The sequence below is a fragment of the Sturnira hondurensis genome, unplaced genomic scaffold, assembly GCF_014824575.4.
Source record: "Sturnira hondurensis isolate 20B ecotype Veracruz unplaced genomic scaffold, ASM1482457v3 Scaffold0007222, whole genome shotgun sequence".
NCBI lineage: Eukaryota > Metazoa > Chordata > Mammalia > Chiroptera > Phyllostomidae > Sturnira > Sturnira hondurensis.
Genome location: NW_028079853.1, coordinates 1,626,620 through 1,770,798, shown reverse-complemented (window position 1 = coordinate 1,770,798; position 144,179 = coordinate 1,626,620). Strand labels below are relative to the sequence as shown.

The 144,179-nt window shown below is 41.1% G+C and overlaps 1 protein-coding gene across 1 annotated transcript; it reads left to right on the top strand.

Annotated features, from left to right (window-relative positions):
- Positions 1–25,186: 25,186 nt before the first annotated feature.
- CASR (calcium sensing receptor) lies at positions 25,187–143,381 on the top strand. Its single transcript, XM_037051497.1, has 7 exons — positions 25,187–25,463; positions 91,328–91,752; positions 93,416–93,722; positions 99,675–100,553; positions 111,668–111,898; positions 140,285–140,408; positions 141,679–143,381. The coding sequence occupies exons 2-7, from the start codon at positions 91,568–91,570 to the stop codon at positions 143,193–143,195; spliced, it is 3,243 nt and encodes a 1,080-aa protein (XP_036907392.1). The 5' UTR covers positions 25,187–25,463; positions 91,328–91,567; the 3' UTR covers positions 143,196–143,381.
- The last annotated feature ends 798 nt before the right edge of the window (positions 143,382–144,179 follow it).

The following is a 144,179-nucleotide window of genomic DNA, read 5'->3' as shown; positions in this document are numbered from 1 at the left end:
GAAAAAATGCTTTAATTTTATTTTATTGATTATGCTATTACAGTTGTCCAGATATTTTCCTCCTTACCTTCTCCACCTAGCACTCCCACATTCCCTCAGGAAATCCCCACACTACTGTTCATGTCCATGGGTCACACATGCAAGTTCTTTGGCTATTCCATCTCCTATATTGTATCCATCCCCATGGATATTCTGTAACTATTTGTACTTCTTAATCCCCTCACCTCTTCACCCATTTCTTGACACAGGCCTCCCATTTGGCAACCATCAAGATGATCTCCATATCCATGATTCTCTTTCTGTTCTTCTTGTTTGCTTAGTTCAATTTTTAAATTCAACTATTGATAGATATGGGTTTTTTTGCCATTTTGTTGTTCATAGTTTTGATCTTTCCCTTTTTCTTAAACAAGTCCCTTTAACATTTTATGTAATAATAGTTTGGAAATGATGAACTCCTTTAATTTTTTCTTGTCTGGGAAGATCTTTGTTTGCCCTTTGATTCTAAATGATAGCTTTGCTTCTTGAAAAAGAACAAAGTAGGAGGAATCACAATACTTTATTTCAAACCATATTACAGGGTCACTCTAATGGAAACAGTCTGGTACAAGCATAAGAACACACACATAGATCAATGGAAGAGAATAGAGAACTCAGTAATAAATCCATGTCTCTATGGTCAATTAATATTTGACAAAGGGAGCAGAAGCATAATATGGAGTAAAAATAGCTTCTCCAACAAATGGTGTTGGGAGAACTAGACTGTTACATGCAAAAAAGTGTGACTAGACCACCAACTTACACCATACACCAGAATAAATTCAAAATGGATAAAAGACTTAAATGTAAGCCATGAAACCATAAAAGTCCTAGAGGAGAACATAGGCAGTCGAATTTCAGATATCCCACACAGCAATATTTTTGCCAATATATCCTCTAAGGCTGGGGTGTCAAACTCATTATCACTGAAGGCCACTTCAACCTCTTGGTTGCCTTCAAAGGGCTGAATGTAATTTTTAGACTGTATAAATGTCACTACTCCTTAACAGTTAAGTGAGAGCTCAGTGGTGCTGCTGGGTGGAAACAAGGTGCAAGGCCAGATAAAACAAGGTGGAGGGCTGGATTCAGCCTGTGGGCCTTAGGGTGTTTGCCACCTGTGCTCTAGGGCAAGGGAGAAAAATAAACAAATGGGACTACATCAAATTAAAAAGCCTTTGCATGGCTAAAGAAAACATCATCAAATAAAGAGGGAACCAACCCTATGGGAAAACATATCTGCCAATGATACCTTGGACAAGGATTTAATCTCCAAAATATGTAAAGAACTCATATGACTCAACACTAGGAAGAAAAACAATCCAATTTAAAAATGGGCAAAAAAACCTGGTTGGTGTGGCTCAGTGGATTGAGCACTGGCTGTCGAACCAAAAGCTTGCTGGTTCAATTCCTGGTCAGGGTACATGACTGGGTTGAGGACCAGGTCCCCGGATGGGATTGTGCAAGAGGCAACCAATTGATGTTTCTCTTGCACATTGATGTTGATGTTTCTCACCTCTTCACCCATTTGAAAGGAGGGAAGAAAGTTGTCATTATTCTTTGATATAGTCAGTTTATCTGTATACTTATTACTTTAACTATTCTTTATGTCTTCTTAAATTGTACACCTTACCTGTAGGATCATTTTCTGTCTATCTGAAGTACATGCACTAGAATTTCTTTTAGTGAGGGCCTGCTCTTGGAACATTCCCTCAGTTTTGGTTTATTTACCCTTTTCTTGACAGATACAAATTCTATGTTGACAATGACTTTCTCAGTGCATCAAAGATATTATTCCACTGTCCAACAGCTTTCCTTGCTAGGCTGAGAAGTCAAACAAGCTGTTACTCCTTTGAATGCAATTGGTCGGTTTTTACTCTGGCTTCTTTTAAAATCTTCCTTTTGTCTTTTGTGTTATGAAGTTTTATTAGAACATATCTACTTCTAGATTTCTTTTTATTTATGTTGCTTGGGTTTTGTTAAGCTTCTGAAGTTGGTATATGGATGTTTCTTTTTCATGTCCAGTAAATTATCTGCTATTATCTCTTCATATGTTGTTTCTGCAAATTTTCCTTTCCTCTCTTACTGCAACTCTAATTAATTGATTAGGTATTCCCATGCTATCCTTCTTGTCTTTTAATTTTTCATCTGCATCTGTTAGCTTGTTTTTCTCTAGAATTTTTTCTGTCCTCTTTTGTAATTCAGTAACTTATAGCTTTACCTATGTTTAATCTGATGTTAATATTTTACTGAGTTTTCAATCTCAGCTATTAATTTTTATTTATTCTATTGGTTCTCTTCAAATATCTTTAACTTTATGTTTTTGTAGTTTTGAAGCATGTGTTTTATTTTTTAAAACATAGTGAGCATATTTGTTTTATAGATAGATAATGCCAATATCCAAATTTTGTGTATTTGTTTCTGTATACATTGTTTCCTTTTGTGCATAATTATCTATGACTTTGTGGTCCTCATTGACCTTGAATTTATAGAAATACTACAGCCAAAATGAAAACAAATAAAGAGAAATTTTACTGAGAAAAGTTTAAATCAAGTTCATGACAAGAGGTTCTCTAAATGATCCAAGGGGCATAAATTCAAGCTGCAAATCTACTTTAGATAAAGTATTTATGCTTCATCATAACCCTGAAGGTATAGCTCTTTAGAAGCTAGCTTAATTTGTGAATAATTCCAATTACAGTCTCCCATAGGGTAGGTCTGAGAGTCCATTAAAAATGAAGTTCAAGTTTGCCAGAAGTGGAAGTGCCTTCGAAATCATCTTACATGCCTTCCTTTCTCCTTTTAGCTGTTAATTCTTTACTATTTTGTTATCTCTGTATTGATTTTTGGAAATTATTTTTCACCAATTATTTTTAGTCAATTTTTAGAGGGAAAAATGATACAAATAATCTAGGCCACCATATTTCCCTCAAATAAAGCACATAGCATTAGCTTCTTAATTACCAGAAGTGTTTTCTCATACACAAATACAGAACAAAACATTTTAAAAAGAATATCAGTCAACCACAATAAAGTTTCTTTAAAAAAATAAAGTTCACATGTTTTAAGATTTTTAACTAAACAACTTACTAGCTGTGAAACCTTGTCAGGTTGTTTAACTTACATTAGTTTTCTCATCTATAAAAAGGGATAAATAATATTAATAATTGCCAAGACCAGTGTGACTCTGTTGGTTGGGCATCATCCCATTAAGTGAAAATTTGTCAGTTTGACTGCCAATCAGGGCATGTGCCTGGGGTGCAGGTTTGGCCCCTCATCAGGGCATGTTCAAGAGGCAACCAAGCAATGTTTCTCACACATCAATGTTTCTCTCTCTCTCTTCCTCCTTCTCTTCCTCTCTCTCTCTAAAAATAAATTTAAAAAATCTTTTTTAAATGTTAATAATCTACAAATTTCTTGTGCAGAACACCAAGTGAAATAATTAATATGTTAGAATGTTGCAAGTTGTGAAGTGCTATTAAAATATTAGTTATATCAAAATCATCATCTATGTACTTTGATGGTGTTATTTTTGACCTGTCTTTATGAGGGTGTAAGTAACTCAAACAAGCCATGTGTTGTTATCCATCACCCTATTTATCTCTCAAGAGCAAGGTTTCAGTGACAATTTTTGATAGGGTATATAACATCTAAGGAATAAAACCCAATATTGGCTTTTAGGGGGACTCCCTAAAAGTCTTAACTCACTTCTTCATTCATATGAGGAAAAATCTATAGGGCTCTTAAGGAAAAGAGAAATTAGCCCCTGTTAGGATAATGTCTTTGTTTAAATCTGAAAAATTAGTTTATTCCTGTAGGATATAGAAATGGCATGTGCCAGATTACTCACTGTGTTAATTTCCTAGAGTTGCTCTAACAAAGTTTCACAAACTCTGTGGTATACAGGGTCTGACAGAAGTTAACACCTGTGTGAGTATGGTTGGCAGGTGGGTGAGTGTGGTGGGTGTAATCATTCATAGTTTTAATTTGAACATTTCACCTAAAACCTCATATGGTGTGCTTCAGTGTGATATTGTAATGTTACAGAATGACATGCTTATGCTTGTGTAATAAAAGATTTTGTAGTTAAAAAAGGGTGTTATTTGTGCTGGACCCTGTATTGTAGTAACTACGAAGAAAAAGAACAGGTGTTGTGAGAGAGAATGGTGTTGTGTGCAGTGCCTGGTAACCCCATGACAGCTTTCATCATGACTTGTTCTGATTGTCCAACCTCTGAGGCTGTTATTCCTTGGCCACAAATACATCTTTTGCCTGACAGCATTTCTCTCTGAACCTGCCCCCCCACCCCCCACGGGGATAAACTCCAGGTTTGACTTCACTTCTCTCTCTCTCTCCTGGGCTGCTGACTTAGCATGGCATGAGTCATTCTTGCTCTGAGAAACAAAGTTCTGAAGAAAAATGAGCCAACAAACAGGTGACAGAAAATAAAACTCCTAACGTAAGGGATTTGGAGCATGTAGGGGTGGAAAAATCACTCTGGAGTTATCAGATGAACCGGATCCAGATGAAATACTCCGTCCTCAGACGAACGAACAGAGAGTGAAGTAAATAAAAGTACAGTTTGAGGACTGTTTGAAACAGTGGCATGTAAATGTGTCCTACACATGAGAAAGGCCCTCACAGTTTTAATAGAAACCTTGTCACAAAACCAAACCTAAGCGTATGGATTGTGACAAAAGTAAAAGACAGATATGCTGCTAATTGATCCACATTTTCTCTATCACCATAGTCTGAAATCAAACCATTTTTTCTCATGGCTTCAGGATCACTGACATCCTAAAATGACAGGAAAGAACATCCTAGTGTCTTCCTCAAGCTCAGGCCCTGGTATTTACAATCAAACCTGTCTGCTCTACCAGCTGCATGATCTTAGGTAGGTTGTTTAACTTTACTCTGTCTCAGTTTCCTTGTGTATAAAATGTGTAATAATAATGGGCCTCCCATAGCTTTTTAAATGCTTAATATAGGAAAAGCATTATAATTTTATAATATATAATTTTTCCAGCACCCAGTCTAGTGCTGAGAACATATTAGCTGTCCAATAAATAAATATTTTATTGTTTGATTAGCTGTGCTTTCACCATTGGGGCCTCTCTCAAATAGAGAGGATGGACATCTGCGATAAATGGGTAGGTGGTCTCTGCAGCTCCATGGAGGCACTCACAGGTCTGGTGATCAGGTCTGCAAGGAATGACCAGAGGCATCCCAAGACAGCTGAGCCCAGCCAACCCCCAAGCATGGAAAAGACCTCCTCCATTTACTTGGTCCAGGTACCTTGCTGGACCTATTTATCTCCCACCTTCCTAGGCAGACACAGTCACAGAAGCAAAGAGCAATTTGAATACTCTTTTGTTAAAAAAATAAATATATAAAAAAACTGGGTAATGTTTATTAACATACATAGTCAAGCTTAGCTAAAAGGAAAACTCACGCTGGCCTGAGAGCCTTTGCCAACCACCTCAATGCATAAAACTGCATAGCATTAGCTTTCCCCAGCAGCCCACTGACCCAGTCCCAGGCCCCACACCAGAATTCAGAGTTCTCTTTCCTGACCAGAGCTCTGTCCCATGCCCTAGTGGTCTTCAGTCAGCTCACATGTTATAAATTCCCCAGTGGAGCAGCAGAAACTTCCTTCTCTATTTTGTCATCTGCTTCACCAACCCCAGGAGCAAAATGCCAATTTGTGAACTGTGAGAGGATGAGGTGGAGACCTGCCTGCAAGTCCACCTCCTCTGGCTGCTTCCCCAGTGTTTAATGGAAGTTTCAGCTCTGCAGGGACTCTGATCATGGGGGCCTGACACCTGGGTAAAAGGGGGATTCCTCTGAGCTGCACTGTGTCCCAAACCAGCCTATCACACTGAATAAGAAGGGATTCTCAGGGAAGAAGAGAGCCATTCTGTATATCTCTCTATCTGAGAGGATAGGGTTCATTCTGGAAATTCTGATGAAAAAAATTTATGGATCCAATCAATTAAAACATTGGAAATTCAAGGAGATATGCCTCTATCACAAAGAAAAATAAGGCCAGAATTTTTCTTCTCAAAGGAGATTGAGCCACTCTTTGGAAAGGATATCTGATGTTTGCAATTATGGTTTTCTTATTAATCACCTGGCAACAATTTTAAAAATCAAGATTTGGACACAATTAAACACTCAGATATGAACTTGGTACATCACAGTTAAGGTCAGTACTGTGACAGTAAAATGGTTACTCCTGAGTTGACAGCTGTGGGGTAAAATCGAAAAAAATATTGTTTCCTGAAAGCTACAGACTAGACTCTCTCTCTGTCTAATCCCAGACCGCATTATCCTAATAAATAAGGAAGCTGCGCTTATTAACAGGAGCTTAATAAGATTGCAGCCCCCATTAAATATCCTGAAGACACTGGTCGCTTTCCTCCCCAGCAATAACTGCTGTGAGTATCTCAGGGTCATTTCCTGCCCTTCCTTGACTACTTGCTGCAGCCTGTGGACATGGCTGACCAGGCCACTGAGTCACCAGCCATCTTTCTTCCAGCACACAGATATGACAGCAGCACCATTTGCAAGAAAAACAATTTTGTTTTATTCTGTCTAATGTGGTTCTGAACAGCACAAGTTGTCTCTATTCTGAGGCTAAAGGATTTACTTTCCTCTCTTCCCTGTGGAAATGGGCTCAGTGTATAAACCTATTTAATCACAGAACATCACATTCATTTGACAAAGGTGGCTGACCAGCAGCGCTCCCTGGGCCGCATCAGACAGCAGCACTATTGCTTCTCCCTGGGCCCAGGCCCAGCCTCAGCACACAGAGCTCTTGGCGGCCCCACCAAGATGCATGTTATTTTTTCAGAAGGAGAGGAAAATATATTATTATTTTGATAGTTGTCACCAGAATACCACAGAAGGAAGAGAATTTGTTTCAGCAACAGTAATGTACATTCATTTTGATGCTCTTTAGTACTATGTTCAAATTCCCCTCCGCTTGTTTCTACTCCTTCAGTATCTAGTCTAGACAACCATCTTGTATTCATTAAGCCTTTGGGAATGAAGGAAGAAAGGTGGTGACTGGGATAGAGAGGATCAGAGCCGCAGATGCTGAAGGACAGGGTAGAAACCAGGAAACAATGAAGAGGCAAGTACAGTGTAGATAAACTCAGTGAGAGATGGACACAAGAGTAACCCTGCAGAGGAGGGGGCAGGGAATGGGGAAATAGGCAGATGGAGATAGAAACCTTGGAGCTGTTATACAGAAAGGGGCTTTCCAAGAGGTACATACAGGCTGGGAGATATTGTTTGATAACAATCTTACTGTGCATCAACACTGTGACATAGCAAATAAAAATGAGCAAGCTCAGGCAAGTAATAGTCTAAATTTACCATATGCATTGGTCAAATCAGTTCTGGGAGCCCTATTGAAAGGGAAGGCTGGCAAACCAGAGCACATGTGAAGGGAAGCAGACAATTTGATGAGAATCTAAAACTTGCCTGTGAGGAACTACTGAAGAACTGAATGCTTGGCTTTAGGAAGGGGATGCTGCTGGGGGATAGCTGAAAAGCCATCATAAAAAAGAATAAGGAGACTTATTCTGTATTGTCCTAGAGGAAGGAAGTATGAGTTGCAAGATTTCAGCTCAATTTATCAAACAATATATATCACTCAATTGAATTCAGCAATATATATGGTGCCCTTTGTGGGCTAGGAACAGTTGTTTGGCCGTAGGGATTAAACACTAGTGAAAATGACAAAATTTCTATTTTCACAAATTTTGCATTTTGTAAGGGTAGATAATAACACATAAATACATATGTCAGGTGTTTGTCCTAAGGAAAAAAATACAGCAAGGTATCAACAACAAATTATTAAGAATGAAATTTTAGAACTTCAGGCAAGATGGCAACATAGGTAAAAGGTAAATACAATACTCAAATCCTCCCACAACCACAAAAATTACAACAAAACTACAGAAAAACCATCATTCAGGACCACCTGAAATCTAGCTGAATGGAAGTTCTACAACTAGGGATTTAAAGAAGCCTTGTTGAGACTGGTAAGAGGGGTGGAGACTATGAAGGGCCAGGTCCCGCACCCGCGTATGGTAGTTTAAATCAGGAGGGATGTCTCCACTGTGTAGGACCCCCATGAGCAGCAAGGCATCCCAGACCCAAACCAGGCCTCCCAGTCCAGGGTTCCAGAGCCAGGAAGCAAAGTCCCCATAACTCCTGGCTGTAAAACCAGTGGAGATTGGTAGCTGAGTAAGATAGAGTGCCCATAGATTCCTAGGCAGTTCCTCTTAAAAGGCCTGCACATGGACTTACTCAGACTCACTCCCTCTGAGCTCCAGTGCTGGGGCAGCAGCTTAAAAAGAAGCAGGGAGATATGGGGAGGAACTGAATTCTGGCATCAGGGAGAGAGCTGAGGGGGCAGCTTTTTGCCAAACAAAGTGATAGCAGAGGCCACTCTTTCTTTTCTGAGACTAGCCCACCCCAACCATACTCTCCCACCCCTTATAACACACACACACACACACACACACACAGATCCAAGAGGCAGGTGCCATATCTGAGTCTCTATCAACCTGGCTTACACTGTTCACCTTGTCCTGGTGATTCCCTGAGACCCAGCCTCACCCAACTTGCAGACCCACTCAAGCTATCCAGTAGCTTTTCCATATAAATGGCCTCTCTTGCCTCATGTTTCAGACTTTCAAAAATCTTTTAAACAAGTAGTATCTGGCCTCTGCTATGCCATGCCTCTTGTTAACTAGCCTTAGGCCTGGCACTAGTGGCAGCTAGCCTTGGTCCTCAGCTTAGCCTTGGTTCTCAGCTTAGCCTCACCTGGGCACCTCCAAGCCCAGCACAAGTAGCAGCCATCTGCAGATGGCTCTGTAGTTTATGCCAGGTGGTCCCAAGCAGGGCACTGGCAGTGGCTGACCTTGCACCTCCTGGGAGAATCAGAACCAGTACACCCAGTACACTCACTTCAGACCATACCAAAGTACAACTCTACCACCTCCATGAGTGACATACTCTAGGGGCACACTCGATGAACACCAAAGCCCCACTGAAGCAAATCTTGCTCCATAAGGTCTACACCTGCACAGACAGCAGCTCTTCCGCTGTAATTGCAGACAGTCCTTGCACCAAATGGGCCGGGGGGGGTCAATCCCTCCCCATGCTACCAACAGCAGTCAAGGCTTAACTGCAACAGGACAGTGTACACAGCATGCACAAGGGCACACCTGGGATGCCTAGCTCCAGAGACTTGGAAAACTGTTCCACTGGGCCCTACAGGACACATATTACACAAGGCCACTCTACCAGGTCTAGGAGATATAGTAGCTTGACCTAGTACATAGAAACAAACATATGGAAGCAACCAAAATGCAGAAACACAGAAACAGTTCCCAAGAAAAAGAATAGGAGAAACTCCAGAAAAAGAATGAAATGAAATGGAGGCAAGAAAACTACTAGATACAGGGTTTAAAACAACAGTCATAAGGACATTCAAAGAATTTAGTGAGAACTTCAACAGCAAGAAAAAGGACATAGAAACCATAAAAAAAGAGCCAGTCAGAAATGAAGGATACACTAACTAAAATAAGGATAATTTACAGGGAATCAACAATACAGTAGATGACACCAAGAAGCATATCAACTATTTGAAATATAAAAAAGCAAAAAATATCCAATCAGAACACTAAAAAGAAAAAAGAATCCATAAAAATTAAGGATACTGTAAGAAACCTCTGGGATGACTTCAAGCATGCCATCATTTACATCATGTGGGTGCTGAAGTGAGAAGAGAGAGAGCAAGAAATTGAAAACCTATTTTAAAAAATGACAGAAAGCTTCCCTAATTTGGTGAAGGAAATAGACATACAAGACCAGGAAGCGCAGAGAGGCCCAAACAGATGAACACAAAGGATATCACACCAAGACACATTGTGATTAAAATGCAAAAGATTAAAAACAAAGAGACAATCTTAAAAGCAGCAAGAGAAAAGCAGTTAGTGGCATGCAACGGAGCTCACATAAAAATGTTGGCTGTTTTCTGAACAGAAACTTTGCAGGTCAGAAGGAATTGGCAAGAAATATTCAAAGTGATGAAAATCAAGGACCTGCAATTAAGATTACCCTACCCAGAAAAGCTGTCATTTAGAATTGAAAAACAGATAAAGAGCTTCTCAGACAAGAAAAAGTGTAAAGGAGTTCATCACTACCAGAACATATTATATGAAATATTAAAAGGAGGAGGAGAAGAAGGAGGAGGAGGAAAAGAAGAGGAAGAAGAGGAAGAAAGAAGAAGGAGAAGAGATAAAAACACAAATGGCAATAAATACATATCTATCAACAACTGAATCTGAAAAACAAAATAAACTAACAAGCAGGACAGAAACAGATGTAGATTCAGAGAACATTTTTACCATTGTCAGATGGGAGGGGAATTGGGAGGATGGGTGGAAAAGGTGAAGCAATTAAGAAGTACAAATTGGTTGTTACAGAATAGTCATGGGGATGTAAAGTACACCATGGAGAATATACTCAATAATATTCTAATAACTATGTATGATGTCAGATGGGCATGAGATTTATTGGAATAATCACTTTATAAGTTATATAATGTCTAATCACTGAGATCTACACTAAAACTAGTTTATGTCAACTGTAATAGAAAAATAAAATAATTTTTAAAAAGAATAAAATTTAAAAGGATGAAAATATAATAACATCAAAAAACATAAAAACCTATGAGTAAATCTAGTAAAATATGTGAAAAGATGATAAGCAGATAACTATAAATTATTAGTGAGAGAAATTAAAGTTGATTCAACTAAGTAGAAGGATATGCCGTGTTTATGGACTGGAATTCTAGATACTATAGGATGCCGATTTCTCCCCAAATTGATCTAGAGCAGCAATTTTCTATCTCATGGCATTTTTCTATCTCAACATTTTTTATCTCATGGCACACAAACTAATTACTAAAATTTTTCAGTACACCAAAAAAATATGTTTTTTGCTGATCTGACAAAAATAGGTATAATTTTAATTCTTCACACTGGATGGCTACTGTTGTGTTGGCTGTTGTCATTTTACAATCTAAGGGAAAAGCAGTCAGTGCCCCAGACTAACTAGTCAGGCACAGTATGTTTTAAAATTCTTGTGTCACACCAGTGTGCCACAGCACACCCGCTGAAAGTCCCTGATTGAAAAATTCGGTGTAATCCCAATAAAAACTGTACAGGTTTGTGTGTGTTGACAAGCTGATTTTAAAACACATAAGGAAATGCAAAGGTCCAAGAAGAGCCAAGATGACCTTAAAGAAGAATAAATTTAGAGACCCACTGTACCAGTTTTCAAACCTTATTATAAAGCCACAATAAATAAGACAGTGTGGTACCTTGGCCAAAGAAATGACAAAATAGACAAGTGACATACAATAGAGTTCAAAAACAGACCCACACATAGATGGTAACATTATGACAAAAGTGAAACACCAAACACTAGAGAAAAGTTGAGTTTTCAATAAGTCGTGCCAAGTCAACTGAATATTCATTGGAAAAAAAAGAAAGAAAGAAAGTTGACCCAGGAGGATTGTATATCTTAATATAAAAGGCAACCTAAAGCTTCTAAAAGATAAGATTGGAGAATATATTGATGACTTAGTGTAGGCAAACATTTTTAAGCATGACAAAAACAAACTAATCATAAATGAAAAATAGATAAACTGAACTACATTAAAAATAAAAACCTTTGTTGTGAAAAAGCAGTCTTAAGATAGTGAAAAAATCAGACCGAACCACAAAATTGTAAAAGATTATTTTCAGTATCAATAACTGACAAAGAACCTAAAATATAAGACTAGAATTTTTTAAACTATTTTACTTATTTATTTTTATAGAGAGGGGAAGGGAAGGAGAAAGAGTGGGAGAGAAACATCAATGTGTGGTTGCCTCTCATGTGTCCCCTACTAGGGACCTGGCCTGCAACCCAGGCATGTGCCCTGACTGGGAATCGAACCAGTGACCTTTTGTTTCACAGGCCCCTGCTCAATCCACTGAGCTACACCAGCCAGGGCTAAGACCAGATTTTTTTACAAAACAAACATAGAGAGGAAGAGAGGTAACCCAATATTTTTGAAGGGATGGAGCAGGGAGACATGAAGAGACACTCCATTAAAGACACTCCACATCAAGGATGTGGTGGGATCCAGCTAAGAAGGAGGCATAGGTAGAAATACTTTGTTTCCTGCACAACCAAAAAAAGAATAACAATCCATTGAAAAACAATAAACAACCAGAACTGCCAGAAAATCAAACTGCATGGAACTCCAGCAACCAAGGAGTTAAAGAAACATTCATCCACACTGGTAGGAGGGATGCAGACAGGCAGATGGGCAGAGAGGACTCACAGCAAGGAGGCAGGCTGACTGACCTGAAACTAAAGACCCAAAACCTCTAGTTGTAAAATTCTGTGGGGATTGAGAAGGCAAGAGAAACTCCTAATCTCACAAGAGAGTTCCCACAAACTCACCCACCTGGGAATCAGCACCCAAAAGGGCACAAACCACTTATGGGAAGCATGGGAAGTGAGGGAAAGTGGGGCTAGAGCAGAGCAAATGAAAGGAATTATTCCTTCTCTGACCCCTCCCCCACAGACAGCACCACAATATAGCAAAGAAGGTTGCCTTGCCCTGGCAAATACCTAAGACTCCACCCCCTTACAACATAACAGGTGTGCTGAGACAAAGAAGTATAGCCCAAATAAAAGAATAGATCAAAACTCAGAAAAAAGACCTAAGCAACAGGGGGATAGCCAACCTATCAGATGCATAGTTCAAAACACTGGTAATCAGGGTGCTCAGATAATTGATTGAGCTTGGTCACAAAACAAAGGAAGAAATAAAGGCTACACAAAATGAAGAAAAGCAAAATATATAGAGTACCAACGTGAAGGGAAGGAAACCAGGACTCAAATCAACAAATTGGAACAAAAAGAAGAAATAAACATTCAACTGGAACAGAATGAAGAAACAAGCCTTCAAAAAAATGAGGAGAGGTTTTGGACCTATGGGACAACTGTAAACATAGGAGTCATAGGAGTGCCAGAAGGAGAAGAGATAGAGCAAGAAATTGAAGACTTATTTGAAAACATAATGAAGGAGAACTTCCCCAATCTGGCAAGGGAAATAAACTTCCAGGAAGTCCAGGAAGCTCAGAGAGTTCCAAAGAAGTTGGACCCGAGGAAGCACACACCAAGGCACATCATAATTAAGTTACCCAAGATTAAAAATAATGAGAGAAGCTTAAAAGCAGCAAGAGAAAAAGAAACAGTTACCTACAAAGGAGTTCTCATTAGACTATCAGCTGATTTCTCAAAAGAAAACTTGTAGGCAAGAAGGGGCTGGAAAGAAATATTCCAAGTCATGAAAGGCAAGGACCTACACCCAACATTACTCTCTCCAGCAAAGCTATCATTTAGGATGAAAGAGCAGATAAAGAGCTTCCCAGATAAGGTCAAGTTAAAGGAGGGTTACTAAGCTCTTATTATATGAAATGTTAAAAGGACTTATCTAAAAAATAGAAGCTGATCAAAACTATGAACAGTAAAGTGATAACAAACTCACAACCACCAACAACTGAACCTAAGGAACAAAAACTAAGCAAACCACTAGAACAGGAACAGAATCCCACAAATAGAGATCACCTGGAGGGTTATCAGTGGGAAGGGGGAGAGAGAGAATGTGGGGGGTTGGGGGGGAGGTACAGAGAATAAGAAGCATACATGGCAGGTACAAAATAGACAAGGGGAGGTTAAGAATAGTATAGGAAATGTAGACACCGAAGAACTTATATGTACAATCCATGGATGTGAACGAAGGGGTTGGGGAATGCCGGAGGGCAGGAGAGTGCAGGGATGAGAGGGTATAAAGGGGAGAAAAATATTGGAAAACTGTAATAGCATAATTAATAAAGTGTACTTAAAAAGAGAATATCCAAATAATAATTACATTAAAGGGACTCAATTTTATTGGTCATAAGAGAAATGCAAATTAAAACTGTAATGAGATACTACTTTTACCCTTAAGAGTAATAATTTTTTAAAGATAATAACATGGGTTGGTAAGTAGATGAACAAATAAAAACTCTCATTGACTACTGGTAGAAATATAAATTGGTATGACAACTTTGGAAAATTCATGACACTTCCAGTCAAGATGATGGTGTAGGCAGGCATGGCTCATTTCTTCACACAACCACAACAAAATTACAACTAAAACATAGAACAATCATCACTCAGAACCATCAGAAATTTAGTCGATTGGGAGTCCGACAATTACGGAATTAAAGAAACCACATCCTTCCAGACAGATAGGAGGGGAGCACACGTGGATCAGGTTGGTCTCTCACCCTCATACAGTGGATAAAAATTTGGGAGGGATATCTTAGGATCAAGGAGTCCCAGTCCCACAGGGGTCCCAGCCCCACAGCCTCTCCATCCCAGGGTTCCAGTGCCAGGAAGATGAATCCCAGAATTTTTGGCTGCAAAAACCAGTGGGGATTGAGTTAGTGGAAGAAATTGCTGGAGCCCCAAACAGTTTCTCTTAAAGAAGCCACATATGGACTCACCTCCCCAGACTCGCTCCCTCTGAGCTCCAACACCAGGGTAGCACCTTGACAGGCACCAGTGGCACAGAGGGAGAAACCGAAGTGTCTGACACTGAGGCAAGCAGAAGACATTATCCCTTTTCTAAACCCTCCTGAGAGTCAGCAAGCTAGTGCCGTATCTGAGACTCCATCAACCTGACTAACACTGTTTGACCCACTTTGGAGATCCCCAAAGACTCTGCCCCACCCAAATTAAGGGCCCACCCAGGCTGCTTTTCCATATAAGTGTCTGGTCTTGGCTCACACTGCATAACTTCTTAAATTCTCTCAAACGAGCAACAGCTGACTTCAGGGCAGGGCAGCAGCAGCAGCCAGCCTAGACTCACAGCTTGACTTTGCCTGGGAATCTCCAAGCCCATCACAAATAGCTGCTATATCAGATTGGTTTATAGCTCAAGCAGGGTGGTCCTAGGCAAAACATAGATGCAGGCTGACTACATCTATGCACCAAAACATAGATGCACCACTCTTGAAACCCCAGAGCCAGTGTACCTGGTGGACAGCTACAGGCCACAGCAGAGCACCACCACCCTGCCCCTGCACAGTTCATCCTCCATGGAGGGTGGAAGTTGGTAGTAAGTGGTCACAACCAATCCTTGCAGCTGACTGACCTGGGTAAATGCCTCCCATTGATCTGCCCACAGCAACCAAGGCACAAGTGAAAGAGAAAAGTGTACTCAGCTCACACAAAGGGCACACCAGGAGTACCCAGCTTGGGTGAAAGAGGAGGCTAAGTCACTGGACCCTTCAGGACCCCTACTACTTTAGGCTACTCTACCAAGACAGGGAGTCATAGAAATTCTACCTAATACATAGGAACAAACACAGGCAGGCTTCAAAAATGAGGAGACAAAGAAATATGGCCCAAATGAAAAAATAGACTGAAACTCCAGTAAAAGAACCAAATGAAATGGAGATAAGCAATCTATCAGATACAGAGTTGAAAACATTGTTTATAAGAATGCTCAAGGAATTTAATGAGGACCTCAACAGCATAAACAAAATTCAATCAGAAATGAAGGATATACTAAGTGAAATAAAGAACAATTTACAGAGAAACAACAGTAGAGTGGATGTAGCCAACAATAAAATCAATGATTTGAAACATAAGGAAGCAAAAAACAACCAAACAGAATACCAAGAAGAAAAAAGAAGACCTCCCCCCCCCGTAAAAGGAAAGTATTAGCAACCTTTGGGACAACTTCAAGGGGTTCAACATTCACATTGTAGGAGTACCGGAAGGAGAAGAGAAAGAACAAAAAATTGGAAATCTATTTGGAAAAATTATGAAAGAAAACTTTGCTAATTTGGCAAAGAAAATAGACATGCAAGTCTAGGAAGCACAGAGAGTCCTAAACATAATAAATGCAAAGAGGTCCATTCCAAGACACATAATAATTAAAATGCCAGAGATTAAAGATAAAGAGAGATCTTTTTAAAAAGCAAGAGTAAAGAAGTTAGTTAGAAGGGGAGTTCCCATAAGACTGCCAGCTGATTTCTCAAAAGAAACTTTGCAGGCTAGAAAGGATTGTCAAGAAACATTCAAAATCATGAAAAGCAGGGACCTACAACCAAGATTGCTCTACCAAGCAACATTGTCATTTAGAATTGAAGGGAAGATAAAGAGCTTCCCAGACAAGAAAAAACTAAGAGTTCATCATCACCAAATCATTATTAGGTGAAATATTAAAGGGACTTCTTTAAGAAAAAGAAGACCAAAAGTATGAACAATAAAATGGCAATAAATACATATCTATCAACAATTGAATCTAAAAAAAAACTAAGTAAACAAGAAGAACAGAGACATGGATACAGAGAGTGTTCTGATTGTTGCCAGATGGGAGGGGGGTGTGGGGGAATGGGTGAAGAGGTGAGGAGATTAAGAAGTACAAATAGGTAGTCACAGAGTAGCCATGGGGATGTAAAGTACAGTATATGAAATGGAGAAGCCAAAGAACCTATACACATGACCCATGGACATGAAAAATGGTAGGGTATTGCCTGAGGGAGTGGATGGTGTTGGGTGGAGCTGGGAAAAGGATTAGCATTAGGAAAACTGTAATATGGCATAATCAATAAAATTAAATTAAAACAAAAATTCCTTGACAGTATCTTCTACTGCTAATCATATGCATACCTTTTAACCTAGTAATTCTACTCTCTATATTGCCTAACAGAAATGCAAGCACATGAACACCAAGAAATGCAAGAATATGTACATAAAGAAACATTCATGGCTCTTCTGGTCTAGATGGAGGCGTAGGTGGAAATAGTGTACCTCTTCACACAACCAAATTTAAGGACAACAAAGATTTAGAAACAAAAACACAACCAGAACAGACAGAAAATTGAACTGTACTGGAGTCCGACAACAATGGACCATTCATCCAGACAGCTAAGAGGGTTGGAGTCAGCGGCCAGCAAAGAAGGGTCCCAGCAGGAAAAGGCGGTGAATGGCAGACCCCGGGGAGGAAACAAGCAAACCCAGTGAAGTGCGGAAGGCAGCTAGCTGACCATGGACACACGTTCGTGCGCAGATATACCAGGCAAAAAAATGGTCAGTGAAACAGACAATGCAACCCAGAGCCCCAGCAACAGGAAATAAAGCCTAAAAGCTCCAATTGAAAAAACTTGTCGGGGTTGAGGTGCCAGAGGAGGCTCCCAGGCTCACATAGAGTTCGTTGGAGAGACGCACAGGGTTCTAGAATGTACACAAGCCCACCCACCCGGGAACCAGCATCAGAGGGCCCAATTTGCCTGTGGAAAGTGGCAGAGGGGACCAAAATCCAAGAGAGTGGAGCAAGCGCCATTATTCCTTCTTTGACCCTGCCCTCACATAAGCGTCACGACCCAGCTGCCCTGGTGAACACCTAATGCTCCACCCCTCATACATAACAGGTGCAACCTGACCAAAAATGGAGAAGAACAAATCAAAGCCCCAGAGCCAATACTTTTAAGCAACCAAGAGATAGCCAACCTACTAGATGCACAGTACAAAGCACCAGTGATCAGGATGCTCACAGAAGTGGTTGATTTTGGTCACAAAGTAGAGGGGAAAAATGAAGGCTATGCTAAGTCAAATGAAGGAAAATGCACAGGGAACCAATAGTGATGAGAAGGAAACTGGGACTCAAATCAATGGAATGGACCAGAAGGAAGGAAGAAATGACCAAACAGAAAAGAATGAAGAAGCAAGAATTCAAAAAAATGAGGAGAAGCTTAAGAACCTCCAGGACGTCTTTAAACATTCCAACATCTGAATTATAGGGGTACCAGAAGGGAAAGAGGAACATCCATGAGTGAAAAACTTATTTGAACAAATAATAAAGGAGAACTTCCCCAATCTGGCAAAGGTAATAGACTTTCAGGAAGTCCAGGAATCTCAGAGAGTCCCAAAGAAGTTGGACCCAAGGAGGAACACACCAAGGCACATCATAATTACATTAGCCAAGATTAACATGAAGGAGAGAATCCTGGAAGCAGCAAGGGAAAAGGAGGCAATTACCTAGAAAGGAGTTCCCATCAGACTGTCAGCTAATTTCTCAAAAGAGACCTTGCAGGCAAGAAGGGGCTGGAAAGAAGTATTCCAAGTCATGAAATCCAAAGACCTACAACCAAGATTGCTCTACCCAGCAAAGCTTTCATTTAGAATGGAAGGGCAGATAAAGTGCTTCTTAGATAAGATCAAGTTCAAGGAATTCATCATCACCAAACCCTTATTATATGAAATGTTAAAGGGACTTATCTAAGAAAAAGAAGATTAAAAATATGAACAGTGAAAGGACAGCAAACTCACAGTTATTAACAACCACATCTAAAACAAAAGCAAACTAAGCAGACAGCTAGATCAGGAGTGGAGCCACAGAAATGGAGATCACATGGAGGATTAGCAACAGGGGAGTGGGAGGAGGAGAAGAGGGGAGAAGGTACAGAGAATAAGTAGCATAGACAGTGGGGAGAAAATAGACAGGGGGAGGGAAAGAGTAGTGTGGGAAATGTAGAAGCTAAAGAACTTATGACACATGGACATGAACTAAAGGGGGGAATGTGGGAGGAAGGGGGTGTGCAGGGCGGAGATGAATGAAGGGGGAAAATGGGACAGCTGTAACGGCATAATCAATAAAATATATTTACAAAAAGAAACATTCATGGCCACATTATTCATAATAGCTCATAGCTCAAGACTCGAGGCAATGTGAATGCCAAACAACAGTAAAGTGGGTAAATAAACTGATTATTGTTACAAAATGGAATGCTATATAGCAGTGAAAAGAAATGAGCTATTGCACAATAGGGTTGAACCTCACAAATTATTGAATGAAAGAAGTTAGAAATAAAAGTATTTACTGAGTGATTCCACTGATGTAAACATAAGTAATCTATGGTGTTTAAGTCCAGATAGTGGTAACTCTGTGGGGTTGTTACAGAATGGAAATAGTATGAGTAGTGGTCAAACTGTAAATATTTCTAAGCATATGTTATACTTTAATAAAAGTAGTTAAACAAAAACATCCAAAAGTGATAGGCCCTATTTGAGTTTTTAGAGTATCCTGAGAGGAGTTAGAATAAAAAAGATGACATGGACCCCGGGTCAGAGTGTGAGAAATCCCTACAGTAATAAAAAAGGAGATGGGGGACCCAGGAGGAAAGACAGCCAAGAAGAAACTCACAGTTGCCGAATTCCCTAAGTGTTTTAAAGAATGTAGCATTTAATATTCATTTTATGTTGTTTTCTGTGCTGTGATTTGCTCTAAACTCTCTCTCATTAGCAACCCCCCAAATTATTACTCCCAAACCATTAGTAAAATTTACAGCACCCTAAAATATGGTAAATCAAACTAAAGAAATAGTGATGTAGTGGGTTGGAAAGGGGAATATGCTACTGGGGACTAGATATCCCAAAGGAATGCCTCAAGTGAAGGTAACACTTGAATAGAGAGCAAAAAAAGTAAGGGAGAAGAGTGTTCCACACGGAAGAAAGTAAATGCAAAGACTCCTAGGCAGGATATGCTGGGCACATTTAAAGACCAGCAAGGAAACCAGTGCATGTGGAACCAAGAAAGCTGGTGGGAGATGGCACCAGACAAATAGCCAGACACCCTAGCCGGGCAGCTCAGTTGGTTAGAGTGTCTTCCTGACATGCCGAGTTTGCAGGTTTGATCTCTGGTCAGGGCACATGCAAGAATCAGCCAATGAATGCATGCATAAGTGGAACAACACATCTCTCTCTCTCCCTCTCTCTCTTTGCCACACACACACACACACACACACACACACACTAGAAGGTTTTTTTTTTAAGTAATCAGCAGGAGCCAGATAATGCAGGCCATTAGGGCTAATGGATTTTACTCTAAGTGAGATAGAAAGTCATTACAGTCAGGGGTTTGAGGAGAGAAATGACACAATTCAAGTTGTTTGGAATGTATTGCTCCAGTTGCTGTGAAAAGAATATACTGTAGAAGGGCAGAAATAGGAGGTTTTCTAACAAAAAGATGGTGCTGGCCTAGATGAGGATGCTGGTAATAGTAGGGATGGGGAAGAGAGGTTAATTCTGCATGTGTGTAGAAATTAGAGCCAGCAAGACTTGCAGGTGGACTGGACATGGAGTGCGAGAGGAAGACTAGCATCAAAGATGCCTCAGGAAAGGGCTTCCTAACCCAAGACCTGTCTTACAATTAAATAAGCTTAAACACAGTTATTCTAGTGGAGGCAGTTATCCTTCAGGAGGGTCTTCTCTTTCTAGCTTGCCTGCCAAATAAGCTCTGAAGAACACTTCTACCCTAAGGGTGGAAATGGGCCCAGGTGAACTCTAAGATATCTCATGTGCCAGAACAAGGCATGGTTCTATACTTCATACATTTTTAGGCTAAACGGTTGCAGAGTAAATTTCTTCCACCAAAGTAACTTTTTAATGGCTGTGTAGCTTTTCCACCACACACCCATTTTTATACTGGTCAGAATGAGTCAAAATGAACAGCACGGGCAGCCAGCTGCTGTGGGGTAAGCAATAAGAAACGTGGGAGTGGGAAATGCTGACGTATGCAAAGAAAGGGAGGGGGGCAGACTTATCCTCTTGGCCCTTGGGAATGGTTATGAATAGAAGCTACACTGGAAGGAGATGTAATTATAAAGTAAGTGACTAAATTGTAAGCAAACACCCTAACATTTGCAGATCCTCCCAAACGTTGTCTCTTTCAAAGCAATTACCTTGGGGATAATCTGCTAGTGCTCCATACACTACACAGTTGTCAGAGTGGAGCTGCCATTGCTCAAAGCTCACTTGGAACTCTTCTTTGGGTTTTTTTCCTTGAAAGAAGTTAATGTAACTTACTCCAAAGCCCAGTCTCTCCAGTGGACAGGTACTTGGGAAGCTCAGCTGTCAAGAACCTCAAATTCTCCTGCTGGCAAGCACTGTAAAGCTTCTAGCCTATCTGGTGTATGAACTCCCATGGCATCATTAGTGACAAGTTGGCACTGAACCTTTGAGTCAAACCCTGGAGTGAAGGGAATGTAGTTAACACCCTCAAGGCAGCCTTTAAACATCTCCCTAGACAGCTCCGATTGTCAGAAAGTTCTCATTCATTTAGAACTGAAACCCACCTACCTCACTGTACCAACCCTTCAATGGACATAATGGAGTGTGGGGCAAATGTCTGGCATCTGTGTGCCACCTCCACCATTTAGCGATTAAAAAAAGTTTCATTTATTTTTTTTAGAAAGAGGGGAAGAGAGGGAGATAGAGAGCGAGAGAAACATCGATGTGAGAGAGAAACATTGATAAGTTGCCACTTGTAGCCAGCCACCTAGACAAGGACTGAATCTGCAAACTAGGCGTGTACCCTGACCAGGAATTGAACCAGCCACATTTCACTGTGTGAAACAATGCCCAACCGAGCCACATGATTCAGGGCACCATTTTATCATATCCAAATATCACTGGTGTTATTAGTTTCTAATATCATTTTTTCAAATTACCCAATTTTCATAGATAAGTCATTTTACCTTAAATGGAATCTACATCACCTTGTAAGTAGAAAACCTGTATCAGTTGGAACCTACCAGCATAAGGAATAATATCAAAAGGAAGAGAAAATGATGCTATTAAATTCTACTTAGGAAATGTTGCCTAGCAAAGGGCTGCGCCTGAAGCAGCCTCTCTTTGTTCTTTTTTTAAATATATTTTATTGATTATGCTATTACAGTTGTCTAATTTTTTCTCCCCTTTACTCCACTCAGACGTGTACCCGCCTCCCACCATCATTCACCCTCCTTAGTTCATGTCCATGGGTCATACATATAAGTTCTTTGGCTTCTACATTTCCTATACTACTCTTAACCTTCCCCTGTCTATTTTGTAACTACTATTTTGCTTCTTATTCCCTGTACCCCATTCTCCCCACTTCCCAACCCCTCCCCCACTGATAACCCTCCATGTAATCTCTATTTCTGTGAATCTATTCCTGTTCTAGTTGTTTCCTTAGTTTGTTTTTATTTTAGGTGTGGTTGTTAGTAATTGTGAGTTTGCTGTCATTTTAGTATACATGTTTTTTATCTTCTTCTTCTTAGATAAGTCCCTTTAACATTTCATAAAATAAGGGCTTGGTGATGATAAACTCCTTTAACTTGACCTTATCTGGGAAGCTCTTTATCTTCCCTTCCATTCTAAATGATAGCCTTGCTGGATAGAGTAATATTAGATGTAGGTCCTTGCCTTTCATGACTTGGAATACTTCTTTCCAGCCCCTTCTTGCCTACAAGTTTTCTTTTGAGAAATCAACTGATAGCCTTATGGGAACTCCTTTGTAGGTAATTGTCTCCTTTTCTCTTGCTGCTTTTAAGATTCTCTCTTTATCTTTAATCTTGGCTAATGTAATTATGATGTGCCTTGGTGTGTGCCTCCTTGGGTCCAACTTCTTTGGGACTCTGAGCTTCCTGGATTTCCTGGAAGTCTATTTCCCTTGCTAGATTGGAGAAGTTCTCCTTCATTATGTCTTCAAATTCTTGCTCTATCTCTTCTCCTTCTGGTACCCCTATGATTCAAATATTGGAACATTTAAAGTTGTCCCAGAGGTTCTAAACCTTTCCTCCCTTTTTTGAATTCTTATTTCTTTATTCTGTTCTGTTTGAATGTTTATTTCTTTTTTCCACTCCAAACCTTTGATTTGAGTCCTGATTTCCTTCCCTTCACTGTTGGTTCCCTGTACATTTTCCTTTATTTCATTTTTAGTAGCCATTACTTTTTCGTCTATTTTACAATCATACTCAACCACTTCTGTGATCATCCTGATTATCAGTGTTTTGAATTTTGTATCTGATAGATTGGCTATCTCTTCATCACTTAGTTGTATTTTTTCTGGAGCTTTGATCTGTTCTTTCATCTGGGCCATTTTTTGTTCATTTGTTTTGTTTTTGTTTTTGTTTTGTTTTGTTTTGTTTTTCACCTTGGCGCACATGTTACTAGTAAGGGGAAGAGCCTTAGGTATTCACCAGGGTAGGGCAACCCACATCACTACAGTTGTGGTGCTGTGTGTCGGGTAGGGGTCTGAGGGAACAATATGCTTGCTCAGCCCTCCGTGGGCTTTCAGTCACTTCCTCCACTATCACAAGCAAATTGGGCCATTCTGGCACAGATTCCCGGGTGGTTTGTGTACATTCCAGGACCCTGTGTGTCTCTCTGAGGAATTCTCCTGTGAGGCTGGGCGTTTCTCCTGTCACCTCATCTTTCACAAGTATTTTTAGTCAGAGGTTTTGAGGCTTTATTTCCCCACACTGGAACCCTGGGTTGCATGGTCCGTCTCACTCCTCAATTGTTCCTCCTGGTTTATTCACACGCAAATGTGCCACCTCCTGGTCCACCAGCTGCCACCTTCCTGCCAGTCCTCTCAGCCCTGGCTGCCCACCTCTGCCCCTCCTATCATTAAAGAAGAATGTTTCTTATTTAACTCCTTGGTTGTCAGATGTTCGTACAGTTCAATTTTCTGCCAATTCTGGTAATTTATTTTTATTTTTAAATTTGTTGTTGTCCTTCTTTTGGTTGTGCAAAGAGGCAAAGTGCCTCTACCTATGCCTCCATCTTGGCCAGAAGTTCAGCCTCTCTTTGTTAAAAAAGATTTAACAGATGTTGAGAGGTGTAGAGAAAAAGTCCCGCAAAACGATACTTCTTTCTTGACATAATCATAGGCTCAGGAGAACTGAGCATACCTTTCTCACCATGCGATGTTGTTTAACCTCACAGCCTGTGTACCACTCTAAATTAAAGCATCTCCTCTTCCTCCAGTGGAAGGTGTGAACATTGAGAGCCACTCATGAAGCAGTCAAGCACCTTGGCTGTGGTCAAACTGATCAGATTGAGGTCATGGTCGTTCTGCCTCCTAGCTGCCCCATCCTATACACCTTACCCACTGTAAACTTCAGTTTCTTTACCTTTAAGATGGAAGTAATATTACTCATCAATGTCATGCTTTCTTAAAGATATTTGGATGTTATGCCCAGATTGTAAACTGAATATTGAAGAGTATGAATACAATCTAACACTCCAGTATCATTCAGCTTAGGGGCCAAATTAATTCAGCCTTCAGGCACTGACCATGCTGTGCTCGTAGCCAACTAAAATCTCTAAGCTTTTTTACGTGCACAACTACTGAACCAAGTCCCTCCCTGTGAATTTCTGTTGCCGGGCATTTGGGCCTGAGGAAGGACTTGGCATTTATTCTTATTAACTAGATCCTCTCTTTCATTTTAATGTGGTGCTTGAATGTTTGTTCAACTCCTCCTCCCACCCTGCATTTGAGCAGAAGGAAGTCGATGGGCAGAGCTGGGCTATGATGAGGATGTATTTGAGACCCTGTCTATGAGTCTGCATTCCTTTGAAATAAGAAAATGAAAATTTTTGCTGAGTATCCAGTATGTTTCAGGGACGTTCCTTTAACATCTCATTTAATAATCCAAGAACACCATAATATAGGTGTAATCCCCATTTTACAGAGAAGAAATCTGCATTTTTTTATTTGAAGTTAAGCATGGTAACTATGTAATTTTTTACTTTTTTGGTTTAATGTTATTTTGTAAGTACCTTATTCACTTTGTCATGTTGCTTCATGTTTTCTCTTTTTTCCTTTATAAATAAATGCTCTCTCCTTATTCTAAAAACATTTTGAGACATCTTACCCTGATGTTTATCATTTTAATGGTTGTATAATAACCCTAAGTTACCCTACCTTAATTTATTTAACCAGTTACCTATTGTTGAGAGTTTGGTATTGTTTGCTTTTGTTTGTTTGTTTTTTTAATTATTATTTTCTGTAATAAATGTTCCTGTTATGAACATCTGCACAAGAATTATTTGTTATGGAAATTTCCCCAAGAATGGAATTACTCCATTAAAGGGGAGAGACTTGGCTTTTTACAGAGACTAGCAGATTGTTTACCCAAAGGAGTGTGTAGTATTCGAGGGTAAAAAGAAAAATCTGGTTTCGTACAAAAGAAACTAATTTTCCACTCATTCATAAAATATTTAAGCGCCAGATAGGCGACGGGCGCCATGCCAGGCTGGGGACTGAGATGAGCAAGTCGGGCGCCCACCTTCAGGCAGAGCAAGGTCGAGTTTGGTAAAGGCAACCAGGCGCTCCAGGAGCCTGCCTGCCTCGGGCCAGTGAGGAGAGCGCACTCCTCCACGCAGAAGAGAGGAGACAGGGAGCTGTTCGCGGACACAGAGGTCTCCCAGCATAGACAGCTTTCGACCTGAGTCTTGCGGAATGAGTAAGAGTCTTGGCACGGGATTTAGATCTATTTTACAGTGACTCTCTGGCCTTCTATCATAAAAAAAATTTTTTTTTTCCCACTCTTGGCATAGAGAACGTTGGCGGAGTCTTAAGTCCCCAACGTCGTAAGCCTCTTTCCATCTCCCAGGAGGAAGGGGTGTCTTCGACTGCCCGTGCGGGGTCCGGGGTTCGGGGTCCTGGGTCCGGGAACCCCTGGCGCCGCACCGCAGAGGACAGGGGAGGACCCACGCGCGGGGCCCGCAGTCCCCACGGGCCTGCCCCGACGCGTGGCCCTCGGGAGAGGGAAGTCGTGCTGTCGGCGCCCGCAGGAGCCAGCTCAGCTCGGTCAGGACTGGGAAGACGGCGAGGGAAGCGGAGCTGCCCAGGGTGCGGGGCTAGAGAGCCTCCCGCGAGCGGGCTCCGAGGGGAGCTGGGCTCAGCAGCGCGGACCCCGAGGGGGCAGGCGGGCGGGGAGCGGGGCGGGGGCGGAGCTCCGAGGCCGGGGCCGCTGCAGCCGCCCAGAGGGTTGCGGGGGCTGTTTTGGCCAGACCCGAGGGCGTGGGCCTCCGCGGGACCCTGTCCTTGGAACCCCGAGGGAGGCCCGCGCGCTGTCCTAGCTCAGCTGGGGGCCCATCCTCGTGGAGACCCCCGGCAGACCGGCCGGCGCTGCCCTTGGCGAGGGAGCTGGGGCCCGGGCGCCAGGTAGGACCGAGGGCGGCGGGGAGGGCGGGCAGAAGCGTCCCTGTGCGGGAGGGGCAGTGTCGGGTCTGGGGGCTGCGGGCTCGGGGCCGAACGGAAGGGGCTCGGGCCGGAGCAGCTCAGCCCTGGGAACGCGGGGTGCCGGCCACGGGGCAGGTCGAGTTGCAAGACCCAACGCTGCTCGGGCTCGGGATCGGACGGCTCCGCTCCGTTACCCCGGGAAGGGGCTGCGGGCGCTCTCGCGGACGGACGCGAGTGCGCGCCCGGACTCGGGCTGTGGGTAGTGTCTTGGGTCTGTGCCTCGTTTCTTCGGCCTGTGGGTAGCACTGTCACAAAGAACACCCTCTCCGTGTGTGTTAACGAGGGAACAGGAGGTTTCTAGTGTATACGGACGGAGGGACACGGCGTCCTTGCCCAAGCCTCCAGCTGGCTACCTTAGGGACCTAGTCTGGTGGCACCATATTCCTCGGGGATTTAAAAAAGAAAAAGAAAAAGTACCAGATTGATGGAGTATTTTATTATTTTCTACATTATTTTTAAATTATAGTTTCAATAAGTAACACAGGCAACATAGTGTTAAACGGTCAAGCAATACAAAAGTTTATCTTCTAGAGTAATGCCTATACTAGCATTTATTTATTTATACCGTCCTCGTTTTTTCACCGTATTCTTTCCTACTCTTCTTGTTCTGTCCCCTCCTTTGAATTCTGTATCCCACCTCCTGCCCAGTGAAAGCACCAGGAGAAAATGACGTCACCCCCACCACCTAGGGCATCCCCTCACCCCCGGTGCTCCCAGCTGGCACCACCCCTGCCGTCTTCAGAGTCTTTCACTGCGGGGGCCCTTTGGGTAGGGAGCCCACTACGGAGAGGGCATTTCATTTGTTTGCCTTTACTCCCCTGGCGATTCAAGGAAAGCGGCCCTGGAGAAGAGTCCGTCCTGCCCGTGCAGGTCTGCCCTACCTGTTCTTTCCCTTAAACTGGACTCCGCAGGTGCAATTTAAGTAGAGGCTGGTAGTGAGGGGAATCAATAAAGGATATTTTCTAAAATGCTCTAAATTTCCAGAAATTAACACTTACCTAGTTCCAATCCTGAAAGCAGAACTCCCCCAGTTACTCCTTTCCCCCATGGTCTCCCCCTTCCCCCAGGACGAAGCGGAGTTACATGGTTCTTTTCCTTTGTAAGAACTCAGAGGCTGGAGGTTTTATATTCGTGAGGGGGTGGGGAGGAGCTGTGGAGGAAGTAGGAGCAGGCCGAGACCCCCGAGTGGAGAAGAATCCTGAATCCCGTCATTCAGAAACAACCTTGAAGGTAAGAGACCACATATGTGGCTTATTGCTTGCAAACAGTGCAATCAACTGTTTTCCAACGCAACACCAAAACATATTAAAAGTAGAAAAAATCAGCAAATAAATCCATGTTATCTACATGATAAAATAGAAATTGTTTAAATGATTTTTACTGAATTACAAGTTTTTTAGGAGTTGTGTAAAGTGTCTAAAATAACCTAATGGTTACTCCAGTCACTACATTTTCCTTTTTTTAATTTTTTCATGTTGCATAACCTTGACCTGGATCCAAAACATGTCAAGTATGCAAGTTGGCTAGAAGTTGCCACTTCTAAGAAGCCTTTGAATTGGGGGGTTGAAAAGGGAGAAGATTAGAAAATAAGGACTGATCCTTGTGATAGGGTAGAGAAATAACAAAAAGGAATGGATTGAGTATCAGCTTGAGTCTGGTAAGAAATCAGGTATAATTAGGAGAATGGGGAAATGAGTAAGAGACAGAGTCACTCACCATTCATTCATTCAAAATGTTCACAGAGTGTCTGGCTGTGTGCCAGCTGCTGGGCGGGAAATGGTGCATGGGACCAGGCAATTTCCCTAATCTCCTGAAGCTTACAGATGTTTGGGGAGGCAACCCTTAGTACAATAACTATTGAAAATGCATCATCCCATGCATCAAAAGGTTGCAGGCTTGTTCCCCAGTTGGAGAGCAAAGAGGAGGCACCAATGGATGTTTCTTTCTCTCTCCCCCTTTGTCTCTCTCTAAAATTAATAAACATATCCCCAGGTAAGGATTAAAAAGAAAATGTAATTGCAAACTAAAATAATCTTTCTAAAGGAAAGAAATAAAATTCTTTGAGGGTGTACACAGACTGCACTACAAGGAAGGCTTTCTCAAAGAGGATTCCCTTGAGCTGATATTCAAGGGTAGGTGGGAATGTTGAGGATGTATATGGTTTTCAGGCAGGATCAGAATGTATCACTTAGGAACTGCATTTGGCTGCGCAGAGTCAAGAAGTCTGTCTTCCGTGTGGCATTTGCCATACAGCATGGGTCACACGTAGAGCTGGCATTTCTGGAATTTGGGAAAAGGATGCTTTGGTATCACAGCATCATTTGTCCCGTCTTGAGTTGGTCATGGCTTTCCATTACTGTTATTCTTGCTTTCAAATTAAATGTTTAAATTAATTTCGTTCTTTTAGTTTATTATTGTGCACAAAAATATGTACATTGCAGTTCAAATGTGAATCATTCGCATTCTCATTGCTAAGGAAGATACATGTGTAATTGCCATACCCAATTCAATTTGTACGACCGTTTATTGTTGTCACTGAGTACTTTCCCAGGTGAAAACAGGTGTGGTGGGTAGACTACAGTACCTTTTCTCCACCTCTAAAGCTTTACATACCTCTTCAGTGTTTCATATACAGTCCTTAAGTAAAGAAGAAAGAAAAGCTAATTGCATTGATGCTGTAAGTAAAAGTAACCTAAAGCTCACAATGGGGTACTCTGGCAAGCAACATATTCTATGTGCAAATAAATATTTTCACTTATTCAATACTATTTACAATAAATCTTCTAATGCCCAGCACTGTGTTAGATGTTGTGGATAAAATAGGTTAGTAAGACACCATCCCAACATTTAAGGAATTCGCAGAAGTCTAAGAGAGGGCAGTCATACTTATCCATGCAAGGTAGGAAAGTGTTGTGGTTGCTAGGATTAGGGTACAGTGATGCACAGGTCAGGGAGTGGTCAATTCTACCAAGGACAGGAGGGGTTGAGGAAAGTTTCCTGAAGAGTTAATGTTCAAGTTGAATCTTGAAAGACAAGACATTCCACAAGATAAGTAAAGTGGAGAGGGCATTATAGAAGAAAGATTGGTGTGGAAAACAAAACAAACAAAAAAGCAGAAGCAGAACATCCAGGACCTTCAAGTGGCTCAAAGAGCTCAAGTATAAGGAACAAAGAGGAACTCATTGAGAGATAAGGCTGGAATGGTGGGCAGGCCAGGTCTCGGAACCTGCTTGATGTCATATCGATAGCCTGGTGGTTAAACTGTGGACTCAGAGGTGTGATGGACCCAGGTTTGAGTCATGGCTTGGCCATTTTCTAGCCGTGGAAACTTGGTCGAGTAACTCGGCCTCAACATGTAATGGTGATGAAGGTGGTACCTCCCTCATTGGGTTGCTGCAAGAATTGAGATAAGCCATGTAGTACCTGACACAGATTATGCACCCAGTTATTGTTGGCTGTTAAATCCATTATTCATCCTAGGACAAAGGAAGCCACTGGAAGGTTTTAAGTGAGGGACTGACTTAGTGAGTGTTTTGTTTAGAGCACAGTCATTCCGGCTGCATGGGAATTCCTGGTTAAAGTGGAGTAAGTTTGCAGCAGAGAAACCACTTAGAGAGAACATAACCATTCAAATGGCAGTGAAGATGGTATGAATGATGGTGGCCATGGAGAAAAGGAGACAAATGTTCAAGATGTTTGTGAGGTAGACTCCACAGAACTCAGTTACTCATTCGATGTGGGGAGTGGGATTCTGCCCTGTCATCCTTTGGTCTGTCATCCAAGTGATCTCCAGGGACACAAAAGGAAGCTGTGCACCACACAGGACTAGGGATCAGGTATCTAGGAAGTGCTTGTCTCTCTCATCTCTTGGAGGCCTTTCGTTCAAGGTGAATGAACGTGAAACTTCATCCATTTGCCATTGTCATAAAGCAGCACATATAACCCTCACTCGTGCCTAGGAGTTTTGGTTCAACTTTGCCGTCAGTCAGACTGAAGTTTTTTTTCTCGGCGTCCTCTCACAATTCAATAACCACTGCTGAGGGGCCTTTTTAAAAGTCAGTGATGATTAGTGAATTTAGGTGGGCCCTATTTTATAATGCAGTGTAATCTTGGTAACCACATCATCCATTCATAAAACAGAAAATAACCCACACCTGTGTGATAATGTTTGCTGAAAGGTTGCCAGTAGCTTTATGCCTATTTCCCTCAATTGTGGATCCTGGGAAATACTGACTGATTGTAGTACAGCTTGAACAGCTGTATTATTACTGAAAGTCACAGAAAGGAAAAGACATTATAATAAGGTAGGGCCAAGAAGTGAAGTGGCAAAATGTGAAGTGGGGAAAATAAGGCCCAGAGTTTGTATAAAAGTACACTTTCCATGTCTGTGGCCTTGGGCAACGTGTCTAACCTCTCTGAGCCTCATTTTTTACTGGTGGATGTTCTTCTGACATCTGTGAAACCAAGGTAATATCTCCTTCAAGGGGTGGTTGTCAGGGTTAAGAGAGCTGTATATGGAAAGTGGTTAACACAATGCCTGGCATAGGGTGGGTGCCTAACTGGCCCATATCCTTTGGCTCAGTCTCTGAGGTCTTCCCTTATTTTGAAAAAGCAGGAAGAAGAAAGATTTCTTAGGGCGTGTAACCAGAATTAATGGGCTTTTAGGTGTTTCTCATCTGTAATTGTCTTTCCCCCTCTAAACCAGGACAAAAACCTGTTTACCTCCACTCTCAGCGAGTGCTGCCCAGTGATGACGGGGCAAAGGTAATATGATGCCTGCAGGCAGGAAGCTGATTTTAGCCATTCTTCTTTCAACAAGCCTTTCACATACACACAAGCAAAATTACTAACGAAGAGAAAAATGGAGCAATTTGACTGCTTTATCCTGTGTTTTTTGTTGGTGGAGTTTCTAACAAGCATTTTTCTTGTTTATTTGGGATGTTTCATGTAGAAAGAAAGAACCAGGCTCAAAGAGATTGTAACGGCTCCACCAATCATTGTGAGCTGTTTGTCCTTAGGAAAAAAACGTGTTTTTTTCCTTCTCTTAATAGAAGTTGATGATTGAAAGAATTATCATATGCTCCACATAGTTTTTTCTAAATATTCTAAATTTGACAAAAGCCTTCCAGTGAGTTCAGCAAGCATCAGTTGAGGTTGCATGCTGGGGGGGTGAGCTGGCACTGTGAACTCAGAGACACCCCTGCGGAAAAAGGTGGGTAAGAAGAGGGGCTGAGTGCCAGCTGATTTCAGAGAGCCAGTGAGAAGGGACCCATCAGGCCAAGGCTCTCCACTAGTTTCAAAACCCCAGTCCCTCAGATCATGAACTCCTTCCAGCTGGGATCCAGGTCTGCCCATCTCTATGACTCCGTCCTTGCCCATGGGAACCCTTTTGTGCTGTTTGTCGGTTGGAATATCAGGAGAAAAAGGTAGTGAGGAGGCCAAGTGGCCTGTTTCCTTCACTCTTAAAAATAAAAATATTCCAAATAAAGGTTTGCTAATTGTTAATTTGCAATTAGCCGATTTTCACCCATATCTTTTGAGAGATGGCGAAGTTAAAAGTCTAGGCTCTGGAATTAGAGTGCATGGCCCTGTATACGAGCTCTACACCTTACTAGTCTATGGCCTTGGGCAAGTTGTTTAACCGCTCTGTGCCCCAAGTCTCCCTTTCGATAAACTGAGGTTACTAATATTACCTACTGCATTGGTTGTTAACTGATTTAAATGAGTTACTAATATGCATTGTTTAAGCTCATCAAGCCCAGATGCTGTGTCTTACTCAACACTGAAACCTCAGAATCCAGCGTGGTGCCTGGTGCAATGAAAAAGCTGAGTGAATGAACAAATCTCCATACGTAGGCTGATATAGCACTGGATTGACAAAGCACTTTTTATCATTATTTCACATGATCCTTGGAACATCTCAGGAGATACATAGGGAGATGGACACGATAGGTACGCTCATCTCCATTTTACAAATGAGGAACAAGGGTACTGGAAGGCTGCATGACCTGACAAAGGCAGCACGACGGTAAATGCCAGACCAGATTCATGCTCTGAACTGCATTTATTCCTAGCCCTGTGCGCTTCCCACTGACTGGCTGCCTCTCAATCCTACGCAGGTTTCATGGAACTCAAGTTTACCCACTACCAAAAATGAACACACATAGCTTACTTAGTTTTCTGAAAAAATTAACTTACTGTGAATATACTCGGTCAAATCAAATCGTAGAGGGGAGAGGGGAGGGAATTTCAGGGGGAAAGGGGAAGGGTTTACAGGAACAAGTATAAAGGACACGTGGACAAAAACTAGGGGCCATGGAAATGGGAGGGAGGTGGGGAGGGCTGGTGGGTGGGCTGGGATGGGAGTAAAAGGCAGAAAACTGTACTTGAATGACAAATAATTAAATTAATTAATTTAATCTAATTAATTTTTAAAATTAAATTAAAAATTTGTAACTTCAAGTTAAAAGTTGAAGTTTGGGAAGTTTCTACTTTGGGGGGTGGGGGAAAAAGAGGGTATTTTATGGGAATGAAGAAGTTCTTTCTATGTGTGAGAGTAGCAGAGAATCACGAAGGAAAATATTAACTGACTTTGTTACATAAATATTTAAACTATTGTGTATAAAAAGCTATGATTAACTTAAAAGGAAACTAAATTTTAAAAAATTGTAGCAAATATGCCAAAGAGTTAAAAGTTTTAATATCTAATGAGCTCATAAAATTTAATAGGGAAAATGATGAGACCTTAGTTTCAAAAGGTTGGCAAAGGACTAACAGTTTTCAAATAAGGAAAAGCACATGGTTGGTGCACATATACAATATTTTAACTTTAATAAAAGAAATAAGGATTTTTAAAATGATATATCAGTTTGCTTATCAAGAGCAGTAAGATTTTCAAAATAATGCTGGTGGAGTGAGATAAAATGGTTACGCCAGATATACAAATTATCTGGAAAACAATCCTCTTGAAATTGCTTATTGTCTTTGACCAAGGAGTTCAGTTTCTGGGATGTATCCTAAAAAAAGCGTAAGAGAGATCCAAGATGGTGGAGGAGTGAGTGGTGGCTACACTAACCTCCTCCCAGGACCTGTCTGGAATTACAACTAAATCGTAGAGAAATCATTACTAACTAAAGAAATCGTTAGAAACATGGGTTAAGACATATGCCTCCTCCCCCCAAAAGAAAGAAGTTATCTAAAAAGCTATAAAGAGAAAAATGCTCAGTGCTATTACATGGCTACAATAAGTAAAGTGAAGAAGTGTAACACAAACCTAAAAAAATAAACACTTAAGCATGAAGATGTTCTTCACAGTGTTTATTTAGAGGAGTGAAACACTAGAAACAACCTGTGTCCAATAATAAGGAAGTGCTTAAATAAATTGGCGGGGGGGGAAGTAGCTTAGACTAGCAGCTGAAAGCATGGAGTCTCACCACCCGAGTTCGAATCTTGACTTTGCCACATATTAGCCCTACAACCTTGCAAACCTCTCCATGCCTCGTTTTCTGCATCTATATTGACCTAATGAAACATCATAGGTCAATAATTCCAAACTCCTAGAAGCTCTATAAATGTAAAGATTTTTGTGATTTTGTTAGTAGCAAAACATGATTAAACTGACGTAACTTTATCCTGCTTTCTGTTGACTATATTCTGGGGCTATAGTCAATCTTAATCCTTTTCCATAGTAGTTTTACTTTCCCTGCAGAATCTCAAAGGATCTCGTTAAGAATTAATAACCCTCATGGGCAGGTGAAAAGATTAATTGAAGTCAGTGTTAATTGGAGTCAGGTGTATCTACTGTAAGCTAATCTCTTGTTCAAGAAATGTTCCAAATCCTTCCACCCAGGTGAGAATATTAACTGTAGATTGCTGAGCTCTATCTCCAGAGATTCTCATTAAATAGGTCTTGGGCAGGACACATGTCTTTAGTTCTCACAAATTCCCAAGTGATGCTGATCATGGACCACACATTAGGCTCCCTCCTCTGACAACCCCCTCTTTAATTTTTCATCACCCCTTATATTGTACTTTTATTATGTGAACATTTTTTTCTGAAATCTTTGGCTCGTTTTTATAGTATTCTCTTATCTTCTCATTTCTCTGCTTTGCTTTTATTTCTAGAAGCAGTCATCTAAAAAAATTATCACTTTCTAGGCACTTATATGCCAGTAACTATGTTACCGCTTTATTCTTTTTTTTTCATTTTTTAACAACGCTGAAAGAGCATATTGTTATCCTCATTTTAGAAGTGAGAAAACAGAGGTCCTAAGACTCCCAGTAAGTGGGGAAAAAACCTTTCTGGCCCCCAAGTCCAAGCTCATTCCATTTTACTGCCCACCCCTTCCCCCTGGCGGTACATGTCACCACGTCTCCAGGCTACATGCTTTCTCAATGCTGCCTCAGCTGTGTGAGTCCTGCCAAGTCCCCAGTCTGGAACCCCTGTCTCTACTCATCACCTATGTGGATCCCATTTGGAACTTCTAACCAGTAGGCTCACCCAGCTACGCCTGCCTACAACCCACACTTTTGGTTTTACCTGGCCGTTCATCATATTGGGCACAGCACAAGTCGGTTTACCGTGGCAAGTGCACTAACACAGAGTTTACTATTGTATTATTACTTACTCATTATTGTATTGTTTTTCCATACTGTAAATTTACTTGTGCCCCACCCTGTTTGTATTTGCTTTTTCGTACCAAGAGATTTGTCCTCCTAACTGGACTTGGAATTCCTTGAAGGCAGGACCCATCTCTGGCGTCTCTGTGTCCCCTTTGGAACTGCCATGGGGGGAGTCGATTGCCCCCATTACCCCCCTTCCTACTTTTCTCCCTTCCTGGACTGCTATCCCCACCACTTGTCCTGCCTTATTTTGGTGAAGTCGAGCCATATCAACAAGAAGGGGAAGAAAGAAAGAAAGCCATATTTGACCCCTCTTCACCCTTTTCCCCACAGTGCAGCTGCGGGCGGTTTGCTGGTGTTTGGTTGTTCCTCTGTATCATGAGAAGGCACTCCCCGCGAGGATCTGCACTGAGCACTTGGCTGTTGTTGAGGGTTTCCAGACACCCCTCTCCTCCTTACATATTTCCTCAAATTCCATTTCCATCATTTTACTTCCCAGTTTCACTCTGCATCCTTGTCTCCATTCCAGTATATGCCAAGAGTTCTCCCCTGCCTGTTCCCAGCTTGCACATTTGTGGAGTCACTTCCCCTGGATAAGATCTACTGGGACCAATATGGTGGAAACCATTCATTTGGTCTATACACTGGCCATTTTCTCCCCTCCCCCTCCCTCCATTTCTCCCTTCCTCCTCCGTGAGGTCATTATTTCTGTTGTTGCTTGGATGGTGTTATCAACCTACTATGACAGCTTTTACACAACTCAGGGCTTGTGATCTTCCTTTTGTAATTTTCTCAAAACTTGCTATTATCACCCAGTGAGCCGTCTGCAGAGCAGCTGGGCCTCATAGCCGGAGGGTGAGATTTCCCCACCGTGCTTCCATTTCCTCCCAGTCCCTTAGTGCAGAAGGGCCCGTGGTGTTTGGGTCACAGCCTCACCTAGCTGCCCTGCTAAACCGACACCGCCGCCAGTACGTAATTCTGGATTCAGTTAGTCTTCCGGTTCAGAAGGCTTTTTTCTGACCCACATTTATAAACCAGCTTTATGACAGTTCTGAGGCTTTCCCTCAGTGTCTCCTGTGATTAGAATTCCTTCTCTGGTGCCTCATTCCAGGTGCTATTCTTGGAAACCTTCACAGTGAAACTCTAGGGGGAAGAAACATTCTGAGAATACCGTTTACTCTTTCTTTAGTGCTCACAATGTATCTATCAGTCATTGTGCTCAATATTTTTATGCTTTATTGTTTAATCCTATCCACACTTTAGTTAGGTACATCCCAGTGCAATGGAGAAACTGAGTTTCAGTGAGGTCAAGTGACTTGCCTGAAGTTCCATGGTCAGTAAGGGGAACAGCCTACATTCAAACTGAGGCCACACAATTCCAAAGCTCATAGTCAGATTTTAGTGTCTGGGAGCTTTCTTCTCTCCTCCAAACAATATGATAATTTAGTCCAAAGATCTTTCAGAAACCACTATGACAGTGCAAATGGATACACCCTTTCTGGAGGGCAGGTTGGCAATTCATATTAAAAGCTTTCTTATCCTTTAATTTAACAATTCCTGTGCCTGAATTTATGCTAAGGAAATATTAACATGTGCAAAGGCTTAGTAACTCTAAGGAACCGCAGGCTAGCAATATTCATAATACAAAAAATTTGTAACAGGTCAAATGCCCAACAAAAGGGAATTGGCTAAAGTGTGATACAAGGAGACAATGAAATACTGAGTCGTCATAAATTCTGTGGAAAAAGAACATTTGGTGGCATAGAAATGTGCTCTTGATGGACTAAATAATACTATAGAATTTCAGATTAAATCCATTTGTGTAAAAACAGATACTACAAAACAGAGTCAAAGAGAAATGACATAGAGCCAGAGACATAGATAAGCATATATGTAAAAAACAAAAAAGTGAAGAGTTATGATACTGAGGTAGAATTAAAACTAATTTTTATTCTTTTAACTCTTACTGTGTTGTAATTACATTTTAAATTGACATAGAGGTTATTTTAAGTTTTTGTTTTGTTTTGTTTTGTTTTCATTGAAGAGTGTTCACATGTTGTTTGAAGATGTAGTCTTTGGAACTCCACCCTGGTCCTTCCCTCTGTTGGTGTTTTATGCTATCAACTTTTGGGTTTGTTCTTTTTCTAGAGCTGAGCTGGGGAGCTGATCGTTTGTGCTGAAAATATTTGCATGAAACTGAGCTCTTCTCTGGCATTGTGTACCCTTGTGTGTTTCAGGTGGGCAATTCCAACCTCGTTTCATCCAAATCTAAACTACACTAAAGGTCCTCATCTAAACTAATTAAACATCCTCTCCATCTTCCTCTGCTCTGGCAACTCTTATTTTTCCCTCTAGAGTAACAGCTGTCCTTCCTCACCCTCACTGACCCTGTGAAGGAAATTTCAAACATTTTTTTTTCAAGTTACAAGATCTTTGGCCAGTGCTCCCACTTTATAATTTGTCCCACAAACAAGCATTTCTACAGACACTGAGTTCCGTGTTCTCAGTTTCTTTAATTACTTTTTTCTTAATTTTTTTCTCTTTGACTCAGGGTGTTTTGCTTTCCTGACCGGGTCACCTCCCAACTGCCGTCGGCTGTTGAATCATACTGGTTATACTGACTCATGGCATAGCCTCCCCTTATTCCGGCCTCCAGGTGCCTTTGAAATGTGCTTTCCTGCTTGCTTCAGCTTTCTTTCTACGCTGGTCCCTTTGATCATCTCTCTGGCAGCTTCCTTCATCTGTCCCTTTGGAGTCCTCATTTCTGTTTCTAGAAAGTCGAAGTACCTGTCTCTCATCTCTTTATATTCTCCATTCAGCTGATAATCCTTAATGTAATCATTTTAGTCTTTAACCAGGCCTTCCCTGAAGCTTTTTAAAATTTGATTGATGATTGATTAAATTATTTTTATATTTTTCCATTACCATATATCCCCCCTGTGTCCTCTTGCACCTCCACCCAGCCCCGCCCGACGACAATCGCCACCACACTGTTGTCCGTGTCCTCGAGTGCTTTTTCCCTTTTGCTCCACCCCTCCACCCTTAACCCACCCCTAGAGCTGTCAGTGTGCTCTCTATTAGTCTGTCTCTATTTTGCTTATTAGTTTGGTTTGTTCATTAGATTCCACATATGAGTGAAATCATATCTTTGTTTCTCTCTGATTGCCTTATTTCACTTAGAATAATGTTCTCCAGGTCTATTCATGCTGTCAAAAATGGTAACATTTTCTCCCTTTTCAGGACTGAGTAGTATTCCATTGTAAATGTCCCATAGTTGTTTTATCCACTTGTCTACACTAATGGACACTTGGGCTGCTTCCAAATCTTGGCAATTGTAAATAATGCTGCAATGAACATAGGGGTGCTTATATTCTTTCAGATTAGTGTTTTGGATTTCTTTGGATAAATTCTCAAAAGTGGAATTACTGGGTGATAAGGCAGTTCCATTTTTAATTTTTGAGAGAACTCCATACTGCTTTCCACAGTGGTTGCACCAATCTGCATTCCCATCAACAGTGTAAAAGGGACCCCTTTTCTCCACATCCTGGCCAGCACTTGTTTGTTGATTTATTGATGATAGCCATTCTGACAGGTGTGAGGCGATATCTCATTATGGCTTAATTTGCATTTCTCTAAGGATTAGTAACATTGAGCATCTTTTTTTCAAAACATTTTATTTATTTATTTATTTTTAGAGAGAGGGGAAGGGAAGGAGAAAGAGTGGGAGAGAAACATCAATGTGTGGTTGCCTCTCGTGTGTCTCCTACTTGGGACCTGGCCTGCAGCCCAGGCATGTGCCCTGACTGGGAATCGAACCAGTGACCCTTTACTTCACAGGCCCGTGCTCAATCCACTGAGCTATGCCAGCCAGGGCTGAGCATCCTTTTATATGTCTGTTGGCTAGCTATATGTCCTCTTTGGAGAAGTGTCTATTGAGGATCTTTGCCTTTCTCTTAATTGGATTTTGGTTTTTCTTAATTTGATTTGTGGTTTTTTGTTTGTTTGTTTTTGCTGTTGAGTTTTACAAGTTCTTTATAAGTTTGGAAATTAACTCCTTATCAGATATATTGGTGAATATGTTCTCCCCACTCTCAGTAACTTGTCTTTTTATTTTGTTAATGATTCCCTTTGTTGTGCAAAAGCCTTCTAGTTTGATATAGACCCATTTGTTTATTTTATCTTTTGTTTCCTTTGCCTGAGGAGATATATCAGAAAAACTATTGCTACAGTCAGTGTCTAAGATTTTACTGCCTATGTTTTCTTCTAAGATTTTTATGGTTTTGGGTCTAACATTTAAGTCTTTAACCCATTTTGAATTTATTCTTGTGTGTGGTATAAGAAGGTGATCTAGTTTCATTTTCCTGCTTGTATCTGTCCAGTTGTCCCAACGCCACTGATTGAATAAACTGTCTTTAGTCAGTTGTATGTGCTTGCTTCTTCTGTCAAATATTAATTGACTGTAAAGGTGTGGGTTTATTTCTGGGTTTTCTGTTCTGTTCCATCAATCTATGTGTCCTGTTTTTGGTTGCCTTTTTTTTGCCATTATCATGCTGTTTTGATTACTGTGGGCTTATAGTATAATTTTCTATTAAGTAATGTGATTCCTCCAATTTTGTTCTTTCTCAAGATCACTGTTGCTATTTTGTGGTTGCAAATACATTTTTGAAATATTCTAGTTTTGTAAAATACACCATTGGTATTTCAATAGGAATTGCTTTGAATCTATACATTGCTTTGAATAGTATGGACATTTTATGATGTTAATTCTTCCTATCCATGAACATGGTATGTACCTCCACTTATCTGTGTCTTCTTCAGTTTCTTTCTTTAGTGTCTTATAATTTTCCTAGTACAGGTCTTTCACATTCTAGGTTAGGTTTATTCTTAGGTATTTTATTCTTTTTGAAGCAATTGTGAATGGGATTTTCTTAACTTCCCTTTCTGATAGTTCATTATTAATGTATAAAAATGCGACTGATTTCCAGAAATTAATTTTGTATTCTGCTACATTTTTAATTCCTTTACAAGCTGTAGTGATTTCTTGGTGGAATCTTTAGGGTTCTCTATATACAGCATCATGTCATCTGCAAATAAAGACAGTTTTACTTCTTCCTTTCCAATGTGGATGGCTTTTATTTCTCCTTCATGTCTGATTGCTATGGATAGGACTCCCAAACAATGTTGAATTAGAGAGGAGAAAGCAGACATCCCTGTCTTGTTCCCAATCGTAAAGGGAGTGCTTGTAGGTTTTGCCTGTTGAGTATGATGCAGGCAGTAGTTTTGTCACGTATGGTCTTTATTATGTATGTCCCCTCTGTTCCTACTTTGCTGAGAGATTTTATCATAAATGGGTGCTGGATTTTATCAAATGCTTTTTCTATGTCTATACATATGACCATGTGATTTTTATCCTTCATTTTTTTAATGTGGTGAATCACATTTCTTGATTTGCGAATGTTGTACTAACCTTGCAACTCTGTAATAAATCCCACTGACCACGGTGTATGATACTTCTGATGTATTCCTGTGTTCGATTTGCTGATATTTTCTTGAGGACATTAGCATCTATGTTCATTGAGGATGTTGGCCTTAATTTTCTTTTTTTTGGTAGGGTCTTTATCTGGATTTAGAATTAGAATAATTCTGGCCTCATAAAATAAGCTTGGGAGTCTTCTGTCCTTTGAATTTTTTTGGAATGGTGTGAGGAGAAGTGTTAGTTCTTCCCAGAATGTTTGGTACAATTCATCTGTGAAGCCATCTGGCCAGGGCTTTTGTTTGTTGGGAGTTTTTTGATTACTGCTTCAATTTCACTAGGGGTAATATCTGTCTATTTAGATTCTCTGATTCTTCCTGATTTAGTTTTTGAAGATTGTATGTTTCTAAGAATTTATCCATTTCATCCAGGTTGTCCAGTTTGTTGGCATATATTTGTTTATAATATCTTCTCATAATCCTTTGATTTCTTTGGTGTCAGTTATTACTTCTTTTTCACTTTTAATTTTATTATTTGGGTCTTCTCTCTCTCTCTCTTTCTTTCTTTTTTTTTTATGAGTCTGGTTAAAGGTTTGTCAATCTTGTTTATCTTTTCAAAGAACCAGCTCTTGGTTTCATTGATATTTTGCATCATTTTAAAAGACTATTTTTGGCTGGTCCGATGGTAGTGGGTTATCAGAACACATCTAAAGTTAATGTCATTAAAAGACTATTTTGTTTATTTCTTTCTGATCTTTATGATTTCCTTCTTTCTAATCACTTTGGCCTTTTTTCTTTTTTCTAGTTCTCTTAAGTATAAAGTTAGATTGTTTTTTAAAAATATATTTTATTGATTATGTTATTACAGTTGTGCCATTTCCCCCCTTCATTCCCCTCCACCATGCACACCCCCTCCCGCCACATTCCCCCCCTTTACTTCATGTCCATGTGTCACAAGTTCTTTAGTTTCTGTATTTCCCATAGTATTCTTGCCCTCCCCCTGTCTATTTTCTACCTACCATCTATGCTACTTATTCTCTGTACCTTCTTCCCCCTTCTCCTCCTCTCACTCCCCTGTTGCTAACCCTCCATGTGATCTCCATTTCTGTGGCTCTGATCCTAATCCAGCTGCCTGCTTAGTTTGCTTTTGTTTTAGGTGTGATTGTTAATAACTGTGAGTTTGCTGTCCTTTCACTGTTCATATTTTTATCTTCTTTTTCTTAGATAAGTCCCTTTAACATTTCATGTAATAAGGGCTTGATGATGATGAACTCTTTGAACTTGACCTTATCTGAGAAGCACTTTATCTGCCCTTCCATTCTAAATGAAAGCTTTGCTGGATACACCAGTCTTGGGTGTAGGTCTTTAGATTTCATGACTTGGAATACTTCTTTCCAGCCCCTTCTTGCCTGTAAGGTCTCTTTTGAGATATCCACTGACAGTCTGATGGGCACTCCTTTGTATGTGACTGTCCCCTTATCTCTTGCTGCTTCTAGAATTCCTTCCTTCATTTTAATCTTGGCTAATGTAATTACGATGTGCCTTGGTGTGTTCCTCCTTGGGTTCAGCTTCTTTGGGACTCTCAGAGCTTCCTAGACTTCCTAGAAGTCTATTTCCTTTCCCAGATTGGGAAATTTCTTCTTTATTATCTGTTCAAATAAATTTTTCACTTGTTACTATTCCTCTTCCCCTTCTGGTACCCCTATAATTCAGATGTTGGAATGTTTAAAGGTGTCTTGGAGGTTCCTAAGCCTCTCCTCATTTTTTTGAATTCTTGCTTCTTCATTCTTTTCTGTTTGGTTGTTTCTTTCTTCCTTCTGGTGCACTCCATTGATTTGAGTCCCAGTTTCCTTCCCATCACTATGAGTTTCCTTCCCATCACTATGAGTTTCCTGTGCCATTTGCTTCATTTCACTTAGCGTAGCCTTCATTTTTTCATCTAATTTGTGACTAAAACTAACCAGTTCTGTGAGCATCCTGATCACCAGTATTTTGAACTATACATCTGATAGGTTTGCTATCTCTTTGTTGCTTAAAAGTGTTGGCTCTGCACTTTGAGCTGTTCTTCTGATTGAGCCATAATGTTTTAGTCTGGTTGAACCTGTTCCATATGAGGGGCGGAGCCTTAGGTGTTCACCAGGGTGGGTCTACCCAGTCGCTGGGTTGTGACTGGGGGTGGGGTCAGAGAGGGAGCAATGGCACTTGTTGGGCTCTCTCTCAGATTTTGGTCCCCTCTGCCACTTCCCACAAGCAAATTGGGCCCTTCTGGTGCTTGTTCCTGGGTGTGTGGGCTTGTGTGTATTCTAGGACTCTGGGTCTCCCCAGTGAACTCTTCTGTGAGGCTGGGCGCCTCTTCCAGCACCTCAACCTCTGAAAGTTTTTCCAATTGGTGCTTTTAGGCTTTAATTGCTGTCGCTGGGGCACTGAGTTGTGCAGTATGTCTCACTAACCATTTTTATACCTGCCTGGTTTATCCGCACATGAATGTGTGTCCTCGGTCAGCCAGCCACCTTGCGTGGCTCACTGGATTTTCTCATTTCTTCTCTGGGGTCTGCCAACCACCGCCTCTTCCTACTGGGACCCCTCTCTGCCGGCTGCTGACTTTGCCCCTCTTACTGGTCTGGATGGATAGTTCGTTGTTATTGGACTTCAATACAGTTCAATTTTCCATCTGTTTTGATTGTGTTTTTGTTTCTAAATCTTTGTTGTCTTTAAATTCGGTTGTTTGAGGAGATACAGTATTTCTACTTACACCTCCATCTTGGCTGGAAGTCCCCTAGATTGTTTATTTGATCTTTTTCTTGTTCCTTTTTTTAAAGATTTTATTTATTTATTTTTAGAGAGGGGATGAGAGGGAGAAAGAGAGAGAGAGAAATATCAATGTGTGGTTGCCTCTTGAGCACCCCAAACTAGGGGCCTGGCCCATAACCCAAGCATGTGCCCTGACTGGGAATTGAACCAGCAAACATTTGGTTCACAGGCTGCTGCTCAATCCACTAAGCCACACCAGCCAGAGTGTGGCTGGTTTCTTGAATGCTATGAATGTCCCTCTTAGGATTGCTTTCCCTGTGTCCTAATGATTTTGGGTTGTTGCATTCTAATTTTGATTTGTTTCAAGGTATTTTTACTTTCTTCCTTGGTCTCATTGTCGATTCACTCATTTTTAAAAACATGTTATTTAGCTTCCATGTTTTGTGTATTTTTTAGTTTTCTTCTTGTAATTGATTTCTACTTGCATATCATTATAGTCAGTGTTATGCTTGCTATGATTTCAATCTTCTTAAATTTATTGAGACTTGTTTTGTATCTTAATGTGGTCTATCTTAGAAAATGTGCACTTGAGAAATTTATATAATCTGCTTGTTTGGGCAAAAGGCTCTGAAGATAACAATTAAATCCATCTGATCTAGTGTGTCATTGAAAGCTGCTGTCTACTTGTTGATTTTCTGTCCAAAAGATCTACCTATTGCAGTCAATGGGGTGTTGAAAATCCCTTACTATGACTATTTCTGTTGATCTCTCCCTTTATGTCCATCAAGTTTTGCTTTCTATATTTAGGTGGTCCTATATTGGGTGCATAAATGAATACTACAGTTACATCTTCTTGTTGGATTGTTCTCTTTATCATTATGTAGTGTCCTTCTTTGTCATACTATAGCCTTGGTTTTGAAGTCTATTTTGTCAGATATAAGTATTGCTACCCCAGCTTTTATTTTTCCATTTGTATGTAGTGTCTTTTTCCATCCCTTTACTATTAGTCTATGTGTAACTTTTGTTCTGAGGTTAGTCTCTCATAGACAGCATATATATGGATCTTGTTTTCTTATGCATCAGCTACCCTAGATCTTTTGATTAGAGCATTTAAGTCATTTACGTTTAAAGTGGTTATTGCTAGCTACAAATTTATTGCCAATTTTCTCTTTATAACTATGTTCCCCTGTTTTATTTCACTTTCTTCTTAAAGAAGACCCTTTAACATTTATTTTTAACACTGTCTGATGGTAATAAACTAGCTTTTTCTTGTCTTGGAAGATCTTTATTTCATCTTCAATTTTAAGTGATAGCATTGGTGGTTAAAGTAATCTTTGTTGTAGATCCTTTCTTTTCATCACTTTAAATACTTTATGCCTATCCTTTCTGGTCTGAAATGTTTCTTTGAGAAATCAAGAGAGTCTTATGGGAATTCCCTTATAGGTAACTATTTTTTTTTCTGGGTGCTTTTAAGATTCTCTCTGTCTTTAACCTATGCCATTGTAATTATGATGCATCTTGCTGTGAGATTATTTGGGTTTTTCTTGTTTGGCACTCTATACACTTTCTGGACTTGTGTGTCTTTTGCCTTCCCCAGGTTGTGGAATTTTTTAGCCAATATTTCTTCAAGTAGGTTCTCAATCCCTTGCTCTTTCTCTCTTCTCTTCCTGTTACTGCTATGGTGCAGATGTTATTACACATCACATTGTCCTAAAAGTTCCCTAAATTACTCTCATTTTGTAAAATTCTTCATTATTTTTGCTGCTTTGATTTGGTGTTTTTTCTACCTTGTCTTCCAAATCACTGATTTGCTCCTCTCTTCAATTCAACCTACTGCGTATTTCTTCTATTATATTTCAGATACTGTATTCATCCTTTCTGACTTTTTTTCATAGTTTCTATGTTCTTTTTCAGGATGTTATAGTTCTCACAAAGCTTCCTGAGCACCCACCAATCATTTTTTAACTCTATAGCTGGTGAATTGCTTATCTCCATTTCATTTAGCTGCTATTCTTTCATTTGGGTATGTTTGATTGTCTCCCCATTTTGGCTGTCTCTTTGTATTTGTTTCTATATCTTTGGTAGATCCTCAATGACTCTCAGTCATGGTAGGGTGGCTTTATGTAGTAGGGACCTGTGGGACTCATTGGTGCAGTCTCCTTGATCACCTGATCTGGGTGCTCCAGCCGTATCCCTAGTATGGGTTTATGTGGACGCTCCCACATATGTGAGTCTTGATTGCTACTGGCCATTGGTGGCTGGTTTTGACCCTCAGGGCAGCTGATTGTGAGGTTTGAGCTCAACCACAGTGTACAGGCTGCTGTGTAGGTGCTGACCACATTAATCAGAATTTGCCTCAGCAGGGTCTAGGGCCTGCTGAGGTCTCCCTTTGGATATGCCATCTGTGAAGCTAATTGGCTCCTTCTCTAATGCTCTCTGAAGCTGGCCACTGGTTTTGTTGGTTCTGAGGGATTCTGGCACAGGTCATTTCAGACAGTACCTGTGAATGGCCCTGAGAAACTTTTTTGGAGCTACAAAACAATCCACAGTTAGTGGCTGCCTGGGTATGCATGGAAAGGACCAAGCTGTGCACCAAGGCCAGCTTCCACCAGCACTGAGTTTAGGGGCAAGTCAATGAAAGGCCCAAGGCACCCTGAAATCCACCTCCATTTGCCCCTGCCTGCCTCCACCTGCTGACTGCCTGTTAGACTCAGTCACTGAAATGGCCTCTGGCAGTACTCAACTTGCAAGAGGAAGGTTCTCAGTGAGTTACCAGGTAGGGGCTAGTGGTGTTCACCAGAATGATACAGGTTCAATTTCTGTTAGTGTTGGGTCTAAGGCCACTTGGCAAAAGTCCCAGCATATACTAAGTGTAGATGTCACCTGCTGGGTGCTTACAGATCTTTGTGGTGGGGCCGGTCTCAGCAAGTCCTCAGGGTGAAACGAGCAGGGTTTTTGAGACCCAGACAGACCAATATTTGACCATGTGAAGGGAGGGCTCTGCCCTGGTCTGTCACATGAGTGGACAATGGCCCCTGTCCCAGAGCTACACAACTCAGTCTTTCCCAGAGTCTGCCCAGAGCCTGAGCTCAGCAGGGCAGAGATACATAGGAGTCAAGAGGGTGGGGCTAATGGATCTCCCTTGAGGGGGAGTGCTGGTCAGGCTTGAGGGAAGAAGGGGAGATAGTCTCTGCCCCAGAGCCACACACTCAGTCATGATACCCCCTCAGTCTGCCCAGACTTCCATATCCCTGCCCAGGCAGCTGATTCCTCAGCAGACTGTGGGCTCCACAGGGTGGGGTGGCAGGGAGTCTAGAGGGTGGGGCTATTGCATTCCCCCAGGCTGATGCCATAATGAGGAGAGTGCTGTACCCCGGAAAGATGGTGTCTGCAGGTGGTGTAGAAGAAGGACTCACACAGGGATCCTGGTGGCTGTCCCTCCAGCTATCTCCCTAGAACCACAAACCCCAGTCTCTCCTCACAAAACTGTAGTCTGGTCCTTCCTCCCTCTGCCAGAGCCAAGGGTGAGGAGCTGAAAGTGAGATGTTGTGTGTTGGTATGTTAACAGCGTGCCTGTGTTTCTAGCAGACTCTCATCTCTCCCTGGTGAACAAAATCCCTGCTGATTTTTGTACCCAGATATTATGTGGGTGACTCTTGTTGGCTCTGCTGCTCTGGGCTGAGGAACCCATTGTGGAGTTGACACCGCATGCTCCTCTGCTGGAACATTTGCAGCTACAATATCCCTCTGGGATCTCAGTCAGTTCCCATGGGAATAATAGGACCAGTGCTTATTCTCTCTCCACTCTTCCTACCAGTCTTGATGTGGCTTGTGTAAAGTTTTGGTTATAAGACTTCGGTTCAGCTTGTCTTTAGTTGGTTATTCAGATTGACTGTTCTGTATTTTAGTTTTAATTTCAGTTTAATTCTTGCAGGAAGGTGATTGTAGCTTCTACCTACTCTGCTGCCATCTTGGAAATTTCTTCTTTGGTTTTTCTTTAAAAACCATTTCACCTTTTGTTTTATGCCTCTATTGATTTCCAAGACTTTTAGAATGTCATTTTTGCCAGTTTTGTCCAATTTAACATTGCTTCACCATTTCAGACACTCTGCTTCTATCTCATTCTCTCACCATGCCAAGCTACTGAGAACTTCCTCCAGGAAATCATTAATATTTAGATCTTAACAGTCTTTGTGTATCAGAGATAATAAATATACATAAAATACAATTTATCTTGCAAAAGCATTTGCTTTTGCAGGTAGGGAGCAGGTCTTACTCATCTTTGTAGCCCCCCTCCCTGCGCCAGGTAAAAAGACTTGCATAATGCATGGTACATCATAGGGCTCATACTATTTCCAAACTGTTTCTTTAATAAGATTCTTTCCCTCCCCTCCCCCCACAACCTGCTTGCATTGGAGACATCTCACAAAGTTAAAACACATGGAAAGCAACGAAATCATCCTAATTGCTTCTAACAGGAAAGAAATAACTGGTTACACAAGAAGTTTTAAAAAAATTGAACAGAAGATGATTGGCATTATCTTTCAATAAAAGAGGACTAGAAATGGCAGTATTGGACCTGATGATTGCTAAGCCTCTCAGGACCTTGAGAAGGAAAGGAAAAGATGTAGTTAAAGTCAGTACACGTTCACCTGTTCAACTGTGGTAACAAGCCACCCTCCGAGACTTTATTTGACTCCTTCTCGAGTTGCCAACTCACTGGATTATCTAATGAAAGTGATGACCCCACTTGATTATCTAGTGAAAATGGATACTTCTAAATTTTTCTTATTAAAGAATGATAGTTGTTCTATCCTTTATCCAGGTAAGGTAAAGTATAGTTCCTTCTATTCCTAGAGTATTGCTTTTAGTCTGAAGGGGTGCTGGATATTATTAAATGCTTTTTCTGCATCTATGGACCTTATATTAGATTTTTTCTCTTTTATTCTGTAATGCAGCAAACTACATTTATAAACTTTGTCATGTTGGGCTATCATCATATTCTTGTAAATTCATTGTAAACTCTACTAGGTCATGATGTGTTGTATATTTTTTCACTGTTGGTCTAGGTTTGCTGATATTTTATTTAGTATTTGCACATCTGTGCTTATAAATAAAATTGGTCTATAATTGTATTTGCTCACTTTACTCTTCTCTGATTTTGTTGTCAACATTTTATTAGCTTCATAAAATGAGTTTAGTAGCTTTACCTTTGGCTTCTATTTGGTCTGTAGATGGTAAAATACCTCAAAATAACAGTGGCTTAAATAACACTGAAGCCAGTTTTTCTCACATATTCATGTCAAGGGGGGGAGGGAGGTGGTCCAAATTGAAATGGCACTCCAGGGTACTGGACCTAGACTCTTTCTCTCTTGTTGGTCTGCCATGGTTGGTCTTGGCATCATAGGCCTTGGCAACTCGTCCCTTTGATCATCTTCCTGTAGGCATCCTTCATCTGCCCCTTTGGAGTCCTCATCTCTGTTTTTTTTTAAATATTTTTTATTATTTATTTATCTTCAGAGGGGAAAGGAAGGAGAGAGGAAGGAAACATCAATGTATGGTTGCTTCTCGTGCATCCCCTGCAGGGAACTGGCCCCTGCCGGAAACTGGCCTGCAACCCAGGCATGTGCCCTGACTGGGAATCAGACCCCGATCGTCTGGTTCGCAGGCCTGTGCTCAATCCACTGAGCTACACCAGCCAGGGCCTCATCTCTGTTTTTAGAGAATCAAAGTATCAGTCTCCAGGGGTATATATTCCTTTATATTCCCCATTCAGCTGTAATTCTTAATCTAATCATTTTAGACTTTGATTTGGGCCTCCACAAAAGCTTTTATTCTTTTAATTTTGAACTACTTTTATTTTTTTAATTATATTTTATTGAGTATAACAGTTGTCCCAATTTTTTCCCATTTGCCTCCCTTCACCCAGCAACCCCACTTCCTCCTGCAATCCCCCCACCATTGTTCATGTCCATGGGTCATGTGTATAAGTTCTTTGGTTACTCCATTTTCTTTATGGTACTTTACATTTCCAGAGCTATTTTGTAAATACCTACTTGTAATTCTGAGTCACCTCGCATCTTTGCCCATTCCCCCACACCACTTTTCCTTCTGGCCACTCTCAAAACCCTCTCCACATCCATGATTCTGTCTGTGTTCTTCTTGTTTGATTTATCTGTTTTTTAGATTCAATTGTTGATATATATGTATTTATTGCCATTTTATTGTTTTTAGTTTTGATCTTTTTTTCTTAAAGAAGTCACTTTAACATTTTTATTATAATGGTTTGGTGATGATGAACTCCTATAGTTTTTTCTTCTCTGGGAAGCTCTTTATATGTCCTTTGATTCTAAATGACAGCTTTGCTGGGTAAAGCAATCTTGGGTATAGGTCCCTGCTTTTCATGACTTTGAATAATTCTTGCTAATCCCTTCTTGCTTGCAAAGTTTCTTTTGAGAAATTAGCTGACATCTTATATGAACTCCCCTGTAGGTAACCAACCTTAAAAGCAGCTTTTTTTTTTTTTGCTGCTTTTAAGATTCTCTTTTTATCTTAATCATTGGCATTTTAATAATGAGGTGTCTTGGAGTGGGCCTCTTTGCATCCATCTTGTTTAGGACACTCTGTGCTCCCTGGACTTGCATGTTTATTTCCTTCACCAAAGGAAATTTTGAGGAAGTTTTCTTTTATTAGTTTTTCAAATAGGTTTCCAATTTCTTGCTCTTTCTTTTCTCCTCATGGCGACCCTATGACGTGAATGTTGGAATGCTAGAAGTTGTCTCAGTGGCTGCTTATACTGTCCTCAGTTTGGGGGGCGGATTTTTTCTTCTTCTTGTTCTGATGGTTGTTTTTTGCTTCCTTATGTTCCAAATTATTGATTTGATTCTCAGCTTCATCCACTCTACTGATGTTTTCTTGTATATTGGTTTTTATTTCAATTAGTGAATCCTGCATTTCTAACTAGGTATTTTGGATGCTGCTGAGGTCCTCACTAAGTTCCTTGAGCATCCTTATAACCAGTGGTTTGAACTCTGCATTTGATAGATCACTCATCTCCATTTTGTTTAGTTTTTATTTCCAAAGTTTTGATCTGTTCTTTCATTTGGGCCACGTTTCTTTTTCTCCTCATTTTGGAAGTCTCCCTGTGTTTGTTCCTATGTATTATATAGAGCTGCTATGACTCCCTGTCTTGGTAGCATGGCCTAATATAATAAGTGTCCTATAAGTTCCAGTGGCTCAGCTCCCCTTCACCCAAGCTGGATACTCCAAGTGTGCCCTTTGTGTGGGTTGAGTACACCATTCTCTTGTAGTTGAGTTTTGATTGCTGTGGGCAGATCAATGGGAAGGATTTACCCAGGCCAGTCAGCTGCAAAGATTGAGTATGACCACTGACCACCAACTTCTGCCTTCCATGGGGGATCAGCTGGGCATGGGCAGGGTGGTGGCACTCCTACATGGTCTATAGCTGTCCACTGGGAGTTCAGGCTCTAGGGTTTCCCGGATAGTACAGGCCAAGGTCTGCCCCACCTGTGTTTTGTTTAGGGCCACCCTGCCTAGGCTATAAGGCCATGTGCAGATGGCTGCTACTTGTGCTGGGATTGGAAATTTCCAGGCAAAGCCAAGCTGTGGATCTAGACTGGCTTTTGCTAGCACTTGGCCTGGTGCCATTTAGCAGGAAGTATGAGAACTGGAGGCTCACTGACGCTGGCTGTTGCTTGTTTGAGAGGGTTTAGAAAGTTGGGAAGCATAAGTCAAGAGCAGCCACTGATATGGGAAACTTTCTGTTAACACCTTGAGTGGGCCCATAATTGGACTGAGGTGGAGTCTCTAGGGATTTTCAAGGCAGGGAAAAACAGTGTTACTCAGGTTGAAAGAGTCTCAGATATGGCAACCACCTGTGGCCTATGTGGCTCATTGTGGAAGGGTTCTGAAAAGGGACAATGGCTTCTGCCCTCCTTTTGTCTGGGAGAAAGCTATACACCAGCTCTTGCCTTGATGCAGAACACTTCAGTTCCTCCCTTATGCCACTGGTGCCTTTCAAGCTGCACCCTGGGTGCTGGAGCTTAGGGGGAGTGGTCTGAGTAAGTCTGTGTGCAGGTTCTTTAAGAGGAACTGCTTGGAACTCCAGAAGTTTCTTCCACCAACTTAGCCCCCACTGGTTTTTGCAGCCAGAATTAATGGAGGCTTATCTTCCTGGCACTGGAATGCTGGGCTGTGGGGTTTCTGCTGTGTGGTTGGTACTCCTCACTCCCAAGATATCCCTTCTGAATTCTTATCCACCACACTTGGTTGTAGGACCAGTTTGTTCTGTGTCTCCACCAGCCTGAAGTGGTTTCTTTAATTCTATAGTTGCGAGACTTCCCCTTAACTTGATTTCTGGTGGTTCTGAGTAATGGTTTTTCTATAATTTAGTTGTAATTTTGATGTGTCCCTGAATATTTTTTAAATTTCAACAATACATTCCACCACTTGACCCTGGTTCGGTGTGCAGAGCTTTCTGACTCATGCCCTCCCATCAGGGCATTATCCGTTGTAGAAGGAATAGTTTATCCTCAGAAAATAAAGTAGTAAAACAAAACATGAATTAGCATTCCCTCTAATGCATATATTTTTTAAATCAAATAATGTTTTAAAAGAGCTAAAAAAGTTTGTGACATAGCATATCCACCTGTTCAAATGAGTCATAAGGAAATAATTGGACAAGTGTTAAAGAAGTACTTAAAAACAGACAAATGTAAATGTCATTTATAATAGTATAAATAAATGAATAAGAGGACTTCTGCCAAGATGGACACGTAGGTGGAAACACTGTACCTTCTCCCACAACCAAGTTTGAATACAACAAAGGTTTAGTAAACAAAGACGCAGCCAAAGAACAGAAAATTGAACTATACGGAAGTCCAACAACAACGAACCCTTCAACTGGACTGGTAAGGGGGGCGGAGCCAGCAGCGGAGCAGGGACGGACAAGAAACATCCCCAGATCCCAGGAGCGCAGGGAGCCAGGGTAGCATCGGGCAGACCCAGTGAAGGCACAGGGTGGCAGGCTGACCGCGGTCACACATTCGCGTGCAGTGGGACAGACCGAGTGGGCCCCGGCAGCAGGAGGCAGCAGAGGGGACCGCCATTGGTTTCCTTTGACCCTGCCCCCACGTACAGTGTCACAACCCAGCGACTGAGTTGTCCCACCCTGGTGAACACCTAGGGCTCCGCTCCTCATACATAACAGGCATGAACAGTCCAAAATATGGCTCAAAAAGAACTCAAAGCCCCAGAGCCAATAACTCTAAGTGAAAAAGAAATAGCAAACCTCTCAGATGCACAGTTCAAAATACTGGTGATCAGGATGCTCATAAAACTGGTTGATTTTAGTCACAAATTAGAGGAATATATGAAGGCTAAAGTAATTGAAATGAAGGGAAATGCACAGGAAACCAATAGTGATGGAAAGGAAACAGAGACTCAAATCAAGGGGGTGGGCCAGAAGGAAGGAAGAAATGACCAAACAGAAAAAAGTGAAGTTACAAGAATTCAAAAAAATTAGGAGAGGCTTAGGAACATCCAGGACATCTTTAAACGTTCCAGCATCCGGATTATAGGGGTACCAGAAAGGGAAAAGAAAGAGCCACAAGTGGAAAAGTTATTTGAACAAATAATAAAGGAGAACTACCCCAGTCTGGCAAAGGAAATAGACTTCCAGGAAGTCCAGGAAGCTCTGACAGTCCCAAAGACATTGAGCCCAAGAAGGAACACACCAAGGCACATCATCATTACATTAGCCAAGATTAAAATGAAGGAGAGAATCCTAGAAGCAGCAAGAGATAAGGGCACAGTCACCTACAAAGGAGTTCCCATCAGACTGTCAGCGGATTTCTCAAAAGAGACCTTACAGGCAAGAAGGGGCTGGAAAGAAGTATTACAAGTCACAAAATCCAAAGACCTACACCCAAGACTGCTCTATCCAGCAAGGCTTTCATTTAGAATGGAAGGGCAGATAAAGTGCTTCTCAGATAAGATCAAATTCAAGGAGTTCATCATCACCCAGCCCTTATTATATGAAAGGTTAAAGGGACTTATCTAAGAAAAAGAAGATAAAAAATATGAACAGTGAAAGGACAGCAAAGTCACAGTTATTAACAACCACACCTAAAACAAAAGCAAACCAAGAGGACAGCTAGACCAGGAGCAGAACCACAGAAATGTTGATCACATGGAGGGTTAGCAACAGGGGAGTGGGAGGAGGAGAAGGGGGGAGAAGATACAGAAAATAAGTAGCATAGATGGTAGGTAAAAAATAGACAGGGGGAGGGCAAGAATAGTAGGGGAAATATAGAATCTACAGAACTTGAGACATGTGGTCATAAACTAAAGGGGGGGAATGGTGGGAATGGTGCAGGGTGGAGGGGAATGAAAGGGGGAAATAGAACAACTGTAATCATATAATCAGTAAAATATATTAATAAATAAATAAATAAATAAGAAATGTCTTAAATGCCCAACAGTAGATGTAAATTTTGACCCATATATACCATGAACCGCTATGAAGTCATTAAACATGCTTATCATGCACTTATAAATACATATTGTTGAATGAATTGAACAGGTGGAAGGCCAGAATGTACAATATGATCCCAATTCTGTAGAATTACATATGTATGCATATATATATAGTCACCAAAAGAAGGCCTCTTGGTGACAGACTTTTGGGTGATTTAAAATTTTTTGTTTCTCTTCATTTCTTCTATATTGTTTTCTAATTGCTTGTATACTTTACAGTAAGCCAATATTGTTTTTAAACCAAATAGTTCAATTTTTTTGTAAATTACATAACCAACTTTAATTTTTTATTGTTCATTTTGCATTTTCCTAACATTTTACTATCAAACACTGTTTGCTCTTTACTAGGTAATATGTCATTCATACTAGAGATAATATGTAGTGTATATGCATGGTCTGAAGAATCATCATAATATGGATAATAAATAATAATAATAATAATACATGTACCCATAAACCAGCTTAGAAAAATTAAGTCTTTGGGGAGTTCTGGCCAAGTTGGAGGTGTAGGCAGATATACATTGCTTCCTTGCACAACCAAAAGAAGGATAACAACCAATAAAAAAAGAAATCAACCAGCACTGCCAGAAAATCAAACTGCAATGAAGTCCAGCAACCAAGGAGTTAAAGAAGAAACATTCATTCCGACTGGTAGAAAGGGCAGAGACAGGAAGCTAGGACAGAGAGGACCCATGGCATGGTGGCAGCTGGAGGATCAGGATATTCCGCATTCAAGTGCAGGTAAACTGGGAGGAACAACTGGGGAGAGAAACAAACTGTACAACCCAGGGTTCCAGTGTGGGGGAATAAAGCCTCAAAACCTCTGACTGTAAAAACCTTTCTGGGTATTGGCAGCTGGAGAAACTCCCAGTCTCACAAGAGAGTCCATTGGAGAGGCCTACGGAGTCCTACAACTTACACAAGCCCACCCACCCAGGAATCAACACCTGAAAGGGCACAATCCACTTGTGGGAAGCAAGGGAAGTGATGGAAAGGGGGTGCAAGCTGAGCACTAGCAAGTAGCATTGTTCCCTCTCTGATCCCTCCCTGACAGATGGTGCCACAGTGCAGCAAAGTGGGCTGCATGCCCCACTCTCCCAGCAAATACCAAAGTCTCCACCCCTTACAACATAATAGGTACACAAAGACAAAGAAAGATGGCCCAAATGAAACAACAGGTCAAACCACCAGAGAAATAAGTAAGCAACAAGGAGATAGACAACCTATCAGAGTCAGAGTTCAAAACACTGGTAATCAGGATGCTCACAGAAATGATTGAATATGGTCGCAAAATAGAGGAAAAAGTGACGACTATGCAAAGTTAAATAAAGGAAAGTGTATAGGGAACCAACAGTGAAGGGAAGGAAACTGGGACCCAGATGAATGACTTGGAACAAAAGGAAGAAATAAACACCCAACTGGAACAGAATGAAGAAACAAGAATCCAAAAAATGAGGAGAGGCTTAGGAAACTATGGGACAACTTTAAATGTTCCAACATCTGAATCATAGGGGTTCCAGAAAGAGAAGAGGAAGAGCAAGAAACTGGAAACTTATTTGAACAAATAATGAAGGAAAACTTCTCCAATCTGGCAAAGGAACTAGACATGCAAGTCCAGGACACTCAAAGAGTCCCAAAGAAGTTGTATCCAAGAAGAAACACACTAATACACAGCATAATTAAATTATCCAAGATTAAAGATAAGGAGAAAATCTTAAAAGCTGTAAGAGTAAAGGAGACAGTTGCCTACAAATGAGTTTCCATAAGACTGTCAGCTGATTTCTCAAAAGAAAACTTACGAGCAAGAAGGGGCTGGAAAGATGTATTCAAACTCATGAAAGGCAAGGACCTACATCCAAGGTTACTCTATCAGCAAAGCTACCATTTAGAATGGAAGGGCAGATAAAGTGCTTCCCAGATAAGGTTAAAGGAGATTATCATCACCAAGCCCTTATTATATGAAACCTAATTTCATATAATAAGAAACAGACTTATCTAAGAAAAAGAAGATCAAAACTATGAACAGTAAAATGACAACAAACTTACAACTATCAGCAAATGAACTAACAAAAAAATCAAACAACTAGACAAGAAGAGAATCACAAAATTAAGAGACCACATGGAGGCTTATTAGAGGGAAAGGAAGGGGGAGAATGGGGGGAAAGGGGTACAGAGAATAAGAAGCATAATTGGTAGGCACAAAATAGACAGGGGGAGGTTAACAATGGTATAGAAAATGCAGAAGCCAAACAACTTGTGTGTATGACCCATGGGCATGAGCTGGGGGAGGGCAGGGCAGGGAATGCTGGAGGGAATGGGGTACAGGGCCAAGGGGGGTAAAGGGCAGAAAAATTGGGACAACTGTAATAGCATAATTAACAAAATATACGTTAAAAATAAAAGGAAAAATAAAATTAACTCTTTGGAACACTTTTGTGCCCCTAATCAAGTCCATCCTGCTCATTCTTCAAAGAGGTAACCGCTCCCAAATTTATCTTTCAACAGTCCCTTACTTTGTGGTTTTATGACATATTTGTGTTCAGTTCATTATGCCACAATTTGGGTTACCACAATGCACATTAGTTCACATGCAGTCAGTAAATAAGAAAATTGTGTCAATACACGCAGAAGTCACAATGTTTTTATGAGATTTATCCCTCACTCAGAAGTGTTCTTACCACTGAGAAGCAGTAGCTAACTGCCAAGTACACTAACACAGCTGAAGGCAATAGCTGTGAAAGTCTGTACACAAATATCATCCATTTCAAGTTCTTTCTCTGGGCTCACCGTGGCCCATACACTGGGAAATGCTTGCTACACAGTTCTTCCTGATCTTTGGGCATTTTGTCTCACGGCAGGCTTCCCAACCCTTCCTTAAATCCTCTCCTAAGAAGCTATCTTCCTCTTTTCTGTAATAATTCTTATATTTGCAGTTGTATTATATTTCTTAAAAATGTAAGGTGCCTTGTAATTAATCCTAATGTTTTATTAGGATTTTATTGGTTTTCTTAATATCTGGTTACAAAGTTATATAGAATTTTTTTCTTTTTTTGGTTTTTTTTTCCCATGGGAAAACAGTCCATGATCCCTGTTACTTTTAGTGCATGATTTTGCAAAGTCAGAGCATTTTTAAAAAGTGTACCTATACTACATTATATCAGAAACACTTGTATCCCTAAACAATGCATTTTAAAATTTGCATTGTTTTTAATTTTATACAAATAGAGTCATGTTCTTTGCATTCTTCTGCAATGTGCATTTTTTAATAATAGTGTATTTGGGAGAGTAACGCTGGTTAATGACTATAACTATGGTTCATTCATTTCTACTGCTGTATAAAATTTCATTGTATGAGTGTACCAAATTTATTTATTTATTCTCCTTTCAATCAGCAATTGGTATTTTCAATTTCCTACTGTTACAAGAAATTATGTTATAAACATTTTTGTACATGACCTCTTGGCACATGTGCAAGAGTCCTAGGACATTTGACTGAGGGGATAAAGTGCTGGGCCTAGGGTATCCAATCTTAATGTTTACTAGACAATGCATAATGGATTTCCAAACTGATTGTACCAGTATAATTCCCCCCATTAGTATATGCGAGTTTTCATTTATCCACATCTTTGCCAATAGCTGAGTTACTGCCAGATTGTTGTGGTTTTAATTTGACTACCAGTGTCTATTGTTTTTTTCCTTGTCTATTTGTATTCTTTTTCTCTATGAAATGCCTGTTGGTGTCTTTTGCCCATTGTTTTTCCATTGGAAGGTTTTTATTTGTCTTTCAGTAGGAATGCCATATTTTCTGGATACTACTCCTTTTTCAGTTATGTCATTGTAAGAAACATTCGAACCTGTAGAGAATTTTTGTGAGTTTATTTGAGCCAAACTGACAATTGCCAGGAAGCAAAACATCAAGGAATTGAGACAGTGCTCTGGAGAATGGCAGTTTTTCACCTTATTTTACACATTGCAATCAAAAGAGGAGGTGTAAGTGGGTAACATGAAATCCATTGGTGACAAATTAGGGAGGAGGGAGGGAGCAAAGTGGGGAAACTTCTGGGATTGGAGAAAAGTTAAATGATAGACACATCTATTACATAAATGGGTACAGGATAGTAAGAGTCAACAATTAACATGATAACCATCACAATGAGGGGATTTGTTGTCCCCCCTTGTGCAGTGCCTGTGCCTCGAGGGGTCCAGAGAAAGGAAACTTGACATTCCAAAACTGTGTTACCCTACATGCAAAAAGACAACAGACAGGCCCAGTTCAGGTAAATGCTGACCTTTGTTAGCATTTGTTAGGGAAGATTCCAGTCTAGGACATGACTGCCCACCATGACCTGCTTTTCATTAGAAAGTTTTTAATTTCAGACCACCCCATGTGGTTTCTTAAACCCATCACTGGGGGCTCCTCTGAGCTTGTCAGGTTTAATATGTGGTCCCTTTCTTCCACAGTTACATTGCTGCAATTATCCCCTTTGACTTTGCAGCTAATCTTTTTGCTTTGTAGAGCTTCTCATGAACAGTAGTTCTTAAGTTTAAAGTAGTCAAGCTTATCATCTTTTCTTTTATTGTTTCTGCTTTTTCCTACTTGTTTAAGAAGTCTTCCCACACTTGAGGTTGTAAAGACATTCTATATTTTCTTATAAATTTTTAAAAATTTTGTCTATCACATTTAAATCTTCAAGCCATTTGAAATTAAGTACAGATCCAAATTAATTTTTTTCCTGCACAGTTATCCAGTTTTCCAAATACTTTACTAAATAGTCTATCCTTTCTCCCACCAATACACAATGCCATCTGCTAGTCTTCAGGGTTCTATGCATGCATGTGTCTGTGCTGGGCTCTGTGTTCTGTACTATTTGTCTTCTCTGCCATTATTACTGTCTCACTGAGTCCAGCATAATACTCTTTGTTTGGGCAGCTGGTAAGGTGAGCCTTCCTCTTAAGTTCTTCGGGAGCATTGACTACTTCTACTCCTTTGCTCATTCACATAAATTTTAGAATCAATTTGTCCAGTTGTGTGCATGCAAAACACACACACACCTGCACACACTCAAATGCATGCACACATTCACATTCCTGTTGAGATTTTTATTAAAATTATAATGAATGTAGAGGTTAGTTTGGGAAGGATTGACATCATAACAATATTGAGTCTTCCTATTTATGAACACAGTAGAGCTCTCCATTATTTAAATTTTCTTTAATGTCTTTTGATAACATTTGAAATGTTCTCTATGAAGTTCTTGCATATCTTTGGTTCATTCTATTCTTGAGAAAATTAGTTTTTCTATTATAAATTATACCTATTTATAAAGTATATACTGTTATTGATGATTAATGGAAATGCAGTTGACTTTTACATACTATATGTCTGGAAAATTTGCTAAATTCTCTTATTAATTCTCATTATTTGTACAGAGAGTCTAAGATGATCATATTGTCTGTAATTAATAATAATTTTATTTTTATAGTCCAAATCTTACACTTCATATATTATTTTGTTATGTTACTAAACTGGATAAAACCTCTGGGAAAATATTAGAGAGAAATGTTGATGGGGTATCCTTGTTTGGTCCTGATTTTGAAGAGAGGGCTTTTAACATTTGATCATTAAGTATAGGGTTTGGCACCCCTAGCCACTCACAACTTGCCATGTGTTCTGGAATAGACTCTTCTCTTACTTGATTGGGAGATGCTCAGCTCAAGTTTAGTCTTGGAGAAAGAGGCAAGATTTCGTGCTTGAAATTTAGATTCCTTAGACTGAATATTAGAGAGAAAAGCTCCTCTGTGTGATCCACCCTCAGTCACTAGAGTTTGACATTGGGGTTTGTGGCTCAAGCCCCAGCTAGTATTCTCTGTACCTGCATTTTCCTCTGAAACCTTGAGGGCAGGATTGAGTAGTCCTGAATCCCCAGCCAAAAACTACCTCCTAAGGCAGCAGGTGGGTATCAGAATCACAGGCTGGGCCCCACCCCAGAGTTAATGATTCAGCAGGTCTGAGGTAGGGCCTGATAATTTACATTTCTAAGAAGCTACCAGGTGATGCTGATGCTGCTGGTCCTAGAATTACACTGTCCTAATGCTGTCTCCTTAAAACAGTCCAACAGTGGATAGTCCAGAGAGCAGGAAACAAAATTACTAAAGTGCCTGAGAAGGAAGGAGGAATATTGCAAAGAGTGACAGCAGCTGCAGTGAGTACCAGCCCTGGCAGATGGCCCCTCCAAGCATGGCAGAATGGAAGGTGAAGGAAACACAGGAGAAAGTGGGAGATTTGGGACAGAACAATGGAATGAACTCATGGGAAAGTATGAAGGGAGGCCACAAATAAACAAATATATCAGGTGGGGCTGACCATTCAGTCTGCATCCCACAAGGAATATAGAGGGAAGGATGACAGTGGGACCTGCATAGCTTTGGGGAGGACAAGTGACAGAATAGCCATTAAGTGACGTTTCCTTGTGAAGATCTATTTCTTATAGAGATGAGCATCTGCCAGGTAAGAAAGTAGGTACTGAAACCCAGAAACCCAAGCCCCAGGAAGTAAGAGAATTAGTGCAAGCTTCCTATTAAAAAGATAAACTGATCAAATCAACACAATCACACGTTTGGTTTCCATTTTTTAGTCCCTTGGCACATCACAAAAATTTTTTGTGTGTTAATATACAGCAAGTCTTCCCTTATAAATGATGACAGGTTCAATGACTTTAAGTCATTGACTTTAAATGAAATAACATATAACAAAACCAATTTTACCATAGACTAATTAATATAAACAAGAATTAAGTTCCTATAGCATCTGATCAATGTTAAAAAATGATGAACAAGATGATGCCATTCAAGGACCTATGTTTAATAACAAAGCTATAATAAAATAAAACATGTTTTAACCTTTAAAGTAAATTCTTATTAGTTAATTTTCCTAAGAGACTGTGTCAGCTTTTATCAGAGGTTGGAAAGTACCTCCCACATGCCAAATCTGCCCCCCTCCTTGTTTTGTAAATAAAGTTTTGCTGAAACACACACACACACACACACACACACACACACACAGATAAATTGGATTTGTTCTTAAAGTAGAAAAGAAAAGGAGAGGTACTACCAGCAGACAAGGCTTAAAGTTACATTCATCATGGCAGGAGTCACAGTTCCTTCCAGAGACTCTTTGAATTGGGCTCAGGGCCAGTTAGGTGGGACAGGGCGAGTCACACAATAAAGGTGAGGTTGAGGCCCTTGCCCTGCTGGATGGAGAGCAACAACAGCTATGCCAAGGAGAGCCAAAGGCTAACTCTGCACCTGAGGCTGGATTCAGATGATGCATTTGATACTGGGTTTTTCACTCATCAACAGTGTGAAGAAGTAGTGAATAAAAAGCAGGAAGGGTGTTAAGTTCTCCATTCCACTTCTATACCTTCTGCCAGCCACCTTCCTGTCAAGGGCTACATAGCTCTCTGGGACATCACGTCTTAAAGCTGCTTCTGACTTTGATAGTTCATGTACAACATATCAGAGCTGCAAGAAATAGTAGAGAATATCCTCACTGGTCCAGCTGGGCCCATTTAGCAGGAGTGACCTGCCAGCTGTCAACTAGAATAACTGTGTTCATTTACTTTATTTTATTCATTTGCCACTAGGAGTGCTTGATTCAATTAATTGACTTATTAAAACATATCAATCAGTATCCCTATATTTACTCTATAAAATCTGAAAAGCTTGCCTCATATTTATGTAGTGTGTTGCGCCTGGGTAGACTAAACCAGCTTCATCTGTATAAGTATATAAAGACCAATGAGAATTACATTCCTAGGAAGGGTTTTGGTCCCAAAATACCTACAAACATTTTTTAAACAAGTTGCTCCATTGTTCTCTAATTCACGGACTCTTGTGAGACAAGAGGTAAAAGCATTTTAAGTTTTTAAAAAAGGTTGCAATATAAATTCAAGATAGTTCTTAGAATTGCAGATTCTTATAGTGAGACATAGGGATCTCATGTCCACCCTCAGCCAGGGCTGAATGCCCTCTCCTCTTCCTTCACACCTGACCACCCAGTCTCTTTGTGAACACTTTTACACCCTCACTTTGGGGGTCATGTATTTCCATGTTGCATTTTATTGAAATAGAAAACTTTTCTCATGCTATGTTGGGAACCTAGGGCACTGTACAGTTCTGATGGTTAGAAAATTCTTTCTTACATCACACCAAAATCTGTTTCCCTGGAATTTCTGCCTGACTGCCCAGTCGTGTTTTCCATAACCACCTAGAAAAATTAATTTAAGACCTCTGTCAGTATCCTGAAGACCTCAGTCATGTCCCAACTAAGAGTCCTTTTCTCCAGGCAAAGTCTCAGGGTTAGTTCCCACAATTGTTTCTTCCTCATGGCTTCATTTCTAAGCTTCCATTGTACTGTTTGCCTTCTCTGGATGTAAGCCAGCTTGTCTGGGTCCCTCTTGGACACCACCCACATATGAAGTCTAGGCCAATGGTTTCTTAGTCTTCCTGGTCCTTGTTAACAACCCACTGCTTTAGTGCCTGTAGGTACTATAGACCCTTCTAAGTTTTTCTCTTCTTTTTTTGGGGGGGGTACTATTTGGGTACAGTTGCTAGGTCACTGTCAAAAAACATCTATATGAATCACTGTAATCAACACCAATTTTTTTATCTGCCATTTAGACAACCATACCAAAGAGAAGGCAAAGATAATCTAGGATGACTTGTTCCAGCTGGCTTCTGACTCTTTCAGCTATGGTTTCTAAGAGGTACAAGCCCTCCACTTAAAGATATCTTCCTCATTTCTTCCACGTGGTTATTCCTCCTGACCAGGATGTGCCTGTTGTCCTTGACCTCTATCTATGTATTGTATGCGCACATTTAGCTCCTCAACGTTTGATGCTGTGTCATTCCTTGTTGAAAACTCCAAGTTGACTTTTAGAAGTGCCTGAGTTGTTGTCATTGTTGTCGTTGTAAACTGTTTTCTTATCCCTTTGTCCCTCTGATCTCTGTGCCAAATTCTGTCCTTTGCTCTTTTAGGTTTGTTGATTCTACTTTATGACTCTTTTTTTTTTTTTTTTTGGCCTACAGTATCCATTTAAGGATTCTTTAATAGAGAATATCCACTTTAAGCCCTGGCTGGTGTAGCTCAGTGGATTGAGTGCGGACCTGAGAATCAAAGGAGAATATCCACTTTACTCATTAAAGTCTTTGATCTATGCTGCCTTCTAAAAATACATGCTTTCTTCAGAACTTCTTTAAAACTATGCCACAGTAGCTTTAATGTTTTGTTGATTAGGTTCCATTCATAGGTGAAATCACATGGTATTTGTCTTTTGCTAACTTACTTATGTCACTTAGCATAATACTTTCTTTCCAGTTCCATTCAAACTGTCACAAAGGGTAGGAGTTCTTTCTTTCTGCTGTATTTTAAGGGGGGAGGTTGTACACCAGCAGTTTCAGAGCTGGGAGAGACTCTAGTTCTGTAATCTCTCACTTGTATGGCTCAGATGAGAGGACAGAGACACAACATTATTGTTTGCTCTTAGTTCAGAATGTTCATAAGCCTTGTGGGGCTACCAGGGGTGGGGGGGCGTGGGCAGTGGGCCACAAACATCAGTATTATCTAATGCCACTAGTTGAACACATCTGAGTGCCAACTCTAGCCCAACAGAGAAAAGTGTACTACCATTCAGGTAAACTCAGTTGTCATTCACTTTGTACTTGGACTATTTAGGAATATTTTATAATCTAGATTGCAATAACTAGAATTTAGTCAAATATAATCTCTCTTGGCTGCTAAGGAGTACTTGGAATGAAAGTGGCCAAGAAAAGACCATGTTCCCTGACTGGACACGTGGCAACAGGGCAGTAAGGCTAATTCCTTGTTGGAAAGTGAGCATAGCACAATATTTTTTTACCACCTGGACTAAGGGTCACACAAAAGTTCATGTTAAATGACTTGCTTTTCTTAAGAGTCATTTATTAACCTCAGGAGTGTGGAATGCATCACCAAAAGACTAATCTGTGCCACTGAAAGGACATAAACCAGACTTTTCTGGACCACTAAGGGGGAGGGAACGGGTTTATCCTTGCCTTTGCTACCATACCGAACATGGCTGCCCTACCTCCTTCAATAACAGATGGATAAAAAGTCTTTGCCTACAAGGATCTGAACAGACACTTTTCCAAGGAGGAAATACAGAGGACCCAGACACATAAGAAAGGATGCTCTACATCACTAGCCTTCAGAGGGATGCAAATTAAAACCACAGTGAGATAGCATTTCACACCAGTCAGAAGGGCCATCACTAACAAATCAACAAACAAGTGCTGGTGAGGATGTGGAGAAAAGGGAACCCCAGTGCACTGTTGGTGGGAATGCAAACTGGTGTAGCCATTGTAGAAAACAGCATGGAATTTTCTCAAAAAACTACAAATGCAACTGCCCTTTGATCCAGTGCTTGCAATTCTGGGATTATACCCCAAGAACCCTGAAACACCAATTCAAAAGAACCTTATGCACCCCAATGTTCATAGCAGTGCTATTTACAATAGTTAAGTGCTAGAAACAACCTAAGTGCCCATCTGTAAATGAGTGGTTAAAAAAAACTGGTACAGTTACACAGTGGAATACTACACAGCAGAAAGAAAGAACTCCTACCCTTTGTGACAGCTTGGATGGCACTGGAAAGTATTATGCTAAGTGACATAAGTAAGGTAGCAAAAGACAAATACCATATGATTTCACCTATGAATGGAACCTAATCAACAAAACAAGCAAGCAAAATAGAGGAGGAGGAGAAAAGGGGACAACTGTAATTGAACAAATTATGTATTTTTTTCTTTTTTTTTTAAAGAGCCCTGACTGGTGTGGCTCAGTGTATTGAATGCCAGCCTGCAAATGAAAGGGTTGCCAGTTTGATTCCCAGTTAGGGCACATGCCTGGGTTGCAGACCAGACTTGTGAGAGGCAACCACACATTGATGTTCCTCTCCCTCTGTTCCCCTCTGTCTAAAAACAAATAAATAAAATCTTTAAAAAAGACAGAGCATTTGTCTACACATATGAGATAGCTGGGCTGTGCTGTGATTCTAGACCTCTGCCTCCACGAGTGGACCAGGGGCACAACTGGGGAGGTGGCCTATGAATGAAGCATAAAATAATTTATAGATTCATTTTAAACCAACACACTGGTGTGGGCACAGCCAAATGAGTGTGGCTTCCTTTTAATTAAAGCCCCTTGAAAAGCTTTCCATTTATTCCATGAGCTTTCTGTTGCTCAAATAATTGTTGGGAAGTTGGGTGAAGGGAGGAAAATACACATACACACATAAATGACTCCCATCTATATCAACAACTCAGAATTAGCTACTGTTAACATTTTGGCATATTCTTCCCAATATTTGTCTTTATTTAAGAAATCTTTTTCTACTGTTTCCCATTAAAACCAAACAAAGCTTTTTATAGAGATTTAAATCCTGTAGAAAAGAACAAAAAATAAAAATATTTTTAAAAAAACATTTAAAAGTCCATCATTATTTGGTGAACATTATTCCAGGCATTTCTCTTTATATCCCATTCTTTTGATTATCATTAGTTTTGGCAACGTTTCCACCTTTGAGGAAGGATTTGATTTTTGGAAATAGGTCAAAGTTGCCAGAAACCAGCTAAGTCTGGTAAGTAAGCTAATTATTAAGCTAAGTAATAAGAATTTGGCACCAAGTCAGGTGTAATTGGTTTTCTTGGACAGCTCAAAAATTGGCTCCAAGACAGGCACCCATGTCAGCAGCGTTCTGAGCACCAGCGAGAACTGCCCCCTGAGGGGCTCTCTCTGAAGGACATGTGCATGGGGCGGGCAGAAACCTTAGGAACCATAACTCTGGAGCTGGGCCAGGGATGCACCTCTCGAGGCCTCTGGGTCTCTGTCAGGTCCATATCCCCAGCAGCCTCTGTTTGCTCATATTTAATGGGATGTTCATAATGTCCACTTTTCACAAACTGTTACAAGAATCAAATTAGGTCATGGATGTGAAAGCTCTTTTGCAAACTGCCAAGCTCTATACAAATGTGAGAGACTATTATTTATGTTTGTCAAATTAATCTTGTTTCTTGATGGGCACACCTCCTACAGACACAGCCTCTTGATAGATGGCCGTACCATCAAAACACTAGTAAGTAGGACTATTTTCTCCCCTACCACTCTCCTCAGGCTTCAGGTTTATCCCTTCATATCTGCCTTACCTTGTGGTCATTTTCCTTGATTTTTCTAATGCCCAAGGCTGGGCAAGGGAAATCAGACAAGGCTGATGAGACACAGTTTGAATCTCCATTGCTGGCATTTCTAGCATTCAGCAGCATGGGGGTTTAAGGGGGTGGTGGTAGTGGCGATGATAAATGATTTCAGTCTTGGATGTCTATTTTGGAACTGATCAATCTATAGCTTACCTGAAAGTTATTTTGACATTTGAAACTTATCAACTCCTGTTTCGCAGAACAAGGGAATCTGAGATTTAGACGGTTTCTTAAGAGTTTCCATGGTGAATACCTCATCTATAAAAATGGGGGTAGTAGCTGTACCATCCTAATAAGTGGTTGGAAGGACTAAATTTCAGGCACTAATACAGCCTGACACATAAAAAGTACTCAATAAATGTTAGCTATTATTTTGAAAAGAAGTAGCATCTGTTTTTGTTTGTTTGTTTGTTTTTTGCTGGGAATACTTATTTATTTGGTCTATTAACACCAAGCTCTACAAAAAACAACTTCTAAACACAGGATAAGAAAACTTGAACATTAGCATTCTTCAATTTTGTGAAGTTGTGCAGTACAGAAAATATACACACTTCAAATAGCTGCAATAAAAGTGTCTTTGGGAGAAAATAGAGTTTCCATATTGATACAAGAAAAACAGGCATTTTTCTAAGCCAGTTCAGTCCTGGGCAGGTGGAGGGTGTAGAGTCAACCACTTGCCACTGGAAGCCAGCTCTTCCCTTTCCCCCACTACCCACATGAGGCTGGGCAGCTGGGCTACCACTTAAGATAACCTTAGTCAAGGTGAAAGTGAGATGAAAATGCCTCTTAGGAAAACACTAGTTTCCTCACTCTGCCAATATAAATGTTGGTATTTATAAGTTGTGTAAGTTAGATGTCGGTGTATATACCATCTGTGAGTGACTTTTGACACATGAAAATGTGCTTCTTCAATAATAAGCTGTTACTCATGCATAATTTGTAGATATAATGTCATCATTTGGAATGTCTTCTTTTTTACTCATATTCATTCAGCATATATTTATTGAGTATTTACTACATATAAGCCACGGTGCCATCCACTGGAGGTATAGCAGTGAATCAAAAAGACTTAGCCCTCATCCCCATGGATGTCTTCTGCTATGGGGATGAGGGCTATGTCTGTTTGTCTTCTACTACTATGTCTTCTTTAGGCAGCTATGTTTTCTACTTACTGCCTAAAGTAGAAGACAATTTGGTAAACAAATTAAATATAGAAATGAATATTTGATTATAATTTGTTTTAAGTAAAACCTGGGAAAGTATAACTCTATGAAGTCAGGTAACTGAGTGGACCCAATCTTGTATAGATGGATGGGGAGTGGGCAGGGAGGATTCTGGGAAAGTTTCCTTAAGTAAATGACATGTAAACTGAGATCCAGAGAAAGAACAGGACTAACGTAGCAAAGAGTGAAGAGAAGCAGACTCCTGGTAGAAGGAACAACAGAAGCAAAGGCCTTGAGGAATAAAGGCCTTGTTGCTACAAGATATAGTCACAGCTGGAGCAATAAAAGGGATGGGTTGTGGAGCGGAAAATGAGGTTAGAGGCTGAAGGGCTACACCAGGCAGGGCCTTGCGGGTCATGATAAAAATTATGGCCATGACCCTCACAGCAAAGGGAAGCCATTGAAGTGATTTAAGCAAGGACATAAAATGAACAGATTTATGATTCAAAAATCACTCTCAGTACAAGGAAAAGAATGTATTAGAGGGGAGTGAGTGTAGGGAGACAATTAGGAGGCTGTCATAGCAAGTCACATGAAGGTTGATAGAAACTTGACCTAGGGTGGTAGTGGTGGAACTGGAAACAAATAGAAAGAATAAAGAGTTGTTTAAGAGGAAAAATCTACAGGATCTCATGATGAAAATTGGATGGAGAAAGTAGAACAGGGGAGGTATAAATGATCTATTCATTCAGTAAATATTTATTGGTCCTTAATTAAATTCTAGACACTCTGATCAGTCCTGCAGATTCAGCTCTGAACAAGACAGGGCCCTGCCTACCCATAGCAAATCTTTACCTAAATGGTCCACAGTGGGGCAGAGTGAAGATCTACAAGTGTTTAAGGGAAACTCCTGAATTCATTACTCTTTCATTCAACAAATATGAAGAATGAGCCTGTTGGAATGGAAAAGGATCTATCTCTACAGTTTTTTTTTAAGCTGCCTTGAGAACTGAACCCTGAACTCAATCCATCTTTTATCAAATATGCAGAATCTTTAGAGAAGTATTGCAGCTAGGAAGATAGTGACAATATAAGAACAACAACAAAAATCTCCAGTACAGCCTTGGCCAGTGTGGCTCAGAGGTTGGAGTGTTGTCCCACAAACCAAAAAGTCAAGGGTTTGATTCCCAGTTAGGGCACCTGCCTCAGTTACTGGTTCAGGCCCAGGTCGAGGAACATATGAGGGGCCACCAATTGATGTTTCTCTTCCTCTCTTTCTTCCTCCCTTCCCACTCTCTTTAAAATCAATAAGCATGTCCTCAGGTGAAAATAAAAAAAATTTCCAGTACACCAGTGAAGTCCTCTGGGAACAATCCAACCTAACTTTAAATTCTTCCTCCATCGTGTAGTAAGTGGGACTTGGGCCAAGTTGCTTTACCTCTTTGAGTTTCATCCTGTGAGTAAGGATAACATCGTGGAAATTGTTAAGAAGATCTAAGGAAGTGCTATAGCAAACAAAATATCTTTTACCTTTTACTCACCTCTCTCTTATTTCTCCATTTAACCACCATCTTTTCCCACTTCCATTTATATCCATTAAGCTAGCAAATTCCCCACCCAGACATCTGAATCCACACCAATTCAAATTTCTCCTTCCTGGTTCAGGCACATTAACTGAGAATGGTAACCGAAAGAGAGAACTGGCTGTTTTCTTCCAGCATTGAGGTGGGACTGGCCTTTTTCTGGGACAGCCTCTAAAAGACGCCAGCATTATTTTAGAGTAGATTCTACAAAGTGAGATAACGGGGACAAGAAGAGGCCCTTGGGAGGATTCATTCCCAGCTGGGGAACAACTCACTTTGTCTTGACCCTTGGTTTTCTCATTTGCTAAGTAATTCCCTAGAAGATCCCCACCTGCTCTGATTGCCTAGGTGCACAGGGTATATGCATAAAGTGCACTGAAGCTTGCCCACACCACTTGCCTGTGAGAGATTCAGGAAGCAGGGCAGATATCCATTGAGCACATTACTGCATCATCTCTTAAAGAAAAAACATTTTTCCCTAAGGGCATCTAAGTGCCTCTGTGGCCATGTCATATGGCTACTTCAAAGCAACATGTCTTTCCCGAAATGCATATACCTATGAGGGCCACCAGGAGTCTGAGGAGGGAGTGGATTGGAATGTCAGTGGAAGGCATTGAATCAGGAATCTGAAATCTGGTTCCAGCTGAGGCTTTGCCATCACTGATGTCGGGCAGGTCACTTGATCTCCTGAATCTCGGATAGTTTTGTTGCTATTGTTTGTTTTCTTCGTTCCAGGGTCAGTGCTAGAGATCTCTTCCTTCTCTAGTGCACATGGGTGTTAACAATGCTTCCTCTTTTCTTTCTTTGTCTATTCATATTTTTACAACAAATTGATTTCATGGTACCTGCTGTTCTATCATTTGTTTAACAGCATATCATAAGTATTGTCTCATGTGTTTAGGTACTTTAATTACATTTTTAAGGACTGCAAAGTCTTCTGTTATAAGACTGTCCCACCTTTGCATGCTCCTTCGGACTTATTGGACGTGTTATTTCATTATTTGCTGTTAGAAATAGTGTTGCCAAGTACAGAGAAAAGAAAAACCTGAGCTCCTCAAATTGAGATCACATCCTCATTTCTGTTACATCCATGCATCTGTTCTGTCTGGAATCAAGACCCTGAACACAGGAGGGGTCAGAGGACTGGTCACCTAGACAAGAGGAAAGGGCTGAGTAAAACAGGGCAGGAGTGGTGTGTCTTTAGTAGGGACCGATGTGCCAGGCAGTTTTACATGTATTAGAACATTAACCCTGTGAGGTAAGTTTATCCATTTGCTGAAGTGGATCCATGCTCATGGCTACCAGGTTGAGAAGGGAAACTGGCGAAGAAGGGACCAGAACCACCACTGTGCCAGCCCTCCTGTCCCTCACCTACTCTGCTCTCTCCACCAGGTGTCCTCCCCTCTCTCCCCCTGGCCTGTCCACACCTTCTGACCCTCAGTGCCCACTCCTGTCAAATAGATCTCTCAGATACCCACTGATTTATCTTTCTGGAATTCTCAGTCACCCATTTAGCATTTTATTATAAATGATCTAACTCTCAGACTCTTTAGAGTTACCACAGTTAACTTACAAAGCCTTGCCTGTGTGCAATAAAGTCCCTACAAGGTAGAAAACTCCTTGTTTTTCTGAAATTATTGTTAATATTTCATTATCCCACAATGCCATGAAGATACTCTATGCTAACAGCCTATTTTGTTTTAAAGTCTTAAGTATAAAATACACATTTTTAAGTCTGCTAAACACTTTTTGCCAGCCTCTCTATGTTTCTCATCCACCTTCATACCACCCTCAGGGCACACAGTCGAAACCAAATTTCCTGCTTTCCTAGTAGAGTGAGCATATGGAGTTTATTTACACTTTTACTAAGGTGGGTTTCTGTGTTTACTTAATAACAGCTGTGACCGTGAGGAGGGCTCCTGGGAATCTATACTCTTCTCTGCCAGTAAGCAGTTGGTAACCCAGATGAGGGAGTAAGTTAGACAACTTCTAATATCTTTTCCGATTTAAAGTCCTGTGTCATTTGGCCATTAATATTTTCATGTTCCAGGGGATGGATCTTTTCTTTGTGGTTTACTTTCTTTTGTAAAAAGTTTGCACATTAAAATTTTTAGATAAGCTTGTTATTCCTTATCTAAGTAAGCTCTGTGGAGTGAGAGAATGAACGAGTATTCACATCCTACTCCTGACACTGTCCAAGTCTGGCCATAGGACTTTGACAAGCCTTTCCCCTCTTAGAGCCTCAATTTACCCAATTATAGATGCTAGATTTCAAACTAATTCTGAGATGCCTTCTAGCCCAGATATTGTTGGATTCTAATTACGTATTTATTCTGCTCAGGGTGTGCCCCTGGTCTTCAATTATCAATAACCCCTCGAATGGGACAAGATCTTCCAATCCCAGCCTCAGCCTCGCAGAGGGCGTGGTTTGGAGGAGACTCCCGCACGAAACAAGAAAAAGTGCAAAGGCCGAGTCCCATCCCCTCACCAGGGTTACAGAGGGCCTGTCCTTTAGCTCCATGCGGTACACGTCGAAACACCCTCTCTTCTCATCGGCCGTGCTGACGCCACGGATGGTCTGAGGCTGAAAATCTACCTGCGATCTTTCTGCTCCAGCGGCAGATGCAGGTGCATGGACGCGCGGGCGGAACCGCGGAGAAGTGCGCAGGAGCCCTGGCCAGGGATGCTGACCTCCGAGAAAGGAATCTACTCCCCGAGGGCGTCTTCTCTGTCAGTCCCCTGGCCACAGGACAGTCTTTGAGCCACAGAGGGTAGGAGAGCCGAGTGAGACCCTCTCAGCTGAACAAGGCAAGGGGGAAGGGACAGGGAAAATGGCCACTTCTAAGCCCATCCTTCTGCTGACAGTCCCCCTGCATGGAAGGGACTTGGAAAGACCCATCAACCCTGTTGCCCAACTCGGCCATCTCACAGGTGGAGAAATCAAAGCGCCGGGAAGGATTGCAGCTGGACCAGAGGGGAAGTGGCAGAGTGGAGACTAGGGCATGGCCTCCTGCCCCTTCTAGTCTTCTGTCTCTTCTACCTGTTTCTCATCCAAAGGGCTTTCTCTCCGTTGCTTCACAAAACTGTTTCCAGATTATCTTACTGACCTATCAGATTGCTACATAAAGGGTGGGAGATCTGCACATTTGAAACCCGAAACCCACCTCTCTGTGTTGAATTGGCAGCAGACCTTCCTTGCTTGTTCTGCCTGCCACCAGACTGGTGCTGCTTTCTCAATGCCATCGTCTGGCCTGTGGTCACCTGATAGTCACCAGAAAGCATGCTGAGCATGACCCCATGTGGAATTGTGGCTTGCAGCTAATCTCATCCACCTTTCAGACAATATGCCTACTGCATCTCAGAGGGCACCATTTCTGTAATCTAGCTGTTGGGTGGCCTGCCTGGCTTCTGCCAGAGTCCTGTCTCATCATCATACACTTGCTGTTTGAAGGTAGCCATGCTGTGAGTGAGCTAAACCAGGTGCATTCTGGGACCAGAGGGAGATAGCAAGTGACTGCTCTGCTAAATTCAAGAAGAGGGGTTGGGCATCACTACCATCCTATTAAGAACTAATGTTTTTTGAGCATTTGCTATGTGCTAGGTTTTATGCTAAGTTCCTACAAGTGTTATTTTAATATGATGCTTACAGCAACCCTGCTGTTGTTATTCTTGTGCTACAGATGAGGAAACAGAGGCACAGAGATTGAACAGCTTGCCCCAAGTCACCAACTAGTACTTGTCAAGGCAGAGGTTTGAACTCCACGTTCATCCAGAGCCTATCCCTTCCACTGTGACTCCCTGTTGGCCCCTCATGATGGAGAACATTTGGGTGCTAGAAAGCAGGTACTAGATGAGGAATGAGGAAACTCGGCTTCCATTTGTACTCTGCCTCTTTGGCCAGAGCACATAGCCTTGCTTTTCAGGTCCATGACACATCTGAAACAAATAGAACTATGGGATGATGTGTAGTTTTCTGGGAAGAGCAGCCATAGTTTTCATCAGTATTCAGATTCTCTGGACTATCTCATCTTCACAGCCTTTTTCATGCCTGTAAACAGTCTAGTTTACATTCTCTGCTACCATTTTAAATAATGATGCAATAGCAGCTTCAGGCTCCAGGACCCCTCCCTGGTTCAGGAGTGTAAAGGGCTCCTGGCCACATGCTGGCCTTTCAAGCACACCCGCATGTCCAGATAGCGATCACGGGAAGGACGGTGTTGGGATGGGCTCATCAAATTCCTCCCCCACCTAGTTGCAACACCTCAGCATTTTTCCTTTAGCCAATTGTAGTCTTTATTTTCAATCAGACCCTACATTTATATAGGAGCCCAAAGTGCAGATTTCAAAACACTTTTTTTGACGTGCTATAAAAAGAATTCAAGTGGTGGAGCTTCTAGTGGCCTTGTGGTAAAGCACCCATTCGTTACCAAGCATCGGCTGTGTCCGGAGCTTATAGCAGTGAGTGAGACAGACCAGATCCCTGAGGGGAAACTCAGAGGGACTCTGGCCAGGAAGTGCTAGGAAGATGGACAGAGTACCCGGAGAATGAGGTCTAGTCCTTGAGAGGTGGTAGGATTTGAGCCAATCCCTGAAGGATGAGTAGGAATGAGGTAAGAGGTGCCAGTCAGCAGGGTGGAAGAGAATCCAAAGCAGAGGAAACAGCTGTGGGAAGGGCCCCCAAACAATAAAGAACCTGAAGGGATGGACAGGCTGGAGCACAGACAGAGGGACTGTGGTATATGCTGCCCCTGCACCTACAGATGAGGCTGCTGAAGGAGGTAGGGCCAGTGTATGCAGGGCTCCCAGAGTCAAGACACATGGGTCCCAGTGCCAGCTGTGACATTAACTGCCTGTATGATGTTGGCAAGGTCACAGCTCTGATCTTCCATTTCTTTAACTTAAACATTAGAGATTTGAACTGTGTGGTTTCTAAAGTCCTTTCTGGCTCCTCTATCCCGTGACTTCAAAGACAGAGAAATAGTGGGTGAAAAGAGAAAATTGACCCCTGAGATCTGGGAGCTGGGCAGCCCTGTTAGTAAGGCCCTGGTGTTTTCCTGCTGAACATAAGGAGTTTCATAGAATATCAGCATCAAACAAGGTCTCTTTGTGACTGTGCTGGATGAAGACAAAAATAAGACCACTCCGTAATCACGTTTGAACACAGACAAAAAAAATCCACATTGTTCAAACCACAAAAAGGACCAAACATCCCCCTATCTGGCTCAGATAACTGCTGCTTCTTGACCAATTACAGCTCAGCCTCACTCTAGACTTCCTTTCTTCTAGACAACATTTCCTAGGATCCCAAATCATAGAACAACCCCTGCTCTTTAGACTTGTCCCAAAGCACCTCCCAGAAGTCCCAAGCCTCTAAGTCCTTTCTAACACCTTCTCTGAGACAGCTCACAGGTCTGCTTCTCTGCCATGAGTAACAAACCCAGCTCTTCCAGCCACAGGATGTTCCTGGAGCAGGGCTGGATGCAGGCCCTGCAAGCGTGGGCGGGACCAGCCACAAAAAGCAGGGCCTCGCATTGGCACCCTAGGTGCCCCTCTGTCCTCACTCTCATTCCCAGCCTGCCCTGGTGGTCCATGGCTGGGGGGGGCACTGACATCAGCCCCCTCCTCCAGTGCTGCACTCCTCTGATCTCACCAGAGACCCTGCTCTGGGCCTCAGGTGTTGGGAGTGGAGCCATGAAGTGGAGGAAGACAAGAGAATAAGGAAGGAAAGGCCAGAGGACGACTTCACAAGGAAATTTGGTCCCATCCAATGATGAGAAAGCAGAATTAAAACTACCTCCAGAGCGAACATTTGTTCCCTCACGTAAAGTACCAAGCTTTCTCCTTTCAGGCTTTCTCCTTCACACCCAACATGCACTTCTTGGGAGGTAGTGGTGCTTCAGTTTCCCAGCCAAACCACACCAATCATATCCTCCCTTAAAGCCATCTTCATGGGAGGGTAACTGGCTCCCAGAGAACTGACTCATTTGGCAGCATCAGAGGGGCCAAAAGTTGTTGCTGCTGGTGATTCAGCTTCGAAGATTGGACTTCCCATCCTTAGCTAAAGTTCTTTTACTGGAGGAGAGGGTATCCCCACCACACAACCCACTCGATGATGTTCATGTGAGCAAATGGTAAACAAACACGACTCCTGATGCCTCCTGAGTCAGATGGCAATCGGGGAGAAGAAGTTACCTGATTCTCTGGCTGCAAAACAGACTCTTGGACTCATTCCTGTAATGGAGCGAGCTAGTGGAGTCAGCCAGGCACATAACTATTTCCAAAACTGTCAGTGTACTGTCAGAGCAAAAGCAGCGTTTTCTCTTGTGTTCAGTTTAATGCAGGGGTTAACAAACTTTCTTTTTAAAGGACCAAGTAGCAAATATTTTAGACTCTGTAGGCCAATCTGTTGTAAGGACTCATATCTGCCCTTTCAGACCAAAAGTAATTTAGATAATATGCAAGTGAATAGGCATGCCAGTGTATAATAAAGCTTTACCAACCAACCCCCGGGCTAATATAATCAATGATTGGGCACAGCTGAATAACAAAAGGGATAATAACTTTTCCCATAATTATTTTATCCTCGCTGGGAATATATTTATTGGAGGAAGAGAGAGAGAAACATCAATCAGTTGCCTCCCTCACGGCCCTGATTAGGGACCAAACCCACAACTTAAGTATGTGACTTAACTGGAGATCAAAACCGTATCCTTTTTTTCTTTTTTTTTTTTTTCAGGGTGGGGGGCATGGTTCATGGGACAATGCTTCAAACAACTGAGCCATCTGACCATGGCAACCTTTCCCATAACTTTTAAAAGAGCTTATTTCTCATCAAAGAGATTGGGAGAAGACTTAAAAATCAGTTTGGAAACTTGGGGGGGAGTAAGAGTGTAAAGAGCTCTTTGTAAAACCTCTGGTAGCCTCCTCTTACCCTGACCAGCTCTTCTGGAGCCACTCACTGGCTCAGGTGCAGGCAGGAGGGCACTGAGAACTCACTACAGAGAGCCACAGATGCAGAATGTCCAGGGCCATTCCAGTTCCGGAAGAAGAGGGCTTTCTGAGCCCCTAGAAGGATTCCCAGAGAGAGAGCAGACAAGGCAGGGCGTGCTGGACAGAGGGGTTTGTGAAGACGATTTCTAACGGCCACGCGTGAACAGGATCCTGGACCTTCCCATCTGGGGCGAATGCACTGGTTGTGAAGAATATGTATTCATTGTGTAAATTTGGAAAGGGGATTTAATAGTTAAAGATTTAAGTTTAAAAATAGAACTCTCAAGATTCTGCCAAAGAATGGTGGCGGAGAATGATAACCAGATATGTAGATCTTGTCCATTTGGCTGAGAGAGAAGGCAAGAAGCGGCTGCTCTATGGTTCATGGCCATTTTCTCTAGTTCACAGATCATGTGTACTGATTACAGATCCAGAAAGTTAACCTAGCCACAGAGCAATGGTTTCTGCACTGCGTTTTCTGAAATACTGGTGTCATCAAACGTTAGCAGTCACTGCGTGAAAGACTTCAGGGAAGCTGAAGAATGAGTTGACACTGACAGGAAACCCTTGTGTGTCTGTTTCAGTGCATTTTTGCTTTGCTTGGTTTAAAAAAAAGTTATAGTGTTGGAAGAAAATAACCATTTTGAAATTATTCTCAGGAAACAGATTTTTCAGAGCGAAGAAAAGACTAACAAACCAAGCCAATACAGACAAAACAGTTGTTCAGCTAGTCTAACAGTGGTTCTCAAAACTTGAAGATACATTAGGTTGACCCACAGGATTTGTTAAAACCCAGGTTGTGGGGCCCCACCCCCAGAATATCTAATTCAGTAGGTCCGGGTGGCCCTAAGAATTTGCATTTCTAACAAGTTACCAGGAGCTGCTGCTACTGCTGCTGCTGCTGCTGATAATAATGATGATAATCAGGGCCTCACTTTGAGGCCCACTGCCCTACACTCAGCCCAGTGCCTGACAGATAGATATGAGACTCTTTATACAGTAACATTACATTTCTTCTTGAGGGTTAGGACATTATAGGAAATCTACTGGATGGGTTTCCACCATGTGTGAGGGGGTGTGTTGGATAATCCATCTTCAAAGTCAGGCTCGTGGAAATAAACACAGCCTTTCGTTGGGGAAGGTTCATTTCCTTGAGACAGACTGTCTTCCGCAGAACAGCTGCCAGTGTCATTAGCAACAGAGCACTCTCATGGGGGCAACTGCGTGTAGCATTGCAGGATTTATTTTTTTAAATGATGGTTCATGACTCTCCTGGGTGAAGCTGGCAAGGCCAGTTAATAAATCAGTAAATATTTCCTGACAGGGAGACAGTAACCAGAGCAGGAGGCAGGGGATAATGGTGGAAGGAAGGGGAGGGACTAGTCAAATAACATGAATGAATGACGCATGAGCATGGACAACAGGATGGGAATTGACTGTGGGGGCATGTTTACCCAAAAAGGGTAAAATTGAAACAACTGTAATAAAATAACAATAAAAATGATTTAAAAACTGGGAACAAAATTCAAAGTGAATTTAATGGGGGACATAGTTCTTAAAAAATTAGTTTGAACAATTGCAATGTGACATATTTGGGGATTAAAAAATACAAGTACAGGCTCTGAAAGGACTGCTCCAGCAAATGTATATTGGAAAAACAAGGAGAACCTAGATGATGAGAATTTGGATGTGAGTTAGCCAAATGATGGTGTTTTGGGTAAAAGGCAGCAAATATGCCCTGAGATCTGTCATGTAAGGGCTGGAACACGATGCCTGTCAACCTCAGACCAGTCTTAAGCATGGTACTAAATTTTGTTAGCATCTTCTAAAAAAATTACAGCAAGTTAGAAAAAATTCATAGGATATTAACGTATCTTCAGAAAAATATGAAAAGGCAGAAAGGTTTGAAAGAAATTTGAGTTGTGACAACTCTGTTATACCTTTAAGTGAATGAGAGTGTTCTCCTCTGGTCTTTCACTGCAGTGTAAACTAAGCAGGAGGAAATATAATTTTTAAAGTATATGTGATTTTAATTAACTGTAAGGAAGATCTTCTCTAAAACAAGATGATAAAATACTGGGAGTATGCCACTTTTGGCCCTGGAAATTTGCAAGAAGCTAATAACAGTTATCTATTTTAAATGCCTTAAGAACTCCGTAGAGCTCGTCCATGATTCCTGCAGCCCTGGAGCAAACCCAAAGGGAAGAATTGCCGTATTAGTGAAACAGCTCAAATGTCCATCCATGGGAACATGAACAAGTTGTAATATATTCACAGTGGAAAACAGCAATCAAAATGATGGACTATGGTAACATGTAACAATATAGATGAATTTTATTAATATGATCTTAAGTGAAAAGAGCAAATCTCAGAAGATTATATACCTATGGTACTCTTTTATAAAGTTTGGAACAACTATTAATTTTAAATATTGTTTAGGAATGCAGGTAGATTCAATATAACCATATAAAAGGAAAACAAGAGATGGCTACAATGCAAACAATTGACAGCACCGAGAGTGGGCAAGGGTATGGACCGGTGGGAGTTCACACAGACTTCTCATGGAGGACAAAGTGGTTGCAACCATTTGAAAAATGCTTTAGGTCCTGGCTGGTGTAGCTCAGTGGATTGAGCACGGGCCTGCGAACCAGATGATCGAGGTTCGATTCCCAGTCAGGGCACATGCCTGGGTTGCAGGCCAGTTCCTGGCTGGGGCCAGTTCCCAGCAGGGGATGCATGAGAAGCAAATTTTTGGTGACACCAAACATACATTGATGTTTCTCTTCCTCTCTCCTTCCCTTCCCCTCTAAAGATAAATAAATAGAATATTTTTAAAAAAGAAAAATGCTTTGGCAGTATCCACTGAAGCTTCACAGACACAAACTCTATGAACCAGCAATTTCACTTCTAGGTATAAACTCAAAATATAGTCCCCAAAAGACATATTCAAAAATGTTCATTGCAGCACTATTCATTAAATCCCAAACTGTTCATCAACAGAGGAATGGATAATATGTGAGACGATCATATGACACACGAAACAGTGAGATAACAAACTGAGGTTACACACTACAGTTTAGAGAATCTAGCAAATGTAATGTTAGGCAAAATAAGCCAGACACAAAAGAGTATATATTACGGAACTTCATTTACAGGAAGTTCAAAACCCTGAAGAGCTGACTTGTGATGGCAGAGGTCAGGCCACCGGCTGCCTGGGGTGGGGTGACGATGGGGCGAGGCATGAGCTGGGTCTCTGGGCTCTGTTCTGTTTTTTATCTGAATGCTGGTGACACAGATGTGTTTCTATTGGGAAAAAATACTTATGATTGCATGTGTCCAATATCTTAAACTTTAATTATTAAGAGTTTGTTTCAAGGAACAAAGAAAGAAGTGAGATAGAAAAGGGATGGTAAAAATAAGAAAAACAAAAACAAAAAGAATGAAAGACATGAAGGACTTTCCCCCATAATTTTCAAAATATATTTCATAGTACTTGTAGTATAACTAGACAGTAAAATTTTTTTGCAGTGTTTTTCTTTTGTACTTAATGTTTACGTCTATTTATATAACCATCTTTTGAAATAACATTTTACAATAACATCTTTTCTGATTTAAAAAGTAATACATGTTTATTTTTATATTTTAAAAAAGAAGGAAGAAATTCATTATTCTATCACTGAGATCTAATCACTTATAACATTTAGATGTGTATCCTCTTAGTCTTGATTATGATATTTTAAAAGATTTTTATTTAGTTATTTTTAGAGTGAGGGGAAGGGAGGGAGAAATAGAGAGAGAGCTACATCAATGTGCAAGAGAAACATCAATCGGTTGCCTGTCTTATGTTCTCAGACCAGGGACCAAATCTCTAACCCAGGCGTGTGCCCGGACCTGGAACAGGACGAGAGACCTTTTGCTTGGTGGAACAATGCCAAACACACTAAGCCACACCAGTCAGGCAGTCTTATTTATAGTTTAAAAATTTAAGGTGGGGTGGTGGGTTGTGAAGGAAAGCAGAGAAGTGATGAACATGTGGTTTAGGATGATGGTTTTGGTAGGAAAGGCAGGAGAACAGGATGTAAGAGGGGAGCATACAGATAGGGTACTACTGATGTTCTTTGTTTTGGATGGTAGATTCTCAGGTATGCATTCATTATTAAAAATAACTCAATTTGATGCCCTGGCTGGTGTGGCTCAGTGGATTGAGAGCTGGCCTGCCAACCAAAGGGTCACCCATTTGATTCCCAGTCTAGGGCATATGCCTGAGTTGCAGGGGAGGTCTCCAGTGGGGAGCATGCAAGAGGCAACTACACATTAATATTTCTCTCCCTCTCTTTCTCCCTTCCTTCCCCTCTCTAAAAATAAATAAATAAAATATTTGAAAAAAGTTTGTAGGACTTCCAGCCAAGATGGGAGCGTAGGTGGAAACACTGTGCCTCCTCACACAACTAAGTTTAAAGACAACAAAGTTTTAGTAACAAAAATGCAACCAAAACACAGAAAATTGAACTGTACAGAAGTCCAACAAAAATGAACCATTCAGCCAGACCAGTAAGAAGGGTAGAGTCAGTGGCTGGCAAAGCAGGGTTCCACAGGAAAAAGCGGCTGGACCGACCCAGGCACACAGGCAGTTGGCAGATCCCAGGTGTGGGGTGGCAACGGGCGGATCCAGTGAGGGTACAGGGTGGCTAGCTGACCACAGTCACACATTCACACTCAGTTAAAATGGGCAAAACAGCAAGCAGTGGGGCAGACCATGCAAACTAGGGCCCCAGCGATGGGAATGAAGCATAAAGGCACCGATTGGAGAAAGTTTTGGGGTCAAGATGCCAGGGAGGCTCCCAGGCTCACAGAGAGTCCATTGGAGAGACCCACAGGGTCCTGGAGGGTGCACAAGCCCACACACCTGGGAACCAGCACCAGAAGGGCCCAGTTTGCTTGTGGGAAGCAGCAGAGGGGAGTGAAATTCAAGAGAGAGCAGAACAGATGCCATTGCCCCTCTCTGACCCTGCCCCCACATACAGTGTCACAACCCAGCCACTGGGTCACCCCACCCTGGTGAACACTTAAGGCTCTGCCCCTCATATGTAACAGGCTCAAACAGACCAAAACATTATGGCTTAAGAAGAACAGCTCAAAGCCCCGGAGCCAATACTTCTAAGCAACCAAGAGATAGCCAACCTATCATATGCCCAGTTCAAAACACTGGTCATCAGGATGCTCACAAAACTGGCTGGTTTTAGTCACAAATTAGAGGAACAAATGAAGGCTAAACTAATTGAAATGAAGGGAAATGCACAGGAAACCAATAGGGATGGAAAGGAAACTGAGACTCAAATCAATGGGGTGGACCAGAAGGAAGAAAAAAATGACCAAACAAAAGAATGAAGAAACAATTCAAAAAAATGAGGAGAGGCTTAGGAACCTCCAGGACATCTTTAAACGTTCCAACATCCGAATTATAGGGGTACCAGAAGGGGAAGAGGTACAGCAACAAGTGGAAAACTTATTTGAACAAATAATAAAGGAAAACTTCCCCAATCTGGCAAAGGAAATAGACTTCCAGAAAGTCCAGGAAGCTCAGAGAGTCCCAAAGACATTGAGCCCAAGAAGGAACACACCAAGGCACATCATCATTACATTAGCCAAGATTAAAATGAAGGAGAGAATCCTAGAAGCAGCAAGAGATAAGGGGACAGTCACCTACAAAGGAGTTCCCATCAGACTGTCAGCGGATTTCTCAAAAGAGACCTTACAGGCAAGAAGGGGCTGGAAAGAAGTATTCCAAGTCATGAAAGGCAAAGACCTACAGCCAAGATTGCTCTATCCAGCAAAGCTTTCATTTAGAATGGAAGGGCAGACAAAGTGCTTCTCAGATAAGGTCAAGTTCAAGCAATTCATCATCACCAAGCCCTTATTATAGGAAATGTTAAAGGGACTTATCTAAGAAAAAGAAGATAAAAAATATGAACAGTGAAAGGACAGCAAACTCACAGTTATTAACAACCATGCCTAAAACAAAAGCAAACTAAGCAGACAGCTAGATCAGGAGCAGAACCATAGAAATGGAGGTCGCATGGAGGGTTAGCAACACGGGAGTGGGAGAAGAAGAGGGGAGAAGGTACAGAGAATAAGTAGCATAGATGGTAGGTAGAAAATAGGGGGCAGGACAAGAATAGTATGGGAAATATGGAATCTAAAGAATTTGTGACACATGGATGTAAAGTAAAGGGGGAATGGTGGGGGAGGGGGTGTGCAGGGTGGAGGGGAATGAAGGGGGGAATGGGACAACTGTAATGGCATAATCAATAAAATATATATTTTTTAAATTTGTAACAATATTAATCAATTTTATATCAATTTTTAAAAGAAACTATATATCTAAAATACTGGAGAATCAATGAACAGTAAAAATAACTTTAGTAACATAGAACTCAGTGGCATATCAAGGGGACCCCCAAAATGGACTTTATTTATTTAAAAAATTGTGTACTTATACTTACATGTTTAAAGTTCAGTCACCATCAAAATACTCTCCAATACACCTACTGAGACATTTCCTCCACTGCTCAAAACAGTTTTTGAACTTGTGGATTTTGATGCCTTGTGGTGCTTCTGCCATTTTTTGTTTCACCTCTTCCACATCAGCAGAACATTTTCCTTTGAGGAATTTTTTCATCTGGAGAAACAAAAAATATATTGTGTGGGGTGAGATTGGGTGAATAGGGAAGGTGGGGCACAGGGGTCATGCCAGTTTTGGTCAAAATCTGCTGAACACTCAGCATGGTATGGACAGATGTGCTTGTAAATCACCCATCATGAAATGAGCAAACACTTTAAAAGAGTCTTCAAAAAAATATTCACTGAAGCTGAACACAGTCTCTCACAACACCAGCTGGTACACTGATCCAGATGGGTTCCTAGAACACTGACTTAGCAGGGAAAGCCTGTTTTACAAGGGGCCCACCCTCCAGAAGATAATTCTGGTTTTTGGGGGGGTCTCCCCTTGTATAATTAACATGCAATACAAAATCAGTATTAGCAAAAACTTAACAAAAATGTGCAAAATCTCAAAGAGGAAATACTGTTGAAAGCTACAAAATTATTATTGAACAAAAGGAAAGGCACCCCGTTTTCGGATAGGACAACTCAACATCATAAAGATGTCAATGTCACAAAATCTTAATAAAAATGTCTCTAAGCTTCTGTTTATGGAGCTAGTCAAGTTGACACTAAAATTCATAAGGAAAAACAAACATGAAGGACTAGCCAGGAACACACTAAGAAATAAAAACTAGAAATGTGACCGAGCCCTCTATTAGATTCATGCTGTGTTAAACCATGCTGTAAGTCTCCATAATCAAAACAGGGTGCTACTCTGCCACAGGAGTAGACATACAGACCAGTAGCATAGAATAGAAAGTTACGAGCTAGATCTAAGTAAATTTGGAGATTATAAAAATGGTGTCTCAGAGGCAAAGATGTGCTTTTAAATACATGTTTCTGGCACAACAAGACAGTCACTTGGGAAAAAGATAAAATTAGGTCCGTATCTTACACCACACACAAAAGTAAAATCTGCACCCATCATGGAACTAAGTGTAAAAAAATAGATTAAAAATTTTAATAAATAAGCTACAAAAAATTTAATGAATTCCTCTATAAATTCAGTATAGGGTAAAGCTTTCTAACACTGACTCAAATCCAAGGGCAATAAAAAATAGCTCATTAATTTGGCTCCATAATATTATTTTCAAGTTGCATAGTAAAGACAGAGAACTGCCAAACTAGAGGAAATCTTCTGCAGCATATATCACAGATAAAGGACTAATATTCACAATATAGAAAGAACACTTAAAATTTGAGGGGGAAAGGACCAAAACTCTGATTTTAAAAACATGGGAAAGGTATAAGAACAAGAAAAAGCAGTAAATAAAACAACAATAAAGAAATAAAAGTGGACCAGGCATGGATCAATGATAGGGATGCCACCAGCCAAGGATTATGATTCATTCACTTTTGTGCACCTGAGGTCCAATGAAAAGTTCAAGAATTTCCAAAATAGATTTTATGCTGTAATTGAAAGTAAACTTAGTCTTCTGGAGACCTGAAATGATGCAATTAAGTCACACTAGGGAGCACTGACACATCAGAAAAAAATAAAATGACTTCCTTTTCATTGCCAAACCTCACTCAGTTTTTTCAATGAGTTCTGAATGCCAACGCCTACACATAGTAAGTTTGGCCACCATGATGCAAACGCTGTTGTGTCAGAAGGTTTCAGTGTGAACCAGATAAACTTTCCAGTTCCCTTCTTCCTCTAAAGTTCTGTGTTTCAGATTAATGCCCTGACGTCCGGGAATAGTATGCTCCCATCTACCCACTCAGCAGTTAACGGGGCAAGGGATAACTTTCCCAGACACCTTCCTTCTGATTACACAGGTAGTTTTCCCTGGGAATCCTTCTTATTGTCCTCAGTAAAACTCCAGATTTGTGTGTGTGTTTGTTTTTGCACTTATACCCTGTCATTGTTTATGAAAATGGAAGATTTAATAAGGTGAGGAAATTGAGGTAAAATAAGAGCAGGAAGAAAAAGTAATACTATGAATAACATTAAAGCACAAAAGTGCGCCTTTTGGTTTCTATCTTAGCTAGAGCTGTACCACAGATTTGGCTTGCGCTTTTCTAATAGTCAGAGCAGAGAGGGAACAGGAGAGGGAAGGTTCATAAAGCCTATTGAATAATGCGGGCCAGTTTTTCCAAGAAAGGCCAGTATTTCCACTTGCTTAGAGATACGCCGCAGGAGTATGCTACAGCAAGCAGGCTTCCTTCCACCCACACACAAGAGCCAGTGGTTAAATGTCAGGGAATTTTACAAATTGGTTTTTAAACCATGGTAGCTGGAAATCTGCCACGGTGGGAGCATTCAGCAAACAGTACAAATCAAGGCACCTTTTCCTTTGGCTTTGTTTGTTTGTTTGTTTGTGTATCAGTGCATGTTCCACCGGTCCTTGTAGAGGGGGCGCTCTACAGGGCCGGAGTTGCTGCAATTAAGAGGGAGAAAGGTTGGGTGTGCAAGCTTCTTAAGAAGAGAGTGGGGATATATGCCTGAGACCAAAGAATGACTAGAGTATGCACCAGTGTTCACCCACCCCACCTCAGTCCTTCCTTCTTTCCAATACCACCCTTTGGAATTTCCTATCTAAGGCTCCCCATTGAAAAGTATATCCAAAGAAACCAGAAGGGGCTCAGGTGAAGGATTATATGCCTTCCACTAGGCCAGCATTCCCTGAGCCTGTGTTTCACAGCATTGTAACAAGTGCCCTTTGCAGGGTGGGAGGGGAGGGGGTTCCAGTGTTCGACACCAAAATAAATCTGGAAATGAGCAGGTTAGAGTTAAGCAGGACTTTACGCAGGACTCCTCAGAGCCTTTAGGAAGCGAATGTGCCCTTGTGGCACAAAGCATGCATCAATTCCCAAATTTATTTTATCCCCAGAACACTTTGTAGTGGCACATTTTGGCTCATCTCACTGAAAATACACCACCCTGGATAGTTGGTTTTGAAAGGCAACACTGGAACATTATTCCACAGAAATATTCCTTTCCTGTAGGACTTGAAGCTCTGGGGTTTTTCTTTATGATATCATGATTTGCATGTCTTTGCTTTTCATCCGAACCATTTCAATAAGCCTGTGGGTATCCACACATCCATCAGCAGAGCATATTTAAGGGAAATGTTTCAGGAAAACAAACTTCTTAACTAGCGGCCCAAGTCCCCAGGAGCTCGCTCAGGTCTGTCGGGGAACGCAGGCCGTGGCTGTATCCAAGCCCGATGAAGCCTGCATACAGCTCAGCTCACAGGATTCTGAAGTATTTCTCATCGTTTTCAACCTTGAATTTTTACTCCCACCCCTCAAATCTCCTTCTATTTCTTTTTTCTTTTTCTGTCTTTCTCTTTCTTCTTAAGATAGCCTCATGGACTCCTAAGATAGTTTATCCTGTCTTCACACTCCACACTTGCATTCATTCACTTAATCATTTAGGGAGCCCCTCTGCGTTCCAGGCCACAAACAAGACAGCCCAGGCTCTCTCCTCAAGGAGTTCATAGTACATCATTCATAAGTGTTTGTTTTCTCTCCTATTTGTCTTCTTCATTTGCTTTGTCTTGGCTGTTTCTCCCCACTTTGCTAGGTGCCCCATGCTGCTCCTCCCCATCCCGGTTCATCCTTTTTCCTCCCTTCCCTGACAGCTTTTTCCAAAGACTAACAGAAACCCAGCTCAGCTGGTTTTTGTCACGCTCCTGTCCTTGCATTTTTCCAACTCAATTAAGCTATTACCGGGGCTAAATGAGGCATGGACTCTCCAAAAGTCACACCTGTTGTCAGGGAGATGGAGGGTACACCTGTGCAGCTGGCGGGCGGAAGGCAAGCTGGCCTGGAGGGAGGCAGTCGACTGTGACCAGAAGTTTGTGTCTGCTTTCCCCCCTCTGGGGAGCTGAAAGAGAACCCTCGTTTTAAACAAGATGTCCCTAATTCCTTGGCCAGTGTGCACCAGGTGTGCATAAAAACCCACAGTGTGATGTGCCCAGCGAGAGGTTAAAAAAAAAAAAGTTGTAAGCAGAGCTAGGGTAGCCAGGTACACAGATTTTTGGTTGAACTTTCTCAGTGCCTTCCCTACCTTCATTAAAACATACACTTTTTGCCTTTCTACAACAGGCTTCACACCTTGTTTGTATTCTTTGTGATGAATGTGACAAGGGAAGACAAAGATACTGTACAATCAATCACCCAGGCACAAATCAGTATACTCCCCCTGAGAAGGTAAATAATCTCTATTGAAAGTAGATTTTGGTTTCATAATTACCTTTTTTCCAGGCAAACTAGAGTTTTTATTTCTGCTGTCTAAGAAGTGAGAACTTAACAGCTTCTGAGCTTGCCATGCCTCTAATCTACTGAGTGGCTTTGTGTTCCGAAGGTCTGTGCCTTGGCTTTTCTCTAATTGAAACATGGACAAAATCATTCTGCCCTAGAATTACACAATTGCCAGAAATTTTCAAGGCCAGGATGGCTTTCATTTTGATGGAAACTGAAATGTTGCAGTGTTGACTCTCACCTCGCCTCGCGTCCTGTTAATTTGTCCTCGTCTCTGGAACTCAGATGATACAAGTTAAACAGATATTTCTTGAGCATCCATTCCATACCAGGTTCTTTGTTCAGTGATGGAGGTGCAACTGGGATCACGATGAAGCCCCTGCCTTCAGTAACCTTCAGTCTTGTGTGGTGACCCCTTCCCTATTCTGAGAATTGCTCAACCAGCTCCTAGTTTATTCTGATCATGCTTCATTCATTCACCCATTCATACAGCATCTATTAAGGTCCAGGCACAGTGCTTGTGTTCAGGCTACAAAGATGAGGAAAAGAGACCGGCCCTACTCTCAGGAAGGTTCCAGTCCCTATTTGAATTAATTCTCGCTCCTGGCAGCTGCCAGGAAGAACATCACTCTTCTCTTGGTGCTCCCTCAGCACTTGGTGCATGCCTCTTTCAGCATGTGCATCACTGTGATTATCATACATCTTTCTGTCTCCTTTTAAGTCACGAGCACCTTGAAGGTAATAGCGTCAACCTTTTCCCCAAATGCCTTACACTCCCTGGTGTCTAGCTCACAAAGAAGCTCCATAAATGTTTTTTGAATGAATAATTGTATGAACTTACAAATTCATGAACCTATGGAACCATAGACCAGCTTGCCCTGACCTTTCCTCCCATGTTTCTTGGATGAGAAGCTCAATACTACATCAATCATCTGTCAGTACTGAAACACTCCACGATTTCAAGGACCTTCTAAACATAAAACCAGCTGGTCCATGGGTCATTTCTTCTTCTAAATGTACCTGCCACTGAGATAAAGGACAAATAAAGCTTTAGCTTGTGTTTACAAACTGTTTTTTGCAGGAAGGCAAATATGATTATATATGATTTAAATGAAATAAACTACTAATAAGGAGAACAAATTAGTTTATTTGTGACTCTTGGATATATAGTTAATATAGTTTCAGTAAGAAAAAAATATAATCACAATGGCTAAAAGATTTTCTCCTCTGTCGTGTAAAAGTCTGGGAACAGCCTGCTATGGACGTTCTGCTCCATGAAATCCTCCCTTCATGGCACCATCGTGCCCTAGGGTATAGCTCACAGTGCAGGGTGGGCTCCAAGGGTCACGTTTCCCTCCATGCAGCAGACTGGAGGGAAGGGGCATGAAGGGACTACAGCACACACCAGCTCTCTCGTAAGCAAAGGTTCCTGGAAGCTGCCTACAGGGCACTTTAACTGACATCCCATCAACCAAAATTTAGTCCTATGGCCACACATAATTATAAATGAAGTTGAGGAAAGTAGTCTTTTTATTTTGAACAACCATTTGTCCAACTAAAAACTACTTTACTGTGGCAAAAAAGGAGTACAGATATGAGGGATACAGTCAGTATTGTATCATATAGTATCATATATAGTATCATATATACTATTACTGAAGTGTTAGTGATTATTCAAGAATTCTTGTATTCTAACTATTGCAGGCTGAGGTGAAAATGAACTCCAACTGTTAATCCACCATGTTACAATCACATGTGGTACTGCTCTGGTTGTTCATATCTAGGAGATGAGGAGAGTGAAAAAAACTTTCGCAACAAGGGAGTTGGGGTGGGGGTGATACAATGACAAAAGGAATGGGCAGGGGAAGGCAGAGCGGAAAGAGATGATGGAATCGACAGGACAAGGGATTGAATAGTGGAGGAAAGAGAGAGGGAGGGTCTGGAATGATCGTCAGCTTTGAAAGCAAGTGGTAACCTAGTGACTGGACTAAACAGTGTGCGCTGGAGACCACGTCAGACTGGGAGAGTTAACCACTGCAAATTGACCAGAAATCTTTCCTTCATCTATTGCTTCTTACCATGAATTTTTTCTTGAAAAGACTAATGAAGTTAATAAACTTCTCTGAGTAGTTAATCTTTCATAGGAAAAAATTAACATGTCTTTGTGACCTACCCTAGCCAGTTATAATGTTCCCTCTCTTAATTGAGTACACTGCACAGGACTCCTTAAAATGCTGAGTTCTTGAGACATTCATAATTCAAACACCAAAACTTCTCACTTGAGTAAGCTATTTGGGGAATCTATTGCCCCAACTAGAAAGTAAAGTTGAAATTGCCATCTCTATAATTGCAGTTTCAAATACATTGCATGTTTAAAGGACCTGACCTCATGACTGGTTCAATAAATGTTAGTATCTGTTGCTTTGCAAAGTACGTTTTAAAATGGACTCATACAAACATTTATTCGGCAGTTACTATTTGACATACTGTGCTAAATGCTGGGAGAAAAGTTGGATTTGGTCATTGAAAACAAAGCTGTGATATTTTTCGCCACTTCTGCTGTTGAGGTAAATTGTGATCCTCTACACCAGTGTGCCCGCCCCTGGACTGGGGGTTCCTGGAGGCAGGGCACACACATGTGTTTGTTACCTTGGATTCCCAGGCCTTAGCGCAGGTACTCATTAAATGTATGACTGAATAGATGACCAAGGCTCAAGGAATGAAGCCAAAAAGCCTAAGAGCAGGACTGGAGTTAGAGAACTAGGCTGGTCATGGGTGTTCAGACACTACCGGAGGCAAGTCCATGAATGCCGAGTATCTGCTGGGTGCTCCTTCTGTATGGGCTCTGTGCCCTGATCTAGAGTGGCTGTTGGAGGGGCTGGGGATCTTAAGAGGCAAGGGGAAGCCTATGACAATGATTAAGAGTGTGAGCTCTATAATCAGACCTTTATGCATATAATTATAATAAGTGTAATGAATCTTTCAAGAAGAGAACTCCACGACCCAAGATGTAAAAGACTATAACAGGTAGATCTACCTGGTCTGAGGGGTCAGGGAGGGCCTCCTTGACGAGTGCTATACGTTGCTTACTGCACATCTGAGGTTTTGGCACAGGTGGGATCCAGTCTGTGTTCCACTCCCCAGGCAGTAGGTTTACCTTGGCCTGAGACCGTGTCTGCCTCGAAGTTCTTTCTCCATTTATTCAAAGGCCCCACAATTTGCCATGCCTTCCCCCACCTGCCACCCCTCAGCCATGCCTCCAAAGTTATGGGCATCTGAAGGCTGAAAGATGAGCAGATATTTTCCAAAGTTTAGGCCAGAGGGACCAAGAAGGGGAAGGGGAACAGCATGTATGAGGCCTGTGGGGATTTAAAAGAAACCTGGTATATTTCAAAATCTGAAGAAAGTTCACTATTGCTGGAGTGTGGAGTTCAAAGGGAAGACTAGCAAGAGTGAGGCTAGAAAAGTACTCATGCAGCTGGCATTTTCTATACGTTTACTCTTTAAGCTGTGCTAATGGATCTCTGTGCATTACTTTATCAAGATCCCAGAGGTTAAGTGAGTTGCCCAGGGTCATATGTTAGGAAAGAGTAGAACTGTGATGCAAAGCCAGGTTTAACTCCAGAGACTATGCTTTAAACCACTTGTTCCATGGCATCCAAAGATTTGCAATGGTGGATTACCAAGGACAAAACTGTAGAAGGGAAGGCCAGTTAAGGAATACTTGCAGAAATCCAGGCAAGAAATGTTGGTGGACTTCAGATGGCCTTGAAATGGGGAGGAGTGGATGGACTGCAGAGAGAGTGAGGAAGTAGAATCTACGATACTTGGTGCTTGTTTGAATATGAAGGACAATGATGAGAAGAGAGAGGAGGCAAGGATGACTTCTTATTTTGTATCTTTGTGGATGGCACGTCATTTGCTGAGGGAGGAACTGGTGAGGGAGGCACAAGTTTGGGAGGAAGGTGAGTTTAGAGATTTCAGGTTGGAAGCACCTGCGGGACATTCAAGTGGAGATGTCTAGCTGAGGATTGGTGGCTTGGGCCTAAAGCTCAGGAGAAGCAGGTTAGTTAGCTGACATCAACGTGCAACATGCCTCCACGGAGGGGAGGCTATGACAGGAAGAGCAGCGAGTTCCTGCTGGGAGGCAGAAGGCCTTTCCCTGGATCCAGCTGCTGAGCTCTGTAGAGCATAACCAGACCCCTAATTAAACCAGTCCTTTCCAAAAACGATTCTTCAGAGGTTTATGGAGTGTCATATTACAAACTGTAATCAGAGATCTGTGATGAGGAGACACAGAAAAGGTAGGGGGCTACCATAATAAAGACACAAGAATATGTGGCCTTTTCTGACCGTTTTTGTTCAATTTAAAGTCAGATTTAAACTTAAACATGACTCATTCTATATTTTCTATAAGAACATATTGCTGGATAAAGTATAATTAATATTATTACTCTACAAGGAATGCCAATTCTATATATTATTTACACAGAAGTTTAAATGAATTAAAATCCAGTGGCAACTTCGGGGAGGCCTTAGCTTACCGGTGGTCTCTTTAAAATGTGGCCCTTACACCTGAACATAGTCCTTCTTCCACGTGAGCAATTAAAGTTTTCTGTATCTTACCTGAAGTGCTATAAAAACAAGACCCTGAGCCAAGCCTTCCCCACCTGCTACCCTTCAGCCTCTCTAAATAGAAATCTAGAGTCGCCTGTCGCCGTCATCATAACAAGATGGGATTTAGGCTTAGTTGAATTCACTTAGTCTCTCTCTTCTTTTAGAAAGCGTCCCAGACAGTCTCTACATGATGCGGCATCTAAAGACTAAAGAGCCATCCACCTCACTGGTCCACAGTGAAGAAGGCAAGACTCGGGATTCAAACACCACGACTTCCATTCCGTTACTAATCGCTCTGTAGACATGTGCCCCCGCCACAGGGAGTGAACTGCACCGGGGGGAACGTTCTTGGGGCCCCCAAACCTCCAGCACTACTTGTCTCTCTCCCTGGAGAGAAAACAACTATGGCGCTTTATAGCGGCTGTTTGATCCTCTTGGCGTTTACCTGGCACACTTCCGCCTACGGGCCTGACCAGCGAGCCCAGAAGAAAGGGGACATCATCCTTGGGGGACTCTTTCCTATTCATTTTGGAGTAGCCGCCAAAGATCAAGATCTAAAGTCGAGGCCAGAGTCTGTGGAATGTATCAGGTAAGGAAAGGAGCCAAGTCAGAGAGTCTCTTCTCTGCTGGTGGATGGAGTCAAGCTGTACCAAACCCCAAAGGATTTCTTCAGACTCAGTTCTCTCCTTTCAAAAGTGGTGACTTGAAATCATGCTGAAACTTATTATTCCCTCACCCTCGACTTTTTTAAAGAATTTTTTTTCTAAAAGTAAAATGTCAGTGATACTGAGTAGAAAAAGCCATAAACTAAGCACAATTCCCTCAAATGGGATTTGCAGAGTCCAGTGGACAGTACATCACCTTTCTTAGTCTGGATATCAGGACCTGCTACTGCACCCCAACCCCTGACCCATCTTCTAAGAGAGAATAACACTTTCCTTATGAGTCCTGCAACTTCCAAAGGGACCCGGCACTGTTCCTTGGTCTCCCTAGAAGCTGGAAAATGAAAGTTAAAACTCGGGTTCTTCCAACGAAACTAGATTTCTGTTTCAATCCTGACATCTCAAAAATTAGATAACATTTTCACAATTTTCTTATGAATGCAGAAAAAGTAAGTGGTGAATTTTACTGATCCTGATTTTATCCTTCACAGAACCCACATGACAAATGCCCTGTTTGTTGTTCCCTGCTGGACAGTTGTGCATGTGCCACATAAGATTACAAAAGAAGCTTGGCCTGGAAGAATATATATTTTTAATTCTATTAAACAAAGATAACAAAATTAGTTTAGCAGTATAGATGTTTTATATAATAAAAAATTCTATGTCTCTTCATAACTTGGCAGATTTTTAAACATATAATTAAGTACCAGAAACATAAAGAAAAGGACTAAGAGAAAAGATCGCATTAAAAGTTAGATCAGAGAACCCGTAGGCCCCTAAATGATACAGTGGGTAGAACAGATTGTGCTTCTCGCCGCCTGTCATTGAGCTCAAGTAGGACAACCCATGATGGAGAGAGAACCTGCGCGGTTGCTCTCGGCACTGATACACTGATTCAGCACGTTTATTGAGCCCTCACTTGGAGCCAAGTCCTCAGAGAGTAAAAAACTATGTCACAGATCCCATTTCTCTGGGTTAATTTGCTTGATTTTTATTTAAAACCATGTTCTTTAAAAAGCAATCCATGCTCAGTTTTTAAAAGAGAAAATATAAATAAATCAAGAGCACACAATTTTAAAACTTAGAGTCCACAACCCAGAAACAACCAGTTTCTGAACAGTCTTCCTGTACATAATATTTGCTTGTTTACAAAGATGAGATTACCTGTTTCCCTTTCCCCTTTGACGTCCATGATTGTCATGCTCTAAATTTGTGACTTTGCAAATCGAAGGTTATTCTTGGGCTCTCACATGTTAAAATCCCAATCTATTTCTTATTTTCCCTAATCCTTCTTCTTTTTAAATCTCTGTATTTACTAAAGTACCTCACATCAGCTAATTCAAATTCTTTGCTGCATGAAGCTAATACCAGTCTTCATTCTCACTGCTCCCTAACTCTGTGAGGCACCATGCTGAGAATTTTGCACAATTACCTCCTGTTTGCAGCCACTCTGGGAAGGTATCATCCCCATTTACATAGAGGACCTTGAGTCTCAAAGAATATTCTGTCGTGAAACCAGAAATTAACAGAGCCAGGGTTCCAGCCCAGCTTTGCCCAGTCCTTAACTTTTCTCCCACTTCTTTCTTCCAGGTATAATTTCCGGGGGTTTCGCTGGTTACAAGCCATGATATTTGCCATAGAGGAAATAAACAGCAGCCCGGTCCTTCTCCCCAACATGACGCTGGGATACAGGATATTTGACACTTGCAACACCGTTTCCAAAGCCTTGGAGGCCACCCTGAGTTTTGTGGCCCAGAACAAAATCGATTCTTTGAACCTTGATGAGTTCTGCAACTGCTCGCAGCACATCCCCTCTACCATTGCGGTGGTGGGGGCCACTGGCTCCGGCATCTCCACAGCAGTGGCAAACCTGCTGGGGCTCTTCTACATTCCCCAGGTACCCGGGCCTTCTGAGATGGGGCAGCGTGGGCTGGGGTCGGGAGAACCAGGCTTGGAGGACTGCCGTGCCCAGTGTCCAGTTTGCTCTTCTCCTCTCTCTGGCTTTACTTGGGCACAAAAGACCTTTAAATGAGCTGGGATACTGGATCATGACCATCTGGGATTTCTAAGATCCCCAGTGTCAACATCAACTAAACCTTCACAGTTCTTCAAAAAATCATTTAAATATACCTCATATAAAACTTTGTGGATACCTTTTATTTATTTATTTATTTTTATACCTTACATAAAACTTTTTTCTCCAAAGTGTTCAGTACTTTATTTCCTACTCTGTTCCTTTAACAAATGACCTTTTTTCTGCCTTTACTAAAAGAAATGAGACCATACAATGTAAATCCATTCTTTCAGACCCCAAATATGTCCCTAATCCTATTTCCTTAAACAGTTCTGCCTATTGACCATCTGATTGAAAATTTAGCTCAGAGGGAAGCAAAGCATATTTTCTCACAAAACAGGAACTTAGTTACTATGTTGCACATTCTAGAAATAGAAAATATTCTATTTCACTCAACAACTATTTAGAGAATGCAGATGAAGAAGCAGACCCTGCCTTGCAGGAACTTGACCTAGGCCCTAGGCGGGGGATGTCTGCGTTTGCAGTGAGTTGCACATCCACTGAAGCAAGTGCTTTCACAACATTTGTTCAAAGTTGCATATTTTGGACTTCCGCCAAGATGGAGGCATAGGTGGAAACACTGTGCCTTCTCCCACAACCAAGTTTGAATACAACAAAGGTTTGGAGAACAAAGACACAACCAAAGAACAGAAAATTGAATTATATGGAAGTCCGACAACAACGAACCATTCCACCGGGATGGTAAGAGGGGCGGAGCCAGCAGTGGAGCAGGGTCGGGCAGGAAAGATCCCCGGACCTAGGCACGCAAGTGGCCCAGACCCAGTCAGGGTGTGGGGCAGACTGACTGCGGTCGCACATTCGCACACAGTGAGACGGACCACACAGGCCCCAGGGGGCGAGGGCTGACAGCGGTGGCACACTCGTGTGCAGTGGGACGAAACGCGTGGACCCGGTGATGGTGGCAGCTGCGGCACCTGTTGCTGGGGATCGGGAGGCGGCAGATGGGACCGCCATTGCTCCTCATTGACCCCGCCCCCACATACAGTGTCACAACCCAGCGACTGAGTTGCCCTGCTCTGGTGAACACCTAGGGCTCCGATCCTGCTACATAACAGGCACGAACAGCCCAAAAGATGGCGCAAGAAGAACTCAAAGTCCCAGAGCCGATAACTCTAAGCGACAGAGAAATTGCCAGCCTCTCAGAAGCACAGTTCAGGACACTGTTTATCAGGATGCTCACAGAACTGGTTGATTATAGTCACAAATTAGAGGAACATATGAAGGCTAAACTAATTGAAATGAAGGGAGATGCACAGGAAACCAATAGTGATGGAAAGGAAACTGGGACTCAAATCAATGGAATGGACCAGAAGGAAGAACAAAACATCCGACCAGAAAGGAATGAAGAAATGAGAATTCAAAAAAATGAGGAGAGGCTTAGGAACCTCCAGGACATCTTTAAACGTTCCAACATCCGGATTATAGGGGTACCAGAAGGGGGAAAGAAACAGCCACGAGTGGAAAACTTATTTGAACAAATAATAAAGGAGAACTTCCCCAGTCTGGCAAAGGAAATAGACTTCCAGGAAATCCAGGAAGCTCAGAGAGTCCCAAAGAAGTTGGACCCAAGAAGGAACACACCAAGGCACATCATAATTACATTAGCCAAGACTAAAATGAAGGAGAGAATCCTAGAAGCAGCAAGGGATAAGGGGACAGTCACCTACAAAGGAGTACCCATCAGACTGTCAGCGGATTTCTCAAAAGAGACCTTACAGGCAAGAAGGGGCTGGAAAGAAGTATTCCAAGTCATGAAATCCAAAGACCTACAGCCAAGATTGCTTTATCCAGCAAAACTTTCATTTAGAATGGAAGGACAGATAAAGTGCTTCTCAGATAAGGTCAAGTTCAAGGAGTTCATCATCCCCAAGCCCTTATTATATGAAATGCTAAAGGGACTTATATAAGAAAAAGAAGATGAAAAATATGAACAGTGAAAGGACAACAAACTCACAGTTATTAACGACCACACCCAAAACAAAAGCAAACCAAGAGGACAGCTAGATCAGGAGTGGAACCATAGAAATGAAGAACACATGGAGGGTTAGCAACAGGGGAGTGGGAGGAGGAGAAGTGGGGAAAAGGCACAGAAAATAGCATAGACAGTAGGTAGAAACAGATAGGGGGGAGGGCAAGAATAGTGTGGGAAATATAGAATCTAAAGAACTTGGGACACGTGGTTATAAACTAAGGGGGGAGAATGATGGGGGAGGGAGTGTGCGGGTGGAGGGGGATGAAGGGGGGAATAGAACAACTGTAATGGTATAATCAATAAAATATATTTTAAAAAAAACAAAGTTGCATATTTTTTCACCAAAACACCCAGCAAACTCTAAATGCCATTTTATAACCCGATTTCCTCCCTTAACCCTATAGAGCAAAGCTTTTTTCATGTTCGTATTTATAAATCTATGACCTCACTCTATAACAACGAAAAGTTGGAAACAACCTGAATGTCCATGGATGGGAGAATCAGCTTGATTGTGATACATTCCTTATATCAGTTTTTAAATTAAATTATAAATCACATTTAATCAATTAAATTTAAATTTATTTTTTTCATGTCCAATATTTAAAATTTATGAAGTACCCTTGATAAATTCACATTTCTTTGTTGTGAGGTCTTTGTTTGCTTGGTAATGGCCATTATCCTTTTATATACATGTGACAACTGAGAAAGTCTTGTCATCATTTCCCGAATCCTTACTTCAGGGAATTAAAGGTGTTTCCCATGGGGAAGCCCTGGCTCTATAACTTTTGGGCTAAAAATGGTCTAACAAAGCCCACATCAGTGAATGTGTTGGGCGAGATGCAAATATGCATTTTGTAAATTTGGAATATTGTGCAGTATTCTTTTCAATGCACAGTTATCCCATGGCTAACTGGTATAAGATGTTATTATCATCAAGAGAGAACATGAAGGGGAAGATTTTAATTTTTTCTGGTTTGAATGAAAGATAACAAACTGAATTTAGATTTTAAAAGTGCTAAGAAGATTAGAATGGTTATCAGTCGCGGAGACAGTTACAATAGAATGTAGTGAGAACTTAAGTGAAATTCCAACACTCATTTTATGGTTTAGTCTAGTTTTGTATTTTTTAATTACACATAAGAGAGACACCATAATCTTTTCATTTTTACAGAACCTCTGAAGATAAAAGTCTGGCCTCACATCTTACATAGTCATTCATGTCTTGTATATGTACCTTGATATTTCTATTTTGTTTTGTTTTTATGTAAGTATAGTTGCTATACAATACTATATTAGCTTCAGGTATACAGTATAGTGGTTCTACATTTATGTACCTTTCAATGTGATCACTGCACTAAGCCGAGTAACCACCTGTCACTGCATGGGTATCAGTGGGTCCCCAGCAATGGCTCTCTGCTCTGGCTGCGTGCTGGAATCAGTTGGGGAGTTTTAAAAACACTGATGCCTGGGTCTTATTCCCCAGAGATCCTATTTTCATTGATAGGAGATGCAGCTTGGGCATTGCGAATTTTGAAAACCCTCAAAGCCATTATTTTTCATTTTATTTTTTTAATAAATGTTTTTTTATTTAGTTGTCCAAGGCAATTCTAACGTGCAGCAGTTGGGAACTGCGACTCTGCAGGGTGGGGTGGGTGGCATTTCTAGGCCGCTTCCGCCACCAAGTGGATGAAACGAGCAGACCAGCGAGACTCTTCTAACCATGGTAACTGTGGTTAGGACAGTTTTCTGAATCACCCATGAAACTCTCCCCTTTTACAATTAAAAAAAAATGTTCTGTGTTTTTAAGGGTTTTTTAGGAGGAGGGGGTACAAGGTGGTGTTTACTACCAAACTGGACAAATGTTATGAATACATTCTTTAAAAGAAACAAACACACGGGGGACTATTTTGTGTGTTTCATTTTTATTCCTTTAAAACCATTTTTAGCGCACTTTTGAAACAACCAGGAAGTAATAATGGATAGAGTTACAAAATGCCCAGCTAGGTTTTTCATTTGCAAAACCCTGATTCAGGAGCCTATGGGTTGGGTCTACAAGTAGAGCTTTCTTAAAAACAATAACATCTCAACAAATTATTTTAGCTAACTACCTCATTAACTCCCAGAGTAGAGCAAGAAGGGGCTTGTTCTGATCAAAGAAAAAAATTGTCAAGTTCATATTATAACTTCCAAAGTCAAAGCTCTTATTAAAAACAACAACAACAACAAAACCCCTGCCCTTTAGCAAGGTTGGCCCAGTTCTTTCATAGATCAATGCATTTTACGTTTCTGATATAAGAACTGTTCATTAATAAGAAGGAACATGCTGGAAAAATTCATTTTAAAACACTGACTATAGAAATTGTCTCAATTGGTGATAAATATTGAAAAAGGCATTCCCTCAAATATCTTTAACTTTGTATTCTTAAGAAGTTCAAAAATCTCTGTATATAACTAGAGAACAAGTGATATTAAACACCCCTCATTACTGAGAAATTTCATGGAATATAAAAATGCTTTACTCTTCAGAAGAAATGGTCCAGTAACTGGGAACTTCCTAACTAGTGAGTTAGGACACACAGCAGTGCTACAGATGGGCCACAACCTGCCAGGCCTGCCGAGATACTGATTCCCTCAAAGTCTGGGGAGGCTGGGCGGGGCTGAGGGTGGTCAGAGTATCCCCTCCCAGGGCCGGTCAGCCTCTTCCGTTGACTCCAACCTCTATGTTTGCCTCAATGTGGGGGAAAAAAAGTTGAGAAGCTCTATACTAAGAAATGCTTTACACAATATTCAGATACTTCTTCAGGAAATGAGCTTATAGTGTCAAAGGTAAAGCTTTCTTCCCTTGGTGGCCCACACCCATGCTCAAATGTAGAACTGGCTACGTCTAAGAAAGTAGAAAAACAGCAAGGCAGCTCCTCCGGGGTTCCTTTTCAGCCTCTCTAGGTGTTGGAGACTCACATCAAAAGCCTGTCGGTTGAACCCACGGAGAAGCCAGGAGAGGAAAGGATGCCTTTCTGGCTATATTTAATGATGTGTGGCATTGTTACTGCGGTGCAGGGGAATCAAGCCTCATAAACCTAATGGCTAACTGAGCCTAAAAGATTATTAGTTCTTAGAAATCACTGCAATAGAGGGTACTTTTATCTAAAGTCCTGTGGGGAAACCAGAAGGGGGGCGTGGGAGAGGGAAGAGCTGGAACCTGGAAACAGATGGGAAGAGAGAAACTAGGCGGACTAGGAAAGGGGAACCCCTTGGGGCTCCTCTGAAGAGATTTAGGTTCACAACCCAAAGGGAACCTGTACCTTCCAGAAGTGAGTCACGAACAAAATGTTCATCACAGTAAAGGGGAAGCTGAAATGTTCAGGTTAGAACCAGGACCCAACAGTCAGAAGATGCATACATGGGTATATTATAACCTGTGAGGCAGTACAGAGAAGGTTAGGAGAAACTAGGGAACGGTGCATATACACTCTCCTTGAAAGAATAAATAGATCCCACTATTGTTGCATTGACTTTATGGCCAGACCCGTGGTTAAAGGTAGAATTGTGAAGTCCCACCCACTGGGCATTAGAATACTCCCTGATAGATTGACAGGTGCTTGGATAGTCACACTGGAAAGGAACAGATTCTAGCCGTCTTCACCCTTTTATCATGTCTGCAGTGAGTGGCACGTTTGATAAATCATGTTAATAAATGCTCCACAAGCCACCTCCACGCAGCCTTGAGGCTCACCCAACACCTCCCACATTCATTCATTCACTGTGTTCTATATTCTTTGCAGGTCAGTTATGCCTCCTCCAGCAGACTCCTCAGCAATAAAAATCAATTCAAGTCCTTCCTCCGTACCATTCCCAATGATGAACACCAGGCCACCGCCATGGCGGACATTATTGAGTATTTCCGCTGGAACTGGGTGGGCACCATTGCTGCCGACGATGACTACGGCCGGCCAGGGATCGAGAAGTTCCGAGAAGAAGCTGAGGAGAGGGACATCTGCATTGACTTCAGCGAGCTCATCTCCCAGTACTCTGATGAAGAAGAGATCCAGCACGTAGTAGAGGTGATCCAGAATTCCACAGCCAAAGTCATCGTCGTTTTCTCCAGTGGCCCAGACCTTGAACCTCTCATCAAGGAGATCGTTCGGCGCAATATCACAGGCAGGATCTGGCTGGCCAGTGAGGCCTGGGCCAGCTCTTCTTTGATCGCCATGCCGGAGTACTTCCATGTGGTGGGAGGCACCATCGGATTTGCTCTGAAGGCTGGGCAGATCCCAGGTTTCCGGGAATTCTTGCAGAAAGTCCATCCCAGGAAGTCTGTCCACAATGGTTTTGCCAAAGAGTTTTGGGAAGAAACATTTAACTGCCACCTCCAAGAAGGTGCTAAAGGACCTTTACCCATGGACACCTTTCTGAGAGGTCAAGGTGGTGGTCTGATAAGCAACAGCTCTACTGCCTTCCGACCTCTCTGTACAGGGGATGAGAACATCAGCAGCGTTGAGACCCCTTACATGGATTATACACACCTTCGGATATCCTACAATGTCTACTTGGCGGTCTACTCCATTGCTCACGCCCTGCAAGATATATACACCTGCTTACCTGGGAGAGGACTCTTCGCCAACGGTTCCTGTGCTGACATCAAGAAAGCTGAGGCTTGGCAGGTATATCCTTCACTTAAATAGCAGTTCTCTGTGTAATCAAGCAGACTGGGGCTGATTCAGGCAAAACAGATAAAATGGTAACCTAAAAAAAGACAAGATCTCAATAAGGTCTCTAAATGTAGCTTTGTTTTCAAATCGCCTTTTCAAACATCTAAGCGACTGACTTCTGAACTGCTGATAGTAATTTAGTTTGATTATCTGTTTAAAGCCTTAGCTCCACTGTTCTTTAGCCTAGTGGTACAGAACATCACTAGAGTATGGCCCCTAAAAGATTTTTAATATCCTGGGACAGATTTAGTACTAAGTGGAGGATGTTTTTCTAACACTTTAAGTTAAAGATACTGTTTCTTTGTGAATATGATTATTTGTTGAGTGCCTATTATGTTCCATATGCTATCAGACATAAAGCTAGGGTTAGCGTGTTCAGTCACCACTTTTACCGTTATATTACTCAAAACATAATGTGCTGGACCACCCGACAGGCCAACTAAGCTTAGGACACAAGCAAATCAAAGACAGAAACAACTTGCCTTAAAATGATTTGATATTGGCTATTTCAAAAAGAAGCACTAAAATAGTTACAATAGAAAATAATCAGAACTTAAATAGAATTCCCACACTCATTTTATAGTTTAGTCTAGTGTCTGTATTTTCTTAGTAACATGTAAGAGAGACATCCGAATCTTTTCATTTTATAGAACTGTAGACAAAAGTCTGGCCTCACATTTTACATAGCCATACCTGTCTTGCATATTATCTTGTTGATTTTTATCTTTTGTTTTATTTTATTTTTATTTCAGCATAGTTGTATGCAATATCATATTAGTTTCGGGCATGTGATATAGTGGTTCTACCTTACAACGTGATCACCACACTAGTAATCGTCTACATCCCCCCTCACCTTTCACCCATCCCTCCACTCCCAACCCTCTGTATCTCTGCGTCTGTGAATCAATTTTTGTTTGTCTGTTTTTTTTTAATATTCCACATGTAAGTGAAACTATACTGTATTTGTCTTTTTCTGTCTGATTCAGTTCACTTAGCATAATATTCTCTAGGACCATCCATGTTATTGCAAATGTCAGGATTTCGTTCTATTTATTGCTGAGTAATATTCCATTGTATATAATTATATACCACATATTCTTTTTTTAATATTTTATTCATTTATCTTTAGAAGGGAAGGGAAGGAGAGAGGAAGAGAAACATCAATGTATAGTTGCTTCTTGTGCATCCCCTGCCAGGAACTGGCCTGCAACCCAGGCATGTGCCCTGACTGGGAATCGAACCGTGATTGTCTGGTTCACAGGCCCGCGCTCAATCCACTGAGCTACACCAGCCAGGGCTATGCCACATATTCTTTATTTGAAGAAAACAAAAACACCAATTCAAAAAATATATATGTGCTTTTATGTTCATTGTGGCATTATTTACAATAGCCAAGATATGGAAGCAAACTAGGTGTCTGTTGATAGATAAATGCACCCTGGTTTTTTAATCAAATCATGTTTTACACTCCTTTTGTATTTTTCTTAGTTCCAGGCTGACTGGGGGAGAGACAGAATGATAGGAGGGGGAGGAGGGAGTCCCTGAATTTAGCTGAATGACCCAACCCCCAGCTTTAACACGAGCTCCTGAATTTTCTAACTGCATCTGCTTAGGCAAGCTGCTACCGTAAGACAGTTTCTTTTCCTGTAAAATGACCCTAAGTTCTAGCTGACTATCCACTCTAGGTTCTTCTGAAGATGAAATGAGATGATACGTGTGAACACAGTCTGTAAATTTTTAAGCTCTAAACAAATGGAGATTATTATAGTCAGATTTCAATATGCCTCCAATCAATTAATCAATTAGGCAAAAATAACTAAAATAGCTTTGTATACAAAACCCAACCACCATAGATCCATGGGAAGAGATACCAAGAAACCAAGAGTGTACAATCTGTGTTAGTTATTTTAGAGATTCTCAGGGGTTAAGGAGTGATTGTCCAGACTTGGCAGAATGAGTCAGGACCTACAAGTATCTAGTTGTTCTGCTGTGGGAAAAATCTCACTCAGGCATCATTGTTGGCTAAAGTTTCTAATCTCTATGAGGTCCTTAAAGTTTCCTTCCTTTCACTGCACTCACCCCACCCACACCCTCAACCCTGTCAAAGAAAGAAGAACGCTAATGAAGGTCAAAGACTTCAGCAACTATGAGGTTAAGTTGTAAAGTTGTGAGGAGTGAAGGGACAATCTTTGAGTCAATACTATTGTCTTTTCTCTCTTCCTTTACATGTCCTCTGGAAAGAGGAACCCGGCCTTTGAAACCCTATAGAACCAGGGTGGGGTGGAGGGAAAAGAGGCTTCCAGTGGGTAACCTGGCAGTTCTGCTCTTCAGTGAATCTTCTCCCAAACAAGGAAGTAAGATCCAGATGGTCAAGATCAAAGCCTGGACGTAGAGAGAAAAAAAAAGCAAGAATCAGGCTATCACCAAATAGGGACTTTACTTGCATACTATAGAAAACCCAAACCAACCTGCTTAAACAGAAGAAGGAACATTATTAGTAGCTTATAATGCTGAAAATCTCAGAAGCATTCCAAGTACAATAGATGATTTCATCTCCAATTCTCTGTTACTTATTCCTCAGGATTAACAGTTTTCAGCCTCTGCAGAAGCTTTAGGTTCGTAAACTCCTTACTTCCCAGGATCTCCTGTAAAAACCCCACATTTCACATCTATTGACCAGTCCAGGGCCACATATTCATCCCTGAAACTAGGAGTGGAGTCCTCCCAAATTACATAGACTGAGAGCAAGGCAGGGAACAGATCCCCCAAGTTAAATTCAGGATGCTATTACCAAAAGGAAGAGAAAAGAGAAGCAAAGCAGCCAAAATAAAGTGCCTACTACATAGACACCTCAGCCAATCCTCATACAGGTAAGGCTGGGATCTTCCGACTGACACACAGTCTGGCACAATTCATCTGGGAGAGGAAACAGAAAAACAAGGTCAGAGCTCTGAGGGAGAATAACGTGTAGGCATTAGCCAAAATGTGATGAGTGCTTGCTGTAAGTCTCCTTTGAGACTTAGTACTCCAGGCAGTTGGGCGAGCATTCCAGAATTTAACATCTTGGCCATGTCTCAGAAGACACACCAGCAGTTTTTACTAAGCAATTCTTATCAACACTCATTATTAAGACCTGCATGGAAACCTATCACCCCTACAATCTACACAGCATAATCCACGAATCTCGGTCTGGAATTCCACCCTGACTTCTCTCAGCTGCCTTATAAGCCTATCTTTCTGGCATCTCCACACAAAACATTAATTATTTTTGGCATAGAATTTTTGCTAAGACACTATCCCACACCCAAAGAGCCATCAATTTTTGCCTCCTATCATTGTCCACCACGAACTTTTAACTCTTCCAAAATTCACTTTCTCCTGAAAAAGTCTTTTCAAATCATATACCCACACACACACTTTCTGACCATTCTTTCTTCCTCATTTTTATCACTTACATACCCAGCTTAAGCTTCCACGGCTCATCATTTGGCTGAAATAGTAAAGTCAATTACAATTTTCTTTTGTTGACTTAACCTCCCTAAAATTAATCAACAAACCAACTCATATGCCTTAATGGTAACACTGACAGGTAATTTATGAGCATACAAGATGCAGTTTCCTCCTGACCCCCACAGCGATCCCCAAGCCCTCCTCATGCTGCTCGTCAGCTCCCTCTTCAGTCTGAGTCCACCGTTGCACTACTCTGAACTTCATGAGAGCAGGAGCCATGTTTGTATTGTTCAGCACTGTGTCCAGAACACCTGACACCTGAATATGTGTAGAATAAATGAGTGGATGAGTAGAAGTCTAATGGATTTGACCTGACAACACTACCTAGAGGTGTTTTTTTTTTCAGAGAATTGTTCAACCTTGAAACAAACACTGTGGCCAGATATTCTAGGCTCTGATTGGAAGATCCTGGGTCACACGCCCAACAATCAAATTGAATGGAACGTCATATAAGTCAGCATAGTACAGTCTCTTCCTTCTATCAGGATGATTCTGCACCAGGCATACTTCCTACTTTCCTCTACCTTACACAGACTATTCAATAGACAAAAAAACAGGAATGCATGGTGACAGAACCATGGCAAAAATAGAAGCCAAACAAAATTGATCTTTCCAGAAATTGCTTGTACTGTTGGAGGTTGGGAGAGGGAAGGTGAATTGAAGTGAGAACCAAACTAGGTAGAGAAGATGGAGCCAGAAAATAGGGCTGAGGTTAGAGAAGGGAATTGATCTAGGATTTTCCCTACACTCGCAGCACAGGAAGTGGGCAAGAAGCAACAGGCTCCTTATCTGTGTGAACTCTTCCTCATTATCTGTGTGAATGGGATGTTTTGGGCTCCCACGCCACTTGCCCTCTGTGCTAAGAGGTGATGCCATGTGTAAGAGGTGGAAATTGTAGACAAGAGTGGAGTGGAGAAGGTTTGTAGTCCCTAGTCTTTGGTTTAATTCAATTGACCCATGCCAAGGGGTGATTCCCATTTATGCTTACACTGAGCATCAGTTTGACTTTAAAATCCTTTAGAAGAAATATCCTAAAAGGCCACAAGATGGAAATATTAGCACATAAAAGGTAATAAAATATGTGACCATCTAAGCGTGTGCATATTATACATTTTTGTACCTCTTTTCTTAAATTTTTTAAAATTTATTGACACACTTACACATTCATTGGTTGATTCTCATATGTAACCTGACCAGGGATGGAACCCCCAACCTTTGTATATTGGGACAATGCTCTAACCAACTGAGCTCCCTGGCCAGGGCTATACCTCTTTTATTATATGTCTTCCTCAGTGTTTAGTGTTCTTTGTAAACCTGTCAGTCTCTTTCTGTTGCATATTATCCTCTATGTTTAAGTTATTTTATTAGCTTTTTCCTTTTCTTTTCCTCTTCATTCATTCTTTTTTCCTCATATTCTTCCTCAAATAAAATAATTTAGAAGCATACTATACTGATTTATAATCTCTGTATCATTTCTTATACTTTCTCTTTTAAGGAAGCTATTTGTTTTTTCTTTTAAAACTCTGAAAAAAAGAACAATGTTCTTTCTGGGGGAAATATCTCAATTTTTTTTAACTTGTGTTTCTTTTTTTTCTGTCCGTAACTCTCAATTTAAAGATTCTTTACCATTGCTTTTAAGGGTGAAATTGTTTCCAACTCCACCTTACCTGCTATGCAAGGTTACAATGCCAGAAATTAGGTACTCAAATGCAAAACTTGCAGGTAAACATGGCAAAAGAAATATTAAAGATGTCTAATAAGATAACTTAGACATGTAACTTAGTAAACAAATAATTGATTAATAGGTATAAGTGGACAAAGTAAAATTTTTGACTCATAAAATTCATACTCATGTGACTTTACATATACACCTGCTGTGAAGATGAAACACTATAGTACTGTTCAGGTTAGGATTTGAGGTAAGGAAGAAAATTAAAAAAAGTCATTCAAGACAAGCCTTGAAGACTGGAAAGGATTTGTTCCTTGGAGGAAAAAATATCCAGACTGAAAAAAAATAAGAGTTCATACTGTATGGTTCCATTTATGGTATTCTACTTCCAACGAAAGAAGACAGATCAGTGGTGGTTTAGGCTTGCAAGTGGGGGTGGGACTGACTTGGAAGGGGGGACTCAGGGCGCCTTTCAGGGTGATGGTAGTGGCAGTTACACAGACACATACATTTGCCCAAACTCAGAACTACAATCTTAAAATGTGTGTGTGTTTTATTCTATGTAAACTACTCCTCAATAAAGTTGACGTAAAATACAAAACAATGGGAAGTCCCTGGGGTGGGAAAGTACAGGCCTTTCGTGGAGATTTGGACGTCATTCAGTTTCGACCGCTGTTCTGATTATGGCCCCTTGGATTGCCATGAGCCTTTTACGTGTGTCTACCTTTCCGCTTTTTAAATATGTCCATTTTCTTAACCTCAGTTTTACACAAGTTAACCTGTTGTAACTAGAGATGGACAACGTAATAGACAGGATATCTAATTTGACTTCTATACCTGAATAGGTAGTATACAGTGTAATGGTTGAGAGTCTGGACTTTAGAACCAAACTAACTGGATTTAAATCCCATTTGCTACCTAATAACTTTGTAACCTGGGGAAGTCACTAAATGTGCCTCAGTTTCTTCACCTGAAAAAATGGCAATAATGGAACTTATAAATTTATTATGAAGATAACATTAGTTAATATGTATAAGGTGTTTAGCATACTGCCTATATATGTTAAGTGTTCAGTAAATATTACTCTTGAGTATTACTGTTTTGTAGGTGAGGAAAGACTCAGGCCAAAATTATTTTCCCAAAGTCATACAGCTGGCTGGTAAGAAAGGCAACTTTGGCCCCAGGTGGGCTGTTCCCTGATGAGGCCAAGGTAACAGTTAAAAGAACTGTGCCCAGTTGTCCCTCTGGGCACATGCTCTCCAGCTCCTGAGAGGTGAGCCAGATCAGCTGATGGTTTCATAGTGAAGACTATGGTCCATAGCCTTAAGCCCTGGGCATTCACCCAAGGAAACCAAGTATCCTGAACTCTGGTTTGTCTGGTTCACACACAAACACAAAAAGAAATACAGTCTGTGCAAGTAAGTGAGAGTGGGCGTCAGAGTATTTGAACATCTACCTGTCCATCTTGAACACTGCTGTATATCTTATCCCTCAAAAAAGTGCCTGCTTGGCCCATATTGGTTACTCAATAAATACTTGTTGAATGAACAAACAGCTAAAGGAAGAGAAAGGGACAAAGGTAAATACTGAGTGAAGACTGGGGTTAAGTGGATGACAAGCAGGATGGTACATGGGCATGGACCTAGAAAAGGGAGAAGGTAAGTAGTCTTAGAGAAGCTGGCAGCAAATTTTCACTCAATAAAACTGCGATAATTTTGACTTCATAAACTTGGGCTGAAATTGGCCTCTTCATTATCAATGAGTTGAATGACTAAGGGAAAACACCACTTTGGTAAAATTTTATAAGTATAAACAGGATTATTGAGACAAAGATCAAGAAACAACTAAATTTTAAATTTCTATTTTTAAAAGTTGACACAGGCTTCCTAAGAGCCTTTATCAGGACCAATGTATTAGCCTAATTCATACCAATAAGTATGCCTAAAAGAAGAAAAAAAATTTTTGTAAACCTGTTTTGGCCTTTTTTATTAAAAGAAGGAGGAGGAAGAAAAAGAGGAGAGGGGGGGAGGGAGGGGGGAAAGAGGAGAAAAGCTGTTCATTCAGTTAGTCTGAATTAATTTATTATATCTAATTGAATAATTCTGGGTTCTTTCTATATTAAGAGACTTCCAGTCCTTCATTTCAGCCTTTTTTTAACTCCCTTTGTCTTCTGGCATACGCTGTCATCATTCTTCCACGGAAAAGTTGTTTTTCGGAGACACCCTTCTCTTCAGGCAGCTCCCAGCTGTTACTAGAACATCACTGTGCTGTGGTGACTCCAACTTCCCTTTACCTCACCAAGGCAGTAGAAGTTTTATAATCACTTTACTCCACATTTTGAATGTTGCAGGTGTGTCCAACCTTTGGCATCTCTGGGCAACACTGGAAGAACAGCTGTCTTGTGCCACACATTAAATACATTGTGACATGGAATCACAAAAAAGCCTCATATTTTAAGTAAATGTATGAATTTGTGTAAAGCTGCATTTGTAGCCATCCTTAGCCATATACGGCCCACAGGCCACAGGTTGAACACCCCAGAACCAGAAATTAAATGTATGCTCTTAATTAAAACATGACATAAAAATATAATATTTAGCCCTGGCTGGTGTAGCTCAGTGGATTGAGCGTGGGCCTGCGAACCACACAATCGCAGTTCGATTCCCAGTCAGGGCACATGCCTGGGTTGCAGGCCAGTTCCCGGCAGGAGATGCTCGAGAAGCAACCATACATTGATGTTTCTCTTCCTCTATCCTTCCCTTCCCCTCTAAAAGATAAATAAATAAATATTTAAATAAAAATATNGGTAAGTGGTCTTAGAGAAGCTGGCAGCAAATTTTCACTCAATAAAACTGCGATAATTTTGACTTCATAAACTTGGGCTGAAATTGGCCTCTTCATTATCAATGAGTTGAATGACTAAGGGAAAACACCACTTTGGTAAAATTTTATAAGTATAAACAGGATTATTGAGACAAAGATCAAGAAACAACTAAATTTTAAATTTCTATTTTTAAAAGTTGACACAGGCTTCCTAAGAGCCTTTATCAGGACCAATGTATTAGCCTAATTCATACCAATAAGTATGCCTAAAAGAAGAAAAAAATTTTTTGTAAACCTGTTTTGGCCTTTTTTATTAAAAGAAGGAGGAAGAAAAAGAGGAGAGGGAGGGGGAGGGAGGGGAGAAAGAGGAGAAAAGCTGTTCATTCAGTTAGTCTGAATTAATTTATTATAGCTAATTGAATAATTCTGGGTTCTTTCTATATTAAGAGACTTCCAGTCCTTCATTTCAGCCTTTTTTTTACTCCCTTTGTCTTCTGGCATACGGCTGTCATCATTCTTCCACGGAAAAGTTGTTTTTCGGACACATCCTTCTCTTCAGGCAGCTCCCAGCTGTTACTAGAACATCACTGTGCTGTGGTGACTCCAACTTCCCTTTACCTCACCAAGGCGGTAGAAGTTTTATAATCACTTTACTCCACATTTTGAATGTTGCAGGTGTGTCCAACCTTTGGCATCTCTGGGCAACACTGGAAGAACAGCTGTCTTGTGCCACACATTAAATACATTGTGACATGTAATCACAAAAAAGCCTCATATTTTAAGTAAATGTATGAATTTGTGTAAAGCTGCATTTGTAGCCATCCTTAGCCATATACGGCCCACAGGCCACAGGTTGAACACCCCAGAACCAGAAATTAAATGTATGCTTTTAATTAAAACATGACATAAAAATATAATATTTAGCCCTGGCTGGTGTAGCTCAGTGGATTGAGCGTGGGCCTGCGAACCACACGATCGCAGTTCGATTCCCAGTCAGGGCACATGCCTGGGTTGCACACCAGTTCCCGGCAGGGGCCAGTTCCCGGCAGGAGATGCTTGAGAAGCAACCATACATTGATGTTTCTCTTCCTCTATCCTTCCCTTCCCCTCTAAAAGATAAATAAATAAATATTTAAATAAAAAATATATATATAATATTTAGCTGCAGCTTTCTTAAAAGATCACAAAGAAAATATTTCCCCGGAAAAATTCCTCTTTTTCCTTAATGAAGAGAAAGTTAACATTTTATCCAATGAAAACCATAATTCTTCTGATATGTCTTCTGATATGTCTTAAATAAAATCATTTAGCACATTTTAAAACAAATTTTGCTTATAGTTCCCTGTTTGCCTGCTTGTTTTTCTTTTTGTTTTAATCTAGAAGCTTTATTTTTCTTTTTAAATCAGAACACAAGAACATAGATTATAAATATAGCTCAAAGGGAAAAATTGTGTTGACCCTTTAACCCATTCTATAGTTTTCAGTAATTTACTTTTCAGTATATGTAGGTTTAAGTTCCAACAGATTACATAAAAGCCTGAATTTTCATGATCCTCAATGGTAAGTTTTTCAACAAGTGAGTCCTTTGTCTTTTCACTTGATTTGAAAGTTCTTTTGTTCATTTGTTTGCTTACTTGTTTTTGTTTGAGTGTAGAACTTAGACCCCTATGTTTTCAGTGTGAATCAGCCTGACTCAGTCCAGTTGCTCTGGTGAGAACCTCCAACACAACACTGGACAGCCAGAGTGAGAACAGAGTGAGAGACATTCTTGTCTTATTCCTGATCTTAGGAGGAAAGCCGTCTTCCACCATTAAGTACGATGTTATTAATGTCGGTTGTTCACAGATGCCCTTTCTAGGGTTGAGGGATTTCCCTTTTATTCCTAGATTGCTGAGAGTTTTCAACCAGAATGGCGGTTGGATGTTTTGAACACTTTTTCCGTATCCAGAGAGATGAACATGTGGTTTCTCTTGTATAGCATGTCAGGGTAAAAACTAACCTTGCATTCTTGAGATAAAAGTTACTTGGTCACAATGTATTTTCCTTTTCATGGTTAGCTAGATTTGATTTGAGGTGCAGTGGAAGTGGGTACCCCTGCACTCACAGGCTAGCTTGTGTCTCACCCTTTCTCGGTGCCTCGTTGACCCCTGGCACTGGACAGATCCTGCATGAAAGATAAGCTGCTGAGTGCCCCCTGCCTCCTCCTGACCCATGTCGGGGGCACAGGCAGGAAGCAGCACCAGGAGCCTGACAATGCTGCTGGAGAGCATGGCCAACAGAGCACAGGTTCTGCGCCCCCCTGTGAGCTGTGTCACCCTGGAAAAGATACTTTTATGTGCCTCCGTTTCCCCATCAATAAAATGGGATTATAGCACTACTTGTTGTGAAAATTGGATTAGATAGTGAATGTAAAGTATTTAGCATTGTTCCTTAAAGGGAGTAAAATGACTAGAAAAGTTTAGTAATTATTATTTTACTTTTTTTGTATGAGGGCTTTGTGACCCACAATAGTTAATGATTGGCTGTAACTATTACAACAGGACCCCATTCACAGCCTCATTTACTTCTTCCTCCCACTCCCCTTGCTGTGATTTTTGGTGGCAGGATACTTCTGCAGAAGCAGTGGCATGGAGAAGATGGTGCAGTTCGTAAGAGCTCCCAGTGCCTCCACCCTTTCTCCAAAGCCCATCTAAGAAAACGCTAAGAGTAGGTTCTGGCTTACAAACCCACTCCTCTTGGGGCACCACCAGGTGACAGTGTACCCGCACTAGCCTTGTCTTGGTCTTTGGTGAGATGTATCCCTTCTCCCTTCCTAATTTCAAAGAAATGTTTCCTACCCCAGGCACAATGTGAGTACCAAGTAAAGCCCCTAGCTTACCAGGGCTGCCGCTAGCACATGCAAGTGCCCTAGTGTAAATTAGAAAACGGTGTCTCTTCCTCAAGTCATGTTCCTTCCACTTTGTTAGAAGATAGTTTACTCGCCTTGCACAGTGCAGAACCCACACAACCATATGTGGCAACCCTGTGGCTTGTACTCAGAATAGTCATCTCTGTTCCTCTTTAGGTCCTGAAGCACCTACGTCACCTAAACTTTACCAACAATATGGGTGAACAGGTGACTTTTGATGAATGTGGTGACTTGATGGGGAACTATTCCATCATCAACTGGCACCTCTCCCCAGAGGATGGCTCCATTGTGTTTAAGGAAGTCGGATATTACAACGTTTATGCCAAGAAAGGAGAAAGGCTGTTCATCAATGAGGAGAAAATCCTGTGGAGTGGCTTCTCCAGAGAGGTATGTGCTTTCCATCAAAACACCAGATGCCTCCACCATGGCAGGAAACTGCTGGGTTTCGGAGGGCCGAGGACTTGTTACCGTAGGACTTCTAGAATAATGAGGCCACTTCCCTCAACTCACTCATTCTGCATCACCAGGGCTTCCTGTGAAATCCATGAGTGTTTAGTGTACAGAGGAGAATCCTTGTAACCTGCGCCCCGTGGTTATTTTGTTGAAATGACTTTATTCTTTACAAATCTGACTCCCTGGTTGGTCAGTTTCCTTGACTAATACTGTCCTCAACCAGAGCAAAATATTTAAGCAAACATAAACGTCGCTCAAGGCAGAGCTAGTTCCTTGTGATCCAAACAGCTCAGGGCTGCTGACCTGTCAACCAAAAGGACATTTCGTTTTGTTCCTTGGGAGTTCTGTGACAAATAGGAAATGTGTGTGACCGTGATCAGGATCCCCTCCCCTGAATACCCATGCATCTAAATGCCTGATTAATAACCAGAAGCCCATCGCCCAGTGAACATGCACTCCAGGAGAAAACACATGATATGCTGTAATGATGGCCGTTCTATGGTGGTTGCATCCCCAAATGTAGCAGGCTGCTGATGACCTAGGTTCTCTGCAGAAACAATGCTAGATGGGGCATTCTCTTTAACTCTCCCAAGAGGCCTGGATAAGACCCACTACGTTACTCTTTGTATTTGCCTTTCAGTTTGAGATCTTGAAATACTTTTTATAACATAGCCAAAGATTCTACTTCATCTTTCTACCAAGTGCTCTTTAGGTTAGTGGTTTCTGATCAGATGCTACAATTTCATTGTCTCCCAATACGTAGGATAGTTACCCATGCAAAGGTCTCCTATAGATAGTGAATCTTATCCACATTGTGTAAGCCATTGAGAGCTTCTACCTCAGAGGGTGGGCTCTCAATATGACCTTTTTCAGACAGAGATTTGGGGGCTCCAGAGGCTATATAAATGTCCACTAATTATACCCTTGTCTAAACTATCACAAGTTTCGACTGACTGGAATCAAAATTGATCAGCTATACTGTCACTAATTTTCTGCTGTTGAATCAACCAGGTTATCTTCTATCTCCATTAATGCACATAATTGTCTCTAATTGTTGTATATCTCATCTCTCTTTCTGCACGGAAACTATTTCCTGTACAGGTTTCTATAACCCTAATGTCCTCTACCAGCCTGTGCACACCATGGGCTTGAGCACTAGTCAGTGAATAACAGGGGGTCATCATGAATTTAGTCATTTATGTTTCTGGGATAGTTGACAGAGTTATAAATTAAATCTAATTTTCCCGTAAAAACATACCTCGAACCTAGCACACATAAGCACTCAACAAATATTAGAATCTAGTCCACTCTTTTTATCCCATGTTTTTTATAGAAATGACCATAAGAATTCCATATACATTTAACTATGAATAATGTAGTAATAACTTCTCTACATAGTTCACAGTTGTTGATGAGATCAAAGAAGTAAAAACATGGTATAAACTGAATTATACTATATAAATACAAACTGTTATTAATATTGTATTATAATATCTTAATTAATGTGTCAGTTTACTTTCTAATGAATCACTTTAGAGCTAGAGGGTCTTTAAATATCTTTGTATCCAACACCCCAATTTAAAGTTAATGACACCAAGGTTCAGGGAGGCAAAGGTTCCTTGCAAGACCAAATGGTCACTCTAAGAGCTGTGACTAGGATCCAAGTGCCCTGACTCTGATCCCAGGGCTCCATCCCCAACACCAGTGATTTTCAACCTTTTTCATCTCATGGTACACATAAACTAATTACTAAAATTCTGTGGTGCACCAAAAAAATATAATAATTTTGGGCCATCTGACACAACAAAAATAGGTATAATTTTGATTTATTCATACTAAACAGTTTTTGGTGTTGGCTGTTGTTCTCTCTCTCTCTCTCTCTCTCTCTCTCTCTCTCTCTCTCAAGGAAAAGAAATCAATGCCCCTGACTAAATAGTCAAGTATCGTGTGTTTTAAAAATTCTTGTGGCACACAAGTGTGCCCTAGCATACCAGTTGAAAATCTCTGCTCTACACTATACTCTCCATAATTATTTAATTTTTAATTGCAACAAATGAGAAGGAAAAGACACATCTTCACTGGGGACTTCAAATACAGATGGGCTTCCTTGGGCAAAATTGGATAGGCATCTTTGGTGAAGCTCTTAGGGAGACTTGAAGACACTTGCTGGCTATTTGCAAAATGAATCCTTCTGGTCACTGCCTCAGCCCACTCCTTTGGTGTTAAGACTTCTCTTTAGCTGAGGAATGCAGAAAGGTGCAGTAAGAGAGCTCAGAGGGTGGAATTCTACTAATCACTGACTACTATAAAGCAGGATTTGGTACAGTGAAAAGTGCAGACTTTGGAAAGCTAACCTGGGTGTGGATGCCAGCTCTCCAGTAAGTCACCATATGACCTTGAGCCTATTTTTTAACAATTATGAAAAACAAAAAAAAGATGCATGGCAGAGACTATTAGAGGACCCCAATATTTGTTCTCCCCCTTTTTCTTTAACAAAAGAAATCAATTTTGGCTGAGCACATGACCACCCAAAATAAAAATATTTCCCAGCCTCTCTTTCAGCTAAGTGTGTCCATATGCCTAAATCCTTGAAATGGAATGCATGTGGCAGGGTTATGTGATGGAGTCTGGGAACCTCCTTTTAAGAAAGTGCTTATAAGGATCCTTTGATCTCTTCGTCATCCCTTCCTCAATCCTGCTTCCTGGAACCAGATGCTACCATTAAGAACTATGATGGCAAGACCAAACATGGCAGACCAGCAAGGTAGAAAGAGTCCAGGTCTACAGTACCATGGAGTATCATCTCAATTTGGACCACCACCCCAGACATGAATATCTGAGAAACTGGTTTCAGTGTTATACAGCCGCTGTTATTTTGAGGCATTTACCACCCACAGACTAAACAGAAGACAAAGAGAAAGCTACTAAAATCATTTTATGAAGCTAAGAAAGTTTTGACAACAATATCAGACAAGGATAAGGCAAGTAAATATAATTATAGATCAATCTTATTTATAAGCACAAATACACAAATCCTAAATAAAATATCAGCAAACCTAAACCAGCAGTGAGAAAATATATAACACATCATGACCCAGTAGAGTTTACAGGGTTGCAGTGAATTTACAGGAATATGATGATAGCCCAACATTACAAAGTTTATAAATGTGGCCTATTGCAGCATTAACAGAACAAAAGAAAAAATCTACTATAACACAGGTGGCAAACAAAAGGCCTGCAAGCCGAATTCTGCCCTCCACCTTGTCTTATCTGGCCCAGCACCTTGTTTCTACCTGGCAGCAGCACTGAGCTCTTTGCCCCTGGTTAAGTAGTTGCATTTACACAGTCCTAAAATTACATTCGACCTTTTGAAGGCAACCACAAATGTGATGTCGCCCCCAGTGAAAATAAGTTTCACACCCCTGTACTATAAGGTCTATAGATGCAGAAAAAGCATTTAATAATATCCAGCACCCCTTCAGACTAAAACCAATACTCTAGGAATAGAAGGAACTATACTTTACCTTACCTGGATAAAGGATAGAACAACTATCATTCTTTAATAAGAAAAATTTAGAAGTATCCATTTTCATTAGATAATCAAGTGGGGTCATCACTTTCATTAGATAATCCAGTGGGTTGGCAACTCGAGAAGGAGTCAAATAAAGTCTCGGAGGGTGGCTTGTTGCCACAGTTGAACAGGGGAACGTGTGCTGACTTTAACTACATCTTTTCCTTTCCTTCTCAAGGTCCTGAGAGGCTTAGCAATCATCAGGTCCAATACTGCCATTTCTAGTCCTCTTTTATTGAAAGATAATGCCAATCATCTTCTGTTCAAACTTTTTAAAACTTCTTGTGTAACCAGTTATTTCTTTCCTGTTAGAAGCAATTATGATTATTTTGTTGCTTTCCATGTGTTTTAACTTTGTGAGATGTCTCCAGTGCAAGCAGGTTGGGGGGCAGGGAAAAGAATCTTATTAAAGAAACAGTTTGGAAATAGTATGAGCCCTATGATGTACCATGCATTATGCAAGTCTTTTTACCTGGTGCGGGGAGGGGGGCTACAAAGATGAGTAAGACCTGCTCCCTACCTGCAAAAGCAAATGCTTTTGCAAGATAAACTGTATTTTATGGTATATTTACTATCTCTGATACACATAGACTGTTAAGATCTAAATATTAATGATTTCCTGGAGGAAGTTCTCAGTAGCTTAGCATGGTGAGAGAATGAGATAGAAGCAGAGTTTCTGAAATGGTGAAGCAATGTTAAATTGGACAAAACTGGCAAAAATGACATTCTAAAAGTCCTGGAAATCAATAGAGGCATAAAACAAAAAATGAAATGGTTTTTTAAGAAAAATCAGCCCTGGCTGGTATAGCTCAGTGGATTGAGCTCAGGCCTGCAAACCAAAGGATCATGGTTCGATTCCCAGTCAGGGCACATGCCTGGGTTGCAGGCCAGTTTCCATCAGGGGGCACAAGAGAAGTAACCATACATTGATATTTCTCTCCCTCCTTTCCTTCCCATCTAAAGATAAATAAATAAAATCTTAAAGTTATTTTTAAAAAATAATTTAAAAAAAGAAAAAACCAAAGAAGAAAAGCCAAAGATGGCAGCAGAGTAGGTAGAAGCTACAATCACCTTCCTGCAAGAACTAAACTGAAATTACAACTAAAATATAGAACAGTCAATCTGAATAACCAACTAAAGACAAGCTGAACCGAAGTCTTATAACCAAAACTTTACACAAGCCACATCAAGATGGTAGGAAGGATGGAGAGAGAATAAATCCTGGTCCTATTATTCCCATGGGAACTGACTGAGATCCCAGAGGGATATTGTAGCTGCAAATGTTCCAGCAGAGGAGCATGCGGTGTCAACTCCACAATGGGTTCCTCAGCCCAGAGCAGCAGAGCCAACAAGAGTCACCCACATAATATCTGGCTACAAAAATCAGCAGGGATTTTGTTCACCAGGGAGAGATGAGAGTCTGCTAGAAACACAGGCATGCTGTTAACATACCAACACACAACATCTCACTTTCAGTTCCTCACCCTGGGCTCTGGCAGAGGGAGGAAGGACCAGAGTACATTTGTGTGAGGAGAGACTGGAATTTGTGGCTCTAGGGAGAGAGCTGGCGGGACAGCCACCAATATCCCTGTGTGAGTCCCTCTCCTACACCACCTGCAGACACCATCTTTCCGGGGTACAGCACTCTCCTCATTATGGCATCAGCCTGGGGGAATGCAATAGCCCCACCCTCTAGACTCCCTGCCACCCCACCCTGTGGAGCCCACAGTCTGCTGAAGAGTCAGCTGCCTGGGCAGGGATATGGAAGTCTGGGCAGACTGAGGGGGTATCATGACTGAGTGTGTGGCTCTGAGGCAGAGACTATCTCCCCTTCTTCCCTCAAGCCTGACCAGCACTCCCCCTCAAGGGAGATCCACTAGCCCCACCCTCTTGACTCCCGTGTATCTCTTCCCTGCTGAGCTCAGGCTCTGGGCAGACTCTGGGAAAGACTGAGTTGTGTAGCTCTGGGACAGGGGCCATTGTCCACTCATGTGACAGACCAGGGCAGAGCCCTCCCTTCATATGGTCAAATATTGGTCTGTCTGGGTCTCAAAAACCCTGCTAGTTTCACCCTGAGGACTTGCTGAGACCGGCCCCACCACAAAGATCTGTAAGCACCCAGCAGGTGACATCTAGACTTGGTATATGCTGGGACTTTAGCCAAGTGGCCTTAGACCCAACACTAACAGAAACTGAACCTGTATCATTCTGGTGAACACCACTAGCCCCTACCTGGTAACTCACTGAGAACCTTCCTCTTGCAAGTTGAGTACTGCCAGAGGCCATTTCAGTGACTGAGTCTAACAGGCAGTCAGCAGGTGGAGGCAGGCAGGGGCAAATGGAGGTGGATCTCGGGGTCCCTTGGGCCTTTTGTTGACCTGCCCCCAGACTCGGTGCTGGTGGAAGTTGGCCTTGGTGTGCAGCTTGGTACTTTCCACACACACCTATGCAGCTACTAATTGTGGATTGTTTTGTTGCTCCAAAAGGTTGCTTAGGGCCATGCACAGAGCAATGTCTGAATATAGCTGCACCAGCATCCCTCCCAAGAGGTTCTGAACCAACATACCCAGTGGCCAGCCTCAGAGAGCATTAGAGAAGGATCCAATTAGCTTCACAGGTGGCATATCCAAAGGGAGATCTCAGCAGGCCCTAGACCCTGCTGAGGCAAATTCTGATTAGTGTGGTCAGCACCTACACAGCAGCTCATAAACTGTATTCGAGGTCAATTCTCACAGTTAGCCAGCTTGAGGGTCAAAACACCCACCGATGGGCCAATAACAGTCAAGACTCAAACACAGCAAGAGGGCCCACATAACCCACACAAAAGACACTGCTAGAGCACCCAGATCAGGTGATCAAGGAAGCTGCTCCACTGAGTGACACAGGACAACTACAACAATGAGGCCACCCTACCAAGAGTGGGAGTCATAGCAGATCCATCTATGATATATTATATAGAACCAAACATAGAAACACAGCCAAAATGGGGAGACAAACACACATACCCCAAAGGAAATAATAAGAGAAATCTCCAGAAAAGTAGCTAAATGAAATGGAGACAAGCAATTGACCAGCTATAGAAGTTAAAAAAATGGTTATAAGGATGCTCAAGAAACTTAATGAAAACTACAACAGCATGAAAAAAACATATAAACAGTGATAAGCAACCAGCTGCAATATCTAAAATGAAGAATACACTGGAAGGTAAACAGTAGGTTGAATGAAGCAGAGGAGCGAATCAGCTCTTATAAGGCAGCCCCATAAGATTGTTAGCTGATTCCTCAAAAGAAACATTTCAGGCCAGAAGGGATTAGCATAAAGTATTCAAAATGTCGAAAAGGAAGGACCTACAACCAAAACTACTTTACTCACCAATGCTATGAATTAAAAAAAAATTTAAATATATTTTATTGATTATATCATTACAGTTGTTCTATTCCCCCCTTCATTCTCCTCCACCCTGCACACCCCTCCCCCACCATTCCCCCCCTTTAGTTTATGACCACATGTCTCAAGTTCTTTAGATTCTATATCTCCCCTACTATTCTTGCCCTCCCCCCTATCTATTTTTTACCTACCATCGATGCTACTTATTTTCTGTATCTTCTCCCCACTTCCCCTCCTCCCACTCCCCTGTTGCTAACCCTCCATGTGTTCATTTCTATGGTTCCACTCCTGATCTAACTGTCCTCTTGGTTTGCTTTTGTTTTAGGTGTGGTAGTTAGTAACTGTGAGTCTGCTGTCCTTTCACTGTTCATATTTTTTATCTTCTTTTTCTTAGATAAGTCCCTTTAACAGTTCATATAGTAAGGGCTTGGTGATGATGAACTGCTTGAACTTGACCTTATCTGAGAACACTTTATCTGCCCTTCCATTCTAAATGAAAACTTTGCTGGATAGAGCAGTCTTGGATGTAGGTCTTTGGATTTCATGACTTTAAATACTTCCTTCCAGCTCCTTCTTGCCTGTAAGGTCTCTTTTGAGAAATCCACTGACAGTCTGATGGGAACTCCTTTGTAGGTGACTGTCCCCTTATCTCTTGCTGCTTCTAGGATTCTCTCCTTCATTTTAATATTGGCTAATGTAATTATGATGTGCCTTGGTGTGTTCCTTCTTGGATCCAACTTCTTTGGGACTCTCTGAGCTTCCTGGATTTCCTGGAAGTCTATTTCCTTTGCCAGACTGAGGGAGTTCTCCTTTATTATTTGTTCAAATATGTTTTCCACTCATGGCTGTTTCTTTCCCCCTTCTGGTACCCCTATATCTGGATGTTGGAACGTTTAAAGATGTCCTGGAGGTTCCTAATCCTCTCCTCATTTTTTTTGTATTCTTGTAACTTCACTTTTTCCTATTTGGTCATTTCTTTCTTCCTTCTGGTCCACCCCATTTATTTGAGTCTCAGTTTCCTTTCCATCACTATTGGTTTCCTGTGTATTTCCCTTCATTTCAGTTAGTTTAGCCTTCATATGTTCCTCTAATTTGTGGCTAAAATCAACCAGTTCTGTGAGCATCCTGATCACCAATATTTTAAACTGTGCTTCTGAGAGGTTTGCTATTTCTTTTTTGCTTAGAGTTATTGGCTCTGGGGCTTTGAGTTCTTCTTGAGCCATATTTTGGACTGTTCGTGTCTGTTACATATGAGGAGTGGAGCCCTAGGTGTTCACTGGGGCGGGGCAACTCAGTCACTGGGTTGTGACACTGTGTGTGTGGGCCGGGCCAAAGGAAAGCAATGGCAGGCACCCTTTGCTGCCTCCTGCTGCCACCGAGGGCTGCGCAATTCGTCCCTCTGCTCGAGAATGTGCGACCCCAGTCAGCCACTGCTGGGGTCATTGCTGGGGGCTGCGCAGTCTGTCTCACTGCTCACTCCCGCCATCCGGAGCCCTCACTGGGTCTGCCTGATGCTACCCTGGATGCCTGGGTGCCTGGGGTCTGGGGATATTTCCTGCCCAACCCTGCTTTGCTGCTGGCTCCACCCCTCTTACCGGTCCAGTAGAACGGTTCGTTGTTGTTGGACTTCTGTATAGTTCAATTTTCTGTTCTTTGGCTGCGTCTTTGTTCTCCAAACCTTTTTTGTATTTAAACTTAGTTGTGGGAGAAGGCACAGTGTTTCCACCTATGCCTCCATATTGGCAGAACCTATCATTTAAAATTGAAGAAATAATAAAGAGCTTTCCAGACAAAAAGATAAAGGAGTTTATTTTCACCAAACCAGTATTACAAGAAATTATAAAGGGTTATCTTTAATAAAAGGTAGAAAAAACAGTAACATAGTTATAAAGATTAAAATGGTGACAAATTTATACCTAGCAATAACCACTTTAAATGTAAATGGCCTAAATGCTCTAATCAAAAGCCCTAGGGTAGCTGAATGTATGAGAAAAAAATATCAAATTTATGCTGTCTACAAGACACCCACCTCAGAATGAAAGATACACATAGATTAAAGTAAAGGGATGGAAAAAGATACTTCATGCAAATAGAAATGAAAAAAAGAAGCTAGGGGGAGCTTTTGAGAACTTGCTCCCTAGTATGTTGTCAGTTTGGCTTACCTAACCTCATAAAAATTCAAGAAAAAGCACTTCTGGCCAAGCTGGAGGCATAGGTAGATACACTGTGCCTCCCTGTACAACCAAAAGAAGAACAACAACAAATTCAAAAACAACAAAATACCAGAACTGACAGAAAATCGAACTGTATGGAAGTCTGACAGCCAAAAAGCTAAAGAAGAAACATTCATCCAGACTGGTAGGAAGGGCAGAAATGAGTGACCAGGTGGAGAGGAATCTTGGCAAGGCAGCAGCTGAAGGACCTGGGTGGGCAAGGTGGTGGCTGGCAGACTGGGTGAGGCAGTGGCGGGCATAATGGGCATTCCCACATTTGTGTGTGGAAAAACCAGGAGAAATGATGAGGGAGCAAGACAGACTGTGCAAAACAGAGCTCCAGGGAAGGGAAATAAAGCCTCAAAGCCTCTGATTGAAAAAACCTGTGGTGGTAGAGGCAGTGGGAGAAACTCAGAGCTTCACAGGAGAGTTCATGAGAGCGAACCACAGGGTTCTAGAATGTGCAGAAGCCCATCCACCCAGGAATCAGCACCAGAAGGGCCCAATTTGCTTGTGGGTATTAGGGGAAGTGACTGAAAGCTGGCCCAGAGCTGAGCAATTAGCATTGTTGCCTCTTGGAGCCCTCCACCACATACCACACCACAACACAGCGAAGTGGATTGCTCCGCCCTGGTGAATACCTAAGACTCCACCCCTTACTACATAACAGGCATGCCAAGATAAAAAAAAATGGCCCAAATGAAAAAACAGATCAAAGCCCCAGAAAAAAATACAACTAAGCAATGAAGAGATAGCCAACCTATCAGATGCACAGTTCAAAACAGTGGCAATCAGGATGCTCACAGAAATCATTGAGTATGGTCACAAAATAGAGGAAAAAGTGAAGGCTATGAAAAGTGAAATAAAGGAAAACATACAGGGAACCAACAGTAAAGGGAAGGTTACCAGGACTCAAATCAATGGTTTGAAGCAGAAGGAAAAAAATAAATGTTTAATCAGAACAGAAGGAAGAAACAAGAATTAAAAAACAAGGAGAGTCTTAGGAACTTCTAGGACAACTTTAAACATTCCAACATCCAAATCATAGGGGTGCCCGAAGGAGAAGAGGAAGACCAAGAAATTGAAAACTTATTTGAACAAATAAGGAGAACTTCCCCAATCTGTCAAAGCAAAGAGACTTCCAGGAAATCCAGGAAGCTCAGAGAACCCCAAAGTTGGACCCATGGAAGCACACACCAGGGCACATCATAATTACATTGCCCAAGAATAAAGATAAGGAGATAATCTGACTTCCAGCCAAGATGGAGGAGCAGGTGGAAACACTGTGCCTCCTTGTACAACCAAGTTTAAAGACAACAAAGTTTTAGTAACAAAAACTCAGCCAAAACACAGAAAACTGAACTGTACAGAAGTCCAACAACAATAAACCATTCAGCCAGACTGGTAAGAGGGGCGGAGTCACTGGCTGGCAGAGCGGGATCCTGCAGGGAAAAGCGGCTGGACCTACCCAGGCATGCAGGTAGTGGTTGGCAGATCCCAGGTATGCGGTGGCAACAGGGGGACCCAGTGAGGGAACAAGGAGGCTGGCTGACCGAGGTCACACATTCACACTCAGATAAACCAGGCAAAGGAGCAAGCAGTGAGATACATCGTGCAACCCAGGGCCCCAGTGACAGGAATTAAACCCTAAGAGCACCAATTGGAAAAACTTTCAGGGGTTGCAGTGCCAGGAGAGGCTCCCAGGCTCACAGAGAGTTCATTGGAGAGACCCACAGGTACTGGAGGGTGCACAGGCCCATGCACCCGGGAACCAGGACCAGAAGGGCCCAATTTGCTTGAGCGAAGCAGCAGAGGGGACCTAAATCCGAGAGAGAGCAGAACAAATGCTATTGCCCCTCTCTGACCATGCCCCCACATACAGCGTCACAACCCAGCCACTGGGTCACCCCACCCTGGTGAACACCTAAGTCTCTGCCCCTCATATGGAAAAGGTGTGAACAGACCAAAACATTATGGCTCAGAAAGAACAGCTCAAAGCCCCAGAGCCAATACTTCTAAGTGACCGAGAGATAGCCAACCTATCAGATGCACAGTTCAAAACACTGGTGATCAGGATGCTCACAGAACTGGTCGATTTTAGTCACAAATTAGAGGAATAAATGAAGGCTAAACTAAGTGAAATGAAGAGAAATGCACAGGAAACCAATAGTGATGGGAAAGAAACAGAGACTCAAACCAATGGAGTGCACCAGAAGGGAAAAAAATTACCAAACAAAAAAGAACAAAGAAACAAGAATTCAAAAAAAATGAGGAGACGCTTAGGAACCTCCAGGACATCTTTAAACATTCCAACATTCAAATTATAGGGGTACCAGAAGGGGAAGAGGAACAGCAACAAGTGGAAAACTTACTTGAACAAATAATAAAGGAGAACTTCCCCAGTCTGGCAAAAGAAATAGACTTCCATGAAATCCAGGAAGCTCAGAGAGTGCCAAAGAAGTTGAACCCAACAAGGAACACACCAAGGCACATCATAATTACATTAGCCAATATTAAAATGAAGGAGAGAATCCTAGAAGCAGCAAGAGATAAGGGGACAGTCACCTACAAAGGAGCTCCCATCAGACTGTCAGCTGATTTCTCAAAAGAGACCTTACAGACAAGAAGGGGCTGGAAAGAAGTATTCCAAGTCATGAAAGGACCTACATGCAAGATTGCTCTATGCAGCAAAGCTTTCATTTAGAATGGAAGGACAGATAAAGTGCTTCTCCAATGAGGTCAAATTCAAAGAATTCATCATCACCAAGCCCTTATTATAGGAAATGTTAAAGGGACTTATCTAAGAAAAAGAAGATAAAAAATATGAACAGTGAAAGGACAGCAAACTCACAGTTATTAACAACCACACCTAAAACAAAAGCAAGCTAAGAGGACAGCTAGATCAGGAGCAAAACCATAGAAATGGAGAGCACATGGAGGATTAGCAAAAAGGGAGTGGGAGGAGGAGAAGGGGGGAGAAGATACAGAGAATAAGTAGCATAGATGGTAGGTAGAAAATAGACAGGGGGAAGGGCAAGAGTAGTATGGAAATATAGAATCTAAAGAACTTGTGACACATGGACATAAACTAAAGGGGGGGAATGATTGGGGAGGGGGTGTGGAGGGTGGAGGGGAATGAAGAGGGGAAATGGGACAACTTTAATGGCATAATCAATAAAATATATTAAAAAATAAAGATAAGGAGATAATCTTAAAAGCAGCAAGAGTAAAGGAGACAGTTACCTACAAAGGACTTCCCATAAGACAATCAGCTGATTTCTCAAGAGAAACCTTGCAGGCAAGAAGGCACTGGAAAGAAGTATTCAAAGTCGTGAAAGTCAAGGAACTATATCCAAAATTAGTCTATCCAACAAAGCCCTCGTTAAGAATGGGAGGGCAGATAAAGTGCTTCCCATATAAGGTCAAGTTAAAGCAGTTCATCATCACCAAGCTCTTATTCCATGAAATGTTAAAGGGCCTTATCTAAGGAAGAGGAGATCAAAAATATGAACAGTAAATGACAACAAACACAACTATCAACAACCAAAGCTAAAAACTAAAACAAAAACAAGCAAAGCAAACAACTAGAACAGGAACAGAATCACAGAAATGGAGATCACATGGAGAGTTATCAGTGGGGAAGAGGGGGGGAGAATGGAGGGAAAGGTACAGAGAATAAGTACTATAAATGTTAGGTAAAAAATTGATAGGGGGAGGTTAAGAATAGTATGGGAAATGTAGAAGCCAAAAAACCTATATGTATGACCTATGGACATGAACTGAAGAGTCAGGGGTGTAGGCAGGAAGGGAAATGCAGGGTGGAGTGGAATAAGAGGGGGGAAATAGGTCAATTGTAATAGCATAAGCAATAAAATATATTTTAAAAATTCAAAAACAATTCAAGAAAAGAAGGAAAGCTGAGGTGGCAAACATTATATTTGAACAAAGACTTAAGACAAAGGCTGTAAAAAGAGACAAATAAGGACACTACATACAAATGAAAGACTCAACAAGCAAGTAAAATGTAACCAGAGACATTGAAATTAAGAACAAACCCTGGCTGGTGTAGCTCAGTGGATTGAGCGCGGGCTTGTGAACCACACGATCACGGTTCGATTCCCAGTCAGGGTATATGCCTGGGTTTCAGGCCAGTTCCCAGCAGGGGACTCATGAGAGGCAACCATACATTGATATTTCTCTCCTTCTTGCCTTCCTTTCCCTTCTAAATATAAATAAATAAATCTTTAAAAAAAGAACAAATTGACAGTAATCAGAGGAAATGTGGGAGGGAAGAATGGGGGAGAAGAGGGGAGGATCGTCAAGGAACACGTATAGAAGACACATGGACAAAGCCAAAGAGGAATAGGATGGAGGGTGAGAGGTGGGGATGGCTGAGGTACAGTGAGTGGTGGGAGGAAAATGGAGACAACTATACTTGAACCGCAATAATAAAAAAAGCATTAAAAAAAGAGTCAATCCAACAAAAGGATATAATTCTTTTTTTATTTTTTTATTGTTGCTCAATTACAGTTGCCCCCAGGTTTTCCCCATTACTCTCCCCTGCTCTGCCCACATCCCTCTCCCACACTGAATTCTCCCCACTGTTGTTCTGGTCCGTGGGTCCTTTACACCTGTGCCAAGTTCCTTGACTTGACCCTTCCCCTTCTTTCACCTGTTATCCCCTTCCCCCTACCCCTTGGGTTACTGTCAGTTTATCTTTATTTCCATGTCAATAGTTCTCTTTTGCTCACTTGTTTGTTTTGTTGATTAGGTTCCACTTATAGATAAGATCATATTGTATTTGTCTTTCATTGCCTGGCTTATTTCACTTAGCTTAATGCTCTTCAGATCCATCCATGCTGAACAGTAGGAACTCCTTCTTTCTTTCTGCTGTGTAGTATTCCATTGTGTAAATGTGCCACTGTTTTTTGAACCACTCATTTACTGATGGGCACTTAGGTTGCTTCTAGCACTGGGCAATTGTACTGCTATGAACATTGTGGTACATAGGTTTCCTTGAATTGGTGTTTCGGGGTTCTAAGAATATAATCCTAGCAGTGGAATTGCCAGGTCAAAAGCAGTTCCATTTTTAGTTTTCTGAGGAAATTCCATACTGTTTTCTATAGTGGTTGCACTAGTCTCCATTCCCACCAACAGTGCACTAGGGTTCCCTTTTGTCTACAACCTCTCCAACACTTGTTTATTGTTTTGTTTATAATGGTCATTCTCAACAGTGTGAAGTAGTATTTCATATTGGTTTTAATTTGCATCTCTCTGATGGCTAGCGATGCTGAGCATCCTTTCATATGTGTCTGGGTGTTCTGTACATCCTTGGAGAAGTATCTGTTCAGGTCCTTTGCCCATTTTTCAATTGAATTGTTTGTCTCCCTGGAGTGCAATCATGTGAGGTCTATATATTTTGGAGATCAAGCCCTTGTCTGAGATATCATTGGCAAATTTATTTTCCCATACAATTGATTCTTTTCATTTTTCATTTGGCTGATGTTTTCTTTAGCCATGTAGAAGCTTTTTATTTTGATGTAGTCCCATTTGTTTATTCTTTCCTTTATATCCCTTGCTCTAGGGATATATGGTGAAAATATTGCTGCATGGGATATCTAAAATTTTCCTGCCTGTGTTCTCTTCTAGGACTTTTATGGTGCTGTGATATACTTAAGTCTTTCACCCATCAAGAGTTTATTTTTGTGTATGGTGTAAGATGGTGCTTGAGTTTCTTTCTTTTTTTTAATGTACCTGTCCAGATATCCCACCTTTTGCTAAAGAGGCTGTTTTTAATCCATTTTATGCTCCTGCCCCCTTTGTCAAATATTAATTGACCATAGAGTCTTGGGTTTATTTCTGGACTCTCTATTCTGCTTCATTGATCTGTGTGTCTGTTATGACAGTACCAGACTGTTTTGATTATAGTGACCTTGTAATATAGTGTGATATCAGATATTATGATGCCTCCTACTTTTTTCTTCTTTCTCAAAATAGCTGAGGCCAATTGGGGTCATTACTGGTTCCATACAAATTTTTGAAATATATATTCTTTAAAATACATGATTGGTATGTTAATAAGGATTGCATTTTTATTTTATTTTTATATTATTTTTATTGTGTTCCAGTACAGTTTTCTGCTTTCCCCCCACCCCCCACCACCACCCCAGCCCTCCCCATCTCCTTCCCTATTTCCATCCCCCTTTGTTATTGCCCATGTGTCCTTTATAATTGTTCCTGTAAACCCTTCACCCTCTTTCCCCATTATTCCCCCCTCTGTACCCTCTGGTCACTGTCAGCCTGTTCTCAATTTCAATGTCTTTGATTATATTTTGCTTGCTTGTTCATTTTGTTGATTAGGTTCCAGTTAAAGGTGAGATCATGTGGTATTTGATTTTCACCACCTGGCTTATTTTAATTAGCATAATGCTCTCCAGTTCCATCCATGCTGTCCCAAATGGTAGGAGTTCCTTCTTTCTGCTGCATAGAATTCCATTGTGTAAATGTACCATAGTTTTTTGATCCATTCATTTACTGATGGGCTCGTAGGAGGCTTCCAGCCCTTGCTTATTGTAAATTGTGCCGCTATATACATTGGGGTGCATAGGTTCTTTTGGATTAGTATTTCAGGGTTCTTAGGATATAATCCTAGCAGTGAAATTGCCAGGTCAAAGGGCAGTTCAATTTTTAGCTTTCTGAGGAAATTACGTACTATTTTCCATAATGGTTGCGCCAGTCTGCATTCCCACCAAGAGTGCACTAGGGTTCCCTTTTTTCTACAACCTCTCCAACACTTTTTGTTGCTTTGTTTATGACAACCATTCTCACCAATGTGAAGTGGTATTTCATTATGGTTTTAATTTTCATCTCTCTTGTGTCTAGTGATATTGAGCATCTTTTCACATGTTTCTGGGCCCTCTATATGTTCTCCTTGGAGAAGTGTTTGTTCAAGTCCTTTGCCTGCCCGTTTTTTTAATTGGGCTGCTTGTCTTCTTAGATTGAAGTCGTGTGAGTTCTTTATATATTTTGGAGATCAAACTCTTATCTGAGGTATCATTGGCAAATATGTTTTCCCATACAAGTTCTCTTTTTATATTAATACTGTTTTCTAATAATAGGGAGTGCATTGAGTCTATAAGTAGCTTTGGATAATATGGACATTTTGATTATGGTAATTCTTTCAATCCATGAACACAGTATATGCTTACATTTATTTGTGTCTTTCTTAAAAATTTTTTTCTTCAATGTTCTGTAGTTTTCTGAGTACAGGTCTTTTACCTCCTTGGTTAGGTTTATTCCTAGGTACTTCATTTTTCTTGTTGCTATATCAAATGGGAATTTTTCCTAATTTCTGTTTCTGATATTTCATTGTTTGTGTACAAACTTGCCTTCAATTTCTGAATATTGATTTTGTATCCTGCTGTTTTGTCAAATTTATTTATTAGGTTGAGTAGTTTTTTTGGTGGAGTCCATAGGGTTTTCTATGCACACTATCATATCACCAGCAAACAATGACAGAATTACCTCTTCCTTTCCAATTTGGATGTCTTTTATTTCTCTTTCTTGTCTGATTGCTATGGCTACAACTTCCAATACTATATTGATAGAAGTGGTAAAACTGGATACCCTTCTCTTGTTCTTGATATTAGGGAGAAAGCTTTTTGTTTTTTTGTTGTTGAGTATGATATTGGCTGTAGCTTTCTTGTATATGTCCTTTACTGTGTTGAGGTATACTCTCTCTACTCCCACTTTGCTGAGTGTTTTTATTATTAATGGGTACTGTGCCTTGTCAAAAATTTTTCCACATCTAATGATAGGATCATGTGAAATTTGTCTTTCCTTTTTTATGTGTTGTATTATTTTATTTATTTGTGAATATTATACTATCATTACATCCCTGGGATGCATCCCACTGATTATGGTGTGTGACCTTTCTAATATATTGCTGGATGTATTTTGCCAATATTTTGTTGAAGGTTTCAATGTCTATGTTCATCATCAATATTGGCTTTTCTTTTTTGTTGTGTCTTTATCTGGTTTTTGGAGTAGGATCATGCTGGCCTTATAAAAAGAGTTTGGGAGTCTTCTGTCTTCTTGGATTTTTTGGAATAGTTTGCGAGGGAAAGGGGTTAGCTCTTCCTTAAATGTTTTGTAAAATTCTACTGTGAAACTGTCCAATCCGGGGCTTTTGTGTGCTGAGAGTTTTTTTTATTACTGCTTCAATTTCACTAGCAGTTACTTATCTGCTTAGGCTTTCTGCTTCTCCTTCATTCAGTTTTGGAAGATCATATGTTTGTGGAAATTTGTTTATTTCACCCAGATTTTAAAATGTCTTAACATACAGTTCTTCATAGTAATTCCATACAGTCCTTTTTATTTTCTGGTATCAGCTATAGTCTCTCTTCTTTCATTCCGATTTTGTTTATTTGAGTCCTCTCTGTCTCTTTCTTGATAAGTCTGCCTAAAGACTTGTTGATTTTGTTTATATTTTCAAAGAACAAACTCCTAGATTTATTAATCCTTTGGATTGTTCTTGTAGTCTCCGTGTCATTTAGTTCTTCTCTGCTCTTGGTTATTTTCTTCCTTCTAATCACTCTGGGCTTTGTTTATTGTTGTTTCTCCAGTTCTTGTAGATGTAGAATTAGACTGTTTAATTGAAATTTTTCCATCTTTTTTTAGGTCAGCCTGTATTGCTATAAACTTCCCTCTCAGGGCTGCTTTAATGCTGTGTCCTATAAGTGTTGGACTGTTGTGAGTTCATTTTCATTGTTTCCAGAAACTTTTTGATTTCTTTCTTGATCTCATTCTTAATGCATTAATTATTTAATAACATTTTATTCTGTCTCCAAGAATTTGACTGTTTTTGAGTTTTTTCCTTGAGATTGGTTTCTAGTTTCAGGCCCTGGTAGTTTGAGAAACTGCTTGATATGATTTCAGTTTCCTTGTGTTGTGTCCTGTCATGTGATCTGTGTTTGAAAATGTTCCATATGCATCTGAAAAGAATGCATTTTTTTTTTGCTTCTTTGTGTACTTTGCTTCTTTGGCTGAACTGTTCTGTATATATCAATTAAGTCCATTTGATCTAGAGCATCATTTAATGCCACAATATTCTTGATGATTCTTTGTTTGTAAGATCTATCCATTGTTGACTGTGGGGTGTTAAAATCCTCTAGTATAAGTGTGTTGCTGTCTATATCTTTCTTGTCGTCCTCCAANGTGTACTTCTTCTTCTTTGCTTCTTTTGTTCTGTATATATCAATTAAGTCCATTTGATCTAGAGCATCATTTAATGCCACAATATTCTTGATGATTCTTTGTTTGTAAGATCTATCCATTGTTGACTGTGGGGTGTTAAAATCCTCTAGTATAAGTGTGTTGCTGTCTATATCTTTCTTGTCGTCCTCCAAGATTTTCCTTATATATTTGGGTACTGCTATGTTGGGGGCATATATGTTTATAATGTTTATGTCTTCTTGATGGATTCCTCCCTTGAGTATTATGAAGTGTCCTTCTGTGTCTGTTTTTATGGCCTTTATTTGAAATCTATTTTGTATTTCTACCTTGGCTTTTTTTCTCCTGTCCATTGGCTTGGAATTTTTTTTCCAACCCTTCACTTTCAGTCTGTGTAGGTCTTTTGTTCTGAGATGGCTGTCTTGTAGGTACCATATGTGTGGGTCATGTTTTCTTATCCATTCAGCTACCCTATGTCTTTTGACTGAAGCATTTAGTCCATTTACATTTAAATTTATTATTAATAGGTACTTATCCATTGCCATTTTCCACATCATAACTTTGTTCCCCCCCCCTTCTTTTTCTTTATATTCTTAAAGCAGTGCTGTTAGCATATCTTGCATTGCTGGTTTGGTTGAGGTGTATTCTTTAGCCTTTTATCTGAGAAACTCCTATTTCACCTTCCATTTTAAATGAAAGCCTTGCTGGATAGAGTAGTCTTGGTTGCAGTCCTTTGCTTTTCATTACTTGGAATATTTCTTGCCTATCCCTTCTAGCTTGTAGTGTTTCCATTGAGAAATCGGCTGCTACCCTTATCAGAGCTCCCTTGTATGTTACTTCTTGTTTCTCCTTTGCTACCTTTAAAATTATCTTTTTGTCTTGGAATTTTGCCATTTTAATTATGATGTATCTGGAGTGAACCTCTTTGGTTTTTTCTTGACTGGGACCCTCTCTGCTTCTTGGGCTTGTGTGACTTCTTCTCTCATCCAATTAAGGAAGTTTTCTGTCATTACTTTTTCAAATTTTCTATCCCTTGCTTCCCTTCTTCTCCTTCTGGTATCTTTATTATACAGATATTATTATGTTTCATGTTGTCCTACAGTTCCCTTAACCTCTCTTCATTCTTTTTTAGTCTTTTTCCCTTTTCTTGCTCTTTCTGGGAGTCTTTTTCAACCTTGTCATCCAGGTCACTGATTCAAACGTCTGCTTTTTTTTAGCCTGCTTTTGATTTCTTCTACTGTGTTCTTCAATTCAGAAATTGAGTTCTTCATTTCCTCTTGGCTCTTGTTGATAGTTTCTATGTCCTTTTTATGCCAATGTAGTTTGCAGTAAGTTTCTTTCAGCTTCCCTGTAGTTCTCTGTAATTCTCACTGAGCTCATTGAATGTCCTTATAGCCAGTATCTGATAGTTTACTTGCCTTTATTTCTTTTAGCACTCTTTATGGGGATGCCTCCTTTCCTTTTGATTGGGGGTTGTTTCTTTGTCTCACCACTTTAGAAGAGATTCTTCTTGTTTATTTCTGTATCTTAAATTGATCTGCTTTGACTCCCTATCATTGTGCTGTGAACTTCTATGTAAGGAGAACTGTGGGATTCAGTGGTACAGTCTCCTTGATCTTTTGAACTTGATGCTCTTTGGATGCACTTTCTGCCATTTATTTTGGATGCACTTTTTGCTCTCTGGTTGTAATTAGGTTTTGACTGTTGTTTGTTTTTTCTTTGATGGGTCCTTCCCTCCAGCTGATTGACTGAGGGTCACTCCACCCACCGGGTCTTGTATGCTGCTGTGCAGGTGCTGCTAGGACAAAAACACATGACACAAGAAACATACCCACTCCCGCAAAAATAACTCCCACCCACAATCCCACTATCAATAGTAAGTGAGCCAGTATTAATAAGGGGGTAAAGAGATTAAGACTATTATAAGAATAGAGAAGTGAATATAAGATGATTAACTGAAAGAGAAATAATTTTGAGAGGGTAGAGGGAGAAGCACTAATAAGAGTAGGGAATCAAAGCACTGCAAAGAGAGAGAGCATAATTTTCATTGTAAATAAAAAAGGGAAAGAAGAAGGAAGAATGGATTAGGAGAAGAGAAGCACATAGTATTAGGATTGAACAGACGTTTTAAAAAATAAACTAAGAGAGAGAAAGGAAAAGGATAAAAAAGTAAATAAATATTTTTAAAAATAGGAACCAAATTGGAGAAAAAGACTTACAACAAATGAGCTAAGATTAATATAGGTGGGATGGGAATAAGAGGGGAAAAAGAAAGAAAAACTTATGAGATATCTAGAGGAAAGAAAAGTGATTTTGAGATGATAGAAAGAGAGGAAATACTAAGAGTGAAGAATAATACCAGCTAGCCCAGAGAAAAATTAAAAGTTGAGATAAAAAGAAGGGGTAAAATGAAGGTGAAATGGAGTAGGAGAGGGGAATGGTAAAATTTTGAGATTTGAAATACAAAAATACTGGAGATCTAGAGATAAAATTTTAAAAAAGCAATAACAATTACCCTATCTACAGCCAACTAGCAAAGAATAATAAACATGAAGAGAGAACATGGATATTTTAAGAGCAGGAAAAAGAATGTGAGAGGACCATTGACAATAACATTGGTTTTGAGAGGCTAGATGGAGGAGGAATAGTAAGTTTGTAAAGGAAACAAGTTCCAGCAAGAGAGAAAGCAAAAGTTAAAATGAAAATAATAAGTGGAAAGAAGGTAAAATGGGCTAAGAGAAAGGAGGAGTGAAATATGAGAATGGAAATAAACTGTAATATAAAATCTAGTTACTTAATATGCACAAACTTGAAGGACAAGAAATGAATGTTAAAAAACTGTGCAGGAAAGAAAATATCTTAAATCATGGAGAAGACCACAGTGGATTTTATCTCAGTAGCATGTACTGATTTTTTTTCTTTCTGGATATGCCTCTTGTGATATCAGATGGTATCCCAGTCTGGCCTTAAGCAGCCTGTTCAAGACTACCAGGGATCTACTATCTGTGGCTAACTCCTTCCATTATTAATCTAGTCAACCTGTAATCAGCAGTCAGACTTAAGCACCACAGGATGGGGCAGAGTAACTCCTGGGGCCAGGGCTACTGCTTCCCCTGAGGCTGATGCCACTCAAAGGGAAGTGGTTTGACTGAGTAAGATGGCCCCTAAAGTATGGGGAATGACTCAGCACCAGGATCCTGGAGGCTGCTCTCTCAATTCTCTACCCAAAGTCACTGTCCCCAGTCTCTAGTCCCTCCTCAACTGTCTTTAGTCCACTCCGTCATCCCCCTCTTTGCCAGAGCCCAGGGCAAGTGGCTGTATATGACAACCTATGCATTGGCCCTTTAAATGGCTGAGTCACCAGCCATCCACCTCTGGCAGAGAGAAACCTGCCACTTTTCACAGTTGGATGTCATCTGAGCACTTTTTGGACTCTGGTGCTTCAGGCTGGGAAGCACAACTTAGGGTTTAGACCCAACACTTCTTGGGGTGATCCCTGTGGCTCCTGAAATGTCCCTCTGACACTTTAGCTGCCACCCATGGGATCCCAGCCGGCTCTCTCACATCTCCTCTGCACTCCCTACCAGTCACATCATGCTGAAGTTATTTCTTCTGTCTGTCCACAGTTATAAATCTCTCCCACTATTGTTCAGTTGTTTATTCTAGATGATTTTGTTACATCAATTTAGTTGTAATTCCAGACTGGTCCTGGGAAGAGGTTAGTGTAACTTCCACTGATTTCTCCAACATCCTGTATCAGGCATAACTCTTATAAATATTGATGCAGCCAACATAGGGGCACCTAAATATATGAAGCAAAACTTGATGGACATAAAAGGAGAGATCAACAGTAATACAGGCATCGCAGGAAATTTTAACACCTCATTGGCATAAATAGATAAATCTTCAAGACAGAAAATAAACAAGGAAATGGCAGCCTTAAATGACACACCAAAGCAGATAGATTTAATGGATATCCTCAGAGCATTTCATCCCCAAACAGCAGAGTATATGTTCTTTTCAAGTGCACATTTTCTGGGAGAGACCTCATTAGGACACAAAACAAGTCTCAAATTTAAGAAGATTGAAATCATATCAAGTATCATCTCTGACCATAATGATATGAAACCAGAAATCAATCACAAGAAAAAAACTGAAAAATACATAAAGGCATGGTTGGTAAATAGCATGTTACTAAGAAGTGAATGGGTTAACAATGAGATCAAGGAAGAAATCAAAATATATCTTGAAACAAATGAAAACGAGAACACAACATCCCAAAACATATGGGACTCAGTCAAAGTAGTCCTAAAAGGGAAATTCATAGCATTACAGGCCTATCTCAGAGAGAAAAAAACTCAAACACACTAACTTCACATTTAAAGGAACTTGAAAAAGAACAGCAAAGCCCAAAGTGAGTAGAAGAATGAATATAATAAAGATCAGAGCAGAAATAAATGCAATAGATTTTAAAAACAACACAAAAGATCAATGAAACCAAGAGCTGGTTCTTTGAAAATATAAACAAGATTGACAACTTTTAACCAGACTCATCAAGAAAAAAAAAGACAGGATCCAAATAATAAAATCAAAAATGAAAGAGAAGTAACAGTTGGCACCAAAGAAATCAAAGAATTATGAGAAAATGTTATGAATAACTATATGCCAACAAATTGGACAATTTAGATGAAATGAATAAATTCCTAGAAACATACAATCTTTCAAACCTGCATTAGGAAGAATCGGACAATCTGAATAGACCTATTACAACTAATGATATTGAAAGAGTAATTAAAAAACCTCCCAATAAACAAAAGTCCTGGATCAGATGGCTTCACATGTGAGTTTTACCAAACATTCAAAGGACAACTAACACCTGCCCTTCTCAATATATTTCAGAAAATTCAAGAGGAGGGAAGACTCACAAGTTCAATTTACAATGCCAGCATTATTCTAATTCTAGAACCAGTAAAGACTACAAAGAAAGAAAATGATAGGCCAGTATCTCTGATGAACACAGATGCTAAAATCCTCAACAAAATATTAGTAAACCAGATCCAATGATACATTTAAAATATCATACATTATGATCAAGTGGGATTTATTCTGGGGGTGCAAGGTTGATAAAATATCTGCAAATCAATTAATGTGATTCACCACATAAACAAATGAAGGATAAAAACCACATGATCACATCAACAGATGCAGGAAAGGCATTTGATAAAATCCAGCAATCATTTATGATAAAAAAAAACTCTCAGCAAAGTGACAATAGAAGAAATATGCCTAAACATAATAAAGGCCATATATGACAGACCCATAGCCAATATTATACTCAAAGGAACAAACTAAAAGTGTTTCCCTTAACAACAGGAACAAGACAAGGACATCTGCTTTCACCCCTGTTATTCAACATAGCACTGGAAGGCCTAGCCAAGAAATCAGACAAGAAATAAAAAATAAAAGGCATCAAAGTTGGAAAGGAGGAAGTAAAACTGTCTTTATTTGCAGATGATATAATTCTGTATATAGGGAACCCTAAAGATTCCACCAATAAACTACTATAACTGATAAACTCAATGAAGTTACAGAGTACAAAATAAATATCTAAAACTCAGTTGCATTTTTATAAGCCAATAATGAACTACTTGAAAGGGAAACTGAGAACACATTGCCATTACAATTGCATCCAAAAAAATAAATAGGAATCAATTTAACCGAGGATGCAAAAAAGACCCATGCTCAGAAAATTGTAAGACACTGAAAAAAATAAACTGAAGAATATAGAATAAGTGGAATCACATACCATGTACATGGAAAGGAAGAATTAACATCAATAAAATATCCATACCACCCAAAGCTATCTATAGACTCAATACAATTTCTATCAGGATACCAATAGCACATTTCACAGAACTAAAGCAAATAACCCCAAAAGTTATGTGGAACCACAAAAGAACCCAAATAGCGGCAGCGATCTTGAGAAAGAAGAACAAAGTTAGAGGAATCATACCTGATATCAATTTATATTACAAGGCCTTCATAATAATCAAGACCTAAGAACAGACATATAGATCAATAGAACAGAACAGAAGACCCGGAAGTAAACCCATGCCTGTGTGGTCAATTAATATTTGACAAAGAAGGCAAAAACATACAATGGGGTAAGGACAGTTTGTTCAATAAACAGTGTTGGGAAAACTGCACTGATACATGCAAAAAAGATGAAACTACACTACCTCCTTACACCAAATACAAAAATAAACTCAAAATGAATTAAAGACTTAATGTTAGATTCAAGACTATTAAAAAGTAGAAGAAAACATTGGCAGTAAAGTCTTGGGTATTCCTTGTAGTAATATTTTTTCATATGCATTTCCTTGGGCAAGGGGAACTAAAGAAAAAAATAAACAAATGAGACTACATCAAACTAAAAAGGTTTTGTACAGCAAAGGAAACCATCAACAAAAGGAAAAGACAATACAATGAATGGGAGAACATATTTGCCAATGATTCATCTGATAAGGGGTTGGTTTCCAAAATATATAAAGAACTTATACAACTCAACACCAAAAAAAAATCCAACTTAAAATATGGGCAAAGGACCTGAATAGACACTTCTCCAAAAAGAACATGAAGATGGGCCATAGATATATGGAAAGATGCCCTGCATCACTAGTCATCAGAGAAATGCAAATTAAAACCACAATGAGAGATCACTTCACACCAGTCAGAATGTCTATCATCAATAAATCAACAAACAGTAAGTGTTATCAAGGATTTGGAAAAAGGGAACCCTCCTGCACTGTTGGTGGGAAGGCAGATTGGTGAGACCACTGCAGAAAACAGCATGGAGTTTCCTCAAAAAATTAAAAATGAAACTGTGTTATAACCTAGTGATTGCACTTCTGGAATATATTGGAAGAAACCTGAAACACGAATTTGAAACAATATGTGCTCCTCTATGTTCATTGCAGTGTCATTTATATACAATTATATATAATTTATATACAATTTTATACAATAGCCAAGATTTGGAAGCAGCCCAAGTGCCCATCAGTAGATGAGTAGATAAAAAAGTTGTGGTACATTTACGTAATGGAATTCTACTTGGCCATTAAAGAAAAAAAAGGAAATCTTACCTTTTGTGATCAGCATGGATGGTTATGGAGACTATTATGCTAAGTGAAATAAGTCAGTCTGAGAAAGACAAATATTGTATGATTTTACTTATATGTGGAATATAATGAACAAAATAAACAAACAAACAAAATAGAAAGACTCAAAGATAAAGAAAACAGACTGACAGCTGTCAGAGGGGAGGGGGGTTGGGAAGCTGAGTGAATAAGGTAAAGGAATTAAGTAAAAAAATAACTCATAGACACAGGCAACAATATAGTGATTACAAGAGGGAAAAGGGGGTGGTGGGAGGTAGAAGAAGGTGAAGAGGGAATAAATGATGATGGAAGGAGATTTAACTTTGGGTAGCAAACATACTACTATGTACAGATGATGTATTACAGAGTTGTACATGTGAAACCTATATAATATTATTAGCCAATGTCACATCAATAGATTCAATAAAAATTTTCTTAGAAACTTGGATTTTGTTTTTAGGAACAGTGACAGTCTGCGATATTTTAGCCTGGGGAAACTCTCCAATTATTTCAAATAATTTGATTGTTGATTCTTGGATTTTCTACGTGGACAATCTCATCCTCTGCAAATAATAATAGTTTTATTTAGTCCTTTCCAATATTTATGCCATATTTTTTGTCTTATTCCACTTTCTAGGTAAGAACTCCAGTGCACCTGGCTGGTGTAGCTCAGTGGGTTGAGTGTGGGCCTGCAAACCCAAGGATCGTGGTTCAATTCCCAGTCAGGGCACATGCCTGTGTTGCAGGCCAGTTCCCAGCAGGGAACACATGAGAGGCAACCATACATTGATATTTCTCTCCCTTTCTCCTTCCCTTCCCCTCTAAAGATAAATACATTTTAAAAATCTTTTTAAAAAAGAACTGCAGTGCTTAATAATAGTTTTGATAGTAGGCATCCTTGTTTTAAAGGAAGCACTATTAATATAGTCTCATATAGAAAGGTTATTTTTGTTACTGTTTTTTTTTCAGGTTTAAGATATTTATTACTGCCCCTGTTCATTAAGTTTTCACCACTAGTTTTTGTCAAATTTCATCAAATGTTTTGTCTTCATCTACTGATGATCATTTTTTTCTGTGTTAATTTATTACTGCAATGAATGACATGGATTTTTTAATATTAAATTTCTTCACATTCCTGGTATAAACCTAACATGATCAGGGTGTGTTTACTTTTTTAGGTCCTTTTGAGTTTGTTTGTTCATTGTCTTAGTATTTTTTTTTATCTGTTTTCAAGAAGTAGAAAACAGTTGTGCATTCCCCAGATCCTTTCACATTCCTTATACTGTGTAGGCACCTCAGGGACTTCTGTACGTTTTTGCTTCCAATAACCAGAACTTGCTGCTCTTTCTCAGAAGACTGTCTGCAGGCTAATGGAACCCACTTTGCCCACAGGCTCAGAGAGGCAGAAGAGCCTGGAATTTGCATTTCCCTTTGATGACCCTTAACAGATGAGTGGGGTGAAGTCTGAAAGCCCTAGCTGCTTCTCCTCAGGTCAGGACTGTTCTGAGGCATACCTTAGAGTCCAGAGTTCCCCTGGGAACAGGCAGAAGCTACCTTCTGAGGGACTTTGATCACACCCTTGCTTCTCCCCCTCCCTTCTATGTTCTACTTCCTCCATTCTCTTCCTGTTTCCATTGGGGAAACTTTCTTTATAAATCACCTGGACACAAATCCCTGACTTAGGTCTGCTTCTGTAAATAACTTAATAAATGATATGGGCGTGTGATTTTTTTTTCATACTGTTCTTGTCTGGTTTGGAAATCAAGGTTATAGTGAGTTGGAGGGTGTTCCCTTTTTTGTATTTTTTAATCACTGGTAGTTTGTACAAGATTAGATTGATCTGTTCTTTGAAAATTTAGTATTACTTGCCTGAGATGAACCTAGGATATGAATATGTGGTGGGGGCAGTGTAAGGGGCAGAGGGAATCATATGTTGGGTGTAGGGTTTTTGTCTCAGTCTTAGCTTTTGTGTTGGGTAGTTGTCATTAAAAATGATGAATTAAAAGTGATTTAAATATGAACAAGTAATGATGGAAAAAGAAAAGATTATGATTAATCAAATTCTGAAGTCCACTAGGGAAATAAATGAGCTATAATCTTTGTTATCTGAAATTAATGTAGCCACTGAAGCTTTCTTTTGGCTAAGAATTTCCTGGTACATCTTTCCAACCCATTTACCTTCAACCCCTCTACACCTGCCCTGCCTGCCTCCCTGAGGATCTCAGAAGTAGCCCTGCAAAGCCTAGACTAAAAGTGCAAGAAATGCAATTTTTAGAGTCTCATTTTCAAATTTTCCCTCATTTCTACACCTCTCTCCTTGTGACAGTCCTTCTGTGCATAGGTCCATGTCCCGGTATCTTTTAGTTTGTCTCAAACTTTTTCTTCCATGGAGAGTAAACAGATGTCTCAGTCTGGGACCCAGAGGGAATGGAAGGGGGATTAGGTAAGGAGGATTTTGGTCATGGTGTAGACCCTCAACAATTAATCTTCCGAAAGTCCCACAGGTGTGTGTGTGTGTGTGTGTGCGCGCACGCGCGTGCAGGGTGCACATTTGCATGTTCACTCGTGAATATACATCTCTCCCCTTCATAGACACCAGGAGGCAGGGCCTCTGGACCTTTCTCTGTCTGGAATGGGTCCAGAGTCTGCCTCAAGGACCTCCGGTCCTTGTACCCAACTGCTCCCCCTTGCATGAGTCAAAGAAGCTGTAAGACTGATTCCACAGCGGCAGCTTCTCACTTTTGTGCTCTCCATCTTCCAGGTGCCTTTCTCCAACTGCAGCCGAGACTGCCTGGCAGGGACCAGGAAAGGAATCATTGAGGGGGAGCCCACCTGCTGCTTTGAGTGTGTGGAGTGTCCTGATGGGGAGTACAGTGATGAGACAGGTAAAGGAATAGCTCTTTGTGGACACCATGTGGGACTTGGTCCACTTTGGGGCCCTGGGGTCATGAAGCCCCTGGAAGGGATAGGCTGAGATGGTGCTTAGCACCCTTTCTCATTTAACGAGGTATGTCTGAGCATCAGTGCTGGGCTGAGCCCTGAGGAGAGTTGAAAAAGAATGTTGGATGTCCTATAACACCATAAGAGCTTACAAACACACTTGTTACACATCCTTCTTTTACTTTGATACTGCTTTCCAATATTGTTTTTCTTTTCTTATAGCTCAGACAAACAAATGTCTGTTTCAGGCGCCAGGGTTAATAGGCCATGGTAGATTGCCTGCTGGGTGCCTGGCATTGTACTTGCTGTCTTACCCATGTTTTTCCTGTGCCTCAGCTTCTCCATGTCTAAAGTATGAATTAGATGTTTTAATATTGGTAAAGCACATGGTAAGTTTTAGATAAATGCCTGTCTGTTCAACAAAAATTTTGATTGGCATGTTGGAAGCACTCTATAAATATTAACTTTAATTGTTACTATCTCATTTCATCCTCCCCACCATAATGGGGTTGTTATGGCTTCTAGTACATGCCCAAGAAAGCTGAGGCTCAGACAGATGAAGGAGCTTGATGAAGGTCATACAGCCAGTAAATGGCAGGGCCAGGATTCCTATCCAGATCTCCGACTGCAAAGCCCATTTTCCTGTTACTTTCCCAAACCCCATGCTGTGAGGGACACAGCACAGAGTTAGTAAACATTTTGGACTGAACACGTCGGTAGCCTCCCTCATTGGAAGGAAAGTCATGGATGTGGAGTGAGGGTATGTGAAATACTCTACCTTGATCTAACAGGAAGTCTACGCTGGCTTGTCTACAAAGCCCATTCATGTATCCAAAGTGAGTCAGGCTGAGCTTAAATCATTCTGTAAAAAGTTGATGGGCTATGTCATACCTCTGGGTAGCCACTGTCCAGCAAGATTCGTCATTCTCTGCTACCAACCATCAGCAGATAGTATTTTAAAAAATATGTACACCCCCACCATGTAAAAAGGGGAAAAATAATAGAATCATGAGATACATGAAATTAACTCTGTTTATGTTTAATAAGTCAGAGTTCAATATACTAATTGATAATGAAAAAATCTCACTTTTTCATCAACAAACACAATGTAACTTGACCACACCCAGTAACCTGTGTACCTTCACTACCAAATTCACATTCACAAATTTTAGTCTATGCCACTCATTCACTACTCCTCACTGGGACATTTTACAGATGCAAGCGCCTGTGACAAGTGCCCTGATGACTTCTGGTCCAATGAGAACCACACTTCCTGTATTGCCAAGGAGATCGAGTTTCTGTCATGGACGGAGCCCTTTGGGATCGCACTCACCCTCTTCGCTGTGCTTGGCATTTTCCTGACAGCTTTTGTGCTGGGTGTCTTCATCAAGTTCCGCAACACGCCCATTGTCAAGGCCACCAACCGAGAGCTCTCCTACCTCCTGCTGTTCTCCCTGCTCTGCTGTTTCTCCAGCTCCTTGTTCTTCATCGGTGAGCCCCAGGACTGGACCTGTTGCCTGCGCCAGCCAGCCTTCGGCATCAGCTTCGTGCTCTGCATCTCCTGCATCCTGGTGAAAACCAACCGCGTCCTCCTGGCGTTTGAGGCCAAGATCCCCACCAGCTTCCACCGCAAGTGGTGGGGGCTCAACCTGCAGTTCCTGCTGGTCTTCCTCTGCACCTTCATGCAGATCGTCATCTGTGTGATCTGGCTCTACACCGCGCCCCCATCGAGCTACCGCAACCATGAGCTGGAGGATGAGATCATCTTCATCACTTGCCACGAGGGCTCGCTCATGGCTCTAGGATTCCTCATCGGTTACACCTGCCTGCTGGCTGCCATCTGCTTCTTCTTCGCCTTCAAGTCCCGGAAGCTGCCAGAGAACTTTAACGAAGCCAAGTTCATCACCTTCAGCATGCTCATCTTCTTCATCGTCTGGATCTCCTTCATCCCAGCTTACGCCAGCACCTACGGCAAGTTCGTCTCTGCCGTGGAGGTGATTGCCATCCTGGCAGCCAGCTTTGGCTTGCTGGCCTGCATCTTCTTCAACAAGGTCTACATCATCCTCTTCAAGCCATCCCGTAACACCATTGAGGAGGTGCGCTGCAGCACCGCTGCTCACGCTTTCAAGGTGGCAGCCCGGGCCACGCTGCGCCGCAGCAACGTCTCCCGCAAGCGCTCTGGCAGCCTAGGGGGCTCCACGGGATCCACCCCGTCCTCCTCCATCAGCAGCAAGAGCAACAGCGAAGACCCCTTCCCAGAGCCCGAGAGGCAGAAGCAGCAGCCACTGGCCTTGACCCAGCAAGAGCAACCGCCTCAGCCTCAGCCCGCCTTGAGCCTGCAGCAGCAGCAACAATCGCAGCAGCAGCCCAGATGCAAGCAGGTCATCTTCGGCAGTGGCACGGTCACCTTCTCACTGAGCTTTGACGAGCCTCAGAAGAGTGCCACGAGTGCCACGGCTCACAGGAATTCCATGCACCAGAACTCCCTGGAGGCTCACAAAGGCAACGATACCCTGACCAGACGCCAGGCATTACTCCCACTGCAGTGCGGGGAGACAGACTCAGAACTGACCTCCCAGGAGACAGGCCTGCAAGGGACTGTTGGTGGGGACCACCAGCCAGAGATAGAAGACCCTGAAGAGATGTCCCCAGCACTTGTGGTGTCCAATTCACGAAGCTTTGTCATCAGCAGTGGAGGCAGCAGTGTCACAGAAAACATACTGCATTCGTAAATGGAAGAAGGCCAGTCCAGGCAGGATCCAGAGAGGTTTCCTGGGATCACATTCTCTGACAGGGATGACAGGCTGCTCCTAGCTCCTTTCCTCTGAGGAAAGAGGAATAATCGACGAGCCAAACACCTCAAACTTACTGGCACTGTTTTAAATGACAGTGAATTGACCAATGTTCCCTTTAAAATTTAAAAACAGATAAAAAGCAGAGCCATGTGCTCCTGTGATAGGACTTGTTAGAGTGCTGAGATCACCAGAGTCAGATTGGCTCTTCATGATTCTTCTTCTGTTCCCATCCTCTGTTCCAACCCACCCAATAGCCCAGAGATGGAACCAGCCTTTAAGCTACTCACCTACTCCCTCCTTTTTTTTTTCATATTGAAATGACTACCCTGAACACTGCACACACCCGGACCCAGAGACAGGGTGCAGAGTGGCTGGGCATAAGCGTGACTGCCACAGGAGTTAAGGGTCCGAAAGACAGAATGTCAACAGCTCTGTCCAGCACCTTGACAACAAAAAGAACTTTAAATGAACTTCAAAACCATAGGTGAAAGTGTCCCCTCCTATTTATGAAAACCACAAGATATTTGGACTTCTACTTGCTGCTGCTATCATGGAAGGTTAGGGTCTGTCCCGTACCAATACATCTGGTTTTGTCTAGAACGTGATAGTGGTGCCATGTTTAGATTCCAGGGTGATAAAGAAGCACCTGAAATTGCTGGGAAGAGACTGCACGACTCAATGAGCTGTATCTGTAATTAATATTGCTATATGTAGCTTTCTCCTTAAGAAAATGTTTTTGTTGTAATATTTCATGGACAATGTAAGCCAAAAAAAGTCATAGTTTGGTTTATATAAGGCAGTATTATTGAGCTCCATTTTTCTTTCCCACCTCACCACCCTCACCCCATGAGCTAAGCCCTATGTGAGCCCTTTCAGGGCCCCAGGGGTCCAGGATCTACGCACCCTCATCCTTACTCCAAA

Excerpts from the sequence above, each read along its gene's own strand:
- CASR (XM_037051497.1), top strand. The coding sequence starts at position 91,568 with ATGGCGCTTTATAGCGGCTGTTTGATCCTCTTGGCGTTTACCTGGCAC. Across the intron at positions 93,723-99,674 it reads GGCTCTTCTACATTCCCCAG|GTCAGTTATGCCTCCTCCAG; the intron begins GTACCCGGGCCT and ends TATTCTTTGCAG. Across the intron at positions 111,899-140,284 it reads GGAGTGGCTTCTCCAGAGAG|GTGCCTTTCTCCAACTGCAG; the intron begins GTATGTGCTTTC and ends TCCATCTTCCAG.